Source organism: Sciurus carolinensis, chromosome 15 (genome assembly GCF_902686445.1).
Source record: "Sciurus carolinensis chromosome 15, mSciCar1.2, whole genome shotgun sequence".
In the NCBI taxonomy this organism is placed as follows: domain Eukaryota; kingdom Metazoa; phylum Chordata; class Mammalia; order Rodentia; family Sciuridae; genus Sciurus; species Sciurus carolinensis.
Window position 1 is genome coordinate 58,073,609 of NC_062227.1, and position 133,064 is coordinate 58,206,672.

The 133,064-nt window shown below is 38.2% G+C and overlaps 3 protein-coding genes across 7 annotated transcripts; 2 read left to right on the plus strand and 1 right to left on the minus strand.

Moving 5' to 3' along the window:
* Positions 1 to 5,412: 5,412 nt before the first annotated feature.
* On the minus strand, positions 5,413 to 21,914 carry LOC124965389 (uncharacterized). The gene is made up of 3 exons (XM_047526232.1): positions 21,900 to 21,914; positions 21,066 to 21,638; positions 5,413 to 7,017 (listed from the first exon to the last, which is right to left on the minus strand). Exons 1-3 carry the CDS (start codon positions 21,912 to 21,914, stop codon positions 6,979 to 6,981), a joined length of 627 nt encoding a protein of 208 aa, XP_047382188.1. The 3' UTR covers positions 5,413 to 6,978.
* Positions 20,613 to 87,763, plus strand: Me2 (malic enzyme 2). Of its 5 annotated transcripts, XM_047526353.1 has the most exons (18): positions 20,616 to 21,234; positions 24,165 to 24,215; positions 24,362 to 24,580; positions 34,224 to 34,343; positions 39,422 to 39,555; positions 44,070 to 44,219; positions 46,599 to 46,674; positions 47,657 to 47,818; positions 48,062 to 48,165; positions 51,829 to 51,938; positions 52,036 to 52,133; positions 52,449 to 52,562; positions 56,276 to 56,390; positions 59,110 to 59,252; positions 66,124 to 66,226; positions 72,620 to 72,690; positions 73,515 to 73,613; positions 82,758 to 87,763. In XM_047526353.1, exons 3-18 carry the CDS (start codon positions 24,521 to 24,523, stop codon positions 82,923 to 82,925), a joined length of 1,827 nt encoding a protein of 608 aa, XP_047382309.1. In that variant the 5' UTR covers positions 20,616 to 21,234; positions 24,165 to 24,215; positions 24,362 to 24,520; the 3' UTR covers positions 82,926 to 87,763. The 5 variants fall into 5 exon arrangements, with proteins under 5 accessions (XP_047382312.1, XP_047382309.1, XP_047382308.1 ...); XM_047526352.1 differs by lacking the exon at positions 24,165 to 24,215; XM_047526355.1 differs by lacking the exons at positions 24,165 to 24,215; positions 24,362 to 24,580 and adding an exon at positions 30,181 to 30,254.
* Positions 87,764 to 98,486: 10,723 nt separating this feature from the next.
* Elac1 (elaC ribonuclease Z 1) lies at positions 98,487 to 109,087 on the plus strand. Its single transcript, XM_047526973.1, is given in 5 exon segments — positions 98,487 to 98,519; positions 98,521 to 98,574; positions 98,576 to 98,645; positions 101,978 to 102,454; positions 104,271 to 109,087. Coding segments are annotated over 5 exon segments (1,101 nt in total). The 3' UTR covers positions 104,738 to 109,087.
* Positions 109,088 to 133,064: the final 23,977 nt, after the last annotated feature.

Consider the following 133,064-nt stretch of genomic DNA (forward strand, 5'->3'; position numbering starts at 1 on the left):
AGGATTAAACTCAAGGAAGCCAGGCCAGTTCCCTCCCTGGAATGACAAGCACCATCTATATGAGCACCATCAAGCCACTTGGTTAGAAACTCCCCCGAGTCACAATGAGCAGATCTGTTCCTACCACTAAGTCACTGGAACATGGTGTTCAGCCTAATGATTTCTTCTTTAAGGAAATGTAGGCCAGTGCTATTGATGGCAGCCTGTTTGTCTCTAACAGGACACTGTGTTAACCCAAGAAACTTGGCCTGAGTCAGTAGGGGCCTTGGACAGAACCCTCGTTCTCTGATTGGATTCAAGATTAGATCATATTTTCATTCGAAACACGTTTTCTTTTAAATCAATAAGCCCCATCAATCCAAATCTGGCTCCCTGTCTGGCTTCACGGAGCCAGCACTTCAATTTCAACTTGTCCAACATAGAACTCTTCCACATGCCAAGGATGTTTTCTTCCTGGTTGTTCAAGCTTGAAGAGCACAATTTCCAGGTCAGGAAGCCTCACAGGCCTTTGCACTTCCCAGTCTGAAACCTCTTTCTTTCCTGGGCCTGCTCAGCTCCCATCTGTGTGTAACCCCAGGGATAAAGCCAGGATTCCCTACCTCACACAAGGTTATGGCCAAAGCCAAAGTGAAATCAGTCACCATCCTTTTTTCTAAGAAGTGTTTTACAGTCACTTCCATGGCATGGGAAAAGGTGCTGAACTTCACACAAACTGGTAGTTGACCAAGTGTCAAAGGTCAGAGTCAAAGGGCTTCTACCTTCTGTTTCCCAGAGGAAGCTCACCAAAGGCCCATCGCCACCTTCCTCTGGCCTGACCCTCAGCCCAGGACAGTGCAAGGCTTGAAGAGCCCTTAAGCTGCCCTTGCCCAAGCAGACTGTTTGCATTTCTAAGAATCTCCCAATTCTGGGATTCTGCCTGGCCAAAGAATGACCACTTTCCATTTTCTCACATCTTTCTTTAAAAAAAAAAAAAAAAAAAAACTAGTTTCCTCCTCCTCCTCCTCCTCCTCCTCCTCCTCCTCCTCCTCCTCCTCCTTCTTCTCAGTACAAGAGATGAGCCTAGGGCCAAGAGCAGGGATGCTCTACTACTAAGCTACATCCCCAGCCTCTTTCATTTTTTATTTTGGAACAGGGTCTTGCTAAATTGCCAAGGCTGACCTCCAACTTGCAAACCTCCTGCCTCAATCTCCCAAGCAGCTGGGATTACAGGTGTGAACCACCTGCCCAACAAGGAATTGAATTTTATATCCTTATCAATGCCTAGCACATTCTCTTACATAAATTTTCTCTTTTTGGGGGGTGGGGTACCAGGGATTGAACTCAGGGCACTGGACCACTAAGCCACATCCCCAGTCCTATTTTGTATTTTATTTAGAGACAGGGTCTCACTGAGTTGCTTAGCACCTCACTTTTGCTGCGACTGGCTTTGAATTTGTGATCCTCTTGCCTCAGCCTCCTGAGCCGCTGAAAACTTTCTTAATAAAAGTATTTGTTAAATCCATTAATCTTCTGGGGGTGAACTTCTGGGGGGTCAACAATTTTAGTTTATGTTTCAATAACTTCAACTTCAAATTTTTGAATTTGGGTACAATTGGTCAAGAAACTATGTTAATAATTTCTTATACAATCATACTTTCAGTCCAGAGGTTAATCTATCCACTGATGAGCTTTAATTATAAACCCAAGTGAATTATATTCAAGATAACTGGGTATTACCAACTTGGCACTTCATATATGAACAGATACTTTTGTATTCCTTGGGAATTGGGGGAGGAAGGGTAAGGAACACATTCAAGGTCCCAGCAAATGAAGGTATAGATTAGATTACAGACTGAGAGAAAGGTTTGTGCTGAGATCCCCCAAGTGCTGGTTCTCAGAGTAGTTGGTAAGCCATCCACTAAGGTGTGCTAGTAAATAAACAATGAGACTTGACTGACATCCCACCATGACACTGAAGTGCTTTGTAGACAGGTGATTGCCCTGTCATTGGGGCAGGTGAGAAAGGTGAGTTGGGTCCTTGCTCCCGGGGGTGCTGAGGGGACTCAGGCACTCACCTGCCCAGGCCTCAACCTCATCTTCAGAGAATGAAGAACATAGGACTTAGAGAACAGTAAGACCCGCTCCAGCTTTGCAGCTGTGGTCTGGAGGAATTCTCCCAGTAGGAGAATATTCTAAGTGACTGCCTTTGCTACCTTGCTGGGATATAAGCACAATTGCAGAAGCTAGCACATGGGAAGTGGGAGAACAGAAAGGGGTGGAAATAAAAGGGGGCCCACTCATAGAGAGTCGGAGAGTCAGGCTGTGAAATACGACCCATAGAGGCAGCAGGGCGGGGGGGGAAAAGGGTGGGTGAAAGGAGGAGAAACAATGAACTTCAGACTTACAACAAAACCTCCCTCATCTCACCTGAGTCCCACTGTAGGCTAAGGATTATGTCAAGTATGGGAACAGCAAGGAGATTCAATCCAACTGATGAAGGCAATATTTCAGGCCATTCAATGATAAGGTTCCACCTACGTATCTTGAGGGGGGATTAATTCCAAGGCCCCCCTGTGAACCGGCAATAATTTGCACTGGCTTTTCTCAGTTCTGCTCATTTATACTGGTTTTGAAATGCACCTCCCCAGACTCCAGAAAGATGAAGAATCTGAAATGAGAGAAATAAGGTTTGTTTTGTTTCCGATTTGAAGTTGAGTTCCTCTTTCCACTAACCTGCCATGGGGGTATGACCAGATGAGTGTTGTTTTTGAAAGATAAGTTACGCAGCGGTATGCAAGGTGGACAAGCATTGGAAGGGGGAAGAGACCGACCAGTTAGAAGGTGCAGCAATGAATGAGGCCTGGGAAATGCAACGTAAGGACCAGGAAGTAGCTCTTGGTGATAAATGCATTCCAGGGGGTGAAGAAAAAATCATTTTCCGATTCTATTGATGTCTATTGAGACTTCTTATATTTCTAGTTATACCCATCTAATTTCACATGCCCATCTAATTTGTTCTTCAGAAAAACCCTGCAGAGATAACTAAACTTTATGACAGATGTTGAGAGAATTGTCATGGTCTACAGCTAGTAGATGGCAGAACAGGATTTGTTTCCAAGTGTCCTGACTCCCAGTCTCATGTTGTCTCCTTGACATTACGGACCTAAATAAGTGGCATTTATACATTTTCAAAAATGGCACAGTTCAGAGGGAAATATGCTGGGTTTGATTTGGGACATGTGATGTGAGCTGAGATGGGAACTTCAATTCTGCTCACAGTCTTGCTTCCCATCCTGGCATGTATCAAAGCCAGGGACTTTCACCACCTGCCCCCCTCACCTCCAGTCGCACTGGCTCCTGTCATATCAGGTCACTGCTCCACCCAAAACCTCACTTTGTCTAAATTCTACAATCTTCCAGGTTTCCAGTTCTCTCATTCCCATTACAAATTCTTTTAACTTTTTGGAAACATCGACCCCTTGATCTTTTTTTTTTGTTCCCTAGTCTTATGGGAGTTTTTGGTTGGTTTGTTTGATTGGTTGGTTGGTTTGGTTTTTGTTTTGCTTGTGTGTGTCTGTGTGTGTGTGCATGTGGTGTGGGGCTTGAACTCAGGTTTGCTCATACCAGGCGTGCACTTTAATCTGACTTATGTCCCCAAACCCTCCCTTTCATTAGTTCCTCCAAGCCCCTCCAGCTCCCCAAATGACCCCAGACTCCTTATCCCACTGTCCAATCCTGCTCTTACCTTTGATTCCCCTGTAGACACCCCATCCATAGAATCTCTCAACACCCTAAGCCTGACTCCGTGTTATAATCTGCCTTCATAATTACTTAGCTACTGGAGAAAAGTTTCTGAGTCTTATCAGATAATGCTTACAAATCCATGACCTCAGCCTCCAGTGGGCCCTCAGTTCCGCTTGGTTCTTTCCCTGCCCAGGGTCTCTCTCATTGTCTTCCACGTCATGGAGAAAGCCCTGAGATCTTCGTGCACGCTGTCCCATCACCCTCCTGCCTAGTTATGTAGCAGCATCCGCGCCCTTCCTTCCCCTCCCACGGCAGACAGCAGCCACCCCTTCTGCCCAAGGCCAGGCTCTGTCGTCCTCTTCTTCCCTCAGGGCTCTGCTCCTTCACGCCACTGTGTGTCCTCCCTCTAACTCTATCAACTTCTTTCCTTCAGCTTCTAAACACACGTGAACCGTCCCCTTGATCTCTGTGGGCCCACGGTTCACTTAGCCCTTGCCCAGCTTCTCCCCTGCTTCTCCAGACTCTCAGGAAAGCCCACCTCAACCTCCTCACCTCCCACTTACTTCTCGACATCCTGCAGTCTTTCACCTCCAGATCACTTCAGAAATTGCACTCTAAGGTCTTAAATGCCCTAATTGATAAATCCAACTTTATCTTCCTTTCTCCTTTACATTTTTTTTTTATTCTTAACTATAGTAAAATACACGTAACGTGAAATTTACTATCATAACTGTTTTTAAATGTGCGGTTCAGTAGTGTTAACTATACTCCCATTGTTGTGCAACCATCTTGCAAATCTGAGACTCTGTACCCATTAAACAAACCTTCACTTCCCCTCCCCCTAGCCACCCACCACCCTTCTACTGTCTCCAAGAATCTGACCCCTCCAGGTACCTCATCCAAGTGAACTCATACAGCATTCGTCTTTTCACTGCTGACTTATTTCACTTAACATAACGTCTTCAAGAGTTCATCAATGTTGTGGTATGTATCAGAATTCCCTTCCTTTCTAAGGCTAAAGAATATTCCACTGTATGGATAGACTATGTTTCGTTTATTCATTCATCCACTGATGGATATTTGGGTTGCTTCGACCCATTAGTTTTCGGGAATAATGCTACTATAAACATGGGTGTACAAATATTTCTTTAAGACCCTGCTTTCAATTCTTTTGGATGTCTACCCAGAAGAGGTATTGCTGGACCAGCGGCTCTATTCCATTTCTGGAAGCTCATCATTTCCAGCTTTCTGAAACTCTGCCACTCAGTCTCCACTGGGTCCCCATTCTCACTCCTGGTCCCCTAAGTACCCTTCTAATCCTTCCTTCTCCAGCCTCTCCACAGGCTTTCCCTCTACCTGCCCTAGGGGTCTATGCCAGCCAGGGTTCAATCAGAAAAACAGAAGCTTCCTTAAAGAGAGAAGGTGTTCAATATAGGGAAACGATTCTAGAGACATTAAAAAGTTGAAAGAATATGCAGGGCAGTGTTGAAGTAGCCCAGATCAATAGCTGCACCTCCACCCACAGGGCTGGGGAACAAAGAAGTGAGACTCACCCTGCCCCACCTTCCAAGAGGTGAGGAGAAGTTCTCAGAGGGCCCCTCCCCCTCATGGCTCAGTGGGTGCTTAGATCCCTGTGTCAGGGAAATAGAATCAATAAAGACAGAGAGCGAGAGAGATAAGAGAGTATTTATTGGCTGAGATTTATGGAGGTCAAGAAGCCACAAATGTGTAGTCCACAAGCTGGAAAACAGTTGTGTAATCTGTTCCAAAATAAAAGACTGAGAAGGGAACTAGTGAGTGCTAGTCTGAGTTCCAGAGTCTAAAGGCCCAAAACCAAGAGTTCTGATGTCGGAGGGCAGAAGAGGGATCTCCAAGGGCAGGAGAAGATGGATGCCCCAACTCAAGGAGAAAGAGCAGAACCGCCCTTCTTCCACCTTTTTGTTCCACGGGAGCGGTGCTTAAGGATTGAACCATGTCCACCCACATTGGTGAGAGCAAGTCTTCTTTGGTCAGTTTGTTGATTCAAATTCCAATCTCTTTTGAAACAACTTCACAGACACACTCAGAAATGATGTCTTAACAACTATCCAGGAATCATAGCCCAGTCAAGTTGACACCTAAAGTTAACCATCACCTTCAACCGTGGGTTCAGCTGGCTGATGCTGGTAATTCTGGGGGAAGTACCTTGGCTGTCCTGTCATATAAGTTTCACACGGGAGCTGTGGCTGACTGCTATGGAGCGATAATGCCTGCAGTTAGAAGCAGGAAGAAAGTCCATTCTATGCTTTCTGTGCCTTATCATATCCCGTTAGTTGTTCTCAATGGCAGATCCCAGCAGAAATCAAGCTGGCAAGAGACACTGGGAAGAACAGTTTGTAAATCTCATCTGGAGCCTCAGGGAGCCAAGCCCAAAGGGATGGAAATGGAGCCCAGAGACAATGCATCAGCTGGGGCGACCTTGGGTCCACTTCTCTTCTCACTAAACACACTTTCTAAGCATGGTCTCTGTTTTCTAGGAGTAAACATAGCCACTGTCCATGTGCCAATGATATCCAAATCCACTTGTCCGATACAAACCCCTCCACTGAACTTCAGACACATTTCTGAAACTCAGATGCATCCCCCCTCCCCCGGTTGCATGCTTGGAATCTCCATCCCAATCTTACTCCAATGAAATAGGCTACAAACAGAATCTGTCATCTTCTTTCCTCAACCTGTTTCCACTTCTCTGTTCTCTGTGTCAGCTGGTGGCACCATCGATGCCACTTAGCTATCCATAGCCTGGGAATCTTCTTCAACTTGCCTGGCTCCTTTACCTCCCAAGTTCCTCCCCAGTGATCGCCCCCACTCCACCAGGGCACCACTGTCTCAGTTCAGCTCCTTTGGTTTCCTGTGGGCTAGGGGTTCCCACACCTCCCAAAGTTCTGCTGAACTCTTCTTGCTCCTCTTAAACTCCCACAGTTGCCCAAGTGATTGCTTCAAAATCCAAAATGACCATATTGCTCCCTTGCTTAAGATCTTTCCAGCTCTTACTGTAAGCAGTCTGAGATGATCAGTGAAAATGGTTTGCTACTCTCTTGACCTAGAAAACTCCACAAAGTCATGCAAATCAAAAGTTTCATATCTTCATATTCACTGTAAGAACTCCGGTGAAACTTCCCAGGCCATCAAGGGTGTGCATTTCCAAAAGTCACGAAGTATCTGAAAATGTCACTTTGAAGAAGCAATGTGTGGATCGCAGGTTCAAAGTCAGCCTCAGCAACTTAGTGAAGCCTTAAGCAACTTAGTGAGACCCTGTCTCAAAAAATAAAAAAGGGTTGGGAATGTGACTCCCCTGGGTTCAATTCCTGGTATACCTCCCCCCACCCCCTGCCAAAAAGAGAGGAAACAATGCATGCCATTCTGGTGCTACAATGGTGGAGTTAGGAGGGGTGCTGAATTTTTGCTCCCTAAAAATGCAGAGAAAAATGCCGAACTTAAGTGTTCGGATGTAGATTCTCTTGCCACTGAGCATATCCAGGTGGAAAAAGCACCCACAATATACTTCTGAATTTGGCTCATGCATGAACCACACACTCCCAGCCCCCAACCCCCACCACCACTAGGTTAGGATGATCCTCACTGAAAGGAATCAATTGCTCTTCAACCAGAGAGGAGGTTGCACAGAAAAAACAGATATCCTTGAGGGGGGAAAAAAATCCCTCATGGCATGGGAATAATTTAGCATAAAATAAATGTTAGGTCAGAATTTGAGCAACTATATGAGGGAGAGCGGAACAACTGAGGCAGAGGACAGTGTGCCAAACAGTGACCAATCAAACGGGCAGGAAAACTTCACCTTACCTCCATCTATCACTCAGCAGGACCCTCGCCCATTCCAGCCTATAAAGACCCTGGGCAGCCAGGCCATGTGCGATTTTCTCTGGCTCCCTACCCTGACCTGTATGGGGGGTGGGAGGGGGGGAATTTTGCCCAAGAGCCAAATTCCAATAAAGCTTGCTTCGACTGCTTTCTGTCTGATTTTGTGCCCCAGCTTACAATAAATGCAAATAAAAGTTAAAAAAAAAAAAAAAAAGACCCTTCAATAGCTCCCTATCCTCCTGTCCTTCCCACTCTCTCACCTCCCTACCCTGTCCCCTACTCCAGCAATTTTGAATTGCTTGGGCTAAACTGTTTCTCACATCTGTTCCCTCTGACTAGAAAGGGTTTCCTCCTCTAAACTTGCTTTGTGCTACCTTTAATCATTCTTTAAAGTTCAAGTCAGGCGCCCCTAGAAAGTCTCCCTCAACACTCAGATAAAGGATACTCAAGTCACTGAGAAGCAGTGAGGGATGGATATAGGCCAGGTTTAAAAACTGGGATGCTTGACTTTTTTTTTTTTTTTTTTTTTTTTTTTTTTTTTTTAAGATAAAGAATAAATTACTTAACTACAAAGTCCTGCAAGTCACCCTCTGCCTGTCCTCCCACTTCATTATCTTAGTACCAATCAAAGAGTTCTTTGTTAATTCAACATGCTTAGTCATTGTACACCCTGACCAGCCTTTCCTCTCTCTGCCTAATTTCTTCAGGCCTCAGTTTAAATGTCATTTCCTTTATTTCTAGGCCAGATTAGGTCTCCCTGTTAAACACTCTCGGGCACCTTGTGCTCATCTCTTTGAAGCACTTACTAGGATTATAAACTGGCATGGACCATCACTAGGTAGACTGTTTCTTTGCTTTGCACACAGCAAGCTCCATGGAGGCAGGACCAGGACCAGGTCTATCTTGTTCACTCTTGGGGTGTGAGTACCTGATTTGATGACTGGCCCACAGTAGGTCCTCACTACTGTTTATCGAATTGATGTGGAATTAATATTAATTAATGCTTGTTGAATTAAAATTAATGAGTTGCCCCATCCCAGGTATCTTTTCTCTGTGGTCTCATTAAAACAATGATAATTGAAGGATGTGGAAAACGACCACCCCCAGGGTAAAAGGGGAACAACAACCCCCAGGGAGAAAGGAGAACAATGGGTCCCAGGGAGAGAGGTAAAACAATGGGCTCTGGACTTTGACAATTTCCCATTCTGTAACTATTTCCCTGACTGCCCAACCACACATTCTGCTGTGATTAAGAGTATATGATTAAGTCTCTCTACACAATCAGCTATGATGGCTATGTCTCACTTGAACCCTATAAAAATCTTGAAACCAGTTGCCATTTTCTTTCCTGAAAATGTGCCCCTCTGCTCCTTTCCTCTGCTGCTTGATACTAAAAGGCATTGTTGATCCATTGAGGTCTGTTTCTGTTTCGGTTGTTTTTGCTTTCAATAAGGCTATTAGTGCACTGGTTCTGTAGATGTGTCTGCTTTTCTTCTCTTCTCCCCCTCCACCATCTGAGAGCCCCTCCAAGGAAGGGGTAAGTGTAGGTTTGTTGTTAGCAAAGGTAAGGCAGGCAGTTCAGCAGAGTACTGGGCCACAGAAGTCAAAGTGATTGTTTCATTGGGTCAATTTTTGAAGAAGGAATAGGGAAAGGGTTTGAATTCCACCCAAGAAGGAAACTTTGCACAGCTTTAATGAAGTTGTGGAGGCAGTAGCCAGATTGTGTAAGATGCAGGAGGTTCTGATTTCACAGAAGGGCACACAGGCTGTTTGTGGAAATATGGCAATATGGAGGTGAGCCAAGCTCCCCCATTTGTATGGAGTAGAATAAGTTCTAGAATGTTCTTCTTTTCGCTTCCCCTTTCTGCCCTATTAAGTACAGAATGGGCCAAGAGTCATAAGTTCTGTGATCAGAGAATAGTCCAGTTTCACTTTTCTCCCTCATTATTTGGCATAATGCTCTTAAAATATTGTTTTCATAGCTGGCATGAAATAAAATTTTCTTCCTTCCCCAACCTTACACAAATATTCCTGTTGTTACTCAGGTCTCTTCAAAGAATGTAAATGGAATAATAAAATTGTCAAAGTTCAGACAAGTCATTTTTTCTTCACAAAAGAAGGTAAACTATATTTTTTCTACCAAGAAAAAATTTTAAAGTGTTTATATAAAGATCCTCTGTGGTAGGTTTTCAAAAACATGTTCTACAGCAATTACCAGTCATAAATTACTTTCTTGACATGCCTAACAATATGTGCCTCTGGCATAGAAGAGATGTGAACAAACTCCTCTTAACAAGGAAAGTAAGATAAGCAAGACAGGTTTCTTAACCTTGGAGGCTGGGGAGTTGGCCAGTTTTCAACTTGAAAGCAACCTCTGAAAAGTTAATCAGTTAAACCATCTGTGCCATAATGTTGGTCCTGGTAACTGGAAAGTCCAGGTAACAATGCCCCAAACAAAGCTCAACAAATTGAAATGGTTTCCTGAAAGTCACAAAAGACCTTTTGAGGAAAGTCTCCACATAACCTTGACATTGGGGATCTGACTAAGAAAATGCTACCAGAAACTTTTCTCGTATCACAATTGAATTCAGAAACTGCTGACAGGCAAAACAGCTGAACTTAGATAAAAACTGAACCTAGCACAGGATCCTCAATCACAAGTGTGTGTGAATTTAGACTTAGAAAAATATATTTGTTTTCACTAATTTCTAACTGGAATTTAACATTTTTTTCTATTATGAATGTAGGCAGCAAACTACTAGAATGAACAGAAATTACAGGCTTTTCAATAACTTTACAGTTGCAAACACTGTGAAATATCTTTATCACCAGTTATTATTTCTATTAGATTTTTATTTAACGTATTATAAGATAGCATATATATTATACTGTAAATTTGGGATTTAAAAATTTGGTAATTTTATAGGGGCTGGGGATATAGCTCAGTTGGTAGAGTGCTTGCCTTGCAAGCCCAAGGCCCTAGGTTCAATTCCCAGCACCACCAAAAAAAAAAAAAAAAAAAAAAATTTGGTAGTTTTATTTCATTGTAATTGGATTCTGTAGTTATTCCATGCATTTTGCTTTGTGTATTTAAAAAAACATTCTGAGGTTGAGCATCTTGGAGTATGCCTGTAATCCTCATGATTGGGGAGTCTGAGTCAGGAGGATCACAAGTTGGAGGCCAGCCTCAGGAATGTAGCGAGACCCTAACTCAAAAGAAAAAAAAAAAGTTAAGAATACTTGATGTGTACTTTTTGAATAAAGCTTATGGTCCCTCACTTTTAGATTCTGGCTCAAAGATAAGAACAACAGATTCTATTTGAACCATTTTGGGACCTTAATATTTTGGAATCTAATTACCCTTTTTGCAAAGTAATATTATTTAGAAATAATCATTTTGTTTATCTTCTGCGCAATATAAGTACAATTTTGGCTCAAGTGCAAAAAAGGAAGGATATTCCACTTCCCTTTGAAGGCCTGTTAATCCAGAATGTTCCCTGATAATAAAGACCCCACAATGATTAAGTCCTGATGTGAACCCCTATAATGATGCCAAAGTGCTAAGGAGATTCTAGGGCTTTCCAGACATTCCCGAGAAAACCACGTATAGGAAGAACATCTGAAAGAATTCCTAGCCCAGGACTGTAGCTTGGAATGGAAGGCAATTTGTTTTGGAAAATACTTCAGAATGCTGGCAAGTCTAAAATCAAAAACACTGGGAAAGAAGTCACACCTAGGAGGTTTCTTTTGTGATAAAATGTCTTGTTAATATATGAAGTATTTAACATAACAATGTCAAAGCTGTCTTAGGGTTCTGCCCAAAGGATCTGCCCTTTGTTGCCTAGCAGGAAAATATATTGGTCAGTCAAACCCAATTTACCCTTTATGGTGACTTTCAATTACTACATCTGGGCTAGGGATGTAACTCAGTATTTGAGCACTTAACTAGCCCTGTTCAATCCCTAGCACCACAAAAAGAATAAAACAAAAAAACTACATCCGTTATAGTAAGTTTCTTGGCTAGTGGAATCTTGACCACTTTATAGAAAAATGTCCCTGTACTGCCCCCAAGAGATAGGATCTCAGAGGTAAAATTTCACACTCAGTGTCCTCCGAGAACGCTGACATACATAGGGTTTGTTGAAGACACTTACACAGAGTTCTATTCAGGACACCAGAACACTATTTGATATCCTGAATTTTTTCCCCAGACATCAACCAGAGATTTTACATCCATTTTGGTGCAAATTTTCTCCCAGGTGCCTCATTCATTACTACTCATCTAGTGAATAAACAGTAAGACTGAATTGCTAATGGTTTAATCATTAACATTCTCAGTGATGGAAGGAAAAAGAACAACTGTGTTTGCTTTTGCACACAGGAACTTTTTGAAGGTGAAGAAAGTATCATGGGCTTCTTATCATCCTATATGTAGAAATAAGAAAAATGAGAAATTATACTCCATTTTTGTATGATTTATCAAAATGCATAAATGCATTGTTATGTAAAACTAATAAGAACAAAGTTTAAAAATTAATAAGAATAAATAAAACAAAAACAAACAAACAAAAATCTAATCACAGCTGCGTGAGCTCCCAGAGTCTAGAATATCAGAAGTCCTTCATACCTTTCAATGTGCATAGAACCCCTGGGCTTGATGTTACAGTACTGATGTGGTGAGCTGGGGTGGGTTTTTCTGACAAGCTCCCTGGTGATGTCTGGGTTGCTGCTTCCAGAATTTTCTATAAAGGATGTATAGATAATGATAGAGACAGAACTGGGGTTTAGAGCAAGTAACACCAAATAGCCTACAGCTCAGGCAGATTTTAGGTGCAATCTCAGCAAGATCGAATCACTTTCATAAAAGAAAGAGATTATTTCTATGATGCCATGATGATAGTCAATTTCTGCTTTTCTCCCTCCAGTTTACCTAAGTCCTAGATAAAAACCAAGTGCAGTATGATATTATCCATTAACATCGAAGTGCTATTTTTCCTTAAGGAAGACAGGTTCTTCTAATGCTAATAAAACTATAGGGGTTAGGGGTATAGCTCTGTGGTACAGTGTGTGTTTAGCATCAGCAAGGCCCCAGGGTCAATTTCCAGCACCAAAGTAAAAGCAAAAGCAAAAGCAAGAAAGAAAAGAAAAAGAAGTCTATGATGTTAACTCTTTTGTTCTTCAAAGAAATTTCTAGAACTTTCCTTAAAGTATTTTAGTAATAAAGACACTGCTTATTATTGCATTAGTTTACTCTTTAGGCAGTCTGAAAAGTTATATTTATTTTAATTATATAGAGAATTGTTACCACTTTTTTGGAGGTAATTACCACCATTAGCACTTCATTGTATTTTGGAAAAACACTTTGTTTCTTAATGATAGCACCTACCTACATGGAATGTTTTTGTCTCACTTCTAGACTAGGTTGACAGAGGTTGTTTTGCAGAGTGTCTAGCACAAATGCCTTAGATAAACTGTTTACTTTCTCTTCTATTTTTAAAGAGTTTGCATTTTTAATGATCCTGATTTATTAGAAGATAATTCTCAGTGGTACGGGCAGCATTCATTATTAATGTTTTCTATTCTAAGGCAAATAGAGTTGTGTAAATCTAAAGATGTGGTAGCACAATCTATCTGCTTTTGCTGCAGGTAGATAATACATGAAACTAAAACCAATGATCTAACTCATGTACACTCTCCTTACAAAGAGAATGATCTTCCATAATCCTCTGAAACCTCAAGGATGTGAATTTTCCTTAAGGAACATTTGTGGTATTTGGATGGATGAAATAAAGCTGCTCAGTTTTCATGGTGATCAAATAAAAAGGTTTTCCTCTAATTTTGAGAAAGGTTGATAAAGATGTACCCATCTTGAGAAAAATGCCACACACCAGTTTAAACTCTGCCAACTGAAGAGTTTTACAGGGAAGCCACATGACCAGGTATGTATCTGCAGCCTGTTCCTTTAAGGTTCCTCCCACTTTACAGGTGAACAGGCTTAAGACACAGCAGCCTCAACTTCCTACTGCATGGAACTCATATGAACCAATACACACCAAAAACTTTCTTTGTTCAGAGACCAAGACTGACATCTATTTCCTCCTTCCGGTTTCCCCTGGATCTGGGCCTTGTATCTTGTTTTTTAACTAATCTGCTGTTTTGTAATCCATCCTTTTACAGGAAGAGCTTGTATCTTCTTTCTGGACTCAGCGTTGTGTGCATTGTCTACAAGGCCATTTGGAGAACTCTGTCAAGGCCAGATGAGCTACATCCTGGACAGCCCAGAATGTGTCAAGAATGTTGCCTGCTTTTTCCTACAGGACCCAACAAAGGACTCAAAGAAGGGAGCCTGTAGGAAGACACTGAATCCACAATAGAGTTTCAAGAGGCATTTACTCAAGAAGAAACAAGAATATGTTGTTATTTTATGTAATTATTGGGGTGGATATAAAATTTCCATAGTGAAGAGTGCACAATACGTACATTTCAAGCTGGAGATGAATCTCTGCATAGATCCACATCTGTGTGGCTGTGACCCAGACTGAGACATAGGTTTTGCCTCTCGGCAGTTCTGTCTTTTTCAGTCAGCTTAATTGTAACCACTTTACTGACTTCTGTCACCACAAACATTTTCTTAAAGGCTAAATTATTATAACACATCAAGTTAGTCATTCCTGGGCACAAAGCAACATGTAAAATATCATAATGGTGGTTTCTCATTCACAGGAAGTTTAACCTTTTAAGAAATAAGCAGAATTTAAATAACAAATTATCTGCTTATTCCCAGAAAAACTGAAATTAAGACCTACACATAGCATTTTCTAGCCCCAGAAGAAAGACTGAAACTTTTGATCATAAAAATAGCCCTGGGAGTCAGCTGAGTTCAGAATTTAGATACTTTTGGATTCAGGAAAACATTATAAGCAGCATATACTGGGTGTAATTAATACCCACAGTGGGATCTGGGGCAATGCCTCATAAACATTCATACTTCTGAAGAGAAATAGATGAACATAGCCTTGTGACAAATTTTTGTCACCACAAAAATTTTTTAAAAAGTTTGGATTTTGAAATCATAGATAATAGTTTGTGGAACTGTAGTAGATAGTCTATTATTTAAGGACTTTTCCTACTGAAGTCAAAGCTTACCCGAAGTCATGTCCTCCACAAGGCTTTCTGGGGTCATTAAACCAAATTTAAGAAGGAACCACTTAATTTAAACTACTACAGCACTCTGAGCTTATTGTTCATATATTGCCCTAAAAACATCTTTTTATAACATCTATTTAAACACAAAAATAGAAACTATTCCCATTTTCCCCTAGAGTGAATGTAAGACATCACTCACATTTCACTTGCAAATATTTAATAACACATTGCTTTTTATTCCAGGAATAAATGCTTTGTCTCCATTTTATGACATAAAACTCTTCCTTGACGGGCAAGTTCTGCATCTTTTTTCATTCCTACTTCCCAATTAGCTCTTCTCAGCAGGAAATTTTACATTATACCCTGAGGATTGCTTGATCAATACAAGGCAGCAGAGGATAGTTCTTTTTTTTTTTAATTGGTTCTTTTTAGTTATATATAACATTAGAATTCATAATTTTAAAGGCATAAATATAATTTGCTCAAATTCAGTCCCCAATACTTTCCCCTTTCCCTCCCCTCCTCTTGTTCCTTTCTCTTTACTGATATTTCTGCTATTTATTTTTTTTAATAGTCTTGTGGAGATACCTGATACTAATATTCACACATGAACACAGGAAAGTTAGGCCAAATTCATTCCCTTGTTCTTCCCTTATCCTGTCCCTTCCCCCTTCCCTAGCCCCTTCATCTAGTCTACCCATCTTTCCTCTTTATTGATGGATATTCCCCTCCTCTCTCCCCACCACCACATTATTTTGGACTAGCTTCCACATATCAGAGAAAACATTCAACCTCTGGCTTTCTGAGTCTGGCTTATTTCACTTAGCATGATAATCTTCAGTTCCATCCATTTACCAGCAAACGCCATAATTTCATTCTTTTTTATGGCTGAGTAGTACTCCATTTTAAGAACGGTGGTTCAACCAGACACAGTTGGCAAATGCCTGTAATCTCAGCAACTTGGGAGGCCGAGACTGGAGGATTCCAAGTTTAAGGACAGCCTCAGGAAATTAGCGAATTCCTAAGCAATTTAGCAAGATCCTGTCTCAAAATAAAAAATAAAAAGAGACGCAGATATGGCTCAGTGGTTAAGCATCCCTGGGTTCAATCCCTAATACTATAAAAAATATGTATATATAAAACAAGAAGATTCTTATTTAATTGGTATAGGCTAGATAACAATTTTTTTTAAAGTTCTCCAGTGATTCCAGCGTGCACTTACATACTTTTATACCAGAGGCCACTGAAGAGGTAGGTTTAGCATTTGTCCTTGAGTTTTGAAGGGGATTTTCACTGACAGCTTACAATGGTGGGGATCCCAGGTAGAGAAGACAAAGAGGAAGAGGGCAGGGGTGACACAGTGCTCTACAGGTTTTTTTCTAATCTTTACAAAAATTGGACTATGCATAAAAATATTTAAAATAGTTTGTACAATATAGTTTGTGTACTGCTTACTTATTGGTAGCACTCTTCTACAAATGAACCTCTAAGTCCTCAATTTTTCCACATTTAAAATGGGATAATAATTATACTTCTTCAAAATGCTAAGACAATTAAGTTATTTGTATATATATGGGAGGAGCCTTAGAACAACGCTTAGCAAATATAAACTGCTTAATGAATGGTTATTACATCAGTTACATGCCATGCAGGTAGCCTGAATGAGAACTGTTTGCATTTTATCCTTTTAACTTTATAAAATCCTTGCATATTTTCATCTCATCTCCTTTCCATGCTTTTTGACACAGGTAGGAAAATTTTAATCCTGTTCACTGACAGAAGAAAAAGATGCCCAATGACTCACTAAAAGAATGTGAGGGGGAAAAAGATGTGTGAGAGAGAGCTCTAGAATTCGAGTATTCCAAACGCCCAAAGTGTACTCCTTCCTTCAGTGTAAACAAGTGAACATAAAAAAAAAAAAAGTAAAAAATTAAGAATTGAGGCATTTGTTCAGAAAATTTGCAACCACAGCCCACATTTATACTCACAGGAACTCCAAAGACCTTCCTTCTGTCATTCCCAGATTATCCATAAATGGGTCATCTGCATTCTCCTTTAGCTGAGTCAAGGGCTGTCAGGATCTCTCACTCACTGAGAGACCTGCCTTTCTCACTCCCTCAAGGAACATTCAGAATGTGACTGAGGCCTGGTCAGCCTTGGATCCTACTCCTATACTACTTTTCTTTTTTGGTACTGGGGATTGAACCCAGGGGTGCTTAACCACTAGACAATATCCCCAGCCCTTTTTATTTTTTATTTTGAGACTGGGTCTCCCCAAGTTGCTTAGGGCCTAAGGCTGAGGCCGGCTTTGAACTCGTGATGCTCTTGCCTCAGCCTCCCAAGTTGCTGGAATTACAGGTGTGCACCACTGCACCAGGCCCTACACCTTTAGTTCTTATTCTGAAAAATAAGCCTCTATTTGGATAAACTGATTCTAATAGGGGTTTTTATTCTCTGTAGCTAAAACTCATTTCTAACAGTTACTATTAAAATGTACAAAAGTCTTGTTCCTATCATAATATTTTAATATATACTTCTTTCTTTAGCTTGTAACTCCCATTAGGTTAAACTGAGGCTGTCAGATCTAGTAGTAGCAATAATAATAATAATACTGTTATGGTTCTGTGTGCCCCTGACTTAATTTAGTAGATGTAAGACTTTTAAAATCATTTTTAAGAATTTCTAGACTTAAAAAATATCTACATACTTGCATTATTTCTAGAGATCTAGAGGTACATGATTCCCTTTGATCTCTTAACTATTACCCAGTGAGGGGGCTGGAGTTGTAGCTCAGTGGCACAGCGCTTGCCTAGCATGTGTGAGGCACTGGGTTCGATTCTCAGCATCACATATAAACAAATGAAGTAAAGGTCCATTGACAACTAAAAGAATATTTTAAAAAATATTAACCAGTGAGACATCTTAGTGTCTCACTATAACTATTACTGATCAAAAGAGTACCACTGAGAGATGAAATAGCTCAGTTCCAGCAATATTGAACAGATAAAAGGCTAAATAATAAATTCAAAAAAGCACGGGAGTTCTCAAAGTTTAAGATGACTATTGTGTTTCAAGTATGTGACTCACTTTCCACACATCTGTTTTCAATCATTAAGAAAAAAAGCATCATCCGTTGTAGAGACCACTTTACTTTAAAGGACACCTTAAAGGATACAGGAGATATACTTTAAAGGCCTTGAAAGGATATAAGTCCTGGGAGTGTAATTTTAGCGTAATTCTTGTCTATAGTAACTAGCAGAGAGGGTTTTAGGCATCACGTTACCATTAAAGATTACTCATATTTTCCAGTTACATGTCTTTTTTCTAACCTTTCATTGTTTAGATCCCTAACATATGTAATATGTCACCAAGTACCTGTTACACAAAGGAACACATTAGGTCGCAATATTAATTTTTCCAGTACACACGTGTGTGCATTAGAGGAGAGAAACTTGAGCTCTTCCATCCTTCCAAAATCCTTAGAGTGCAGGCCTTCGTGTTCTGGCTTGTCATTGTATGGCCCAACAATGGACGCCATGCCTCCAAACATTTCTGGCAAGAAGAACTGTGATGGAGGGAAAAAAAAGAAAAGAAAGGAAGGAAGGAAACGAAAACAAAGATACATGGTATTCTCTAAGCCCTCCCAGAAGCTCCACCCAGAAGCTTCCACTGTGGGTCTAACAAGGTCCTGTTAGGCCAGCACTGTCCAATAGAAATAAAATATAAGCCACAAATAAGAGCTACATATGTACTCTTTCTTTTTCTAGTGCTTTCTTTTTCTAGTGCTAGGGATCAATCCCAGAGCACTGTTCCTGCTAGGCATATACTCTACTACTAAGCAGCACTCCTCAGCCACCCCAAAATGTAATACTACATGTTCTGCAGCACATAAAAAGAAAAATGGGGAACAGGGGATATAGCTAAGTGGTGAAATACTTGCCTAGCATGTGTGAGGCCCTGGGTTCAATTCCTAGAACTTAGGAATACTTAAAAAAAAAAAAAAAGTATTTTAAAAAAAGTGAAAAGAGATGAAATCAATTTTAATGTATTTCATTTAACCTGAAATATCCAAATTATTGCTTTGGCATGTGATTGACATTCTTAAATTGCTATATTTTACACTTTTAAAATGACTTTAAATCCAGTATGCATCTCCCTTTAAAACTAGCCACCTTTCAAGTGTTCCATAGCCATATCACCGTATTGGATAAAAAGCTGTGATACGGTGATATAACAAGAAACATCTACTTGGTCTCTGCCCTGGTTCCTGAGACAAAACTCCTAATATCCTTGCAGATGGGGCCCTATGAGTATCTTTTGTACTTATATTTGGTCTCTATCTCTACCTCATGATGCAGAGTTAAGACTTTTCTAACTGTAAGTGATAACATCTGACACAGTTATTAAATTTCTGGGAATTTCCTGGGTGATAAGAGCATCTTTTGCTCTAATGAGGGAATATTTGATAGGTTACAAGATAGCCTCAGGACTAAGGAGGCTGTTGCCAGGGGAACCAACCATGTGATTAGAGTTAGAACTTTCAGACCCACCACTCACCTCCACTTGAAGGTTCAGTTGATCATCAGTGGTTAAAGATATAATCAGTTGTGCCTATGTAATGTAACCTCCATAAACCCCAAAAAGGACAGGGTATGAGAATGTCCTGATTACTGAATGTGTAGTTGCCTGGAGCATGGCGAGGGCATGGAGTCTCCACACACTCCTTACATACCTTGCCCCATGCATGTTTTCCACCTGGTTGTTCATCTATATACTTTGTAACATCCTTTATAACAGTGAGGCGGGTGCATGTGGTAGCAGAAACACCTGTTTTTCTAATAATAAACTACTTTTGCATGAGAAAGCCTTTGACCATTCACTGGAAGTGTCTAAGGAGAAAAAAAAAAAATCTGTGGATTGTAGTCAACCAGTCAAACAGGTGTCTGCCTTCTCAACGTAAGCAGATATTTAATAAGGATGAACTGATCTCTATTAAACCAAAATAAGTCCCATCCATGTTAACTCTCTACAACCCTTTCTCCTGGAATTATTCTAGTATAGGACAAACTCCTTCAAAGACAAAAGAATTTCACCTCTATTGATGAAGCATCTATAAAGACAGGTGAAGTTTCAAAGTTTCCTTCATTCAACCTGCTGCATCTTCAAAGTTTTTGTCAAGCAGGGTTATTTTAGGTCATGCTTATTTATAGCCCTTTTTACTGCGGTGGTTACTATAGCAGCCATACCTATCATTTATAATCTAACTGTAGTGTTCCATCACTTGCCCCACCCGTCAATGTTCAGAGTGGCAGGGTTGCTCCAGAATTTACATAATGTCAGACTTTGGAAGGGAACAATTCATTTTTCTCTGGTTCTCCTCAATTTTCTCTATCCTACATTGCCATCCCTTTTAATTTTCTTATTCCATCTGCCTTGCCTCTTATTTCTTAAATTGTCATTACCATTCCTTGTTTTAAGAGTATAAAAATTCGATTGCTGTAAGGAATTTCTGGTGGTAACATTTTCGAATTAAGAGTGAATAAATATCCTCCAAAGCCATAATCGTGGGTGTGTTCAGATGTGGGAAGGCGTGGTCCCTGCCTCTTTCAAGGACATGAAAATTTAGTGCACCAGTGCTTTTCTGAGAACACTGAATATCTATTTATGGTGATGTGGCGGTAGGGATGATTAGTAAATTCCCTGCGGATCAATAACCGTGTCACCAGCGGTGGAGAATAGCACAGAATTTTGAGGACGAGCCAGTCCTTCCTCCGAAACACAAAGAGTTCCTAAAGTGCGGAAGCCTTGTGTTTCGTGGACACTCCCACTTCTCCTGTCCATCTCCTGCCTTGTATGCAGTTCTTAAATCTCTCCTCTATTCCTACCCCAGTCCTCTGCGGATCAAGCCGGAGGGACGCAGACCACAGCTTCCTCTCTCCTCCCAGGACTCGGAGACTGGTACCCGCGGATACCCCGGCCCGCGCCTGCGCAGAGCCTCTTCTCGCGCGAACACTCGGCTCTGACCCCCGCACTCCGGCAGACCCCGGCGTGGGCCGCCGTAAGCTTGCCTCGGCTCTTTCACGGAGGCGCACCTCCGAGTCCCTCCTACTCTGTGCGGTCCTTCTCCCATCCTCGGGATCGTGACCACACAAGCGTGCGCGGCCTCAAAACAGTTAACCTCGTGGGTTCAGGCTGAAGAAGCTGCTGCGCGCGGAACCCAGGCGTCCGGGCGGCGAGGCCCCAGGCGGAGCCCCGCCCCGCGGCCGGCTCCTTGCCCCCCATTGGTCCGCGCGCCCGCCCGTCCGCCCATGGGCCGGCGCCGCTTTCCTGGCTACCTCGGAACGTGTGGGGCCGCCCACGCCAGTGCAAGCCAGAGGTGGTGCAGGCTTCGGAAAGTCGGAGCGGAGGAGGGCCGGGCGGCGCCGGGGCTGAGCATCGCGGAGCGGGCTGCAGGGCCGCGGCCTCTCCGCCCGAAGCACCACCTGTCGCCGGGTGAAACGTGTGGTGAGGCTTGGCATGGCGCGCAGTTGAAGACGGCCTGGCGCCGCGGGGCTGGGCGGGGAGCGGCCGCCGGCCTTCTCGGGACCGGCCCGGGAAGCGGAGCGCGGCCTCCACGCGTGTGGCCCGCGCCTGGCGGCTGCGCGGCGAGATGAAGGGAAGCGGCCCGCGCAGCCCGCGCTGAGGGTATGGGGCCGGTCGGGTCCGGCGCGACCTCCGGCGCACGCTTTTGGGGCGTGTTTTCCCGTTTTCCACGCTCGCTGGTGCGGGGGCTTCCACCCCAACCCCGGGGGCCCGGCATCTCTGTTTTTCTTCCTCCCGCTCCGGTCAAGACTGATTTTTGTGGCTGGAAACCCTTTAGACAGGATCTTTTTCTCTGCCGGGATGAGGAAGTGGCAGTGTTTGTGTTCCTGGTTTTAAAAGAGTTGCTGCAGGCTAGAAAGTTCCAAGATCGGAGTGGTTCAGTCCATTCATTTGAAATAGCATCTGTCCACCAGGATTGGCAGGTGTTTCTTTGACGCTCGCCTGTGGTGTTGCGTTGTGACCTTAGATTTGACTTTCTTTTTTTGGTTCTGAAGATTATTCTAGAAAATCAATATTACTTGTGAGAAGCGAGAAAAAAATAACCTCAGCAGAGGTGCTTCTTTACAAAACGTTGTGTCATCTCATACCTGTGGATTTGCCATCCTGAGGCTTGTGACAATCGCTTCTAAGCAAAGCAGTTAATGGCATTATTGTTTCTTTTTAGTGTTGTAATTGTGATAACACTAGAAGCTCTGTTGATCGTGATGGGCTGGGCGCTTCTCTCAATGCATTATCTCAGACTGTTATTATCTCCCAGTATACCAGCGAAGAAGCTGAGGCTTAGGAATGTTAAGGAACTTGCCCAAGACCACAGTTTTTGAGAACCTGGATTCAAACTCCAGCAGTCTAACTTCATAGCTCCACTCCCTGCTCTTAACGTGTGTGTTCCTTAAAGCATTGCTCCTGTTGTTAAACTAATTGCAAAGTAATATCATAAATGTTCATCTTTAGTTTCGAAATATTCTGTAAGTTAGGTCGTTTTCCAAAACCAAATAAATGTATCTTTTTGTAAGTATTATAATTAGTTGATTATATATTATTGTGTTACACAGTTTGCAGAAAGACAGAAAAAAGATTTAATTAAATTGGGCTTTTAATCAACTTTTGGCACAGATTTGTAACTTGTACCTGACTCTTTTATGATAGTTAGAAAGCCTTGAAAGTTTGATATAGAGGCCATAGAGGTAATATGATAAAACATAACCTTTATCTGGCATTAATAGAAAATATTGGGTAATGCTTTTGATGAAGTTCTTCATTCTCTTGAGAATAACAGACTCATGCTTAATAGTTGTTACTGAAAAAGAGTACTTATGTGTTTCACCCTTCTAAGGTGTTTGTGTATGTGTATGTATATGTTTTTGTTTTTTGTTTTTTAATTTGTTTTTAAGTTGTAGATGAACAGCATGCCTTTTTATTTCTGTGTGTTGCTAAGGATGGAACTCAGTGCCTCACACATGCTAGACAAGCACTCAGCCCATGTTTTTGTTTTTTAATGTGCCTATGAAAGCACATTTAAGAATTATAAAGGAAAAGCTTATTTACCATTTTAGGGTTTGGGTTTTTTTTCTTTTCTTTCTTTTTTTTTTTTTTTTTTTAGTAAAACTCTTATAATGTTATTCATGTCTAATTTGCACTTAATTTTACATAAGTAGCTATTCTAATTCATATTAATTTTTACATAATTAAACTAAATTTTTAATGTGTGTTGGTGAATTTCAGACAAACTAGCCATATTTTAAGACACAATGCTGAAATCTATATTTGTTTACTGAGTATTGATCTTAGAGGACAAAATTCACACTAAATAAAAATTACATTTGATTTTATAAAAATTGAACTATTTTATTAAAGGTTTATTTGAAAGTCATTTTGCTTATATGGCTGCATGTTATACTTATTTTGATGAACGTACACAGATTTCAAAAGTAATGAAGCAACTCCCTAGGGATGTTTGATGTTTTCTGGATCTGTGCCAAATTCTCATTCTTGATTGAGAGTTTTAAATTGAAATTTTTAAAATGAATGTTAATCGTGATTCTCTTCATAGCCTCTTAATGTGGATTTCATCTTTAGAAGATGTTGATGGTGACATTAGCAGGCAACTTCTGACCACCTTGGTCTATAGCAAGAATGACTTTGATAATCAATGCACTCAGATAATCAAAGCACTCAGAGCACTGTGATAAGCATCTTAAATGGATTATCTAATTGAAATCTTAAAACAGCCTTATTTAATAGCTCTTCTTGCTTATCCCCATTTGAGTGATGAAAGAATTGCAATTCAGGGAGGTTGTGACTTAACTCAGAATCACCAGTGTAGCAAATGGCAAAGCCAGGATTTAAAATGCAGGCAGTTTGACTCTGGAGATTGCTCTTTGACCTCTTGGCCAGACTGCCTAGGTATAGGTGTTACTGGATAAACCTTCAAGTCAGTCAAACTCAAGATTATGACAATTATGATTATAAAACTTTGAGGTTTTAGTACTTTACATATATCATCATTGCTATACACAGTTCTGCAGAAGAGGTTTCCCTTTTCCCATCTTATTGATGAAAAAAATGATACTTCTGATTGAGTGGTTCCCAAATTGGACTTTATGGACAAGTTTTTTAAAAATATATTTCTAAGGGTGGAGCATTTCTGACCAGATGTAAGACTGCCAACTTTTAATTCTGTCAGGATTAAGGAACTTCTTAAAAACTACAATCTGCTATACCTATCCTTTCCTAAAAGAAAGAATATTTTTACCACCCAAAAGGTAGAAAGCTCTTAATTATAACATAAAAACAAAAAATAAGTTTAGTAATATGAATATATTACATTGTCTTAAATTCTTATTTCATCACAGACCAATTTGGAGATCATTTGGGAACACTGGGTGACAACAGATTCTAAATTGGTAATTATCCAAGTCCAAATTCAAATGTGTCTGTCTACAAAGCTTGTGCTCCTTACATCAAGTCATGGCCTCTCTCTAGTGAACAGTGTCTAGTGTCTCTCATGAACAGTCTTCCCAGGTGTTAACCATCTCTTCTCTGCCTCCAGGGTGAAGACTCAGGGAGGGTGACCTCCAGCAGCCAATGGCCTAACAGTTTCAGTCCCAGGCCAGTTTATAAACACTGTGGAGAGGGAGTTCCACGGCCTGCCAGTTCAAGAACCCCTCCTTTAACAAACTTACTTCTGGAAAGGACCAGGCAGGGTTGAATGACAGGGACACACCAGGGAAAAAATGAGGCATGTCTTAGTAGTATCCAAGAAACTGGAGTAAGCAGCTTGATTTAATGTATTTATTTAAAATTGGAATCTCTGCCTTCTTTTATTTTCCTGGATTTCTTTTCTTTTCTTTCTTTCCTTCCCCCCACCCGCTACTGGAGATTGAACCCAGGGCACCTTACCACTAAGCTACATACTCAACCTTCTGCCTACCCCCATCTTTATTTTGAAACAGATTCTTGCTAAATTGCTGGGTAGCCTTCAGTTTGTATCCTCCTGCCTCAGCCTCTCACTGGGATTACAGGAATTACTAGTGTGTGTCACCACACCCAAGCTTGTTTCCTGTTTTTACTTCTTTTATTCTTCTGTCCTATCTATAAAACATAAGGAGTTAGGTGTGGTTTTCTTCACTTTATTGTGTTTCTAGCTGGTAATAACTGCCTTTCAGTTTCTCTTTGTAACTAATTTTGGTAAAGATTGAGTTTTTTCCTTGTTTATCTATTTTTTAATTCATACTTACTTGTTTTAAAAACACTATTAAAATTACTTTTATAGTTTATTTTACTGTCACTTAGTAAAATTGTTTTTAATAATTTGAATAATTTAATGACATAACACTAACAAACTATAATACTCTTACATATATTCTATCATTTGATAATTTTAATTATCTAGAAGATGGATTTGACAGGTGGTGTTACCTTTATTATACAGGCTAAATTCAGTATTTGATAGGAACAAAAAATGAGAGCTGAAAATAGATTTCATATATCAGAATGTTGGTCTTAGGTTAACTTCTGATTGCAAAATGTATTTTTTTGAGATTGCCTTTAATTTAAAATAAAATATTCCAAAAAATAACAGAATGAATCAAACAACATTACCCTATGTAAATTTATGATTACACAAATGGTATGCCTTTACGCCGTGTACAGAGAAACAACATGTATCCCATTTGTTTACAATAAAAAAATAATAATAAAATATTCCATACTACTTTTAAATTTGCTTACCTTGCCCCAGTATATTGTAGTCTTTTGGTACCAAAGTTTTCATTGTGGTAAATAATGATGTTTCCCCTGAGAGAACCACATGAACATGTGATGATGTTCTTCTTTCAAGACTTTTTTTTTTTAAATAACAGAGCCAAAATTTAGGTTTTCTCCTCCTCTTGCATGGGTGTCCTCTTTTGTTAATACTAATGTGGTGGAGGGAAACTACTGGGTATGTGTTTGCCTGCCACTGTTGCTATAAGTAATATTACTAACAATGTGATATTGTTTGGCTGATTATGTAAAGGATCATAGAAACTTGGTGTGTACAGAATCCCTGCTTTTAGAGTCAGCTGCTAGTGCTTTCTACAGTATATTAATGGATGTAAAGTGGCATGGACCTTATATGCAACATAACCCTGAACGACTTGAAGTCAGATTTGAATCATTTGATATTTAAAAGTAGACTTTAAGAACTTGCTAATTGGGGCTGGGGGTATAGCTCAGTTGGTAGAGTGTTTGCCTTGCATGCACAAGGCCCTGAGTTCAAAACCCTGGCACCAAAAAAACAAAACCAAAAAAAAAAAAAAAAAAAGAACTTGCTAATTAAAAAAATTGAGGGGCTGGGGAGATAGCTCAGTTGGTAGAGTGCTTGCCTTGCAAGCACAAGGCCCTGGGTTTGATCCCCAGCACTGCAAAAAAAATAAAAAATTAAAAAATTGAGTAAAGAATCTCTTATAAAGCAGATTATTTTTCTTAAATATAAAATCAATGAAGGGCTGGGGAGATAGCTCAGTTGGTAAAGTGCTTGCCTTATAAGCACAGGGCCCTGGGTTCAATCCCCAGCACCAAAACAAAAAATAAAAAATAAAAAAATAAAATAAAATCAATGAAGTTTTCTCAAACCAGTTTTTTGTTTTTGTTTTTGTTTTTTTTTTTGTACCAGGGATTGAACTCAGGGGTACTTAATCACTGAGCCACATCCTTAGCTCTATGTTGCATTTTATTTAGACACAGGGTCTCACTGAGTTGCTTAGCACCTCACTTTTGCTGAGGCTGGCTTTGAACTTTAAACTTGATCCTCCTGCCTCAGGCTCCCAAGCCACTGGGATTACAGGTGTATGCCACCCCATCTGGCTCCTGTTTACTCTTCTGCAATGTACATTTTCAGTAGATACCTAATTATTGGGGAAAGCCTATAGTTTTGGATTTAAAAACCAGCAAGAAAAGGATAAAATGAGGTATTTTCCTTGTTTTTTGCCACTGTTCATAATTCTGTTTTTGTTTTTTGGTACTGAGAATTGAACTCAGGGGCACTCAACCACTGAGCCACATCCCCAGCCCTTTTTATTTTTTATTTTGAGACAGGGTTTTGCTAAATTGCTTAATGCCTTGCTTAGTTGCTGAGGCTGACTTTGAGCTTGCTGTCCTCCTGAGTCCCTAGGATTATAGGCATGTGCCTCTGCTCCTGGCTTTTTTTTTAATTTACAAAGGAGAGCTATAGATACTGATAGAACATTAAGAGAGTAGTACATGGTGGTGATTAAATACATTTGTATTTAATTTAAGTTTCATAAGAGGTAAAAAGACATGGATTGCTGTAGGAATAAGTGAGGAATATGTGAGCAGCACTAATTTTTGGTCTCATTCTGGCCCTGTTTTGAGGTAGGGGCACAATAGATGACTTAGTAATTATAGGTTCAAAATGATAACTGTATCAACTTCTACTTTAAGGTGGTCAATTAGTCACATTTTGGAATCTCCCTTTCTTGCTCTAAAAACACAGTAATGGTAACTGGAATAGAAACAACCAGGATTGAAAGCAGGAAAGCGAAATCCCCACATGCAGAAATGAAGGAACAACCTCCATCAGTGAGCTGGAATTGTGGAGAAACGTCCCATGGGTAGACAGGGGCAATAAATACTACAAAGGGTCTGAAGTAGTAGTTTGCTCACCAGAAGAGGGAAACTGATTTCCCAGTCTGTATGACATTAGGACCCCACATTAGTTGCACTTTATGAGAAAGCACTGCCCTCTCCCTCGGGGAGGACTGGGAAATCTGTATCTTCCCTGGCATGGAGGTGAGAGTCATGCCACTCACTCCACACCAAAGCAGAGTCCTGACCTTTTACTCTTTGATTTGGGTTTGGAATTCTTCCCTTGAGGTGTACTACAATTTAGTACAGAAACTAACTGAAGAACTAGGTTGAGCCTGTAAACACTCTGGGTTTTATAAAGGCAAACTTAAAACTGCCTCCAAATGTTGCTTTCTACAGCACACAACATGTAGAGGACTGCAGTCAAGGATGGATGTTTTCAAAATAATGAACTTATAGATAAAATTATGAAGAAGACTAAAAATTTTTATCTGGGCATTAAAGACGTTAGCATAATCTTGGAAGGGTCTTAAAAAGATCTTTAGAATAAGCATTTAATGAAACCAAGATTTTTTAAGTTTGAAACATGAAGAGATGAATATAATAAAAGGTCCAAACTGAAATGTATACATAAAATAATTGAAGTGAAAAAATGGCATATCTGAAATTGGTAACTAAAGAGGTATGAGGTGGAGAAATTGTATCTTTGAGCTTTAGAGATTTTTTTAATTCATTTAAAATAAGAGGTTTAAGTGAGCTGATATAGAATACTTATAATAATACTAATATTGTTATTCACAGAAAAACTGTTTTAAGTATGTAAATCCACTAATTAGAATAAAGCAGTTTAGCTTAGGTTTATATACTTAAACTACACAGGAAAAAATCTTACCTATATTTACTCATTTATGTAAGAGATATACAAAAGATACCAATGAAAAGACATATAGGGCAAGATACATGAGAGGGAAGAGCTCCCAGCACCCTAAGATATTGGGCAACCCAAGAATCTCATGAAATCTTGTTTAAGAGTTTTTATAGAGTTTATCGTCCAGTAAATATGCACATCCACACACACACACACACACACACACACACACACGCATGCACATACGTTATAGATAAATTGATATATCGTACTCTTCTACTTTAGGAAGCAAACTGTAAATATCAAAGTCATAATTACGTATTAAAATAACATAGTGTTATACAAGATGTATTTGGTTTTTGTCACTGTTCCTGACACAAAGCTCCTGAAACTCTTGAAATTTCCTGATAGGAGTGTGTTTTGTTATTTATGATAAGCCCTTTTGATTACCTCTAAATGTTTCTGAGGTGACTTAGAGTGGGCCCCTTAGGGAGTTCCAGGATGAGGCTGGTCACTAGAAAGATCTAGTGAGTGGAGAATTGTAACTTTCAGCCCTACCCATGACCTCTGGGAAGTGCAGTGCTGGACAGTAAGCTCTTGAACGAGATTTTATAAGATTCTTGGGTTGCCCAATACCTAAGGTACTGGGAGCTTTCCTCACGCTGGTTTCTTACCCTATAAGCCTCTTTATCTGGCTCTTCATCTGTATCTTTTGTATATCCTTTATAATAAACTGGTAAATATAAGTAAAGTTTTCCCTGAGATCTGTGAATCATTCTAGTTAAATTATCAAACCCGTAAGAAGGACGTAGTGGGAACCCCATTGTGTATGCTGGTTAGTTAGAAGTACAGTTGACAACTTACTACTTCGAGTTGGCATCTGAAGTGAGGGCAGTCTTGTGGGACCGAATGCTTAATCTGTGGCATCTGACACTATCTTCAAGTGGTATCAGAATTGAGTTGAATTATAGGCCATCCAGTTGGTATCTGCTGTTTAATGTGTAGAGAAAACCCCATATACACCTGGTCACAGAAGTAGGCAGTGTGGAGAGTATAAGAAGAGAAGCAGTGCGTCTTCACAGAATCAGTGTCTGAAATGTCGTGTGGCTAGAGTGAAGAACACTGTTCCTATGAATAGAAGATTTTATTCATTAATTTTATCTATAGGCAGTAGATCCATTTACCACACTCCCCCCCACAAATTTCATGTTTCCATAAACATTTAAAATAAGTCTAGGCAAGAAATTGGTTATAATACTTGCTTTCAGAGAAAGGGAGTGGGACTGTCTTTCCAGATCTTTATGCATTCATGTATAAAGTTGTAAATGTATTTAATTTTCAAAAAAGCATAATTTTTTTAGGCATAAGTTTTTCATGCCATATGGATTTTGCTCCTTTCACTAAACAGTGAACACTTATAGTGTCGATATCTAGAGACTGTTCTCATTTTTTCTTTCTCAAAAGAAGTTAGAGTTGCATCTAATGTTTTAATCTCTGATTAGAATTGATTCATAAATGGTTCTATGAGGGCTTAAGAAGCAAATTAATTTAAAATAGTATTTATGAAAGCCTGTGCAGTTCTTACCCTCTTTAACTTGTTACATGATATTCTATAATATGAATATTATACTTTATTTAACCTTTCTTATTTGTGAGTACTATTGATGCCAGTTTTTTTTGTTAATGCTAGTTTGAACATCTTCATCTAGTTTTTTTATGTACTTCTGTGAGTATTTTTCTAGCATACTCTATAATTGGAATTATTAGAATGAAGGATTTATTATCAAAATTTATAGACATGGCCAAATTTCCATCCAGAAGACTATGAATTTTTTTTCTTTCACAATATTCTGGGGATTGAACCGAAAGATTCTCTACCAATGAGCTACATCCCTTTTTATTTTTTGTGACAGGACCTTGTTAATACCTGAAGCTGGCCTCAAACTTGATCCTTCTGCCTCAGCCTCCTGAGTAGCTGGGATAATAGGTGTGTACCACTGCATCCAACTTATTCTTATATTCTTGTTTTTTGTACTTTCACCAGTACTGCATATTAATTTTGAAATTTTTTTTGGCAATTTGGGTGAAAACTAAAATTTTATTGAAGATTTACATTTCCATGGCTACTACTGAGGTTAATCATTCTAAATTGTTTATTGTCTGTGTTATTTATTCTTGTTTCTTTGCTGGTTTTTCTATTGGGTTTGTCTTTTAAATTTGTAGGGACTCTTCATTTATTCTACATAAAATCCTTTAGCTATGAAGCAGATACTTTCTCTTGTTCTGTCATTTATTTGATTTTGTTTATGGTATCTTTCATTGTACAGATGTTTTAGCTTCTCTACTTTGGGTGCCCAAGACTGAACACAAAAAAACACAATCTGCCACTGAGATGTAGGCCCCTAGTCCCCAAACTTTTGTACGTTTTCTTTTGTTTTTGTTTGTTTGTCTTAAAGGTTGTGGGTCTCACTCTGTTGCCCAGGCTGGCTCAAGGGTTTCTCCTGCCTCAGCCCCTGAAGTAGCTGGAACTACAGGTATAGGCTACCATGCCCAGCTCTTGAATTATTTTTTAGCAGTATATTATGAAGATTTCTCATTGCCAGCTTTTCCTTTTAGTCACTATCCTTTTGCTCTTTCTATATTCCATATTCTATGTCAGATTTTCTTTAAGGCCCACAATTCTTAAATTTTTTCCTTGAAGTTATGAATAAGACCATCTTTCCTGTTTTGACCTGGCTACCTTACAGTGCTTTCCAATTTTTCCTTCTTTCTTTCTTTCTTTCATCTTTTTTTTTTTTTTTTTTTTCAGTTTAGAGACAGGGTCTCACTAAGCTGCATAGGGTCTAGGTAAGTTGCTAAGGCTGTCCTTAAACATGATCCTCTTGCCTTAGCCTTCCAGGTCCACTTTTTTCAAAGAGCAGGAAATCTTTCAAATCATTTGTATACATTCTTTTTATTGTATTCCCTCCATGCTTTGACTATTTGAAGCTTAATTGTATCCATGACTTTTTAAAATGAGTGAAAATTTCTTGACAATGTTAAGGGATTTCCAACACAGCTTGATATCTTAATATCAAGATCATCATCCACAGCTGTGTTGGTGACACACTAAATCTTATGCAATGCTTTTGGAACATCAAGTACATCACACCTTGCTTCTGAGGTTGGTGGATGGCAGAAAACAACTTCAATCAATATAGTTATTGCATACTGGAGTTTTCAGGTATCCAGGAATAAATGATCAGTAACACTTAAAACAACCCTTATTTGAAGTCCATGCTGACCTCTGGATTGAAATATCTATAGAACCAATCCACAAATAATGCTATCAATAAAAAAAAAAAAAAAATGAAGAAGAAAAAATGCTGCCACCACTGAAACCAACACAGGAGATTTTACATCTTGCCTTTGAGATCACAGGGATTTGTAGGTTTTATAATAGGGGAGCAAAGTTTTTTATAAAGAACATGAGTAAATATTTAGGCTTTATGAACTGTATGCATCTCTGTCATGTACATTTTTCCTTTTGCAACCTTAGGAAAAATCCTTAGGTCAAGGACCAAACCAAAACAGGTCACAGCTTGTCGCTTTTTAGAAAAGCATGCCTGTCTTTGAGTGCCAAACTGTGCTATTATAACACAATCTTGTTTTGCCCTTAAAACCATTCAGTCTTGAGACTCTTTAAGGCCATGGGCTTGTCTGATGATGAGATTTAAACTGTGGTGGGGCATTTTTCTTCCCTAGGAAAATCTCATTGCTTCAACATCTGTTTGAAGCATCAGGAGAAAACTGAGTATATATGGGAGCTCTTGTACTTCTACAACTTCTTAAAATCTAAAATTATTGGAAAATAAAAGCTTATTTTAAAAATCTTGTTTTAGAAGATAGCTCTTCTGGGATTTCTTTTAGGCAAGCTTTTTTTTTGTTTTTGTTTTTGTTGTTTTTATTAACAAATACAGCCTAACAGTATACTCATTTTGCCTTTAATGAGAACTTTTTGCAATCCTTTGGTGGCTATGAATTTCTGCTTATCAGAGGCTGTTCCTCTTTGCTAGGAAGGTTCGAAATGAAAAGTAAAGCCAAAGTGATAGTTACATTGCTAAAATTTACATCTAAAATTTAATGCTATTTCAGTCTTCACTGAAGTTTTATCATGCATTTTGATCACTATACCATTTGTTAGTACACTTGAAGCTACTGTATAAATCTGTGTAAATGACTAAGAAATTTCAGAAAATAGGTTGCAAAGATAACATCCCTTTGCCCCTTTATACTTCAGTGTTTATTCAGTCAGAATATCTTATATATGGTAATCAAATTCAGAAAATTTAAAGATATATAATATTTTGTCATCTACAGTGTATCTTTTAGTTTTGTCAGTTATCTCAATAATGTCCTTTATATGAAGCATTTTTTTCCAGTATGTACCTAGTCCATAATCACGTTTTACATTTAGTTATTATCAGTTTAGTTTTGTTTAGGTTTCAATAGTTCTTGGTTTTTGCTTTCATGACATTAACATTTTTGAAGAAAACATCAGTTATTTTGTAGTATTCGTCTCTTGATTCTTGATAGTGCAAATAAGCATGTAGATTTCTTCACTTTGTGGTCGTATTTAGGCACAATATTCATATGAAGTATCCAGAAGAGGTAAATCCATAAAGACAGAGAGAAGATTAGTGGTGAGAGGGAGGGCAGAGGGAATAACTGCTTAATGGGTATGGTGTTTCCTTATGGGGGATGAATATTTTGGAACTAGATGGAGGTGGTGAAATGTTGAGTTTCTAAAGACCTCTGAAATTGTTCACTTAAGAAAGTTACTGTCACACACATCTGTTGTTCCAGCAACTTGAGAGGCTGAAATAGAAGGATTGCAAGTTTGAGACCAGCCTGAGCAATTTAGTGAGACTCTAAGCAACTTATGGAAACCCTGTCTCAAAATAAAAAATAAAAAGGACTGAGGCTGTGGCTCAATGGTTAGTGCCTCTGAGTTCAATCTCTGGTACCAAAAAGGCAAATAAAAAATAAATAGATAGATAGATCAAATGAATTTGATACTTTTATGGGAGTTTCATCTCAGAAATTAATTTTTTAAACATCCTTATGTAAATGATTTTACTGCCAACCGTATGGATTTCTCATCAACTAGAAATTCCATTAAAAAATTTGCTTCCAAAAATTTAAAAACTTGCTGTGTGATAATTGCCATGATTGTAAAGTTTAAAGAACTAAATGGATATTGCAAATTCTAGTTCTTAGTAGGAGAATTGATAAGCAGAAGAATCTATTATTTTTATCTCCACTAAATATTTAAGGTTTAATGTGTAGTTTCCATATGTTTATGACAGGTCTGAAAGGACATTTGCTTCATATGTTTTTTAGCCAATTTACATGATTTTTGTATTAAATAACAGGTTTCTTAAGGCAAACTAGTACATTAAATTTAAACACTGAATATAGTACATTAGAATTTTAGCTCTAGGTTAAGAATTTGTGTAGCTTCTCATCTGATCAATGTGAATGCTCCAGCTTCCCTGTACTTACCTTTCCACCTTCAACTGACTCCCAGGCTCATTAAATGGAACTCACTTTGCTGTGTACTTGGTGTTCCCTTGTTTATTAACCTCTCAATTTGTTTCTCTCAGAATAGGAGACACATACCTTGTCACATTTGTGTGGATTAGAATGAGGTTAAGTGTTCGGTATGGGGTCTGGCATATGGTAGCATTGATATTATCCAAGAAATTAAGAGTGCTATCAGGAAAGTTAAGTCTTCACCTTCAGCATATGACTGCCCTTTTCCAACTGTTAGAACCTGAGGAAAAGTAAATGCATTTTGAAGAGTATTTTCACATGTGGAAAGATTCTAAATCTGCTTTTGAAAGCTGATATGTTATGTACGAGCAGTTCTACAATATTTTTTTCACCAGTAGTTTATTTGCTTCTTTTTTCACAGGTGAAAGAAAAGATGTTTTCCCGGTTAAGAGCAGTTGCCACTCCTTGTTCGGTGGCATGTCGTCATTTGCACAGGAAAGAGAAAGGCAAGCCACTCATGTTGAATCCAAGAACAAACAAGGTTAGAAACGTGCATGGCAATGTCAGTTTTCTCTCTTCCTGATAAAGATTTGATATTTTAGACTGATAAGTTAAGAAAATTTTATACTCAATAACTTTATACTAAGACTTCTCAGACACATTTGCTTTCTCTACATGAACTTTTCATTCTTCATATGGCAAAAAATCATAACTGCTTTACTTTTAGAGTTTCACTATTCACAACTTTTACCACCTGAAAGGACTTGATTTTTACTTTCTAGCTAAAAAGAAAAAGGGAAAAAAAGAAATAATCTCTGAATAACTCTCTAAAAAGGACTTTTGGGCCAGATGTGGGATAGATCGACCCAACTCAGATAGACCAATCACTTAGGCCTTTGGAGGGTGAGGTCAAAACTTTGAAACAAACCTTCATTTAAAATCCAACCCACCCCACCTCCATAAGGCTTTTTGGACACAAATCATTGCATTCTAAGAATTTTTTCCATTAGTTAGGGTAATGCTTCAAAGGAAAGAGACCCCTGATTTTTATATTATCATTATTAGAACAGAAGTGATAGGCAGTATTGAGATCTGGTCATGACTTCCTTCTTTAGCTAAACTGGTTTTGGTAGGCAAAGTCCTTTATTTTTAAGTGGCAATATTAAATAGTAAACATAATAGTTTAGAGGACCTGAATGCATTTTTACAGTCTGGATTTCAATTCCAGCTCTGCTCCTTACTGGGTCACTCTGGGCATCTGACAAAGCTCTAAGCAACTCATCTGAAGTCATCTGAAAAAATGTCAAAAATAATAGTTTCTACTTCATGATACTTTTGCATATTGAATGAAATAAAACTTTTGATCTCCCTAGCACAGTGTTTGGTATGTGATTAAGAAATACATAAATAAGCAGGGTATGCTGGCACCCGCCTATAATCCCAGCAGCTGGGAAGACCGGGGCAGGAGGTTTGCAAGTTTAAGGTCAGCCTCAGCAGCTACGTAAGGCCCTAAGATAATCAATGTGTAAAGAAAAAAGGTTCTTTGGTTCACAGTTTTCGAGGCTTCAGTGAGTCCCTAAACAGCTTGGCAAGACCCCCATCTCAAAAAAATAAAAAGGTTGGGGATGTAGCTCAGTGATAAAGCACCCCTGGGTTCAATCTGTAGTACCCGCCCCCAACACAAAACAATGCATAAATAATGGATGGCTGTGGAGTTCAGCAGTAGCATGTACTTAGCACACTCAAGGCCCTTGGTTCAATACCCAGCAGCAAAAATAAATAAAATAAAACTAGTTAAAAATACATGTCTTAAATAGTAAGTAAATATAATTCTGGAAAGGATTTCTTACAGGAAACTTACGAGAAGTTCCTTCTTTGCTCCTAGCATGTTTACCAGCATATTCAAGAATCTGGTTAAGGAATTTTTTATCAATATTGATGTACGTGGATATGTTAGCTTTCCATTACCATAACTAGTGCCTGAAGTAATCTAATCACACAGAGTAGAGCAGATCCGTTATGGGAAAGGAAGAGACCAGTTGTCCCATGATCTTTTTTTTTTTATATTGGGATTTGAATCCAAGGGTGCTTTGCCACTGAGTCACATCCCCAGCCCTTTTAATTTGTTTAATTTTGAGATTGTCATGATAAGTTGATGAGACTGGCCCCCAATTTGTAATCCTCCTGCCTCAGCCTCCCAAGTTGTTGGAATAATAGACATGCACTGCCACACCCAGCCCCACAATCTATTTTGAGGGCATGTTCCCAGTGACCTGGAGACCTCCCTCTGAGCTCCACCTCTTAACTGTACTACCACTTCCATAGTGCCACTCTGGGGAACAAGCCTTTAACATGCGGACCTTTGGAGAACATTTAAGATTCAAACTGTAGTATTCTACTCTGACTCCAAAAGACTCCTGTTCATCTCACAGTGCAGGATACATTCAGTTCATCTCCAAGAGTTCCTAAAATCTTAATTATTTTAGTATTACTCAGAAACCCAAGTCCAAAGTCTCCTCTAAGTTTCAGAGCAAACACAGCTGTGAGCCCCTTTAAAAATGAAGTAGAAATTCACATGCCTTAAGATAAAATGGCAAAGGTTAAACATTCCTATTTCAGAAGGGAGGAATTGGACCAAAGCAAGACCAAAACTTAGGAAAGTAAACCTAAAGTCCTACATCTGCTTGTCTGGCACCCAGTGCACACTGTGGCATCACATGGGCTACCATTGGCTACCATGTACCAGTGCTTGAGCAGCTTCACCCCTGTGGCTTTCATGGTTGCAACCCACTTGGCCACTCATAGGCTGGCTTTGCATTGCTGTCTGCCGCACCCCTGAGCAGGCATTTTTCGCTCCTGACGTCTCTGTTTTCCTTAGTTCTCCATTGTAGTTTCACTCTCCCTGCTCCATGCATAGTCCTGTTAGGTCCTGCTTGTGGGGACTTGGAATCTGCCACGTGATGCCTGGCCTCCCACCTTTCCTCTGAAATCTCAGTAGAAGTCTCCATGATCTCATAACTTCTGCATTTTTAATGCCTGCAAAACCAGCATCAAGGTTTTGGATATGCTAAGTACCTGTTCCACCACTGAGCTACATTCCCAGGTACCATGGTGGCATTTCTGAACTAATTATTTTGTGTTCTCGTTGTGTATGCCTACCGAATTCTCTTTTTGGTTAGTTTGGTGGTCAGCTAATGATTAGCGGAGATTTAAATATCTGGAGCCAGAACCAGTAAGTCTTCCACTCTTTGCCATGGGGTCTGTGTGCATGTTTGGGCACACTTCTAACACTCAGGCAGGCAGCTGACAACTAAACATCTGCCTACCTTCACTTCCTGCTTGCACAGAGCCTGAAGGTTACTCACAGGTGAGAGCTTAGGACCATCTCAGGTCTTTCCTGGACATATCCACAGCTCATACCTTCTAGATTCCCCCAGAGTACATGGCCATCTCATTCCTTACCTTTTTCTTTTTTTCTCCCACCCTAATACCCCTCCTCCCCTAGTAATAGGGATTGGACCTAGGAGTGCTCTATCACTGAGCCACATCCTCAGTCTTTTTTATTTATTATATATATATATATTTTTATATTTTTATTTATTATATATATATATATATTTTTTTTGTGTGTGTGTGTGTGGTGCTAGGGATTGAACCCAGGGCCTTAGTGCTTGCAAGGCAAGCGCTCTACCAACTGAGCTATATCCCCAACCTCCTTTTTATTTTTTGAGAGAGGGTCTCACTAAATTGTGAAGACTGGCCTCAAACTTGATGATCCTCCCAAGTAGCTGAGGTTATAGGCATGTGCCACCACACCCAGCTCTTTATCTTTTCTTTTTCAGCCTTTTGGTTAGTCTGTTTACGTCAGTGGTTACCCAATGTTTCAGGCAGTTTCCCAGCTAAATAATTATCTCTGAGTGCTTTCAACAAACTTCTGGAGGGATGGCTGTTAGTACTGGGTGAGCTCTGAGACAGGTGAAATAATGACATCCTTGCAGGTGGGTTCTTTGAGAGAACCACTGGATAGGTCTTATAATGACTTTCTCCTGGGATTAGGGCTCAAGAACAATCTCCAGCCCCTTCTACCCCCTCTAGTAGCTTCCTGGCTGCTAGGTTGCACAATGATTCTAGCTTTTGGTTTTCAAGGCCACTGTAGTTAGAGAGGGGAGATGAGAATAGGACTAGTAAGCTTGCTGCTTACTGGAATCCATGTTTTTTCTTTAATTAGTACTTCCTGATAGTTGCAAATCTTTTTTTTTTCTTAATTTAAACCTTTTTTAGTAGTAGATAGACACATACCTTTATTTTATTTATTTATTTTCATGTGGTGCTGAGGATTGAACCCAGGGCCTCACACACACTAGGCAAGCACTCCTAACACGGAGCTACAACCCCAACACCAGTTGCAAGTTTTTGATTAATTTCCAGAATCCTGAAAAGTTGATTCTGATCATTTGGTCAGTGTTCTTGTTGACTTTTTTTTTTTTTTCATTTTTTTATTGACACATTATAATTATGCATAATGGTGAGATTCATTGTTACCCATTTGTACATGCACAGGATATAATAATTTAATGTAGTCAGAATCATTCCCCAGTATTTCCCTTCCTCCCTCCCCTGGTCCCTTTCCTCTCTCTACTGATCTTCATTTGATTTTCTTGATATCCCTTCTTCCCCATTTTTATTGTCCTTTTTCCTTGCTAACTTCCACATATGAGAGAAAATATATGACCCTTGTCTTTCTGAGTTTGGCTTACTTGCTTAACATAATGTTCTCAGGTTCCATCCATTTTCCTTCATTCCTTTCATTCTTTTTTATGGCTAAATAAAATGTCATATACCACATTTTCTTAGCCATTCATCAATTGATGGACATCTAGTCTGGTTCCATGATTTGGCTATTGTGAATTGTGCAGCTATAAATATGGGTACTCATGTATTGCTACAATATGCTGACTTGAATTCTATTTTTTTAATTAGAATTTTATGATTATACATAGCAGTTAGTCTTGTTGCTTTTATGGAAGAAAAAAATTCTCAGAAGTCTATACTCTAGTGTTTTTGCTGATTATTTTTTTGATACACCCACAACCGAAAAACAAATTTAAGTTTTGTTAAGTATTATAGCTAACCTCTTCGTACTTACCTCTCTACTTCATGTCTGAATATTTCTCTGGGATGACTATTTGGAAGTTATGTTGCTTGAATGAATAATATGAGCATTAAAAATTTTTAAGAATCAAGTACAAGGCCAGCCTGGACGACTGAGTGAGATCCTGTCAGAAAATAAAAAGGGTCAGGAATGGAGCTCAGTGGCAGAGCTCTTGCTTAGTGTGACTGAGGTCATCTTGGGTTTCATCCCCATACCACCAAAGAAAAGCATTTTTTTTTAGTACTTTAAAATTGCATTCTGAAAGCCTAACCGAGTTGACATTCCCAGTGGAAGTCTGTGGGAGTAACTCCTCCTACATCCTTACCAATATGGGATGTTGTCAATCTTATAAAATTTTGAAAGTCTGGGCAAATATATTTTGTTGATTTTTAAAGTTTGTATTTAAAGGATGATGCCATTGCTACCCTCAGTAAGTAAATTTTAATCCTTTTATTTCTTATCTTTAGGGAATGGCATTTACATTACAGGAACGACAAATGCTTGGTCTTCAAGGACTTTTACCTCCTAAAATAGAGACACAAGATATTCAAGCCTTACGATTCCATAAAAACTTGAAAAAAATGAATAGCCCTTTGGAAAAGTAAGAATCGATTAGATATTTAGTTTTTATTGATATTCTAATTAGAGAAATTGGGAGTATTATGATTGTTATGGAATGAGAAATATACAGTTTCATGGTGAAGTTTGTGGTTTTATTTGTTAAATATTACTTTTCTGATTGTTTCCTTCAGTGAGTACTTCAGGCATGTTCACTATTGTAAAACTTGACAGAATCAGTTTTTATGCTGAAGATCAGTGCATTTCATGTGTGAATACAACTTTAGAAGCAAGAGATACCATCTAATTCACACCTGTTTTGCTTAACAAATTTAGATCTTCACGTACTTGGTGTGATTCTCTACTAACCACTGGGGATATAAAGTGGGTGGTAGTTCTGGAGGCTAAGTCCAAGGATGAGGGGCTGCATCTGGCAAGGGCCTTCTTGCCAGTGGGGACTCTGCTGTCTGGAGGCTGCACAGGGCACCATGTAGTGAAGGGGGCTGACGAGGTGGCCAAACACCCACTCTCCTGATAACTCCCTCAATGACCCATTAGTCTATGAAGGATTAATTGTACGGTGTTTCTCTGTCACTTGCCTAATAAGTCATGTGCTTTTTCTTTAATGTTCCTGCTGAATACTTCATAGAGTTGTTCTATCTTAATAGCCATCATGACCCAGTTTCTTCGATCTCATCTCCAAATACCATTAACATATTACTTTGGGGATTGAGTTTCTAACATGAAATTTGGGAGACATTCTTGAACCACAGCAGTGCCCAATCCAGTAACACATAGCCCTGCCTTCAAGGAACTTCTCAACAGATGGTTATACTATGACAGTCACTTCACTCTATTCTACAGTGTCAAGTAAAATGAGAAAAAGGTGCATGCAGGGTGTATTCTGGAAGCATGAAGAGGGCACCTCTCCCAACTTGAAGAAAGTGGTGCTTGATTTGAAGTTTAAGTAGTATGTTGATGGTAGCTGTCAAACTGAGAAACAAGGACAAGGTATTCTGGGGAGAGGACACAGTCTGAATACAGAGCTGACTGTATCTATTGGTATTATTAAGTATAGGGCATTACTGGTGACTGGTGAGAGTTGTTTCTTTGATGTGATGGGTCCAAAGGAAAACTGGAGTAGACTGAAGAATGAATGGGAGGGGGGAATATGTAAACTCCTCTGCCAAGAAGTCCAAAGTAAGAGGGGGAAGAAAGATATTGAACCATAATAAAGTGGCACTTTGGTTTAAGTTCTGGATTGCGAGAAAGTTGAACATGTTTATAGTTGTGAGGAAAAAGTCCAGGAGATAGGATAATTGCTAGAGCACCTACAGCAAGGTCCCATGAAAGGAAAAAGGCACAGGGGCAAGTGTAGAGGTAGAAGATAAATATAGGTATGTGAGGTTCTGTGTGCTGGCAGTAGAGCAGAGGTCATGAAATCTCATCATGCCTCATGACCTTGATTTTCTTTATAACAGAATGTGAAAGTCACAGCTACGATTAGAAGGGCCAAGGTTGAATAGAATTGTTGAGGGGAGTGATAAATATTAGGAAGAGTGATTTGGTCATGAGGTAAGACTGAACATGGTTGAACAAGTTAAAAGGATGAAAGCAGGCCCTAATGGCATCATGGTCTTAATCTTGCTTATCCTGCATAGCAAGGTTATTTTTCCACAGAGGAGGAGAAATGTAACATTAATTCAGGTTTTGAGTTTGCTGGGCTGACCCCAGGTGCTTCATTGAAACATTCATCTTGTTGGGTGTAGTGAAGCATGCCTGAATCCCAGCTGCTGGTAAGGCTGCGGCAGGAGGATCATGAGTTCAAAGCCAGCCTTGACAACTTAGTGAGGCCCTAAGGGAGACCCTGTCTCAAAATATAAAAAATAAAAAGGACTGGGGATGTGGCTCAGTAGTAGAGTGTCCCTAGGTTCAGGTTCAATCCCTGGTACCAAAATAAGAAAGAAAGAAACATTCATCTGTTGTCCGTTCTGGGCTATTATGTGCCAGGCATTGTTCTAATCTCCTATACTATAAAAATTGGAGGAAAAAACCCACCTTTCCTTTGGGGTGTTCACAGGTGGAGACAGTAGACGTTGTGGAAGGATGGTGCAGAGGTAAAGATATGTGAAAGTTCTTAGATGGTCCGAGTGGTGGCAGATGTGCATGGAGTGAGAGTATCCTGGGATCCAGAGTAGGGAGTGAAGAGGAACCAGAGGGAGCAGACAGAATGGGAGGAAATGAAGCAATTGAGAAGCTTGAGGTCCCTCAAAGAATGATGAAGCAAGTCATGCTACGGTCAAAATGGTGCATAGGATTGTGATCCAAAAGTGGAATAAGAGCATTTGCCAGTTCTGAGCTTTAACAGTTCTAGGTGAGATCAACAAGATCACTGTGAGGTACGCAGAGTGGCTAAAGTGAAATGAAGGTGAAAGTGACAACAATATAGGGAGCTTCAGGAATTGCACAGCCTCTCTTTGTCACATGCCTAATAGGCCAGCTCTTCTTTCCATATTACTCCTGCTATCTCTCACAAAATTGCCTTTCCATCCTTTTTTTAACCTTTATTTTATTTATTTACTTTTATGTGGTGCTGAGGATGGAACCCAGTGCCTCACATGTGCTAGGCAAGCACTCTACCACTGAGCCACAACCCCAGCCCATCTTTTTCATCTTAATAGTCCAATAGTTCAGTTATTTTCCTACAGTGAGGAGAAATCTGCCTCCCTGTACTTTCTACCTTTTGATGTCATTTCTATCCCAGTAGTTCTATAGAAAATATAATTAACTATCTAAATGGTTCTCTTCTTATTTATTCACCAAGTACTTGGATACAACTTGGATACTCTATGCTTTGCTAGCTTCTGGAAATAGGCAAGTACAGATGTCCCTCAGCTTATGATGCAGTTCCATCCCAATAAACCCATCATAAATTGAAAAAACTAAGTTGAAACGCATTTAATATACCCAGCCTACCACACATCATAGCTTAACAACACAGTATATTTGTAGAGAGCATCGGCCATTGACCTTCTTGATAACATGGCTGGTTGAGAGCTGTGACTGGCTCAACTGTCCAGAATCATGAGAATATCTTCCTACATTGTCACAGGAATATATCGAGATTTAAAGTCTGAAGTACAGTTATCTCTCAGTATCCATAGGAATTTGGTTCTGTACAGCCCTCCCCTCCTGTGGACACAAATAACTGTGCTCAGCCTCTTGTATAAAATGGCATAATACTTGCATATAACCTATGTACATTCTCCCATTTACAGCTAGTCTGCACTTATGATGGTTCAACATAGGACTTTTTTACTTTAAGACTGTATAAAGGTGATGGAAAATTGAATGCAGAAGAGGTAGTAGGGTATGGTGGGACTTGAAAACGGGGAGTTGACTGAAAAGGGCCCCAAACAATTGAGCCCCCTGAGCTGCATTAAAAGACATAAGTATAGGACTATGCCAGGTTTAGGTAATCAAGCAGAAGGGGCATTAGATGCAACACCTCCAAGGTAAGAGTTTTGCATGTGAGGAAATGGAGATGAGGCTGGAAAGTAGGCAGAGGTCTTGTTAACTGTTTAAGGAGCTTGAACCTTATTTTACTGGCATCTGGAAGCCACTTAAGAAGAATAAAATGACCATAGTTAATATTTTTAAAAATAAGAATGGATTGGAGCAGGGTAGGAAAATTGTATGTATAAAGTCAAGTTAGAAGGCCAAGTGAGAAATGGTGGTGGTTTGAACCAGCTGCAGGTGGAAGGAGCAAATGGATATATTTGAAGTGTTTTTGGCAGGTAGACTCTGTGGGACTTGGTGATTTACTTGATTGGGTGGGAGAGGATAGGAGAGGAGAGGAGAAACAATCAAGAACAGACTCTGGGTTTCCCATTTAATTAGGTGATAGCAGGGAAGAAACAAGTTTGGGGCAAGATGTGAGTCTCTTAGACCAGATGATTTTTTGTTTCCAAGCCAGTATTTTCCTGTTCTATAAACTTAATTCTTTATAGGAAGTTATTTATGTATTTATTCCCATGAATAGACCATTGCCTTCTTTGTGCTTTTCTGTGTATTAATACTTAAAACCCTACTGGATTATAAAGTCCTTGGCAGGAGTCACCACATATGTCCCTGGAATTCAGAATAGTGCCTGGCACAGTTAGTGTTTAGTAAACATTTGAATGAAAACCACTTCATTTTGCTTCCTTATTTATATGTCAATCTCCTGGAAGATTAATTCCTTAAGTGTAGCGCCTTCTGGCGATCTTTGCATTTTCAGTCCTGACTCATAGTAAGGACTTAGTAACCTTGGGCTGTTGTTGTCCTGTTATTTTCTTCATTATTGTCTACCTCTTAAGTACATTTGTGTTTTTGCTAGTTTTTAGTCCTGGGTGTTGAATAGTAATAGTTTAGGATTTTGATAGTTTTTTTTTTTTTTTTAAAGAGTGTATAGAGGTGGGGAGGGCCCAATTTTAGACATTTAGGTTTAACTTTCAAAAGCTAAAACTTATTGTGACACAGTATGAGTCAGAAAGTGCTTACTATGCTTAATTTCAGGTACATCTATATAATGGGAATACAAGAAAGAAATGAGAAACTGTTTTATAGAATACTACAAGATGATATTGAAAGTCTAATGCCAATTGTATATACACCAACAGTTGGTCTCGCCTGTTCCCAATATGGACACATCTTTAGAAGACCAAAGTAAGGCTTATTTTTAAAAATATATATAGATGATTGTTGTATAAGGAAAAAAAAATCATTCCGTAACACCTATTAGATTTATGTTAGTCTTATCCCAACCATGTTTCCCATTCCAGAAAAGCTTAATTTGAATTAAAAGATATCAATAAAAAAATCAACATGTTCTTTTACTTTTGTAGAAATAGTGTAACTAGTTTCTAACCTTCAAACATGATTGTTTGAGGAATTGTATATTTTTTAATTCTTTCCCCTCCCTGCAAAAATGGACTTAATCCTGGTGGCAGATTCTCCATAATTATCAGTAGTTTTTAGTAATCTGCCCAAGTTAAGGGGTTGATTCTATCTATCTTATTTTTCTGCTTTAATTTTTGTTTGTTCTCTCTCTCTCTCTCTCTCTCTCTTTTTTTTAAATCAGCTTTCATGAAATTTAACTTCAAATTGTTCTTGTATTTCCAGACATTTTAGGTGGAATGAGTACTGGAATGGGCCCTTGACTCAAATCCTTGAATGAACTAAGTAATCTCTCAGAATGTTTTCTCATATTTTAAATAGGGGTAAAAGTACCTGTTAAGAAGCTGTTGAGAAGAAACTGATACGATTTTTCTTTATCAACTTACAAGCATTACATATATGCTGTTTTAAATTTATTTGAATTTGTCTTGCTCCTCTACCTGTTATTTTCCTCAGTCCTTTTATATTTGCCCTTGTCCATCTAACATATTGATATAAATGTAGAAATTTGGGCAAGATATGATAGCATTTATCTTCAGTCTCCCTTCATCTGATATTATGGCTCTCGAATTTTAATGTGCATAAGAAGCACCTGTTGAACTTATTAAAAGTAATTGAATCCTGCCAGTTTATCTCTCTCCTTCCCATCCCCAAGATTCTGATAGAAAAAAAGCTCTGGCAGTCTGGAGTTTAGTGAACACCCTCTGTGATTGTGCTGCAGGTATTTCCTGTAGGATACTGAGGAACAATACTGCTATTGATTAATGTATCTAAAACATTCTGTGATATAATCCAGCTGATCACCACGTTTATAGTTTCTTATAAGATTTGTAGTTCTCAATCCAGACTAAGTAATAGAAGAAAACTTAAAAACACGACTGGCTGGGCCCCGCTGCCAGGGATTCTGATTCATTTAGTCTAGGCTCAGACCCAGGTGTGGGTGTCTCATAAAAGCCCCTATTATCATTCTCATGTGCATGCAGAGATGAGAACTGACATGAGACACAAGAGCATGGTTTGGAGTGAGGGTCAATAACTGTATATCATTATTGCATAATATACTACATAGGTAATGGTTTGTTTTGTTTGGTACTTAGAAGGAGGTCAGTAAATCTTGATTGGTTGGTTAATCTAAACTCTAAGCCTCAAATGAGAATCTCTGGAAGTGGGATCTGGCATTTTAAAAAGCTCATCAGTTGATTACATAGCCATGATTAAAAAACTACTGAACTGCACTGATTTGATATACAATAGTAATGCCAAAGCTCAGATACAAGTGAAAAAGTTGAATGTTAAGAATAAGTTTAAAGGGGCTAGGCTTGTAGCTAGAGGTAGAGTGCTTCCTCACACATGTGAGGCACTGGGTTCTACCCTCAGCACCACATGAAAATCAGCAAACAAAATAAAGGTGTTGTGTCCATTTACAACTAAAAAAAAAAAATTTAAAAAAAAAAAGAAAAGAATAAGTTCAAAGGCACAGAGGACAACCTATGCCTGAACTTTTTTTCTGGGACATAAGATACTTTTTTTTCTATTTCTCTCCTCTTCGTTTTTGAAAACTATCTCAATTAGATAACAGCATACCATGGTTAGCTTTTCATTAGTTATTCCATTGTTCATACATATTTTAGAACTCCATGTTGTACATGATAGTTTTGTCAATTTAAAAAGTAATATATTTAAATAAAAATAAGTTCACTTTTTCCTAATGCTTCAAGTGTGTCACCTTTTATGTGAATTTGCTGTAATTTTCTTCCTTTCCTTCCTGTTCCTTCAAATTTTTAGTTGTATTGAATTTTAACAGTAGTTTTTGAATTTGTTATTCTTCCCTGTATTGGTGGTTTGTCTTTATGTTGTTTTTTAACTGGAGAAATATTGATTGTATTTGAACATGGCATGCGGATACATTTTTTTCTTGAGAAAAATGATCATTTCATTTAACAGTAATCTTCGTTGCAGTTGTTATGTGAACAATGTAATTACAGTTTGAAATAATTGAAAATAAACCTATGTGACTAAGCTAAATCTGATTGGAAATTATACTCCATCTTGGTGTTTATTAAAATCTAAGTATTTGAATTGTGGACAAAACTTAGAAACAAGCTAAAAACTGTCATGAAATGCAAAGGTGTTTTTGTTCTGTTGCAGGGGATTATTTATTTCAATCTCAGACAGAGGTCATGTTAGATCAATTGTGGATAACTGGCCAGAAAATCATGTTAAGGTACTAATAGCACAACCCTCCTTTTTGCAAATGTTTTCTTTTGCCTTGCAAATTTTCTCTAAATTGCCATGAATGGTTTTTCATTGTTGCTGTGATTTATTTTGCATTTATATACATACAGATTTTAGTGCTTTGTGTCTAAGGAGATGATAATAGTAATTGTTCTAAAATGGGTTACTGGTATAGAGTTTGAAAAAGAAATTGGAGCTAGTGCAAGGTGAGCCCTCTCACTTTCACTAATAGTTATTCTAGGTAGAAGAAATCATTCAAATGCCATAAAAACTTACTCTGGAGGGTGTTGGAGAAGATTGTTTTTGCCTGTCTTTTTTCTTTTAAATCTGATATTTAGATCCTTAACAAATAGAAAGTTCTTAAAAGAGTTTTAAATTTAGCAAATATAAACCTCTGTCAATGTGGCTGAAATGCAATAACATCAAAATCTTTTGATAGGCTTTTGTTTGATGCAGGCAGTAATCTTGCCTCTATTACATATATCTTCCTTATCAAAATAAGCATTGATGAATAATCATTAGTTCAGGTAATCTAGAAAAAATTTGGTGTGGTAACTAAACTCACGGTATTGTTTTAAAATCTTACATGTAGGTATGTATATATTTTTTTATTCTAGAAGTTTTCTCCTTTGCTAATTGCTAAGGTTTTTCTTATTGGGCCTGCATTGTTGTGTTGGAGTAGCATGTTGTTTATTTCTAAACTCTTGTTTTTTCTTAATGGTAATGTCTTCATCAGAATTTTGTTCACTTCTCCCGTATTTAATCTTTCTGAAAATACTTGAATTGGTCTTTCAGATAGAAGCATTTAGTAGAAATCCTATATTAAGTATGCTTGGAGTACATTGAAGTTAGTCAAAAAGCAATTTTATTTTTAAAAGTGAAAATATCTGAGGAGAATCTTTTGTTTTAAATGTGTTTCTTTAGTGCCCTATTTTTTAATTTTCTTTTTTTTCCTTTGTTTTCTAATTAAGGCTGTTGTGGTGACTGATGGGGAGAGAATTCTGGGTCTTGGAGATTTGGGCGTCTATGGAATGGGAATTCCAGTAGGAAAACTTTGCTTGTACACAGCTTGTGCAGGAATACGGCCTGATCGATGTCTACCTGTGTGTATTGATGTGGGAACTGATAATCAAGTGAGTAATACTGTTTTCCCCCTTTGATGTTTCTCCTGTATTTGCTTTTAATTGTTCATCTTTTGAAGAAGATTTAAGAAAAGAAAATCTTGTGATTAGATGTTAATCTTTTTTTTAAGCTTCACTTTTAATATGTATACAAATAATAGTAAATTAAGTTTCGTGAAACATTGCAATTTTGTTTTATATCTTTAGAAGTAATGTAATAAAAGATTTTATTCTTACATTTGGTTTCTTTTATAGGCACTCTTAAAGGATCCATTTTACATGGGCTTGTATCAGAAACGAGATCGTTCACAACTTTATGATGATCTGATTGATGAGTTTATGAAAGCAATTACTGACAGGTAAGTTAAAAAGTTTAAGTATGTGAAAGATAAAAACACCTTTAATTGGGGGTCTGAGATGCTGTAGTTCTGTTTTATTTTTCTTTATCTCTGGTGAAGATAAGCAGGAAGATAATAAATTTGGGGAACTTTGTTCTTTCCTATCTGATGAGATGTGCTGATGAGGTGGCATCCTTGCCCTACCTGACATCTGGAGGGAAGTCTGCACTTACTCTCCTATCACACTCTCACTGCTCGGTTCTCCTGCAGCTTTCATGTTTTAACTTCTCAGACATTTGGTCCTCTTCCTTTTCTGTCTCTCACTGTGACCTGGTTTTCCTACTCCTGCAGTCTTGAGACTTTCTCTTCTCTTGGCTAATAGAAGACTCCTAACTTGCTCTTTCTTCTACCTTTCTCTTCTGTCATTTTCACTGGTTCTTCTTGTTCTCTTGTGTTAAATGTGGTTGCCTATGTAGTCTTTGAGCTGTACACCATGACCCATGGAAACCCATCCCAGTAGTCTTGTGTTTCTAGCCCCTAGAATCCCCCATTGCAATATTCCATTGCTTCTTCAGATTCATATCTAACTGAACTCTTTCCCTTTCTAAACAGCTTTTTATCTTCCCACCATCAATGGCAATATCGTTCACCCTATTAACAAACCTTTGTTCTTGGTGTTATCTTTAATTCTTCTTCTCCATCAGCCACCTGTGCATACAGTTAGATGCACAGTTAGATGTTCCTCAATATCCAGTTGGCATTGCCACTTAAATGCCTCATAAATGTGTCTCTTTCATTACCACAGCTTTGCTCTATCCTCTGAATTCCTCTAAACCTTCCTCCAGTTTCTCTCCAGTTCATGTTCACTTTAAGACCAGATTAGGGAGCTGGAGTTGTGGCTCAGTGGTAGAATGCATGAGACCCTGGGTTCAATTCTCAGCACCACATATAAATAAATAAAATAAAAGATCCATTGAAAAACCAAAAAAAAAAAAAAAATTAAAAAGATCAGATTAATCTTTTTAAATGTGTACTTTATTCTTTTGCTTGAAATCCGAATAATTTTCTATTGCCACAAGATAAAACCCAAACAGTTTACCCTTAGGATCTAGTTGTCCTACCTTTTAAATTACTGACACCTGGAAGAACTCAAAAATTATTTCCTTTTCAGAGACAAAGTTAACAAATCCAAAGCTGAACTTTTAATCTTCCCAGATTTTGTCACCCCCACATAGTATCTTCTTAGTCATCGCTATTGTCTTGGCATTGTAACAACTTCTCCCTCACTTTCCAGCTGGTCCTCATCACCAGTTTGTTTGTTCTGATGTCTTCATTGTATGATTGTTCCTTCTGTTTTCTTTGCCATCTGCTTCAAATCTCTCACATCATAGCAGCCTCCTAGCTGCTTCTCCTTTGCTTTTCATCTCTCCCCGACACCACGTATCACGTTCTACACGTATCAGTGGCAAGTTATCTTTGCTGACAGATTTATGTGAATTCTTCCCTTGTCCAGTGATTGATGATGAGGCACAAAAGCAAGTCCCTTTTCTCTATTTTGTCATTCAACAGTCTCCCTCCTTTGGCCCCAGCCTACCTTAACCAGCTTCTCTCTATTCTTTAATGTAAACCCTAATTTTTTTTTTTTTTTTTTTTTTGGTACTTGGGATTGAACCCAGGGGTACTTTACTACTGAGCCACATCCCCAACCCTTTTTGTATTTTATTTTGAAATAGGGTCTTTCTGTGTTGCTGAGGTCCTCACTTAGTTGCCAAGGCTGGGCTTGAACTTGTGATCCTCCTGTTTCAGCCTCCCAAGTGACTGGGATTACAGGTCCCTATACCTATACCCAGCTTAACTCCTGACATATATAACCAGGTTTCTGAAAATTCAGGGTCACCAAAACCTTGCTTTTTTTTCCAACCTTTTTGCTTTTTGTTCTTCTTTCCCAGATGAACTCCTACCTCCTTTTAAAGCCTTCCCTTCTTACTACTACTTACCTAGATGACTGACATCTCTCTCCAAATTTTTTTTTTTTTTTTTTTTTTTTTTTTACTTTGATAGCAGGACAGGGGCACTTACTACTGAACCACATTCCCAGCCCTTTTTATTTTGAAACAGAGTCTTGCTGTGTTGCTGAGGGCCTCACTAAATTGCTCAGTCTAGCCTTGAACTTGAAATCCTCCTGCCTTAGCCCCCTGAGTTGCTTTAATTATAGGCATTATTACCATGCTGTCTACATATCAGTTATTTAATTACTTGTTTAATATACTTTCTCATTTTACCATTTAATTGTTAAAGTAATGATAATATATGTCAAATATATACTTTTTGAGACTTAGACAGCCTCTTCCTTTTTAGGAAGTTACTTAGTTGCTTATGTGCTGGGCACCTTCCTAAACTCTTAGAAATAGTTTTCACAGATTGATATCCATGGGCCCATTATGCTTCCACATTCCTTTTAGGCTCTCCATAGGTTTTGTTATTGTTGTTTTGGCGCTGGGGGTTGAACCCAGGGAGACTTTACCACTGAACTACATCCTCAACCCTTTTTTTATTTTTGAGATAAGGTCTCACTAAGTTGCTATAGCAGACCTTGAATTTTTTATTATTATTATTTTTATTTAGCTTTTAATTTTTTATAGACTGCATTTTGATTCATTGTACACAAATGGGGTACATAATTTCGTTTCTATGGTTGTACACAATGTAGATTCATACCATTCGTGTAATCATACATGTACATAGGGTAATGATGTCTGTCTCATTCCACCATTTTTCATACCCCCCTCCCACTCATTTCCTTCTACATATTCTAAAGTTCCCCCATTATTCTCTCATTCTCCACCCCCGCATCCCCATATATATCATTCTCCACTTATCAGGGAAAACATTCAGCCTTTGGTTTTTGGGGCTTGGCTTATTTCACTTAGCATGATATTCTCCAGTTCCATCCATTTATTTGCAAATGGCACAATATTATTATTCTTTATGGCTGAATAGTGTTCCATTGTGTATATATATACCAGAGTTTCTTTATTCATTCATCTGTTGAAGGGCATCTAGGTTGGTTCCACAATCTAGCTATTGTGAACTGAGCTGCTATAAACATTGATGTGGCTGTGTTACTGTAGTTTGCTGATTTTAGGTCCTTTGGTTATAAACCGAGGAGTGGGATAACTACGTCAAAAGGTGGGTCCATTCCAAGTTTTCTTAGGATTCTCCATACTGCTTTCCAGAGTGGCTGCACCAATTTGCAACTCCACCAGCAATGTAAAAGTGTACCTTTTCCCCTACATCCATGCCAACATCTATTATTGTTTGTGTTCTTGATAAAAGCCATCTAATTGGAGTAAGATGAAATCTTAGAGTTGTTTTAATTTGCATTTCTCTAATTACTAGAGATGTTGAACACTTTTTCATATGTTTATTAATTTCCTGTGTTTAACGATCCTCCTGCTTCATCCTCCCACTTTGCTAGGGTTACAGACATGCAGCATATTTTTATTTTTAAGTAATAGATTTCTACATTTTGGGTCTAGTCTTTCATAGACTCTGAAAACTTTTAGATGGCCTCGAACTAATAGAATACATTGTTTTTAAATGCTGTCATAAGGAGTGTTAAACAGGAAAACTGTTTAATAATGTTATTTTTAACACAACCATTGTGGTTTTTGCTGGTTTTAGATATGGCCGGAACACCCTCATTCAATTTGAAGACTTTGGAAATCATAATGCATTTAGGTTCTTGAGAAAATATCGAGAAAAATATTGTACCTTCAATGATGATATTCAAGGTAAAATGAAAAGGGAACTTTAGGTTTTTGATTTCTATTTTTTAAACATCTATAATGTACCCTTTTTTAATTTTAAATATCTTTTTTTTTCTTATAGGGACAGCTTCAGTAGCTCTAGCAGGTCTTCTTGCAGCCCAAAAAGTTATTAGTAAACCAATCTCAGAACACAAGATTCTGTTTCTTGGAGCAGGAGAGGTAAGTTTTTGTTAAGCTTTTTAGAATTTAAAAACCAACACTTCTTTAGAATTGGAAAGTAGGATACAATGATGGTGTTCATAAACGAGCATAATGAGCTTATAATTTGTTGAAATATACAGAGTATAAATCCACAACTCCTATTGTAAAATAGATAAAATATGTTTATAGAGATTATCACAAAAAATAGATTTTGTGTAATTTGAAAGGAAGAATAAACTAAGTATTTCTCATAACAGTCTTCTTTTATAAAACAACGTGATCATTGCATCATACTCTAGTCCTCATTTTTAAAATCTGTGTTTTGTTAAACAGGCTGCTCTTGGGATTGCAAATCTTATAGTTATGTCTATGGTAGAAAATGGCCTTTCAGAAGAAGAGGCACAAAAGAAAATCTGGATGTTTGACAAGTTTGGTTTATTAGTTAAGGTAAGATATTTAAAACTTGGAGAAGCAAAAGAGTATTTTTATATTTTTAGTTGGATTTTTTAGATTTAATTTTTTAAATTTTGTATCTCACTGGACTATCCAAATCATACCAATTGTGAACCTTCTACTATATTGTCAACAGAGATCCTCCTATGTCATTGTCTTTTATAAATACTGTTGCTTTGTACTTAAATCATAATTTCTTTGTTGGCACCAAACTTACCCTTTCTTGCTTTGCTCTCTGGGCAACAAATCAAATAGACATCATGTATGATCATATTTGACCCTGATAAAACTAGATTCTTTTGTGTGGTGCTGCTGGGATGGAATCCAGAGCCTGTGCATACTAGGCAAGCACTCTACCACTGAGCTGCCCCCAGCCTTAGAATTTAAAAGTTTTTAATGAGAACTCAGAACATCTTAATTAAATTATTAGCAGTACATGTAATTTTGAGCAGAAATTCTTTAATCCTTTGGACATCATAATCCCCCATGCCAATTTAAAAGAACATGTTGCTAAAACCAATTCATGGATAATAAAGAGCTCTGCCAGGTTATTTAGTACCCTTTGGACTGCCTTCCTTCCTGTGTTATATAAATTGGTTACTATTTTTATTAACTTAAGAATGTCATGGATTTCACACTGTATAACATCAATACATGTAAATTGTTCCATGGTTGAAGCTATCTAGTATACAAGGCTGTGTTTGGGTAGGGGGTTACTACTGGGAATTGAAACCAGAGGTGCTTTACCACTGAGCTCCATCCCCACCCCTTTTTATTTTTTATTTTGAGACAGGATTTTGGTAAGTTCCTTAGGGCCTTGCTAAGTTGCTGAGGCTGGTCTTGAACTTGTGATCCTCCTGCCTCAGCCTCCCAGGTTCCTGCTATTACAGGTTTGCACCGCCATGCCTGACTACTACTTTATTTTCCTATGTGCACATCATAGAATAATAGCAAAGCACTTACTTGCTATTTACATCTATAGTACAATCCATCTCAATGTACTTTGCTCTAATTCTCCTCTTCTTAACATCTCTTCTTAATTAATATCAGCATTCTATTAAAACAAAAAATAAAATGGAAAATTAGAACATATGAATGAATAACCTTGAGGCTTAAATTATACATACTTTAAAATAAAATAACAGTAATTTGAGGTATACCAGACATTCGTAGTTAGAGTTTATTATCTTCTTTAGTACTTTCAAAAATTCTGTGATTGGTCTTTTGTTTCTTCTGTGAAGTTTTTTATAATTGAGGAAACTGAATTTTAAAATGGTTAGGAACTTTTTCAAAGTCATGAGTTTATCAGTGATGGAGTTAATTTAACCCTAAGAAGCATGATCGTAAAGCCCGTCCTCTGAATCAGTAAACAGTGCTGTTCCCTCAGGGGCCATAACTACCATATTTGCTAGTATGTAAAGTGCACGGCTTATAAGACGTGAGAGTTACAGAGGGAGATTCCATTTTTCTACTGGTACATAATTTGGTGCTTTATTTTGTAATGTTGGTTTTCATCAAATGTTTTGTGATAATGATAACAGGTCAGAGGAATATAATGTTGGTAGCGGCAAGTGAGAATTCCTGTTCAGGTTCAGAGTATTTATTTCAGGATGTGCTAGTAGCTTAAACTGTGGGCTTTAAGCTTCCAATCTCTTCTGGTAACCCCAAACACTGTAGTCCCTTTTGAGAATTTTCTGTTAAACCCCAAACTGGAGAGCTTTGGAAATTCTGGGATCAACAATACTGAAAACCAGACCATTAAGGTTGTATTTTAATTACTGCTTTAATTAACTGCTTGGCCAACTTGTGATGGCCCACTTCTTTTCCAGTCACTCCTGGTTCTTACCTGGTTATTCTGGAGTTCTGTTGAAAAAATTTTGCTTTTGTGGGGAGGTGACTTCTCTTCCATCAAAATAAAGATGCAGGTTTCTTGGCTTGTTGGTTTTGTACTGAGTATGTTTTTTTTGTGTGCTTTAAATATTTTTTTAAGTATTTTTTATTTTGGGGGTACCAGGGATTGAACTCAGGGAGACTTGACCAACTGAGCCACATCTCCAGCCCTATTTTGTGTTTTATTTAGAGACAGGGTCTCATTGAGTTGCTTAGCGCCTTGCCATTGCTGAGGCTGGCTTTGAATTTACAATCCTTCTGTCTCAGCCTCCCAAGCTGCTGGGATTACAAGCGTGCGTCATCAGCTTGTGCTTTAAATCTTTGAGAAATTCATTGTTGTAGTCTGTCAGTGTTACTTTTTCAGCTTTATGGCAGTACTGAGTGTTTAACTTTTTTTTTTTTTCCTAACACTTGGGATTTAGAAAAGAAAGTATGTTCCTTTGTTCAGCCATCTTGAACCAGAATTCCCTGTTCCTCTTGTTTTTGAACTCTTGGTAGTAAAGGCCCATGGTGTCTGTTTGCAATTCTGAAATCTTAAAACTCTGAAATCTCAAAGCTTTTTTTCTGAAATTCACTTTGGTGACAAATTTAATTGACCTGAACTTAATCTGGTAGCAAAACCTGACCTGAACTTATGAGAGGCTATTTGTAGTCTTAAACTTTCTTCTTCACAAAAAGAGTGGCAGGAGTATAGGTGGATATAAGGACATATAGCTCATTGGTAGATTGCTTGCATCAACCACGCAAGGTCCTGGGTTTGATCCCCAGGACTGCAAAAAGTAAGTAGAGACCTTAGAAAACTTGGAATGGAACCCCATTTGACCCAGCTATTCTACTCCTTGACCTATACCCAAAGGACTTAAAATCAGCATACCACAGTGATGCTGCCACGTCAGTGTTTATAGCAGTTCATTCACAATAACTAGATTGTGGAACCAACCTAGATGCCCTTCAATAGATGAATAAAGAAACTATAATATTATATATACAATGGAATATTACTTAGCCATAAAGAAGAATAAAATTATGGCAATTGCAGGTAAATAGATGGAGTTGGAGAATATCATGCTAAGTGAAATAAACCATTCCCAAATAACCAAAGGCCAAATGTTTTCTCTGATAAGTGGATGATGATACATATCAGGGGGACGTGGGTAAAGGAAGAATGGAGGAAGGATGGATTGTATCGAAGGAAATGAGGGATAGAGAGAGGAGGGGGAAGGAAAGATAATGGAATGAGAAAAACATCATTATCCTATGTACATGTATGATTACACAAATGGTATGATTCTACTTCATGTACAACCAGAGAAATGAAAAGTTATACCCCATTTGTGTACAATGAATCAAACAATAATTTAAAAAAAAAATAGATAAAGAAATAAACCTTTTTACCTGATGTGAATGTTTAAGTTTGTTCAGTTGTAGAGTGCCCATTTGTCAGGGAATATTCACAATACTTGTTAAATTACCGAGTTACATTCTAAAACATAAAAAAAATTCTTCATTCCAAAACTCAACTTGCTCAGAGAAAGGAGTTGTAGGCCTTTGTACCATATTGAATTTTGGCAAACTTTCATAGAATAAATGAGTTTTTGAAAGAAACTAGAAAATCTGAGTGTAATGGGATTTGATATATATTTTATATTTTTGGACACTGCAGTTAGAAATGAAATAAATGAATTAAGGAGAAAAGTAAATGAAAAGACATTTCTATTGTAGAAATAATACGTATGTAACTCATAAAATATTGTCTTTTCACTTAATCTTCATTATGCACTCACTAAAAAAATACTGTATTTTATCAAAAAATTTAGGGACGGAGTGCTAAAATAGATAGTAATCAGGAACCATTTGCTCACCCAGCCCCAGAAAGCATACCTGATACTTTCGAAGATGCAGTAAATATACTCAAGCCTTCAACTATAATTGGTAAGTGAAGTTGTTGATAAATAATTCTATTACTTAACTGTTGCTAGTCATAACTACACCGTAAGATTACTAAGAATGAATTAACATATTTCTGCCTAGCTTCTAACATTTACAGTTAATTGGCATCTGGCGGGGATTGATTCCAGGATCCCCATGGATACCAAAGTCTGATACTTAAGTCTCTTATAGTAAAATGTGTGGTGTTTGCATATAACCTATGCATATTCTCCTATATACTTTAAAGTATCTCCAGATTACTCATAATACCTAATTCATTGTAAATAGTTATTATACTGTATTGTTTTTGCAATAATGACAAGGAAAAGTCTGGACGTGTTAATGCAGACAATTTTTTTCAAGTGTCTTCTGTTTGCAGTTGGTTGAATTCATATACGCAGAACCCCACCAGTACAGAGTTGATTCACGTTTTCTAAGACAGCTTTTTGGTCATGATGCTTGAGCATTTAGTTAAAAGATGTTTCTTATACTTCTAAGTGCTATGTGCTCTGCAGTTGATTTTGCTTTGCTTGTATCCTCTCCTTCACCTCCTCTCCCAAGGAATTGCTGTTTTGGGGGGGTTGGTTTGAAACACAACAAAGGTCTCACTGTGTTGTGCAGGCTGGTCTTAAATCTCCTAGGCTCAAATGATCCTTCTGTCTCAACCTCCTTGGTAGCTAGATTATAGGCATGTGTGTGCATGTCCACCCTGCTCCTTATTGTGCTTTGTTTTTGTAGTTAGGATGGTCATGCTCAAAACTTAAAAAGATCCAGGTCATTTGACACACTGTACCAGGAAAACCCAATGCAGAATGAGCATTTTGTTAGCAAAAAAGTTAACCTTTTAGTGTTTCAGGCATTGTGTAGCTGACATCAGCTGCCAACATAGCACTGAATTCTCAGCAGAGAAATGTTAGTCTTTTAAAGAGGAGCTATTGGGCAGGGCAAGGTGGTACATACCTGTAAACCCAGCTATTGGAGAGACTGAGACAGGAGGATGAAAAGTTCCAGGACAGCCTGAGTATCTCAGCAAGACCCTGTCTCAAAATTTTTTAATAAGTGGCTGGGATAGTGGTAGCTGAGAATGTAGCTCAGTGGTAGAGCCCTTGCCTGTCATGCCCAAGGCCCTAAATAAGTAAATAAATGAAATTGGATCTATTTGATTTCATGTTTAGCTGTAAGAAAGTATGTACAATCTTGCTTGTAGTTATCACTTTCATGTAGCAGCTCTGTTGAATGCTAATAGTAAAATACAGTCACAAACAGTAAGTTCCTGTGTCAGGAAAAGTATATATTTGCCCAGCCCTATTTATGTATGTATGTATGTAGGCAAGGTCTTGCTGAATTGCCCAGGTTAAACTTGTAATTCTCCTATCTCAGTCTCTTGAGTTGCTGGGATTATAGGCTTATACCACTGTGCCCAGCAACACCTCTTTTAATTTTTTATGGTAAGAAGAAATCTTAGATTCTCTTAATTTTCATTCCTCGCAAGACTCCATATAGAAACCTCAGAATGTATCCACTGTCTCTACTTCCAGAGAGTCAAGGAAGCAAAAAGAAAATCTCTGAAGAACTAAGACCTCAGCTGATACATTTTTAGTTGTCTCTAATTCCTACCATGACCTAAGTGTGTGCTTCTGCAACCTTACATGCTTCTACCTTAGCAACTATTGAAATTTTTTGGTTTTCTGTTTGCCTTGTTGTTGTTTCCTCAACTATAACCTGCCTGCATTATACTCATTTTTATATTTTAATGGCCTGATTCTGTGTCAGGGACATTGGAGGGGCTTAATAAGAGGTAGATCAACTCAAATGTATCAAAAAATGGATTGCTTTAGCCAAAATGATCTTTTATCTCTTCTGAACTCCTTTTATTTTGTAATTAGTACCACACAATCTTTAACAATTTAACAATTGAGGTAAGTTTTATCCTCTTTTAACTTCTCAAACCTGGTAAAATATTCACAAAATTTACCTTCCCAAACCATTTTTAGGTATATTCCCAGAATTCTTTTCTCTTGTGAAACTGAAACTCAGTACCCATCAAATGGTAATTCCCATTCCCCCAGCTCGTGGCAACTGCATTTTACTTTCTGTGCTCTAGGTACATAGAAATATTCGTCTTTTAAATCATGAAATATTGGTCTTTTTGTCACTAGAGCATTTTATTTAGCTTAAGGTTCATTCATGTTGTAGCAGGCTTTATCTTAGAGTGTGGTAAATAATCTTTTTTGGGGGGAGGGGCTTCTTGGGATTAGACCCAAGGACGCTTAACCACTGAGCCACATCCCCAGCCCTTTTTATTTTTTGTTTTGAGACAGGGTCTTGCTAAGTTCCTTAGGACCTTGCTAAGTTGCTGAGGCTGGTTTTGAAGTTGTGATCCTTCTCCCTTGACTGCCCTAACCCCTGGGATTACAGGCATGCACCACTGCACCTGGCTGCTGTAGATAAATAATCTTATACCTTTTTTTTTTACTTTAATTTCCTCTAATTTGCTATGTATGTAGTAGATAATAAATAAGTGAGAATTTTCAGCATTTCATTGTTTGTCTTTTCAGATTTAAGATTGTGTTCTCATAGTATTCTCTTAGCAATGCAAAAATGTATCTTTATAATAGATTAACTATGGTTTTGTTATGGTTAACCTATTGTGGCGATGCTTTTGGTAAGAATGTTTTATTATATCTCTGCTGAAGTTACTTTTCCCCCTTATTTATTTCAGGAGTTGCTGGTGCTGGCCGACTTTTTACTCCTGCTGTAATCAAAGCCATGGCCCGTATTAATGAAAGGCCTATAATATTTGCATTAAGCAATCCTACAACAAAGGCTGAGTGCACCCCTGAAGAAGCATATACACTTACAGAGGTATTAATAATAATCATATGAATTAGTTACGTTTAGTTTTCTCTCTCCGTTAACTTACTAGTTACATATTCTTGCATGCTTCTTTTAACAGTTTCACTGAAGATTATAATGTGCATCCATGGGTCATCAGAGTGCTATAAATAGCTTATATCAATTCTGGAAAACAGTTACATAACTCCCATTTTAATGCCCTTACATTGTCTGTACTATTGTTTTTCTCCGTATATTTTAAGCCCCAAAGACATTATTTTTATATATTAATTTTTCATTTGAATTTGACCTGTACTTTAATTTTTTTCTGTCACCATTCCTTCCTTCCTGCATGTCTGTGCTTCTATTGAGGATCATTTTATCCTACCAGCAGAACTCCTTTGGTTAAGTGTGGGTCTGTTGAATTTTCTTGATAATTTTTTGCCTTCATTTTGACTTGTACCAAACCCAGGTTTGGAAGCTCATCCCATAGCAAAACCAATGTCTGAGAGATGACTGTTGGGGGAGAAGAAAGGCTTTATTTGATGACCAAAGAATAGAAAAGTGGGAACCCATGCTCACAAATCAGATTCTCAACTACAGGGGATTGAGGGATTGTGGATAGAGAAAATAATAATGTAGTTAGAGACCAATAAAAGGGAGGAACATTCAAGTCTTTTCTAGGATTAGGTAGAGATTTTACAGGAATTCAGGTACCTGAGTACTTTTCAGTCCTTTCATGGTCTGGTGTTTCCAGTCATGAGGGCTGGTAGGTCTCTTTAACCTTGAAGTGGGGAGGAGAGAGAGACTGGGCAAGTCTAGGCCAAATGAACCCTATATTATAATTTTGGACAAAATATTTCCCACATGATTAACAATCTGACCTAAAGGTAAGGGCAACAAAGCAGACAGATGCAGTATGAAGACAGAGGTGCTGAGCCTTTTCATCCATACTAGTCACCTATCACATATCTTTTGGCCCAAGAGAAGAGTCAGTATTGTTAGCAAAAGTGATCTTAAGTCCATGAAAAGTAATGTAGACAACCATTATCATAACCCACATGTCAGAGGTGTTACTTATAGGAAAGCTAGTGGAAGACTCATGATACATTGCCCAGCCGTGTGACCTCCAAATGAGTTATTTTTTATGTCAACTAACAGCAAGTTGATCTAGAGGGTTAATTTAGAGTTTTCCTTGGTAACAGAAGGACATTTTTGTTCTGCATAGAAGTGAAAGTTGGTAGATACATTATTTCATCACTTTGAAGATATTACTTTATTCTTTTCTGACTTCTCTTTTTCTTTTGATTCATCATCTGGGGTTTTTAGCAGTTTTACAATAATATACCTAGGGATGGTTTCTTTGTATTTATTCCACTTGGAGATTATAGGGCTCCTAAATGTGTGGCTTGATGTCTGATTTTGTTTTTTCTGTTTTCTATGCTCTGACCATAATCTCTCTCTCCTCTTATGGAACTCCAGTTGTACAGTCAGACTTTTCACTGTATCTCCAATATCTCTTACACTGTTTTCTGTATATACCATCCTTTTTGCTCTGTGTTTGAGTCTGATGATTTCTTTGGACTGTCTTCCACTTTGCAGATTCTCTTTCCAGCTGTACTAATCTGTTTTTAGGTTCTTAATAAAAATTATTGCATTATTTTCATTTGTAGACTTCCTATTTGATTCTTTTATAATTGATTAATGACAGGCTAAAAAAAGTCACATATAGAAATTATCAGTTTATAAATTTTCCTGCCCCAAATTTTATGAAACAATTATTTTTACTCACTTCACCATCAGTGTTTACTAGACCACTTTTTTAGGTTAACTGATATCTGTAACGAATTTTTATTTAAAATTGTTTGAGGTTTAGTACTTTCAATTCTTTGACACTGTTGCAAGATTCAGTCTCAATTATAAACACCTGCTTATATATCATTATGACAGTTTGTTTTCTTTTCCTCCCTAGTGTTCTATGTAATCTTCATTGTGTAATCACTTCCTTCATTCTTATAAGTGATCTTTAAGTGGCTCTAGAAAGTGATTTCCTTTTTTTTTTTTTTTTTTTTTTTTTTTTTTTGGTGGTGGTTGTGGTGAGGATCTTGCTTGTGCTAGGCAAATATTCTACACTGATCTATCCCTCCAACCACCTAGGAAGTGATTATTCAGCAGTTATGATTGTTAGGTTATACCCTTGAGAATAAATAAAGTAATAAATCCGATGAAGTTGGGTGAGGCAATTTCTTGAATATATATGAATCACAATTACAGGATTTTTTTTTTTTTCTTTTTTTGGTGGTACTGGGGACTAAACTCAAGGCCTCATGCTCTGAATTATAATTGACATTTCTGATTATAGCAAATATCTCACTTTCTGTAATTCCACTTTTATGTCTTTTTTTTTTTTTTTCCTTTTGGTGAATAGTTCTTGTCATTTCGTAAGCCTAGTTTTTGTTTTTTAATTAAGTGCTGGATAGTATGGGTAAAGAACTATAACAATCATTTGAGGCTCTGAATGACATTCTCTTCCTCCAGAGGGGCTTCACTTTTCCTCTGGTGACTATTAGACTGGGGTACATCATCATAATCCAACCAGGATATAGTCCAGGTGAGGCCTAGTCTATTTCCACTTTCTTCTTCCTCTGGATGTGCACCCCTTTGGGTATGGATCCAGAGCCCTGAGCCTATTTCCCAGCAACCTTCATTCTTATTGGTCCCTGAACTTGAGTTTTTCTGTGTCATCATGAAATTCCTGATATTTTTTGCTGCACAGGTAAAAGTCACAGTTTTTGCCTTTGAAATCACCAGTTACCTTGAGGGGAAAAGATTTAATTGCTGGCCTTAAGTCTTTTTCTTTTCCTCTTTTTGTACTGGGGATTTAACCAAGGGTACTTTACCACTGAACTACATCCTAAGCCCTTTTTATTTTTTATTTTGAGACAGAGTTTCACTAAGTTGCTAAGGCTGGCCTTCTATCTCAGCATCCAGAGTCACTGCAATTACAGGTGTGCCCAGCTTGGCTTTGTGTCTTGCCTTCCTCTATTGGGTGTTGGTAACCATTCCACTTCCACCCCCAACACCACCACATTCTCACTATCTTGATGACACTGCTTCTTCTTCTTCGTCTTTTTTTTTTTTTTTTTTTTTAAAGTACTGGATTGAACTCTGGGGCACTTGACCACTGGGCCATCCCTAGCCCTATTTTATATTCTAATGAGACCGGGTCTCACAGAGTTACCTTGTTGCTGAGGCTGACTTTGAACTCAAGATCCTCCTGCCTCAGCCTCCTGAGCTCCTGGGATTACAGGTATGGGCCATGTCTGCTGCTGCTGCTTTTTTTTTTTTAAGAACACTTTTTAAATGTTAAAAAAAATAACATTTAAAAAAATACATTTACTTTAACCAAGTATAGTGATGCATACCTGTAATCCTGGCTACTTGGGAAGGATAGAAAATAGAAAGGGGTTGGGAATGTAGTCCAGTGGTAGAGCACCCCTGGGTCTTATCCCTAGTCCCGGAAGATGATGGATGGATGGATGGATGGATGGATGGATGGATTGATTTTTTTTTTCCTTAATCTGATATTTTTCATTGTAACCATAGAGAAAGTTGATATGAAGCAACCTTAGAAGATTATTGTCAAAGCAGAACTTCCTTAGAACTTTCTGGACATAATGTTCATGCCTTTATATCTTTACCTGTTTCTTATTGTGAAAGGTCTTATGTTGACATATTCTTTAAATTCCTTTTGATTCAGTATCACTATGCTGTGTTTGTAAAAAATAAATTAACTGTTGACTTCCAATAAATATAATAATTATTGAAATTCTTTTTTTTTTTTTTTTTGTCAGTGCTAGGAATTGAACCTAAAATCTTGTGCATGAGCAAGCAGTGTACTACTGAGCTATGTCCCTAGCCCTTTTTAAATTTTATATTGAGACAGAGGCTTGCTAAATTGCCCAGTTTGTCCTCAAACTTGCCATCCTTCGGCCTCAGCCTTCCAAATAGCTGGAATTACAGCGTGCCCCACAGCACCTGGCAAAATTCCTCCTATTTTAAAATCAGTTACGTTCAGCACAGTGGCATGCACCTGTAATCCCAGCAACTCAGAGGCCAAGGTGCGAGGATCTCTTGAGACCAGACTGGACAACAGAAGGAGGCCTCATCTCAAAAAAAACAAATCAATTTCAAAATCAATATAGTTTTTAGAATCAGTGTCTTTAGTGTATTGTCTGATCTTTTTACCAAAGTATAGTATCATTCTTAGATTGATTGCCTGTCCTATCCACCAGGCTTTACATAAAATGATGGCTTTTGTCCCCAAAATTAAACCTTAATCTTACACATTGACTATTCGGTACACGTACATTTGGTGCATCATGGGCTTTGGCATTTCCAGAATATAAAACATTTTGAATGTTTTGAGCAGTAGTACTGTAACATTTAAGAATTTTTGAAGGGGCTGGGGTTGTGGCTCAGTGGTAGAGCACTTGCCTAGCCTGTGTGAGGTACTGGGTTCAATTCTCAGCACCATGTACGAATAAATAAATGAATAAAGGTTCATCAACAACTAATAAAATATTTTAAAAAAAAAAGAATTTTTGAATAAATTTTATTGATGTAAGTGTACATTATTGGTATGAATTTTAAAATTCCCCAAGGAGACTAGTTTGATATAAGGCATTTCAGCAACTTTAAAATGCAGAATTTTTTACAATTTTTATAACTTTGAAGTCATACTATCTCTTACCAAAAAAATAGGAAGGCATTGACTGATAGTTTAACTTTATGTGAATTCTTATTGCTACACGAAATAATGACAGAATTTTCTATACGGTTGCAGTCAACTCTTGGTGTCCTGTTTTCAATGGAGAGATGTCTTGGTGTTACTCTAACACCCTCTGCTGCTCAGTGAGAAAAATACTTAAAAAAAAAAAAAAAAAAAAAAAAGAAGAATGTCTTCATGTTTTGTCCATTTGTTCAGATTGCCAGGTTGGACTTCAGAATGAGAATGCTATTATCATTAAGATCTGGCCATGTTTAAGCTCCATATTGATTATGGGGAGAGGAAGGGAGATAAAGGTAGCCTGGAGAAGATAGAGCTATAGGGTTTTGCCATTTAAGAGATTCCTGAGATCTTTCTAAATCTCCAAACTGACTGATATCATGAGGGCATAACACTTCTCCTATAAAGTGCTATATTGTATCATCTACTTAATAAGAGTACTAAAATTAATGGTGCCACAAAAATAATGTTTTATTTTATGTTAGTGTTGTAACATGTGACCTTAGACATGCACTGACATTAATTGTCAAAGAAATAAAACTTTTTGCCATAGGTAGAGCTATGTTTAAAACAAGTAGAGAATTATAATAACTATCTATAGAGTAAGTAGAAAATTATAGCATATGGAGTTATAAATCCAAGATAGTCAACTGGGCCACCATTAGCATAGTGAACTTGCTTCCACACTTAAACTTTGTATCATTTTGAAATTGAAAATTCAGCCTTGCACAATATGGAACATAAATTTGTGGACAAATTGCCCAGAGTTTCTTGAATGTTAAATTCACTATTTCCAGGATCTATTCTAAAGAATAATCATTGTTCTTGATAAAATATACATTTTCAAATCTGAGAAAAAGAAGATAAAACAGTGTCCAAACACTTTCTATAACTCTGTTGAATGTTCAGGTGTTGTGGCAGTTTGTCCATCCTACTGTGTGGAGATATTTCAGTGTTCTATAAATCATCTCTTGACCCAATGACCCTGTGGCTTATTTTAGTTATTCCTTGAATATTCCAAGATAGATTATCCTATTTGAGCACTATTGTTTTCTTGTTTTTTAGGGGAGAGGGAAGAAAGTGGGAATGAGGAATGATATGTAAAGGATTTTGTTTTATGAATTAAATCTCTAGTACTTTTCTAATTTTTTTAAAATTAATAAAGGTGCCATTAACATTTATTATATGCCATTATGGAGCTCTCTCTTATTTTGTTTTGTTTTTTGTACCAGGGATTGAGCCCAGAGGTGCTTAAACCACTGAACCACATCCCCAGCCCTTTATTTGTTTTATTTTTAGAGACAGGGTCTCACTAATTGCTTAGGGCCTCTCCAGGTTGCTGAGGCTGGCTTTGAACTTGTGATCCTCCTGCCTTAGCCTCCCAAGCCACTGGGCTAACAGGTGTGTACCACTGTACCTACTCAGTATTTTCAATATCTTGTTTTTAGCAAAGTATTTTTAACAAGATAACATGCCAGTTTTTTTCTGGAATCAGTGTGATTGTATAGTGCTATTTTACAAATTGCCTACTACGGAATATTATAGCATAATAGACTATGAGCTTTTATAAAAAATTTAGAGTCAAGTTTAACTGCTGCAAATTTGATGTGTCACTTTTTACAAAGAACTTTATCAAGGGTTTTTCTTTGTAATCAGTGAAATGAAGATGATGATAATCTCATAAGGTTTTCTCGAGGGCTAAGTTAACTGAATTAACATATAATAAAACACCTGGTACAGAACCCAAAATGGGAGATGTACAGTTAATGGTAGTAAATTAATTTTGACTTTCCTCCTTCATTCACAGCTTATATCCATCTTTATTAATTGGGATGATATTTGTGGGTCATTTACATTTTATTTTTAAAAGGAAATAGAAGTGTCAGAATTTTTAAGTTTACTAATGGACATTTTTCAGGTTTATTTGAATATAATACTATGCATGAAACAATCCTCATCCTAATAAAAAGATGTATTATACAGTAAATGATGCCTTGTTTCCAGGTAGTATATTGGTCTGGTTTACTACAAGACCTCACTTTATGTGGATTCACCTCAATTTTCTCATCCATGTAGAGGAACAAAGTTGAGATTATTTCATTTCATTTACAGGGAAGGTGTTTGTTTGCCAGTGGTAGTCCATTTGGGCCAGTGAAACTACAAGATGGGCGAGTCTTTACACCAGGTCAAGGAAACAATGTGTATATTTTTCCAGGTAAATGCCACCATTATTTATGTTACAAAGTAATATATTATTTATGTTACAAAGCAATAAGTGATTACATAAAACTACTTCCTGAAATTCTTTGGAATGAATCTTGGTGTTTGCAGAAATTTGTTACAAATGTATAGGGAAACTCAAGGAATTCATTAACTTCCAATTTGCTCTTTCCCCTGAAATTTTGTTTATTTATATTATTAATTAAACTTGCTTTTATTATGGAAATAATATAGTATATGATTCATAAAATGCAAAGGAACAAACTGGTAGAAAATTGTGTAACCCTCTGTATGTTCCTTAATGACACTTCTCAGATAAAACTATCATCATTGGTTGGTTCTGACTTTTGCTGGCAGTCACCATCAGGCCCACTCATCTCCCTTTGTCACATTTCTTATAACTCAGCTGTACATTTGAGCTTTCATCACAGCACACATGCCTTCTGATACCTTTCCTCATCCACCACTCAATTTGTCTTACTACTTTTTGTTCTCCTAAGTAGTCACCTTTCTCTTTAGGTAGCATACTTAAAGAACTTCTCAAGCTTTTGTTAGAACTTTGAGTTTTTATTAACTTGCTAAATGAAAAAATGAAAAAAAACTTAGTTTATCTTTCTTATTCCACCTTTCAGTTTTGGTTTGTACCTATTTCTACACTGTAGAGAATTTTTTGATACATACATTGTATTCTGTTGTTTTCCATGTTTAGTCTATATTCATTGTGAATATTCAAAAACCACAATTATAAAAACAAAAAACCATGATTATGTAAATGTTATTCATCAGCTATAGTGTGGTTTGATAAATACATTAGAAGATAGTTTTATATCACTAAATTTTGATGTTCAGAATCTTTCCAGTATCAAGTATAATGAATCCCCCTCTCATTTCTTGCAAGCTTTCTTCATTTCTTCTTGATCTCACTCTAAACTATTCTATCCCGTCTTCTTTTTCCATTCTCTGCCTCTGTCTTGTGTTTGTGGATACATCTTTAAGGGTTTTTTCTTTCTTTTTTTTCCTAAAGAACATATGAAATCTTCCTGAGTTTTTACAGATCTGAAATTGTCTTTATTTTGTCCTCTCACTTGATGATTTGGCTGGGTAAAGTCAAAGTCTTTGTCATTAGACTTTTGAAGACTTTCCTTCATTCACTTTTCTTTAAGGTTAGTGCTGCTGATACAAAATCCGATAAAAGTAATCACATCCCTTTATGCTTAGTAGCTTTTTTCTCGCAGTCTTCATAATTTTTTCTTTATATTTCTGAAAGTTTATTGGAATGATCTAGGTTGGGTTTATTTCCATTTAACTGTTTGTTTTCTTCCATTTCTTTCCTTCTGAAACTTACATTAGACTATGATGGTATAATCCCTCTTTGTCTCTGCCTTTTTTATCCCATAATGTGAAAGGTTTCTGTGATATTTCCTCATTTATCAATGCCTGTTAAGTTTTTTTTGGCACATCCAGTGTGTTTTAAGTCTTTTTTTTTTTCTTGTTTTTCTTTTTTGTAGTTGTCAGTGGACTTTTATTTTATTTATTCATTTGTTTGTTTATATGCAGTGCTGAGGATCAAACCCAGGGCCTCACACATGCCAGGCAAGTTCTCTACCACTGAGCCACAACCCCAGCCCCTGTTTTAAGTCTTTTTAAAGGAGATCAGAGACATGGTTTAATTTTATTCATAACTACTTCCGTATATATTCAAAAAATTAAGTTTTTGAATTTTTAAGATATGACCACCCCACTGTTATCAAAACAAAGGAAATTAATAATTGCCTAATATGCTTAATAGCATATATCATCAGTTCATTCAGTTCAACAATTTATATTTTATTCCTAATACCTTTTCTTATTCTAGAATTATTTAATAAGTTACTTTTAAAAAAAAAAGTTGTAGAATTCTTTCATCTCTTTCTTACAATATTTTTTCCTTTTTGCTATTCCCCACCCCATACATTTATGATGATCCTTAGTTGTCAGTTTCTTTTTAAGAAGGACTGTATTGAGCAATACAGGGATTTGGTATAAATTCCTTTGTACTTGTTTCTTCCTTCCCCTGTGGGCCTTTCCCTGAGCAGCTGACAGCAGGCTCCCATTAAGATATAAGTAGATGCAAAGCACATATCGGACACCTTAGGCAAGCATGTTGTTATTGTCAAAGTAAGGACAGTATTTAGCTTGTGAGTGTGCCAGTGGTTTGTATAGAACACTCTTCTTCTACCCATTGTAGTTGTGGTTGTCTCTTGAGACCTAGCATCTGTAGTAGAAACTCCCATCATTGATGATCTCTTTGTAGAACTTCTTTTCAGTAGTATTTCTGTGGCATAAAGGCGTGAAAAATGGGAAAAGAACATATCTCTGCTTATTTTACCAAAGCCATTTTTAAAGTTATATTCGGCTATTATACAGCATTTTAAAGTTCTGACTTTATTAATGAAAATTATTAGCACCATAAATGTAAACATGAAAAATGACCTGGCACTGCAGATGAAAACAGAACTTCAAACAGGAAAATTAAAAACTTAAGGTTCTGATTGTGTTGGAATTAGTAGTCTACCCACTGTAACAACTGAATGAAATTTTAAAAACAAGATAATCTTTAAAGGGTCAAAAGGCTAATCAGACATTGACTCTAATAAAACATTGTGGAATTCCAGATTAAAATTCAGTAGAGACCCTCCTCCCTTCCCTCCCGCCACCATCTGAATCCCTAAAGGGCATACTTTGGAATGGGGTGATGGTTTGCAGTGGCAGTGGGTGATCTAGAAAACCTCAAGCCTTTGTTCTGGACTGCCAGTGCCAACAAGGACCCAACAGAAGCAAACAAACCTTCTCTGAATAATACTATTCTAATCTTCAGATTATAAAGATAATAAGAGACATGACAACACAAGCCAAAGCCAGCAAAACCCACAAGAAAAACAGATCTGCTAAAACTACATGTAAGACAAGTGCTAAGAAACAAACATGCTTATTATGTTTATAAGATAAAGCCAAGCTCAAAAACCTCAGCGAAAAACTACTGAATTCTGAAATTGAAAAATAACAATAATCTAAGAACTGAGTTGTACATGAGGCATATAGCAGAACAGACCAAAGAGATTGGTCAACTCAGAAGCTATCTGAGAAGAAACAATACAGAACAAAGCACAAAGGTAGAAAGCAAAATATGAAAAAATAGGTAAGCGTTATATCTTTGATAGATTTTTAACCGAAGTCCTAGAAGGAAGTGAGAATAAAGCAGAGGCAACATTTGCAGGCCTCATGGCCAATAATTTCTTGGAACTGATGAATGACAGTCAACAGTCACAAAGCTCATTGAAACCTACGCAGGATTGATTTTAAAAATCCACCCAAGGGGCTGGGGTTGGCTCAGTGGTAGAGCACTTGCCTAGCACGTGTAAGGCACTGGGTTCGATTCTCAGCACCACATAAAAATAAATAAATAAAGATATGGTGTCCATCTACAACTGAAAATATTTTTTTTAAAAAATCCACCCAGGAACTTCATTGTGAGGCTTCAGGAAATTCATCAAGGAGAAAATGTGAAAGCAGCCAGATCAAAAATATTTCTTTCAAAGGAACAACTGTTAGGCTAACATCTGACTCCTCAACAGTATGCCAAAAGGCAGTGGGATGGTATGTTTATTTTACTTATAGGAAATACTTGCCAACCTAGAATCATCACAGTGAAAATCTTCCAAGAATTAAGGCAAAATGAAGATATTTCAGAAAACAAAATTCACCACCTACAGACTTGTACGGAAGGAGAGGAAATTTTGTTCCTTAGGCAATAGTAAGATAATCCCAAATAGAAGCTCAGAGATGAAGGAAAGAATGAAGAGCTAAAGTTGTGAATATGTGGGAAAAACAAAACCAGTGTTGTTTACAGAGAGCTAAACACTAACAACATGGTAGTTTGAAAAATCCATGGAGATAAAATACAGAGGAATGCTTTTAGTTTAAATAAAATTGAACTATTTTGAGAGACTTGCATTGTCTGGCAGAAAGATAAATTCAGATTAATATGAAATTTTGATTACTTATGGACATGCTATAAATTTTAGGATAACCATTAGAACACTAGAAAAAAACTTAAAATTTATGGTGAGGGAACATTAGGGGATAAAATGATATTAAAAAACCCAAAAAGTCAGAAAAAGGAATATAGACTGGACAAAGCAAATACAAGAATACTGTAGATTTACTCCCAAACATTTAAATATCTATATGGTTCATTTGCTCTACTTTAAAAATATATGTACCTACATATGCATGTGTGATAGACTCCTTTAAAATAAGGCAACTGATAATTGTGATCCTTTTCTTATCCCTTGGTAGTTGAATGAACACTTCCCATCTCTGCAATGATGATGACATTTCTTTGAATAAATAAAACAGTGTCAAAAATGGGAGACAGCAGATGTAGCTGAGGTGTCAATCTTCCAATTCTTCAATAGGAAGATTGAAAGCCAGGTCATTCTACAGCTGTGCTCAGAGAGGGTGAATCCCACTGTTGTGCTCATAGGTACCATTTAAATATGAGAAACGTTCAGATTACTAGTCATTGAAGGAAAGTCTCTTATAAGAAAGATTAATTACATAAAAAAAGATCAGAACAGACAAGCAAAAGGACTGTGATAAGAGATGGAAAATTTCTTTTAAAAAACAATCAATATGGTCATAAGAGACAAAAAGACTATGTTCCAAAACAAGACAATTTGTTGTTGTTGTTTTTTAATTAGGAAATAAAACAAGCTCTTAAAAAATTATGTGAACAGAAATAGAAGATGTCAAGGAAGTCACCTCAAAATAGATCAAAGGACAGGACATGGGAAGTAAAGATGATTAAAGGTTAGTCCAGGAGGTCATGAAAAACTCTAGGATAAGAGAACAGAAAAATTAGGAAGGGACTTCATCAAAAGCTTCATGAACATTTCCTCAAACAGAAAGACTCAGGTTTTCAGGTACAAAGGGCTTAGCACCATGGTGGGCAAAAACGTACCTCAAGGCAATGTTATGGAATTGCAGAACTGAGGTACAGAAACAAAGATCCTACATGCTTCCAGAGATGACCCAACAAGAATCATCCAAAATCTAGAATCATATTGACACTGACTTGTCACCAACACAGGAAGAAAGGAGAAATTGGTGTGGTACCTCACAATTCTTGGGGAAAATTATTTCTAAACAAAATTCCAAACCTAGACAGACTTTCAAGTAAATGGAAAGAAGTAGACAAACAAGCACATTTTCAGAAATGCAAGTTTCAAAAAATGTATCTCTCATGTATTGTTTTTCAGAAAATCCCTAGAGAGTACGCCATGAAAGAGAGTTTAAAAAAAAAAAAAAAAAAAAAAAACTAGGAAGAAGTGGGATTTAGGAAATGGACCCAAAAGCACAGAGAAATCTCCATGCTGATACCAGGATTTCCAGGATGACAATTCCACATCTGGATAGAAAACAACCTGACCAGACTAGAGCTTCAGCAAATGTTTATGCTAGAGTATGAAATTAGAGAATACATGAGGGAATCAAAATAGATTGATTCAATTCAGGGAGAGTTCCAGGATAAAATTTTAAAAGTCAAAAATAAAGGGGAATACAGGACAATAATTAACTTCAGGGGAAACAAAAAATTTTCTACAGAAGAGCAAAAGTAATCATGATAAAGTACTTGGATGTGAAGAGTGTCTTTGAAGTCATAATGACATAAACTTTGAGTGTTGATTCAACCAAGCTTGTGCTTATTATGTTGGGAAGAAGGGAAAAGACTGGAAATATGGGGAGAGTGAGATACTTGCTTCTTATAAAGAGTCAATAATGTCTAAAACCCCCACATCAGAAGAGATATAAGCAAATTATTTAAGAGTAAGAGAAATATTAAAATTAACAGTTAAAAGAATTGAAAGTAGTTGCTTCTTTTGAGTAAAAAAATCAAGGGATAGAGGTGGACTGGAAATTGGTGTTTTTTGTAATGAGTATTGATGAATTTATGCATTTGTAATTGTGATGAACTTAAAAATTAAATTTGAGAAGCCACTTATTTCTAAAATAATATCTTTAGAAAAAATTATAAGTTGAAGAAAAGAGAATGGAATGAGACAAACATCATTACCCTATGCACATGTATGATTACACAGTGTGACTCTACTTCATGTACAACCAGAGAAATGAAAAGTTGTACTCCATTTGTGTACAATGAATCCAAAAAATAATTAAATAAAAAATTAAAAAATAATTATAAGTTAACAAAGATCTTTTGATTTAATTTTAACTCAGATTTTTGTTTCCTTTTGGGGCTTATTTGGGCTGGGAGTAAATTACCATGTATGTGCTTTCATAATTTAAAAGTGACCTTACTAAATAAACTAATCAAAATGTCTTCTAGGTGTTGCTTTAGCTGTTATCCTTTGTGAAACTCGACATATCAGTGATAATGTTTTCCTAGAAGCTGCAAAGGTAAATGTTTTAAATATTTATTTTATAAAGGATGAATTATAAAGACGAATGGATCTTAAAAGAGGGAATGGGTTAACTCTGCACTATTAATGAAAAGGAAGTTACCCACCCATGATGTTTTGATTTGCCTGTCTGCTTTTAAACATTGCTTGTAAGCTGTGAATTTTTTCATATTTATGACACTTAGAACATATCTGCTTATGTGTGCATGTGTGTAAAAGAAGGTAACATGACAACATAGATAAAATATAACTCCATGAATCCTTTCATATTTATGACACTTAAAACATCTGCATATATATGTGTGTGTGTATATGAAAGTAAAATGATAATGTAGATAGAATATAACTCCTTCCATATTTTTTTTTTTTTTTGCGGTGCTGGGGATTGAACCCAGGGCCTTGTGTTTGCGAGGCAAGCACTCTACCAACTGAGCTATATCCCCAGCCCTCCTTCCATATTTTTAATGGAGCTATTATTTGGAGTCTGGCTACTGGAGCTCCAGACTTTGCAATAGAAATTCTGAAGAAATCACATTAATACAAATATTGATGTCTGTTTTCTTAGTAAATGTTATAATTTTGCCAGGCTCTGTATGCTTCGGGTAGAATGCATCAATAAGTATTTAAATCTGTTTTATTTCTTTATTGTTTAGTGGTAAACAGTTTTAATTTCTATAGAGGTTTATGTAATCCTTCAAGAAATAAGAATTCTGTTACCTCTGTTTTTAATTCTGTTTTTCTCTTTCTCCATTGATTTTTCCATTTTGCTAGACCTTTCTGTTATTTAAACTAACAAAAGTAAAATGCTGTTTTTCTCTTTAGGCACTGACAAGTCAATTGACAGATGAAGAGTTAGCTCAGGGAAGACTTTACCCACCACTTGCTAATATTCAGGAAGTTTCTATTAACATTGCTATTAAAGTAAGTAATTTATACCTCTTCATATATTCTAATGCCATTTTCTTATACAAGTAATATAAGTTAGAGATAATTCAAAACATGGAGAAAGGTGCAAAGAAATTTTAGGTCACCTATATTCTTACTACCAAAATATAATGCACATTATTACTTTAGGGGTTTTTTTTTTTTTTTTTTTTTTTTTCTTTTTCTTTTCTTCCAATCTTTCTTTCTTTGTAAGCACACACATTCATACGCACATGCATGTAACCACCTGTATCTCTTTTTATAATTGATTTCTTTCTGTGCTTTTCCCATTTAATAAATTATAAGTCTTTTCCATGTAAGTCAATAAACAGTCTTATGTGTAATCATTAATACTGCATGATATCTTCTTGTTTTTGTATTGTAATGTTTAATCATCTTTATTTTTGAATATTTAAGCATTTTTAGTTTCTTACTGTTAGCAATAATGCTGTTCTAAACATCATTATAGATAAATCTTTATGTGCATTCAGGATTTTTTTTTTCTTTGTGGTGCTGAGAATCAAAACCAGGACCTCATGCATGCTAGCTAGGTAAGCACTCTACCATTTAGCCATATCCCTATCCCATGATGGCTTTAGGATGAATTCTTTTTTTCTTTTTTCTTTTTTTCTTTTTTTTTTTTTTTTTTAATTTAGGTGTAGATGGACACATGCATTTATTTTGTTTATTTATTTTTAATGTAGTACTGAGGATCGAACCCAGTGCCTCCATGCTAGGCAAGCACTCTACCACTGAGCCGCAACCCCAGCCCCTGATTTCTAATCTTAAGAAAAAAGGTATTAACATACTTAAGGTTTCTAATACACATTGTCAAATGTTTCTTCAGAGGAAGAAGTACTGATTTACATTGAACCATTAGATAGGAGTGTATCTTTAATTGCTTTTTTTATTTTGTGGATTCTTTCCTCATCTTTTATAAATATTAACCTTTTCCTTTACTCCAAAATCAAAAGCACACTTGGATTTTTGTTTTTTGGTGGGCAGGTGGAGGGCAGTACTGAGAATTCAACCCAGGGTACTGTACCAGTGAGCTATATCCCCAGCCCTTTTTATATGAGACAGTCTTCACAAAGTTGCTCATGCTAGCCTCAAACTTGTGATCCTCCTAGCTCAACCTCTGGAATAGCTTGGATTATAGGTGTGCACCACCATGCCTGGCCATACTTACATTTTTAAAAAATATTTTAATGTATGATGTGAAACCAGAACATTTTTTTTCCTGAGTAGTCAATCAGTTGCCCCAGAAACATTTATTAACTAATGTACCTGTTGCTTCCAGTTGATTGGGAATTGATTCTGTTATTGGGATATCTGTCATAACCATTTTTATTTGTTGTTTGACAATATTTTAATTATTATAGTGTATACAATATATATCAACATTTGGTGCTGTTTCCCTCCTTTAGTTATTTTCTTTTATGTTCTAAACTGTTCATACTTTGGGACAAATATTTGTATCCCTCTTCTAATTTTTAAAAAATGCCTAGGGCTGGGGTTGTGGCTCAGTGGTAGAGTGCTCACCTAGTTAGTACGTGTGAGGCACTGGGTTTGATCCTAAGCACCACATAAAAATAAATAAATAAAATAAAGTTATTGTGTCCATTTACAACTAAAAAAATTTTTTTTTAAAATCTGCCTATAATTGGTAGGAAACTATTACATTTATAAATTAGATTGCTGACACTGAGTCTTTCATTATTAAATCATTCTCAATCAATCTCTACTTAAGTTCTTTTTTAAAAACTTTTCAGTATTTTCTTCATCTGAATATAACATAATAGCTTATTCTTTTCCTAAATATTATTCTATATAAAATTTTTTTCATATGTATTTTTCTCGCTGATCATTTCTTCTGTAGAGGAAAAGAATTAATACTTGGATTTGCTTGATAACCAGTTTGAACATTGAATAATTAAGGTTTGAACAACCCTAATTACTTTAATTATTTTAATTTTTTATTTTAATTATTTCTCGGTTCTTTTGGAACTTCTGAGTTTTCAGTCATCTTCAAGTATATTTTTATTTTTTAATATGCATAGCCAAAGAAGTAGATTTCTCTTCTAGTTTACTAAAATTTTCTTAAACATCAAGATTAGATGAGGAATTTTCCAGCCACATATTCAGATTGCAATAGACAATCATAAGTTTATACCCTTTTGATTTTCAATATTATTGTTGCACTATTTTGATTCTCGTGGCCTTAGCACAGACTGGGAATTGGTAATGGATGTTATTTTTAGGAAATAACAGCCAGTGCAGTTGAGCTGGTGTCTAAGGTACAGGTAGGAAAATGGTGTAAGAGAAGATCTGAAAGTTTAAAGTCAACTTGTAGCCAGGTGTGGTGGCACACACCTGTAATCTGAGCGACTTCTGGAGCCTGAGGCAAGTGGATCACAAGTTTGAGGCCAGCCTGGGCAAATTTGTGAGACCGTGTCTCAAAATAAAAAGGGCTAGGGATATAGCTCAGTGGTAAAGCACCCCCCGGGTTAAATCCTTAGTACCAAAAAATAATTAAAATCAGCTTATGCATATACACAAAAGACAGAATAAGGAGTCCAAATACCTGACTGCTGAAAAACACTTGAAGATCTTAGAGCCCAGAATTAGTATGATAAGAGTTCAAATTTAGAATTTATAGAATGATACTACAGATGGAGGAGATTTTGGAAGTTTATTAGTCAGTTAAGCAATTAGCGATATGTCCAAATGAAAGGTAATACATGAGGTTATAGGTTACCTGTTTGAAATTAGAATAGTATTATAGATACAGGATTGTCATCTCCCTCTTCCCTGGGGGACTGAGTAGAAAGTTTGCTGCTTCTTCAGTGGCATTGACTTTCCTTTTTAGGAACAAAGTGGGGTCAGGAGAATACACAGGGCTTTGCATCTGTCCCCACTCTGAACTGCAGTAACCATCACCTCCTTTTAGCCCTATGGGCAGGAGAGTTTAGCCTTAGCAACAAGGTTGTTTGTGTGCTCCTCCTATAGCTACTAGTTACCTCCTGCAAGCTTTCATGATGTTCTCTTTGAGCTCATGCCTTGCCCTTAACCCTTTTTGTGGGTACCTCTGGAGGCCTGTGGGAAAGATTGTCAAGGGGTACAAACTGTCCTTCTTGTGTCTGCAGCTCTTGGCTATTTTAAATAAAAATACTGCTCACATTTACTCTTAAAATTGTTAACTACTTACCTACATTTATGACGGCCAGTGCTTCATCCTCCCTCTTATGTTCTGCCAGAGGCAACAGTTTGTATATTCCACCTTTCCTTGGAGAGTCTTGTCTTTTTTTGGTATTCAAGTCACTGATTATCTTGCATTCGTAGCTCTCTGAGTATAAGAAAATTTAAAAGTTGTTAGGGGACTGGGACTGTAGCTCAGTGGCAGAGCACTCGCCTAGCACACATGACGCACTGGGTTCAATCCTTTAAAAAAATAAAAACAAAATTAAGGCATGCGGTCCATCTACAAATATAAAAAATTTTTTTTAAAAGAGTTGTTAGATTATTCAGTTCTTGTTTTAATGATATTGATGTTCTTTGCGGATTCCATGTTTTAAATGGAAGTGAAAACTGCTGTCCCTTTGTATTTAAGTGAACAGCACTAAAAGAGTAGAATAGGTGATTGGCATGCAGGAAAACAGTTTGTCACATGGAATAACGTTTCTCAAACTGGAAAATGTCAGAATTACCTAGAAAACTCTTCCCCATCCCCAGTATGAGAAACACTGGGGATTGGACCCATAGGGACTCTACCACTGAGCTACATCCCCAGCCCTTTTTATTTTTTATTGAGACAGGGTCTTGCTAAATTGCCAAGGCTGCCTCCAACTCAGAATCCTCCTGCCTCAGCCTCCCCAGTAGCTGAGATTGCAGGCATACACTACTGTGCCTGACTTTGGAGAACTTGCTCAGAGTCCAGGACCTTAATATCAGTTTCTGGTAGTAACAGACTTTGAAAGGTCTGGGATAGAGAGGTGCCATAGGTCTGGGATGGAGTCTTAAGAATTTGCATTTCCAGCAAGTTTCTTGGTAATGCTGATGCTTCTGGTCCAGGAACCAATGCCATAGAGATCTTTGTTCTACTTTGAGTTAACTGGGAGCTAACATACTGATTGCCATTAGTGTCTCATATATCATAGGACTGAGGAATTACCTAGATTAGGAAACAAGAGGCTTCAAGAAGAGGGACTTGTATGTACAAAGATTGAAAGGCAAAAAATAATGTGGTACTTATGTGATCCTGGAGAAAGCATTATGTGTCTAGAAAATGGACACAAAAAAGGAGAGAGGTTTGAAATGAAAAAGAGGAGGCAAGATTGGTGGAAATCTTTGTAATATCTAGAAAGCTGGAATTCATTCTGAGGGCTGTGGGAAGCCACTTAAGGGTGGTCAGACAACATATTTTAAGATAGCATGGCTCTGACTAGCTATAGTTCTGGATTGGTGTATTTCTTCTTTGGTTCTAGTATTTTTTTGTTTAGTGCCTACACATCTAAGATTGGTATATATGTATTTTACTGTTATTGTATGGCATAGCCTACAAATTTCAATTAGACCTTACTTGTTGATGATGATATTGAGTTCTTCTGTATCTTTGATTTTCTCTTTAGTGGTTCTAAAAATCATTGAAAGAGAGATGTTTTGCTCCCAATTATAGTTGTGGGTTTGTTTCTCTAGTTCTATTTTTTTTTTTTCTTCCTGTTTCACATATTGTGCAGCTCTTACTGAGTACATACACACTTAGTGTTACTATTATCTTTTTTTCTTCCCCCTTATGGTGCTAGGGATCATACCCAGGGCATCACACATGCTAAGGAAATGCTATACCACTGAGCACCATCCCCAAACCCACTATAGAATTTTTTTAGCCTATCTCTTTGTATAGCTTTGTGGTGGTTTCTCCAGGTATTACATACACACAATTACAGTCTACTGTTATTGTCATTTTACCAGGCTGAATTTACCCTTATTTTTGTTCACCATGGTTTCTTCTTGGTGTTTCAAAGTGTTCCTTCTCCCATCATGCCCTTTGTGTTTAGAGAAATTCTGTTTTGGAACCCATTGAGCTCTTAAACCATTGAGCCACATCTGCAACCCAGAGTGCTAAGGTTGGCTTTGAACTTGCAATCCCTCTGCCTCAGCCTCCCAAGCCACTGGGATTATAGGCATGTACCACCACACCTAACTAGAGAAATTCTTTTAGTCGTTCTTTTAGGGTAAACCTGCTTAGTAAACACTTAGGGTAAACACTTAGTTTTCCTCCTTCTGAGAATGTCTTGATTTCCCTGTCATTCCTGGAAGGTATTTTTGCTAGGTATAGGATTTGGATTGACAGTTCTTTTATTTTAGTACTTGAAAAATTCACTACTTCCCTCTGCCATTATGGTCTCTGTTGAGAAACCCACTGTCATTCTAATTTTTTTTCTCTAGGTAAGGTATCATTGCCTTCAAGAATTTTTGTCAGCCAGGCTCAGTGGCACATGCCTTTAAAGCCAGCCTCAGCAATTGAATGAGGTCTTAAGCAACTTGGCGAGCACCTGTCTCAAAATATAAAGGACTGGGGATGCAGCTCAGTTGTTAAGTGCCCCCAGATTCAGTCCCGGTACAATCATGATGTTTCTTAGTGTGGATTCCTTTGGTATATCTTATTCGGAGTTTGCTTTTTGAATTTGTAGTTAAACTTTTTGCCAAATTTGGGAGGTTTCAGTCATTACTTGAATACTTACAGCAGTGCCCCTCCCCTCCTCTCTTTCCTCCCGAACTCTGATGATAATGAATGTTAGATCTTTTGTTACATCGGTCTGTGACATGCTCTTTTGCTTTTTGGGGTTTCTTTTTTTCCAAGTTTGTTTTCCCCGTTTTTCAGATTGAGTTATTTCTGGTTTTCTGTCTTCTAGTTCACTGATTCTTTCCTCTGTTCCCCCATTCACCTGTGAATCTAATCCACCAAGTTTTCTATTTCAATTATTCACATTTTTTTGCAACTAAAATTTCCATATGACTCCTTGTATCTCTTTTTAATTTACTGCAAGTTTCTATTTTGCTTGCTGAGCTATCTAATTTCATTTGTATCAAGCATGTATATAATTGCTTTTTGAGGCATTTTTATCATAGCCACTTTAAAATCTTTGTCAGATAATTTTAACATCTCTGCCATCCTGGTTTTAACATCTTCTGAATCTTTTTCCTACAGCTTGATATGTTCCTGATTCTTGGTATAAGTAGTTTTTAGTTTTTAGTTTTTATTTTCTTTTAATTGAGACCTAGAGATTCTAAATCTTTATTAGATCTTTTTAAATGACTTTCTCTGAAACTGCTTTGGCAAGGGGAGTAGGTATGTGCTGCCTTGTCACTGCGGGTTTCCTACTTCTCTGTTGACACCTGACACCTGAGAAGGGAGCCTCCTCATCAATATTACTCTGTCCTGACACTGCACTTTGGTGACCTCATTACAGCAGGACAATGAGCAAGGTTCGTGCTCACATTGACCAGGGAAAAAGGGTTCTTATCAGAGGGATGGGCTAACTGCCAAGTAAAAGCTATGAAATTTATATATCAGAATTAAAGACAAAAGGCAAGAATATCTTAGGAGAAGAGGCATGACTGGTTGAGTCTTCCAGAAGGGTCTGGCTCTAACAAAGGAAGAAGCCCCTGTTTACTTTATTTATATCGGTACAGAACTGTAGAAGCCTCTTGAAGAAAAGCAAGATAGCGGTGGGGGTAAGCAGGCCATTTGACTCTAGTGGATCACTCCTATCTCCAGTGCTTGTACTCGAACCTGAGTGGTGAACTAATGCAGGATACCACATGACTCAGGCGTTCTCAAACAGTGGATACCTGAATGTGAGTTCCTGAGACCAGGCATTCCTGGTTAATGGCTCGAACTTCCCCGGCTCTCATACCAGTCGTGGATGGCTTTCCGCACAAGGTCACAAGTGTTCTGTCGTCCTTCTCTGATACCATCCAGTGCCCTGGCACTGGAGGGGTGACAGGTTAAGGATGGAAGTCTTTGTTTCCCACATGGTCTTCATGGGCAGCTGGGTGTGGGCAGCTGGGTGGTGTGGAGACAAGGTTCCCTACTTGCTAACCAGTAGGGATAAAAGTCCTGGATCCCTACTTGGCCTTCTCCGACACTACCCTGGTAGGTCTACTATGGTTTCTCATTATAGCTTTGATGAAAGTATGAGCTCCTCACTCAGCTTTTGTTAGCAGAGGTAGGGTGGACCATAGTTTTTTCTGTGGTTGTGAATGATTATTGACTGAAAGTTTTCTGTCTTGTTACGCTGGCCTTCCTGTGCTTTAACTAGAGAGAGCAGTCATTTGTTGAGGCTTTTGTCTGCATCTCTTGGTTTGTGAGGGTTGCAAGCTTTTTCATCTCCAAATCTGAGGTACAGGAAGCCAAAAGAAACCCCAAAGAATTGGCTACCATGTTGTTCTTCATGTCTCTAGGCTCCTTGCTGGCCTGCCTTTTCTCTCCTCCTTTTAGAGTTGTCTTATGGTTGTTTCATGTATAGTGTCCAGCATTCTTGTTTGTACTTTGTGGAAGGAATAGGGGAAAGGCATGTTTGTTTTCTCCTCCTAGAAGAACACTTTTTTCCTGTTTTTACAAAAACTGAGGGCAATTTGGGCAACAGACACAACACATTTTCCATTACATAATATATAACATTAGAGATTGAACTCTTGTAACCAAAAGATTTTTTTTTTTTTTTGTATTGGGTTGAACCCACAGGCACTTTACTACTGTACTATATTACCAATTCTTTCATCATTTTATTTTTTATTTTGAGACAGGGTCTTGCTAAGTCTAGCCTCAAACTCAAGATTTTTCTGTTTCAGCCTCCTGGGTTGCTGGAATTATAGGTGTGCACTATCATATCTGACTCCATAGATTATTTTTTATTGACCATTTTCTTAAATCTTTCTTTTAGAAAAACTGATATAAGAAATGTGAATAGTGGTCATAATTTGGAATGGGAATTAGAGGAGGAGAAGGAAGTTAAAACTGTTTGGACTTATTTTATCATGTGTCACAATGCTTTTTAAAATTTGAAGTAAAACCATTAACTTGAGAATTTAGCTGGATGGCAAGCTCCCTGTGAGGAAGCTTTTTATATTCCTCATTTTATATCAGATGAAGGCTCAGAGGGTTTATCCTTACCACTTACGGCGCATGGCTTGGTTTCAGAGATCAGAAATCCATTCACTGCTCTTGTATTTCTGGTGTTGGACACCTGAGTTATAATAATTTCTGTGACTCAATTCATATTCTAAAACAAAGCCATCTGGCTCACTTCGTGTTGGGTTTTCACCCCTGTACCCCTGTCAACTCAGCTTATAGCAGGGCCACGGGGAGTGGCAAGCTGGGCAGATCACTCAGGTGTGTCTACTGAACTGATAGTTGGTAGAACTTAAATTTTATTTATATTTTATTTTTGGACTGAACTATTAGGGAAGTGCTAATAATTCTTGGTCAGTGGTAGTGACTAAAATACATTAAATATAAGGTGAAAAGTCATTTTTTATTTTATTTTACTTATTTATTCATTTATTGTGGCACTGAGGATTGAACCCAGGGACACTTTACCACTGCACCACACCCCCAGCCCTTTTAATTTTTTTACTTTGAGAAAGGGTCTCACTAAGTTGGTTAGTGTTAAGTTGCGGGGGCTGGCCTTGAACTTATAATCCTCCTGTCCAGGCTCTAGAATTTCTGGAATTATAAGTGCACCACCACACCTGATTTATTTTATCTTTTAAACTTTGAGTCCAGGGCAGTGGTGCACGCTTGTAATCCCAGCAGTTCTGGAGGCTGAGGCAGAAGGATCAAGAGTTCAAAGCCAGTCTTGGCAATGGCAAGGTACTAAGCAAAACTCAGTGAGACCCTGTCTCTAAATAAAATACAAAATGGGGCTGGAAATGTGACTCAGTGGTTGAGTGCCCCTGAGTTCAATCCCTGGTACCCCCCCCCCCCAATTTGAATAGTTTCTGAACATTTTGAAGTAAGTCAAAGTAATGTTAATTTTTTATTTTTAAAGAGAAAAATACCATTCTTCTAAATTCTTTTACGATGTTGTAATATTTTCTCTGAGAGCCTACACAATAATCTTATTTATTTTTCAGGTTACAGAATACCTATATGCTAATAAAATGGCTTTCCGATACCCTGAACCTGAAGACAAGACCAAGTATATTAAAGAAAGAATATGGCGAAGTGAATATGATTCCTTGCTGCCAGATATGTATGAGTGGCCAGAATCTGCGTCAAGACCTCCTCAGATAACAGAATAGAAGCACTCACACCAATAAATATTTCCCATGCTTCAGGGGCCCCTTTTTTTGAGACAGAAAGAGATGTTATCAGATTTATGGTGTTTCTGGTTTTGTTTTTTTTTTCTTTCTTCCCCGACTACTTTACTTGACTTATCCCATGTATCTCCATGTCTGTTGGGGGTGAATGTATTAACTGTATTAAGGCCCACCAATACCCTGCAATCAACCATAATGCTTAACGTCCTAATTTGTAGCCATACCACACCCAAGAGATGTTTAAAATGTGTTTGTGGATGTCTTGTACTTTTGGTCCTGCTTGCCAAGGTATTTGTTATTTACTGTTATAGGTAGCAATCTAACATCATCCAGTTCTTTAATTCTACAAAAATAGAAAGTTATATCTGTGGATATGAATACCAAATTTTGAGAAGCAGCCCAATATTAAACAAATTTCAATGAAAAATTGTCAGTATCTAAAACTTTATCTGCTTCATTTTACCTTCATGCTCTGAAATTCTTTTATACTAGACAGACCAAAAGAAATATGAAAAAAAAAGTCCCTTTTTCTTATTTTCTGGAACTAATCAAGGCTTAATTATAACTTTAGGAGAGAATTATGGAAACTACTCCTGCCTTTAGACAAAGCAGTCTTTTGCAACAGTGTATTAAAATCACTTTTATTTAATAAAGTAATGTCTTAAATTTAATTGTTTCAGTTATACTACCTTATTGCCCAACTAGAAATGTAGGTTTCCTTACTATGAAAACACATTGTTTCATTTTTTTAATTTCTATTGGAGCAGATATAAGATGCCTAAAGCATACATTACAACTAACCTCATGTAACTTTTTAAAATAAATCAGTTGTGGTTCACATCTGAATGAGTTGTATTTAACTGGAGAAACTATACCCTCTTCCAACTGAGGCTCTTTATTACTTGAAATAGTTTTGGGATTCTCCTATAATGCATTCCTTTGAACATTGTTAGTAGTGTCAACTCTTTCTCTATTAAAGGTGAATTTAATACTTTTTAGAGCTAAGTAGGGATGAATAAGGTATGTGTTCAGACCAGGAGATGCCAATTTCAATCCCAGTAAAATGGATAATAATTGGCTAACGCGACCAGTTTCTTGCATATTAAAGATTTTAAATGAAGATCCAGAAGTATATTGAGGTTTGGCTATAGTATCTGCCTGCCTTGTGTGCTGCAAGAAACAAAACTTCGAAATGCTCATTCTAGAATAGTCACCTTGTCTCATACAATTAGAAAAAAGAGGGGGACCTAGGGGTGTAGCTCAGCAGTAGACTGCTTCTGGCTTCAGTCCACAGTGCTAAACAATAAAATAAGAGAAGCTTCTGCTCCGCCTCCCTCCAATCCTGCCCCCTGCCGCAGATCATTAGGGTCAGATCCCTGGTGACTGTAGTTTGAGCAGGTTCTTGGGTGGTTCTGACACACACATGTACTTGCCCTCACAATCACTGCCTTAAGGCAGACTATAGAATCATCTGGAGAGCTGACCAATGCTGATGCTGATGCTGATGCTGATGCTGATGCAGTGCTCTGGTTGGGGCCTGAGAGTCTGTCTATTTCTGATGAGCTTCCAGCTGTGTTGCTGATACAGCGAACATGCTCAGAGGTGTTGCTCCAGAGTACTACATGTGGTGTGCTGTTTCAGTCTAGTGCTTATATACTATGTGCTTCTATTTATATGAAAGAGATCAACTGAGACTCTTAGAGTAACTTTCATCTAGTTTTGTTAGTTTTTAGAGTTTTTATAAGAAAAATTAATGTAGAACTTTTTAAACATTTTTTTCCTGAGAATACATAAAAAACTAGAATACTGTTTGATTCTAAATTCTAGATTTATAGTATACTTAAGAGAAACCTAGCCTCCAGATTTCATTTGTAAAAGATTAACTAGCAAATGGACATATGTGAGGTTTTTAAATTTGATATTCATTCTCTAAGGACAGACCTTACCTTATACTTTTCCTATAAATTATCAGCCTGTAGAGAAATAGTATTTCCACTTTTTGCAAAAGAGTGATGAATGAATTAAGACTGAAATACAATGATAAAAACATGAAGCATTAGTCATTGTTCCCAGATAACAGAAGGCCCAAAGGGGTGGGGCCAAGGACAGGGATGGCATCCAAGTTCTCCCGTAGCTCTTTTTTTCCCCCAGTAGTGGAGATTAAATACAGGGCCTTGCACATATTAGGCAAACTCTCTACCACTGAGCAACATTCCCAGCCCTTTTCTTTTATTTTCAGACAGGGTCTTACTCAGTTGCCCAAGCTGGCCTTGAACTTGTGATTCTCCTGCCTCTGCCTCCCAAGGCAGCTGAAATTGTAGGCATGTGCCACTATGTCAAACACCTGTAAGATTTTTTTCCTCCAGCCCATTCAGTCTCCCAAGGCTAACTTTTTAACAAATATCTTCAAATGTTCTATTGAATTCACCAAAATGAAATCAGCTTTATTGGGTATATATAATACTTGAGAACATTAATTAATACAAGTCTCAAAACTCTCCACTGGGATTCCATTTAAAGGAAGTCCTAAAGAATGAAATAGCCCCAATACCATATTTCCAAGACAAGGCCACGTGGGTACAGCTGCAGGCATGTTGTTCATTATAGAATGCGGCAGATTTGTGGTATTTGATTCTGTTGATTTGTGATTTGCAGTTTGTGCATGTAAATGTGAAGTTGCAGATGAATTAAAGTAAGATTTAATATTTTAAATATTCAGGATAGTTTTAGCTATAGAAAACTTCCTCATCTGAAATCAAGAGGTTTTTTTTTGTTTTTGTTTTTGTTTTTGCTTTTTAATGTAAGCATAAAAGAAAAAACCCAATCCTATATTTTCAAATTCAGTAAATTCAGGCAGGTTAAAGTAGGACATGACTCTTAAAAGTTACTTAAAAGTAGTGCTAGATTTTGAAACACTAATTATTTTTCTTTCTTAAATAAGGAAAATTGTGCCCCTCAAAAAGAAAAGTAAATATGGAAATGCATTCATAGTTCAATTACATAAAATACACACAAATGACTTGAATATATTGTATCTTTGGGTAAACAGCATTTTCACATGATGACTGTTAAAAGTCTTGTTTTGTTTTTTCCCAAGTAAAATTTTATAACTTTGCTACTTGGGAATTTATTCCTACGTTCAGTGTACTTACTGTAAGTTTTAAGACTAAGGAAGAAAACCAGGCATGGTGGCACACACCTGTACTACCAACAACTTGGGAAGCTGAGGCAGGATGATGAGTTTGAGGCCAGCCTCAACAACGTGGTGAGACCCTCTGTGATTTAGCAAGACCCTGGCTCAAAAAGAGCTGGGGATGTAGCTCAGTTAAAGTGCCTCTGGGTTCAATCCCCAGTATCAAATGAGTAAGGAAAATCTGTGGTTATATATTCCTCAGTTTTCAGAATTTCCTTTTATGTTCTAGAAAAATTATTTTCCCTTTCCTATCGTGAAGTATATGTTCTAGCAAATCATTGATTCCTACATAGTTGTTGAATTATCACCAACAGATTTGACATCCACAATTGTCAAGTAATAACAAACTAGATTGTATGAGTAGTGCCTACATTGTTCAGGAGTTCAAGTGTTCCAAGCATCTTGCATATTTAATCCACAATAAACCTGTCCCTGTTTTATAGACAAGGACAGAGGCACAGAGAAGTTAAATGACTTGCAAAATATTTCAAGGTGAGTGGCAGAGCTGGGACTCTTAGCTCATACCCATCTCAGGGAAAAAAGGCCTATAGAGGTGATTTTATCTCAATTTTCAAGAATTGTTTCAGTTTAGCCAGGTGTGATGGTTCACTCCTATGATCCCAGCAGCGCAGGAGGATTGGGAGATCAAGACCAGTCTCAGCAACTTGGAGAGGCCCTCAGCAACTTAGTGAGACCCTGTCTTAAAATAAAAAATAAGAAGGGCTGGGGATGTGTCTTAGAGGTTAAATGCCTCTGGGTTCAATCTCTTGATACCAAAAAGGGGGAAGAAAAAAAAAGTTTCAGGTAAAAATTATTAAGTCCTCTAGTGCATTTTACCACTTCACTTGATTTTTCTTTGTTCCCATTTATAATTCAAATACAATGTAAACTTCTTATCTGTTAATCTTTAAGTATTGGATGTATAAGGATTTGGTTTTGAATGTGATAAATATCCCTAAAGATTTTAGTAGTTCACTAACACCTTTTGATTTAGTAATATTCATAGAACTACCAGCTGCTATAACTTCTGTGCAAATCAATTTGAAATGCACTTAACATATTGTACTATTCAGTTTGTTAATCTACACATCAATGTGCATTTGTATTGTAAGATGTATTCTAAATGATATCTGTTGTGCTATATGCATATATAATTTCCGTTAAAAAGGTGAGAACAGTTAGAAAGTACTAATAGTAAATATGTGTGTGGAATAAAGAACTTCTAACGACCTATTTTAGCTAAATATTTGACAAAATTTCTACCCAATATTTTATTGTCTTCAATAAACTTTAAAATTAACTAAAATTCAAACCATATTAAAATAACATTGCAAGCATTAATCATTGACTTCAAGGAAGTCACACTTCGAAACTCATTGCTTAGCCTTTCTTAATTTTGTGTTTAAGATAAAATGCTGTAACAACCAGTCTTGTGGTAATTGTTTAAGGGAATAGTACTTTAAGGGAATGCCTCATGTAGGCACATTATACCAGATTTTCTTACAGATGGTTCCAAGAATCAGTCTAAAAACTTCATAGTTATGTGGATTATTTTTCTGTTTTTGTGATATATTACTTGTAATGAGATATATGCTCTTATATTTTCTTAGTAAAATTTTCCTATGCATAAAAAATGTTTGATGATCTTGTTTTTTAAAGGCTGCTATGTAAAGGACTTTTTTAAAAACTTGGCATTATCCCCTTAGAACAAATTCACATACTCCATAATACTTGACTCCCTGGGAGTTTATTATTAGACTTAAATGAAGACATGAAATATTACTTGTGCTTCTTATCTTTTCTCTATATTTCTTTATGTTCAACTTCCTACTCTATTTGTTTCCTGGCATTTCCCTGTCAGGTGAATCTTTGAAACCTTTACTGTCAAATTTCCTGCAACCTTAAGCTCAGCAGATGCCTTGTTTCCAATTTCTGAGAAAAATAGAGTCATCAGAAGAGAACCCAGGCTCTCCTACCCGCCAGCAGCCCAAGTGCTTTGAGAGAGTGAAAGGCTGCAACCCCAGACAGCACCTGCTAGCTGTGCTGGTGGTAAAGCCAGCTTGGACCTTAGCTGGGCCTTGGTGTCCTGTTGAAAGTGAACCATCTCACAACACCAACATCAGACGGGCCATTCTGACCAGATAAAAAGGGCCACTCTGTAATCATGTCTGTACATAGATAAAATATGAACGTTATCCAAACCACAAAAGTGAACAACCTCCCCCAAATCCTGACTAGTATGACTAGTATGATTGACTACTGATTTTTCCAATTATGGTTCTAGCCTCACTCTAGTTTGTACTCCCTATCATTTATTGAGTTTATCAATCATAGAATTGTCTCTGCTCACCCACTAGCCCATTCCAAAGTACACACCAACTTCCACAGTCCCTCTGCAAAATCACTGAACCAAACAAAACCAAATCTTACAAAAGTTATTTTCTTAATACCCACTTACAAAGATGCCCTACATTTTCCCCATGGCCTGTATCCTCCTCTACTGCAATAAGTAATAAATACCCATCATGGTGATAAACTCAGCCTTCAGCTCTCCCATCTCCAATGCTTGAGGGGTGAACTCAATGTCCTAACCCTCTAATCCTGCCTTGGTGTTTCCTGTGACCAGCCTCCATCCTTAAGATACCTTGGGATTATAGCATCAGTTAACTCATTAGTGTACAAAAAGATGCATCACTTTGAAGATGCCAAGGATTTTAAGAGCTATTTGCCCAGAAGTGGGGAAGAAGTTCAAATACATATTTCACAATATCATACCCACTTTATTTTTGTATCCCTAGCACCTACAAAAATGCTCAGCTCATTATCTGTTGAAAGAACACATTCTTCATCCAGAAATTTATGAACCTGAATTCATGAAACTCCTGAAATAATACATGATACTGTGATTGTGCCTTTTGTAGGGAGAGGCTCAATGATCTTTTCAAACTTTCTAAGGGCTCTTTAATTGCCCAAGATAGGTTATGAACAACTAAACGACATCATTTTTAACCAGTCCATCACAATTCTCCATTAGAAGGATTGGCACGGTGAATGAAATACAGGTCCCAACTTTAATCAGTGCTGAAATAGGTAGACAGACCAATAAAAGTCTTTCATTGCCTGCCAAAGTACTAACACTCAGAAACATCAGTAAGAGCGCTGGCTCTGTTCATGAGCACTAAGCAATGTGAATCTTAAATACCATATGCTCTAGGTCTAAACTGAATGAAAGGCAACTTTCAACACAAATAAATGTCTTTCTCAAGCTGGTCTAAAAATTATACGTAAAGACCAGATGTGGTAGCACATTCCTGTAGTCCCAAAGACTCAGAGGACTGAGGCAGGAATATCATAAGTTCCAGGCTTCAGCAACTTAGTGAGACCCTGTCTTAAAAAAATAAAAAGGGCTGGAGTTGTAGTTCAGTGATACAATGCCCCTGGCTTCAATCCTCAGCAACACACACACAGTTAAAATAACACTCCGAGCACTGCAAAGTACGCATCCATGAGTACACCTCTCTGATCTCTGACTCTTAGGAGTGTAACTTACTACCAGCCCCAAGTACAATGCTCTGAAATCCATCATCACATTCACATGGAAGCCATGTCTGCTGTGACCCAGCCAACAACTAGGGCAGCAGGCATAGTGTCACAGGCCCATTCCTGGAATCCAGGGGATTCTTCTACAGGGTCATATTAGCTCAAGGCCTCCCTCTGGCCTTGTGACTCAGAACCATACTTCAATCTAAGGTGCATTTTTACCCAACATGTCTTCCTTCCCTCTCTCCTTCACTCTGAATCCAACCCCATCACCTTCTGAGGCTCTCACAGCTTCCTGGTTCCCTCCTGACTCTCACAGTCATTTCCTCTAACAAATTATTTGCATGTTTAATCTTACCTTGTTGTCTGCTTCTGGGGAGACCCAGACTAGCACAGCAGGTTATTCAGGATGTAAGCCTGCAAAGTAGAAACGCTGAAATTATTAGAGCTGTTGGTGAGGTAATTAGACTGTCTGGATTCCCTGATACTGTTTTTTTGTTTTGTTTTTCTGGATGTACTGTCCCTGTGATGGGCTGACAGATCTGACTCCACGAGAATGTTATAGGCCAGACTCTAAGGGAAATGACTAAACAGACTCCATTTTGCTCTGAGACTCCATGTTATATAGGAAATAAGCTTCTCCCATGGGAACACCCCACCTCTGTGCCCATCATCAGTTACTTAGTGTGACATGTTTAACAATACAAAATGACAATTCCTATGTAAAGAAAAATTGCTCTCTTTTGATTCCTATTTCTCCTAAACAACGTACCATGTGAACAGTGATTGTGTGGATGTTAGTAACCATTCTTTAGTTTGTACCTAGGTAAGGGTCATTTTGACCCACTTCTCCCTCTGTTGATGATCTCATGATGTTAGTTTGTAATTTCAAATCATAGCAACAGACACTTATGATTGATGTGATTTTTGGTATAAGAATCCTTACAACCCTATGGTCAGGGCTCTTCTCCCAAAAGTCTTTTTTTTTTTTTTTTTTGGTGATGCTGGGGATTGAACCCAGGGCCTGGTGCTTGCGAGGTGAGCACTCTACCAACTGAGCTATCTCTGCAAACCCCAATAGCCATTTTTGGGGGCATTGTGTGAGACAGTCAGCCGGCCGGCTTAATAAAGACTCAAATTTGGACTTCTCAGTGGTGATCGGTCTGTTCTTAAGTTGCACCCCATAACATACCAACTCCAGGTCATGTTGTGAATTAATCTAAGCTAATTTGGACACATATCCCCACAAATAGGTACTTTCTGCTCACTGACAGTGCCAAAGAGATTTGAGGTAGGTAAGAATTAGCTACTCCCTACAACCTTATTACTAGGTTTTAATGAAAACAAGGCTCAAACAAAATTCTGCCATATATGCAAAACATTCAGTAAGCAAATAGACACAAAACCATTCATACTATGCTACTATTGTCTTACTCTGTTAACCAAGTAGACACAAAACCATTTGTACTATGCTACTGTCTTAGTATGTTACCCAAGACTGAGTGGTTTAAACACAGGAATTTATTTTCTCACATTCTGGAAGCTAGTACTGTGAGATCAAGGTGCCAGCAAACTTCTACTGAGGGTTCTCCTGGTTTGTAAAATAGTCTCCCCTTATTTTTGGAAGATATATTTCAAGACCCCCAGTAGATGCCTGAAACTGCAGAATAGTACCATCTATCTACATATGTATATATTTTCCCCCAGTATGCCCTTCAGTACTGTCCCATGGTACCAGAGCTATTTTGTCTTTTCATGGTTTATGCTCTGATGCCTCCTTCACATCACTCTCTTGTGCTCTGGGGCCATCACTGAGCAAAATAAGGGTTACTTGAATACAAGCACTGAGAGTTCATCTGATAACTGAGTGACTAACAGGCAGGCAGCAAATTCAGCACAGATACATTGAACAAAGAGATGATTCACATCTCAGGTGGAATGGAGTGAGACAGTGTGAGATTTTATTGTGCTACTCAGAATTGCTTGCAGTTTAAAACTTATGAGTTGCTTATTTCTGGAATTTCTATTTCATATTTCCAGATCACAGTTGGCTATGAGTAAGTAAAACTACAGAAAGTGAGGCCTTGGATAAGAGGTCTGCTGTGTGCTCACTGTGTGCTCATGTGACCTTCTCTTGATGTATGTATGGAGAGGAGAATGGGACAGGTACACAAAAGCAAGCATACTCTGGTCTCTCTTCCTCTCCACATGAGGATATTAATCCAGGATCGGAGCCCTGTGCTTGTAACCTGACTTAATAATCTTAATTACTTCTGTAAAGGCCATATCTCCAATTAAAGGGGGGACTGGAATGTAGTTCAGTGATACAGTGCCCCTAGGTTCAATCTCCACTACCAAAAAAAAATGGTACAGCCCCTATGGAGAGAATTTTAATAACGCCTCGTAGAATTGACTGTGAGTGTGAGTGTGTGAGTGAGTGTGTGTGTGTGTGTGTGTGTGTGTGTGTGTGTGTTTACCCCTTCAGCCATCATTCCTACTTGTTGGGAAATGATGCCAAAGATATACTTGCAGAAACATAATTTATGCACAAGGCCATTTGTCACCCCACTGTGACAGTAAAATGAAACTGGAAACAACTCAAAGGACTGATTGACTAAATTATGATATACAACCACACAGAAAGTACTAGATAGCTATAAAAAGTAATGAGGAAGACCTTTGTATTCTCATACTGGATTGTGCCAACCAAAGCTGTGTGCTGTTTGGAACTTCCTTCCAAAAAGAATTGCTGCAACGAATATATCTTTATTGTCTTTTGTTTGTTTGTTTTCTTTTACTGTGGGTTTTAATTACCATCTGGAGTTGCTCACTTTAGGTTGAAGAACTTCCTTTAGTATTTCTTGTAAAGTTGGTCTGATAGCAATAGATTTCCTCAGTTTTTACTTGGCTGGGAGAGTATTTTGCCTTCATTTTTGAAAGGTAGCTTTACTTGATATAGGCCACTCATTGACAGGTGTTTTCCTTTGGGCACTTGGAATGTGTCATCTCCCTGCCTCCTGGTTCCCACTGATGAGCGTCAATATGTTGGTCTTTGGGTTCTCCTCTAGGTGGTGAGTGGTTTTCCACTTGCTGCTCTTCAGGTTTTCTCCTTGTCTTTGATGTTCAGTATTTTTACTATGGTATATCTATGTGTCTCTTTGTATTTATTCTGTTTGGAATTTGTTGAGCTTCTGAAGAATGTAGAAATTATTGCTTTTCAATGAATATGGGAAGCCTTTTAGCCATTATTTCTTTTTAGTATGTTTTCCTATGTTCCTTTCTCCCTCTACTTCTGATCCTCCTAATATACTACTGTCAGTACTCTCTCTTTTTTGTGTTTGTCCTCTTGGTGCAGGGATTGAACCCAGGGACACTGAACCACTAAGCCACATCCCGTCATTTTTTTTCATATTTTTATTTAGAAGGTCTGACCAAGTTGCTTAGGGCCTCTCTAAGTTGCTGAGGCTGTCCTTGAACTTGAGATTCACCTGCCTAAGTCTCCTGAGCTAGTGGAATTATAGGGGTGTGCCAGTGTGCCAGGTTCTTTGTCTCTTCCTATTCTACCCAGTTCAAGTCCCACCTCTTCCTGGCTAGTGATCTCCCTTTTCTTTTTCTTTCTTTCTTTCTTCCATTTTTTTTTTTTTTTTTTTTTTTTTTTTTTTGTAGGGGGTGATGAGGGTTTAATCCAGGACCTCTCACATACTAAGCAAGTATTCTACCACTGAGTTACATCCCAGTCCATTCCCATAGCCTCTCTCTCTTTTTTCCTTCCCTCCTTCCCTCCCTCCCTCTTCTTTCTTTCTTTCTTTCTTTCTTTCTTTCTTTTTCTTTCTTTCTCTTTCTTTCTTTCTTTCTTTCTTTCTTTCTTTCTTTCTTTCTTTCTTTCTTTCTTTCTTTCTTTCTTTCTTTCTTTCTCCTTTCCTTTCCTTTCCTTTCTTTTCTCTCCCTCCCTCCCTCCCTCGCTCCTTCTTTTCTTCTTTCTTCTATTCTGGTGATTTAACCCTAGCTCCATCCCCAGCCTTTTATATTTTACACTTTGAGACAGGATCTCACTAACTTGCTGTAGCAGGCCTCTAACTTGCCATCCTCCTGCCTCAGCCTCCCTAGTCTCTGGGTTTGCCACATGCTTCCTTTCCTATAATCTTAACCACTCCTTTGCTTTTTCATTTGTTCCTCATATTGTTAGTTGGTTGCCATGACATTTTAAAAATTCCCTCAGCACCAGAAATTACACAAACCACAGATTTGAAACTCCATTAATACATGAATAAATAAGTCTTTGAAAAGTCCAAAAAGTAGACTGATCAATGGTGTTTTGTATTGGTAAAGGGAATTGAACCTAGGAGCTCTCAACCACTGAGCCACATGAGCCACATCCCCAGCCTTTTTTTTTTTTTTTTTTTTTTTTTTTTTACTTAGAGACAAGGTCTCACTGAGTTGCTGAGGGCCTCGCTAAATTGCTGACTTTGAACTGGCGATCGTCACTGGGAATACCGGTGTGCTTCACCGCACTCGGTTTGATCAATAGTTTTTGAATTAAGTGGGGATGGAGAAATGGGGGTTCTCTCTTTTTTTTTTTTTTTTTTTTTTTTTTTTTTTTTTTTTTGCGGTGCTGGCTTGCGAGGCAAGCACTCTACCAACTGAACTATATCCCCAGCCCGAAATGGGGGTTCTTGATCTCTCTCTTCTGGTAGTTTAAAAGCCCTACAACTTTTTAAAACCTCATGCCTATCACTTGTCTTTTCTTGGGGTTTGTAATCACTACGTGACCATTCTATACATTGCAGACCTGGCGTGTTACCTGAGAGAAATGTCTGCAAGATTTGGGGCAAAGACACACAACTAGCTTCAGACTCTAAGCAAATGCTAAGCTTAGATTAACGTTGGAATAACTACATGGTCATTCGGATACTGAACTGGTTCAAAGGCCCCTGAGTTTTCTTAAGGCTTTCCAAGCTTAAGCTTTCAGGTCTAGTGGCTAAAAGATTCATCCCCACCAAAGACAAAATTACACACATTTTTGCTTGGGCAAAACATCAGGAAGCACTTTCTTGTATGAAAAGAAGACACGGGAAACAAAAGAAAGCAAAAAACCAGAATAAACATTTTCATTTTTGGTTGCAGTCGCTCTGGCCATCATGCGTCACGGCCACCATTTTATAGCGACCCTTGAAAGAAGGCGGGCACCTGCTGGCATTTTCCCGGCGACCCCCCCACCCCTCACCCCCCCCCCCCCCCCCCCCCCCCCCCCCGGGCGCTGGGAAGTTCTAGGAGCCTGGCCCCAGGTGGGCGCCACCGAGTGCAGACCTCCAGCGCGCCCTAGAGCGGCAGCGTGGGACCCTTTCGGCGGCGCACTTCCGCCCGCACGCGTCGCTGCCCCGCGGATTGCTGGGCCTCGGAACGGGCCTGCGCCTCCCTCGGCTCCTGCGCGGGCCTCGGGGAGAGGGTGAGTGGGGTAGGGTGCGCCGGAGCAGGGCGGGCGCGCTTCCTCGGGACTCGCGGGCTCGGCTCGGCTCGGCCGGGCCCAGCCTGATGCCGGGGAGCCGGGCCCCGGGAGCGAGGACGCGCCTCGTCGCTATCCCCGCCAGAGCCTCGGCTGCCTGGCGCTGCTGCCGCCGCCCGGCCCGCCTTTTGCGAAACTGACGCGGTCTTGTAGGGGAGCCTGAGTTCGCTGGTGGCCGGAGGCCCGGCCTCTGGCTGGGCTCTGCTTGGCCACTCACTCTCCCTCCGAGCCACGGTTCTTTCAGCTTTAAGGTGGAGGACGGCAGTGTCTGCCCTACCTACACCACTGGGTGATTGCAGGGGTGACACTGACCGCCTGGAAACGGAGGAGGGCAGCCAGTAGACTCACTTGGGAAGCCTTCCCAGTGTGAGGCCCCATCGTCTCCCGAGATTGTGATCTGCAGCCGGGACCGGGAACCGCGGCCCGGAGTGTCAATGACAACTGTGATCACGCCAGAATGTACATTTAGTCGAAGGTGGATCACAGTCGTGAGAAGGCCAACATCTGTTTTTTTTTTTTTTTTTTTTTTTTTTTTTTTTGGCCTAAGAAGACAGGGACCAAATCTGGTTTGGCCGCTTTTTAATTCCTGGTACCTGGAGTGGCGCATGTCACAAAACATGCATCATTGATTACATGAATTTCTAATTACTTTCTGACCTAGTGGGAGGGTTTTTTGATTATTGGTTTGTTTTTTAAACTTTTTATTTTGGAAATTTTCAAACACATATGACAATAGAATACTATGTTGAATTCCCAACTCATGATCAATCTTGTTTCATCTGTTACCCCCACTGTGTTACTTAAAGCAAATCTGAAATGTATCATTCCATTGGTTAAATACTTGTCTGTTTTTATAAAACACGATAACTATTTCTGAACATAAAATCATTATCAGTCATATTAGCATTTCATATTATCATCTATCCAGTCAGTGTTTACATTTCCCCAGTTATCTCTTCCCTGCCTCTCCCCTTACCAATCTGTCCAAATCAGGATCCAACAAGCTACACACTTTACGTTTGGTTGGTGGTCTCTAAATCTCATTATTTTTTTCCTTGTATTTCACTTGTTGAAAAAACCAAGTAATTTGTCCCCCAGTGAAGTTTCTTAACAGCCTGCACCTTCCTTTTCCAATCCTGTGAGTTCCTTTAATAAACTGGTATTTAGACCTACAGGCTTTTTCAGGTTTTGGTTCTATTTTTTTTGGCAAGAAAACCTTATGGAGGCTGCTGACTATACTTCATATTGCATCATCAGGAGTTAGATAAGATCTTGTCTCTTTGTAGACCTTTTGTGTACAAATTGCACTACAGAATAACTAGTTAATAGACCAGGGAATTATAGAAGGATACCAGCTAATGACTGCTGAGGAAATAAGAGAGTAACACCTTTTGGCAACTCCTAATGAAATAATAGATCCTAACAGTGATCACTAGTATAAGTTGACATCAGAAAGACAATTTGGTACATATTTGGTTTATTTCTGGACTTCCCTTTCCTTTCACCTGTATTTTTATGACAGTATTCTGCTTACTGTATCTGATTAATGTAATAAATGTAATTATATGAAAAGGCAAGTCACTACTCACTACTTTTTGCAATTTTCTTGCCCATTCTCAGAGATTTATTCTTTTTCATGTGATCTTTGGATCGTTTTTGTCCCAAGACACTTCTCACTGGAAATCTGATACAATTCACACTAAATACATCCATATTAATTTTGAAAAGATGAATATTTACATAATATCAAGTCTTCCTAGCCAGTCATATAGTGTGTATCTCCATTTATTTGAATCATTTAGGTCCTGTTCCTGCTAACTTTATTTCTGGTGATTTTATAAGGTTTGGTTTTTTGTTTACACCCTTATGACCAGGATTTCCCCCTCCCCCATTTCTGTTTTTATCTGGTTATTTCTAGGACCAAGAAAAGCTATTAATACTTTTGATCATATTCTCTTATTATAGTAATTTTTCTTAAAATTCTTTTCTTCTCCAACCACCAACATGGAGTAATGTGCAAAATCTATAATTGGCTATGTAAAAGTTTCTGTTGATACTTATTTATTCTATTTGACACACATCTCCCATCATAGAAACATATCAGAGATGGCAGTTGTGCCCAGAAATAGTGAAAGGAATAGTGCCAGGAGTTGGTAGAAATCTAAATATTCAACAGGTTATCAGTCACTTAAAAGAGCAGAGACCCATAACCAGTCACTTAGGGAAGTGAGACATTTGCTCAGCATTACAATGAAATTTCAGCATTACTGTAGAGTAATATAGAACATTATTGTTCATAATAGTTCAGAGGAAGGGCTGATCATCATGGGCACCAGAGGCACTGCTTGTGAGCATAATTAAATACAATCTCTTACCCAGAACCTCAACTGGATTATTATTGTTTAGTGTTTATTAGAACTTTTTAAAAAAAATGAATGGAAATTACAGAATTCCCATATGCCCCTCACACCTCACCTCTTAGTTTCTCCTGTATTAATACCTTGCTTTACTATGCATATTTGTTATCTTTGATGTCAGTATTGCCACTCTATGATTAACTAAAGTTGATTTTTCTCTGTGTCGTACGTTCTTTGTACAAGTGACCAATGTGTCTGTCCCTGCTGTAGCGTTCAAAAATAGCTTTTTGTTTTTGTTTTATTTTTACAGACTGCATTTTGATAGCTTTGTTGTCCTAAAAATCCCCTGTGCTCTACCTATTAATCCTTCCCTTCTTATTCCATTTCACGGGTAAGCACTGATCTTTTTACTGTCTGCATAGTTTTTCTTTGAAAATGCCATGTTGTTGAAATTCATCTGTGGTGTTTGATTGTTTTCAGTGCTGGGGATTGAACCCAGGGCCTGATGCATGCAAGCACTCTACTACTAGGCTACACCTCCAGTCCCTCAGTTATAGTTTCTAATTGTTTGGGTCTAGCTGGGTTTATTTTTGTATGTATGTTATGTAAACAGTCAATATAAGGTTTGGTAACTTGTTACCATTTTAGTCATTTAAGACTTATAACCAGGGCTGGGATGTAGTTCAGTGATAAGAGTGCTTGCCAAGCATGCATGAGGCTCTGGCTTCTATCCCCAGGACCACTAGTGGAGTGGGGAGTCGGGGGAGTGTTATAACCAAAAAACCAATAGGGGTTGAGCATGTAGCTTAGAGAGCACCTTTACCAAGTACAAGACCCTGGATTCAATCCCCAGCACCCAAAATAAATAAATAACAGTGAATCACACAGTAATACGTTTTTGGTACAGTGGTTTGAAATAATCAGGTGATTTTTCTATTGCAGGGTGGAAGATGTCTATGGATGTGACGTTTCTTGGGACCGGTGGCAGCATATCCATCCCCTACTCGGGGTGCCTCTGCTGTGGTCTTTCGGTGTGAGGGGTGAATGCTGGCTCTTTGACTGTGGAGAGGGGACACAGACACAGCTTATGAAAAGCCAACTGAAGGCAGGTTAGTATGCAGTCAGTATCTCATTAAGATTATTTTTTGTTCTGCTTCATTATTTTAGTTCTCATTGGGCCTGTTGTTCAGAAATAGCCCTGATGGTTGCAGTCCTACTTCAGTGCTGGAACTCTGGCAAGACTTGGGAGGCCCCCAGGCACCCTGCCATTCCCACTGAATTTCTTGTACTTGTTTATTTGCCTTTCATTCACTGTATAAATGTCAAGAGCAAGAATTTTGTAGGCTTGGGAGGTGCAAGATGAGAGGGCTACCTGGACATATTGGGTGGACACTGCCCTAGCAGTGGACATACTTCTCCACCAGGAGATAGTTGTCACGAGAGAATGCAAAGGCAGTAGGTGTTCAGAGGAGGAAGATGCTCTCAGAGGCTTTCTGACTCTCCTGGGTTAAGTAGTCCCTCCCTCACCCCATTCTGTTATTTCATCCTCTTTTAATTATCTTCTTAGCATCATCAGTATCTGGAATTAAGTTATTTAAATAGTTTTTTTCTGTGTTCTTTATATCCCTGTATGATAAACTAAGTTCACTAATCACTTATGTACCTAGTAGATGCCCAATAAATATCTGTTCAGTTTGTGAATGGGTAAGACATTCAGCACTCTGCTTCTCATTTTTTAGGTCTTGATAAATAGCTACTGCAGTAATTCCCACAACTCATACAAGGCGTGGTACTTGATGACAAAAGGAAAGAGCCTTCTAGTGACCCAGGATCTTTTGGCCTAGTGACAGAAATGGACACACAGACAGTCATCAGCCATGTAATTATAATAAGTAGAATAATGGAGGTATTGTCCAAATACTTTGGGGGGTACTAAATGTGGAAGAGCACATGCTTAGCATGTAGGAGGCTCTTAGTTCAATTCCTAGCACAAAAAACCAACAGAATAAAATAAAATGATCATAAAATTATTATTCAAAGTATTACAGCTGGGCACACAGGTGCATGCCTATAATCTCAGCAACTTGAGAGACTGAGGCAGAAGTATTGTAAGGTTGAGACCAATCTTAGAAATTTAGCAAGACTGGGTTTCAAAAGAAGAAATAAGGACTGGGGATATAGCTCAGTTGGTATAGTGCTTGCCTTGCATGCACAAGGCCCTGGGTTCAATCTCCAGCACCACAAAAAAAAAAAAAAAAGAAGAAGGAAAAAGGGTTGGGATTGTAGCTCATTGGTAGGGCACCCCTAAGTTAATTCCTCAGTACTGGAGGATAAAAGGATTATAAAACCATGTTTTTAACATGATTATAAAAATTTAAAAGGGGTTGGGGATATAGCTCAACGGTGGAATATGTGCTTAGCATGTGTGAGGCCCTGGGTTCAATCCCCAGCACCAGAAAGTAAATAAATAAAATTATTTATGTAAATCATTTTAAAATAATTATAAGTGTATAAATATGCTAATTGTAGAAGTTTAAATAAAACAAAGTGTAAAGAAGAGAAACCCAAGCCCCTTTCCCATAGGTAAATTTTCTATACAGAGAGATTGTAATGGTATGGGTGTATTTGTGTATATGTGTGTGTAGTTTTGTATGAGTGGAATCACACTGTACTTTGCATAACCTGTTTTTTTTTTTGTTTGTTTGTTTTTTTAGCTGAGCAACAGGTACATGCAATATGTTGCAGACCTTGTCCTATGAAAATGAGTGACTTTAATTGCCCTAAGAATCATTATTTCAGAGGATGCTTAGTATCATTGTTTTCTGAGGATGCTCTGTATTCCACCTCTCTCTGGGCAGTATTTCTCCATCACTTCCTTGTTCTCAAATGAAAGGAAATGCATGTGTTCTTCATTTGATAGTTTCCTCATACCTTTGATAATTGTGGTTGCTGTTATTTTTCCTTCTAAAATCAAGTTTCTTGAAAAATGAAATGTTTGTCTTCCCTGAAATTGTGATAACCGTGGGAACCAATTTTCCACTTAGTCAATTTGCCTTGCTTGCTTTGGGTTATGGGCTGTTTTGGCATTCTACTCTGGCTTTGTTTTGGAGTAGATCAGGAGAGGACCCAGAATATCTGATGTTGACAGTTTTGAGGCCAGCGTGTGATCTGGGTTTAGCTGCCTGTCGTCCTTGTGTCTGTATAGTCTTCAGGTCACTCTTGGAGGTGGCTTGGCAGCCTAGATAGGTCTTTGAGGGAAATGAAAGGATTCTTGAAGTCAGAAACAGTGAAAACAAGGACTAAAAAGAGAAAAGAGCATGTTGAAATTTCTAGTGAGAGAGTGCCTCCGGGGGTTTCTCATGGTCCAAAATCAACCTCTGCCCAATCCATTGTTCTCTGCCACTGCAGCCTGGGTTGGGAGGAGTCACTCTGGGAAGACTGGCTTGGAGAACATTTGCTGTCATAGCACAAATCGCATTGCAATAAACAGTTCCTGTTCTTTTATGGTATCAATAAAAGATCCTGTACTTTTATGGTATCAAATGTTTAAAATAGGTGGGTCTTGAGGTAGGCCCAAAAGCCTGTTATACTGGAAATGTGCTAGTTGTGATTGTTACTTCAAAATGCCTGTGGTGCACCTCAGAAAATGCTGATGTGGCATCTTGCCACATACCAGCAGTAAATTCAGTTTACCATTGGCTAAATCAAGTTATAACCTAACCAGTAGTGCACTGAAAAAGCTAATGTATTAGCTCAAAAAACAAGAGATGGGTCCAAGATATGGGTCCAGGGGATCTGTTCTCCAGTCTGCATTGTGGCATCTGTTGCCCACCTCCTTCCTCTGTTTCTCACCCAGTTCCTCTTCTTTCCCCGCCTCCCGTCTTCTCCCTGCTTCCTCACTCCCTGTCCCTTTTCCTCCTTCCCCTACAACCTCACAGGCAGGCTCTGACTTGGTTGGCTAATCCCTGTCCAGTGTAGAGTCCTTAAAAGGCAGTTTTGGGTTCAGGCACTGGCCCAACCATTTGGAGTCAGTGGAACATTTTGTTTTGTTGGAAATACACATTCTCTGTTCCAGAGGGGGCAGTAGGGGGCAATGTGACTGCCAAATGCTTTTGACACTCAGGCCCATCTAGTTAAGTGAATTATTTTGATACACATTTACATTTCATTATTTTTAAATGAGAAATTATATAGAGGAAATACTGTAAAACTTATGTAATTTGAAAATGTTTTATGAAAAACAAGTTCTATCTTACTTAAAAATCATCCAGTGAAATAAAGACTATCTTACTTCAGGAATCATGTTGCAAGATGTAAAGGAATAAGCATAAGATGGTAAATAAAACTTCTAAATTTAACTTCCTGATTTTATGTAAGTTTGTTTCAAATAGCTTTGTCTGAGGTCTTATTTCCAAATATATTTCTTTGTCTCAATCAAAAGGGAGAATTACCAAGATCTTCATCACACATCTTCATGGGGACCATTTCTTTGGCCTTCCCGGCCTCCTCTGCACAATCAGCCTGCAGAGTGGCTCTGTGGTCACCAAACAGCCAATTGAAATCTATGGCCCTGTAGGGCTTCGGGACTTTATCTGGCGAACCATGGAGCTCTCTCACACAGAGTTGGTGTTCCCTTATGTGGTCCATGAGTTGGTGCCCACAGAAGACCAGTGTCCTACAGAAGTACTAAAAGAATCTTCACATGTGGATAAAGCAACAGAGAGCTCCACCTCTCCCAAAGAGGGACAAGGAAGAACTATCCTATTAGACTCAGAAGAAAACTCATACCTTCTTGTTGATGATGAACAGTTTGTTGTAAAAGCATTTCGCCTCTTTCACAGAATTCCCTCCTTTGGATTTTCAGTTGTAGAAAAGAAACGTCCAGGTAAACTCAATGCACAGAAGTTGAAAGACCTTGGTAAGTGGTTTGTTTTGCCGTTTTTTTTTCCCCCTTTCTTTATCAATTGAACTGTTTTAACTGAAGCCATTAGAAGTATCATATTACCTTTCTTTCCTGTATCTAAGACCTGAAACTGACATTTTCTGTATTCATTTCCTTTGCCCAAAGTTTATTTATTAAGGAAAATCCTTGGGGCCATAAGATTTTATTCAGAACAAAAGTTAAATATATAGTATATTTGAATCCTTCTCTCTTCAACTTCCTGGATCCACATTCCTTTGTTTTTTGTTTTATTTTGGTACTAAAGATTGAACCCAGAGTTGCTTTACCACTGAGCTATATCCCCAGTCCCTTTTTTTTTTTTATTTTGAGACAGGGTCTGCTAAGTTCTAAGGTCTGCCTTTAACTTGTGGTCCCCTTGCCTTAGCCTCCTGAGTTGCTGGGATTATAGGGATACCCTACCATGCCTGACTGGATCCACATTCTTCATCTGTCTTGTACTGTCTTAGTTGGCATGGTAGTGGTGGTGATGGTGATGGTTTTAGGTCTCTTGTCTTCAGTTTTGCTTTTTTTTTTTTTTTTTGCGGGGGGAAGGTAGCACTGGGGCCCTCTCATATGGTAGGCAAATGCTGTGCACTGTACCACTGAGCTATACTCCGAACCCTCCTGGCTTCCTTCTGAAGTCTGTTTTCAGTGACATCTTTGATCTGAGAATTTTTTCCTAGGTTCTTAAGGTTACAACCTAAATTACAACAAAGTACTTCCAGGGCTTCCTGCTCAATCTACTTTGTCTACTCATTCAACCTTGATTAATTTGGTGTTTAGCACATTGCATCTCAACCAGTTTTACATGCCAGGGTTTGTCGCAGTGGGAAGGAAGCACACCAAGATGGTCTTAGGGCCCATTGAAGGCTTCACACCTCCTCCATGCTAGCCCTCATGCAGGAAGGGATCCTTAGTACCTCTTACAGAGCAGAGACCCAGCGCATTCTGCCTCCATTTCTGCCTTTCTTGGCATGATGTGACCATGCCTATAAAAAGCATAGTGATATTTTTTATATTTGTCTCTTTACATATACAGTCTCTTCCCCAATCAAAACAAGATGCTACATAATGAGAAAAATGACTTAGACCAAAGGTATTTTATTATCTGAAAGCCTATGGAAACTGTTACTTTTGGAAATTTTAAACATGATCTGTGTTGCAATTAGTTATTGCTATCATGATACTTGTTTGTAAGTACTTGTCCAGAATGATGTTCAGGTGTTATTCTAGATTAATGTGAGATTTAAGCCCAGGTTGGTAAATGTAGGACTTCCCAACCTATGAAGAAGATTGTGTGCAGTTATCTAAAATGCTCATTGATCTTGTGATCCAAACAGTCCTATCTAACAAATTTTTTTTATGTTAGTTTGTAGGTATCTGTCTTGACTAGCATTGATTATGTTATTATTTAGATGTACTCTTTTAATTTTACCCAAAGATGAACTTATTAAATAAAATACTCTCAAAAGCTATTATTCATATGCAGGGCAGAGAATCAAAACTGTCATCTTGACTATTATAAGGTCTTAGAGGGACTTAGGGACTTAAAAGTCATCTGATACATGTGCGTGGAAAGTGTTTTAAGTGTAAAGACACTGTGTTAGTAGTCAACACCGAACTTTTAAAATGTACATATATTCTAGTTTCCACAAGTAATAAAACATTTATAATAATTATGAAAGAATTGGATGCCTTTTCCATCTTCTATTTGCTATGCTATTAAAATAGACTCTTTTAAACAGTCAAAAATTCCATATCCATGATGTAACATTGCTGCCTTCATCACTAGGTGTTCCACCAGGTCCTGCCTATGGGAAGCTGAAAAATGGAATCTCTGTTGTTTTGGAAAATGGGGTTACAATTTCTCCCCAAGATGTCTTAAAAAAGCCTGTTGTTGGAAGAAAAATATGCATATTGGGTGACTGTTCTGGGGTTGTAGGAGATGGAGGAGTGAAACTGTGCTTTGAAGCAGACCTGTTGATCCACGAGGCAACTCTCGATGACACCCAGATGGACAAAGCAAAGGAGCACGGCCACAGCACACCTCAGATGGCAGCAACATTTGCAAAGTTGTGCCAGGCAAAGAGGCTGGTTCTGACTCACTTCAGTCAGAGGTACAAACCAGTTGCCTTGGCCAGAGAAGGAGAAACAGATGGCATTGCAGAACTGAAAAAGCAAGCAGAATCGGTATTAGATCTCCAAGAAGTGACTCTAGCAGAAGATTTTATGGTGATTGGCATTCCAATCAAGAAATGAAACAGGTATTCATATTGACATGTCTGTGAATGTTACTGAACCTACAGTCCAGATTTTTTTTTTTCTTTTGTTTTTGGTCTGAAATTATTTTGGCCCTGATAATCCTAAAAAGGATGGAGCTGCATCATTGAACTGACTCATTAGTGAGAGGGAGCAAGCTTTTTGATAATAAATCATTTTTAAAAGAAGTAAAAACCACCCAGCATCATTCTTAAAATGCATATTTGACAAAAAGATAGATTTTTCAGGTATCTTCTCATTTTATGGCTACTGTCACAGATGTAAACCATACTCCATGCAGTCCTGGGCTTAACTTCTACCCAGCTTTCTTGCTGTTATTGGCAAAGTACACTGAACTCAGCCCTCTGGGCTAGAAATGGTATTTTGGCAATTTGTATTGAATCTTTTCATATTATTAACAGAAGAGAAAGAGCGAGTCACGAGACATTGTACATGCAATATTAACAATAGCATGCAATGATTTTCTGGAATATTGAATTCAGGACTAGGCTAAGTGATTATGTTAGTGTTTTATTGAACTTTTTGTTTTGCTCTTAGCCCACAATTCTCATCTGAGTACTGTCCGAGGAATTTGGAAATTGTGGGAATGTTTTCTTGTCACAATGACTGAGGGGTGGTAGTGGTAATATTACTGGTATTTAATCCGCAGGGGTCAGGAATGCTAGATGTCTGCAGAGTTTGGGTTAGTCCTATAGAATACAGAATTAACTCACCCCAAAATGCAAATTGCAGACCTGTTGAATTATACAGCAAGTTAAAATTTATACTTCCAATTTGAATATGCTTTACCAAAATTAGTGACATATTGAGTTGGATTACTATGTAAGTTGAATCCAACAACAGATCCTGAAGGTTGAAGAGTATGTCAGAATTGGAATGCTGTATCAAAAAATTTTTTGAAAGAACTGAGCCATCAAGTGAAGCTTATGAATCTGGAGGTAAAAAGTCATATTTATTACTGAGGTTTAATTTACATGTTCCCATTAATAATTCTTTGAGCACAACCTTAATAAATGTTCTTTTAGAATAGCTTTTCCTTATGAGCTTATGTTCTGTGGAAAATTAATACAGAATGCTGATTCATTCAAAAGGGCTCCCTAATCAAATCAGTTTGGGGAATGCTTTATGATATATGTCCCCTCTGGAACTGGGCTTGTGCCCATCAACCTATTAAAACAGTATTGCTTGGAATAATTATAAACCAGGTTTGGTGCCAGAAAGACCTGATTTCAGAATCCCATTTTGTACTTTATGTAGTACCTCTGTGTAGTCTGGAGCAGATTATTTATTGTCTCTTAACTTTTTGAACTTGTTTATCTCCAAAATGTTGATGGGGTGGAGGGCTTGCTTGATAGGATTGTTGTGAAGATTAAGTGAGACAGTGCAGGTCAGGAGCATATTGGGTAAAGGTATTGAGTCCTGCAGTAGAGGGCTGTCAAGTCTTTTTGAACCCTTTCTCAATGCTGTCTATTACATCACAAGAACCTAGAGAGCTGTATACCACAAACTTAGAAACATTGTCAGAGTGTGTTCTCTTAAAATTCTTTGTGTGTTCTCTTAAGTTTCTTTGGTCAAAAATTTTGACTCCTGGATGGTTGTGGAGACGGCACAGTAGTGGTGATCAAGAGAGCTGTGCTTAAATTCTCAGGCTTCTCTAGAATGGCTGGATTCTGTCTGACTAGACTTTTTGTCCCGAAAGTGCCCAGATTTGATTAGATAAAGTATGTCTTTGTTTCCAAACTCATTTTAAGCAAGCATTAATTAGACACCCACTGTGTGCCCAAACCTGTACACAGGGAATGGCTGTGACTAGTACCTCCAATGCATGGAGCCCTTAAGGGTAGAGACTATGTCCTGGTCACCTCTACATTCTTAGAAATGCCTACCCACAGTAAGCACTCAGAAATGTTTTCTGAATGAAAAGAAACCTTGATGTCTCAAGAGTGCTCACTTCAGAATGTACTAATGTGCCTAGGTCATCTCATTACTGTACTTGTCAGGAACTTAAACTGCCTGGTAGGCAGTGCCCCTTTCACTGAGTAGTGAACAAGTGCCAAGTTTTATTGTGTTGGGTGTACATAAATGAGTACAAAAGAGACACATTTATGGCCCTGAGCTCATAATCTAAGGGTTGATAAGTAAACAAAAGTAAATATCTGGTTCCTTTAGATGTTCTCATCTTGTAGCCTGGTACTTAGTTTTGCTGCTTCCGGGCTTTACTTGGTAGCTGACTTGAGCCATGCTCTCAGACTCAGGCTTTATAAATATATGTGGACTGAGCCCTCCAATGGCAAGGAAAGAAATTGAGATGTTGGGGCAGTATCAGTCCATGGTGAGAATTTCTTTCTAGATCCTCTTTTGGCCTTGATTTGTTTTTAATGCTAGGAGAGTTCTAAGAATTTGTGGAGCTAGAATTAAGAATGAAGCTTATGTTAGACTTCTCAGAACCTGTAATCTACTCCTGGTGATATATGACTAAGAGGAAAGGGGAGGGGTAATTATGTGCACTGTGCCTCCAAGCTTATTTGATCACTGAACCCTCTTTTAGCCAAGGAACATCTTGGGATATTGAGAAATACTATTCCTTATTACTTCTAAAATGATTATGTAAGTTTTACCAGCTTAATTTATGGAAGTAATGATTTCCATATCTGTACTTGGTATACTGCTTTCTTTGTCGTAAATTGACTTTCAATTGCCAGGAATTCATAGATACCTGCCTATTTTAGGTTAAAAAAAAATGCACTTTCTAGTTCTCAGAAGTTGTTTAGACTTGTCCAAATGGAACCTAAATCAACTGTTGCTAATACTCATGCCTCATTAATGTGCTTTGAATAACTTTGCATCATAAAAGCAGTGTTTGCTCCATTAAGAATTGTTTATTAAGATTCAAGAAAGGAAGGCAATTATTCATAATTCCATTGCTCAGAGCTAGTGCTTTGGGTCCAGGGGTCTCAAACTGAGGTGTGAGTAGACAGAGATCCTTAAGCTCTGCTTCCAAGGCCTAAGTCAATAGTTTCCCTATGGAACCTGAGAATTTCTGTTTTTAGTAGGTCCCTCTGGCGATTCTGAAGTATGTGGGTAGTGGACCGGCCTAGGAGAAAAAAAATTGTCTTATTTCTATGTCCTTAAGTTGGAGTGTGTATCGATATTTTATGCTTATACATATGTTTGCATATGTATGTATATTATATACATGTATACATGCATATTTTTACATATAGGCTGACCTTTGTTTTTCTCATGAGCATTTTCCCATAGTATTAAGTATTCTCTGAAAGCATGAATTTAGTAATTTTATAGAATTACATTCTACAGATCTAGTAACATTTAACTATTTTTCTATTATGGTACATAAAGATTGTTTTCCATGATTATAAATAATAATACCATGAATGTTCTTATGCATAAATCTTTGTATTTCTGAGTATTTCCTTCCTTGGAATTGATTTCTGTGAGTTCAAAACATCTGGCTTAGGTTTTTAGGCCCTAAGAATCACCTGCTTGTTTTCGTGCTCATTCACACACCTGCTTTCCCTGCTTTGTTGATAGATCACATGGCTTATCATTGACTATCCCACGAAGATTATTTTTGCCCTCCTAGCACAAATAACTTTGTTATGTCTTTTAACTAGCACATATAATTCAATTGTGATTTTCTTAAATATTCTTAAGCCAATTCAAGATTTGGTAGTTTTACTTTAATAAAAGGATAAAAATCCTTATTGCTTCAGGAACATTCATGAAAAATGTACAGTGATGGTACTTTTGTTCTCACAAAGATATAAATTTATAGTGAATTACACTGGGTCTATCTTTACTGATTGATGGATTTTTCAGGTAATGAATGAGTTAGTGTTTTTATTAACGTGAACATGCTAAAAAGGAAGTGCTGATCATGGCTTTGAATGTTACTTCTTGACAAGGTAAGAATAGATTTGGGGTGGGGTAGGGTAATAGAGTGAAATTTTTTTCTTCCCTCATAGGAAGTAATAGTGTTTAAAACTGAAAAACAAATAGCACTTTAAGCATATTATGTTTTAAAAAGCAAGGGGAAGGACTGGGAATGTACTTTAGGATGCACAAGACCCTGGGTTTGATTCCCAGCACTTCCCCTGCTCCCCCTCCAAAAAAAAAAAAAAAAGGCAAGAGGAGGGGTAGAGAATACCAGATTACCAGATGACTAGTTAAGAGAAAGTGGAGAAGGGCTTTTTTCTTTTTTCCTGGACCAAACTCAGGACCTTGCAAGGCAAGTGCTCCTCCACTGAGCTAAATCCCTAACCCTTAAGAGGAAGGGCTTTTTAAAGGAAGGAAAGGCCATGCACAGTGGCGCATGTAATCCCAATGACTCTGGAGACTGAGGCAGGAGGATCGCAAGTTCAAGGCCAGCCTCAGCAACTTAGAGAGGCTCTAAGCAACTTAGCAAGACTCTGTCTCAAAAAATAAAAGGGTTGGGGATATGGCTCAGTGGTTAACTCTTCCCCTGGGTTGAATCCCCTGTATAAAAAAAATAAATTAAAAAAAAAAAATGAAGAAGAAAGGGGTTTGAGGAGGGCTGGACTGCTATTTTTCATAAGGCTTATGGTACTAGTGCTATTGGATGTTTTGAATTATTTGTATATATTCATTTACTGTAAAAATTGCATTAAAACACACATGTAAGATGCTGCTCTGAATAATCATATCAATAATCATTGCTTGTCTTGATATGGGCGCTCCAGGCAGTTGACAGTTCCTCTCAAGTGTTTGTAATATTCCAATCCATTCATTCTGCAGCCAGAATGACTTTTTTCAAAATGCAGATTTGAGCCACCTCACTTTCCCCTGCTTGAAACTTGTTAATGGTCTTGCCTTACCCACCTTTACAACTTACTCCACTGTGCTGCCCATGTTTGCAGCCCCAGCCACATGAGCCTTCTTTTAGTCTTTTGTCAGAGCTTTCTTTTGCATGACCTACTTCCTCAGCCAGAATGCTCTTTCCCTTCTTCCTAAGATGACTTTTACTGGGTCTTCAGATCAGTAAAACTCTGTGTCATAGCCTTATAGAAAGCTTGCCAGGCCCTCTACTAGGTAACATATTACTCTCACAGCACTTGTGTCTATGAGTATTTGACTGATGTTTCTCTTTCTCACCAGCTTTGTAATTCTCACAAGAGCAGAACTGTGTCTGATTGTGTTTCCCTTTGTGCCTAGCTCAGTGCCTGGAACATATTAGGCACTCAATAAATGGTGTTGATTGGTTCAAATTTCCTTGTCATTCTGTTATTCTATTAATATGCACTACCTAGGGTTTTCTCCTGATTAATATTAAAAACAAACAAAATCCACATCCCTAATCTCTGAACTAAAACTGAGGAGGAGGAAAATGGTTGCCTGTGACTTTATGGAGCAAATCCTTATAGTTTTTTTTAAAACTCTAGCTCGATGTTCTAAGATATATAGATAGAAACCTAGAGCTAGGGAAAGATTGGGAAAATGTTTTTCTGCCTAAGAAGTTGGATGTTGACTTTTGTTATGAATTGGGATATCAAAGCAAAGGTAAGTAAGGAGAGGAGAGATCTGGGCCACAGGAATCTGGAGCCTCACGTGAGTAGAAGTGTGGGAGAATCTTTGCACAAATTCGATTTTATGCTGGCCCTGCTGCTGGAAAGTAAATCCCCATTCCTCATACTTTCTCTGAAGTCTGCTGGGCACCTGATTTGGGACCCCTCCCCAAACCTGAACATCACCAAATGAGAATAACTTCTGAATTCCATGGCTGGGTTGATCTGAGGGCACAGACAGCAGGAGGGAAGAGTTGATAATTCTTAAAGAAATACAGTTCACAGGAACTGGAGCTAGAGGTGACCAAGGAACCCAGACATTTTCAGGAAATCAGTAAGAGGGCATTGACCTTTCTATCACCCATGGAATGAAGCGGGTAGAGTTGAACCAATTCATGTACATCGTTTTTTGTTTTTTGTTTTTTGTTTTTTTGTTTTTTTTGGTAGTAGGGTTTGAATCCAGTGGTGCTTTATTACTGACCTACAACCCCAACCTTTTTTTTTTTTTTTAATATTGAAACAGGGTCTTACTAAGTTGCTTAGGGCCTTGCTAAGTTGCTAAGCCTGGCCTTAAACTTGTGAGCCTCCTGTGCCTCCCAAGTGGCTGAGATTATAGGCATGTGCCATCTCGCCCAGCTCATGTTCATTCTGAAGGACAAAATAACTCTAAGTGACACAGATCTTTTGTGTCTTTGGCATATTCCAAGGGTTAAAATTCTGTTGTATTCAGGAAGTTGGGGGAGGGGTTACTAAGTTTATCCAAAGTAAAAAATATTTCCACCCCTAAATAAAGCTCACTGAGAAACGCTGCTGCTCAGATGTCAGGATGCTAATTATACACTCAGTAGACATGGCAGGTACAAAGCTTAAATTCGCCCATGAAAAGTAAAAGCAGAAAGGCGAAGGATTGAGGTTTTCAGCTGTATAAATCCCCCTTTAACTGCCAGAAAATTCAGGCAAGCTCAGGCAGAGCTAAGCAACATTTAGTTCAGTGTCACCAAATGAAACTGAAGTTGTCTAGGTTGTTTTCTACATTGTTGTGGCTTCCAAGGATGATAGGCTTGTCTGACCATATCTCTGTCACATATTTTGGACTGGAGCTGACCTTGTAGGAGTACCCAGGTCTGGGGATGCAACCCGAGTGCTGACGCTAAGTGACTTTGTCAACCAGCAAACAGCCTAGAACATGATCTGTTTCCTCCCCATACGCCATCCTAATGGGCAGTGCAGCCTAGGGCAGTGATCTTCAAACTTGCATATGTGCAAAGACTTTTCTAAGGATACACAGACATACTATCATATGAAATATCTCCTAAAATTGATCTTCCTGAGAACTAGTGTAGTCAGTGTCTTGCTGATACTATTAGGCAGTGTTCCAGAGTAGAAAAAAAAAAAATGGAATGATTAGGTAACAAACTCTCTTGCAACTTAGTTTCTAATTTGTTGTTTTGAACAAAATAGAGGAATTTGTTCAATGATAGATGTTTTTAAATTTTTTGCAGGGGAAGAGGGTACTGGAAAATGAATATGTAATGATAGATTTTTTTTAAATAACTTTATTCAGTTACAATTCACATAACCATACAACTCAATGATTTATTGTACATTCATAGAGTTGTACAACTATCACCACTAATAATTTTAGAATGTTTTTATTATCCCCCAAAGAATCCCATGCTCTTTGGCTCCATTCTCCCCCTAGCCCAAGGCAACCACTAATCTGCTCTTTGTCTCCATAGATTTGTCTATTCTGGACATTTCATGTAAATGGGATTGAGCAACATATAAGCTGGTCCTTTGTGACTGGTCTCTTTTACTTACTAGAATGTTTACAAGATGTATGCATGTCGTATCAGTACTTTTTTTTTATGACCAAATAATGTTTTATTGTGTGGATATACTATATTTTATTTATCCATTCATCTGTTGGCATCAATTTATTCATTGATAGATTATTAAAAGTATTTTCTTTAAAATATCTATACCAGAGCTGGGCATGATGGCACACACCTGTAATCCCAGCAACTTGAGAGTGAGGCAGGAGGATCACAAGTTCAAAGCGAGACTTAGCAACTTAGTGAGGCCCTAAGCAATTTAGCAAGACCCTGTTTCTAAATAAAATATAAAAAAGGGCTATGGATGTGGTTCAGTGGTTAAGGGCCCCTGGGTTCAATACCCAGTACCAAAAACAAACAAAACCCCCCAAAACAAAAAAGCACAACTTAGGCACAATAATAACATAACTATAATACCAATAGCTTGGGAGGCTGAGGCAGAAGGATTTCTTAAGTCCAGGAATTCAAAGCCAGCCTGGGTTAAAAAACACAATTTGCCAGAACTGACACAAGAAGAAAAAAATAGTATTAAAATGTTCCACTAAATAACTGAATTTGTAATTAATAACCTTCTTTAAAAAAAAAAAAAAAAGGCCAGATATATTGCCACACCTATAATCCCAGCATCTTGGGAGGCTGAGGCAGGATGATCACAAATTCAAGGTCAGCCGGGACAACTTAGACTGTGTCTCAAAATAAAAAAATAAAAAGGGCTGGGGATGCAGCTCAGTCATACAGTGCCCCGGGTTCAATTCCAGGTATTGCATAAATAAATAAATAAATAAATTCCCCATGCCTCAATTAATAAATCATTGTAAGCAATTCAATTAAGGAAAAAAAAAACATACCTTTTACAGATACTTACATGAAGTAGAAAAAAAGGGAGAATGATCCAACTCATGAGGTCATCATAACCTTCATGACAAAAGTTGAGGACATTAAAAGAAAGAAAAATTGGGGTTGGGGTTGTGGCTCAGTGGTAGAGGGTTTGCCTAGCATGTGTGAGGCACTGGGTTTGATTCTCAGTACCGCATATAAATAAATGAATAAAATAAATGTCCATGAACATCTAAAAAAATAAGAAAGAAAATATATAAACTAGCAACACAGTTGCTTTTTTTAAAAAAAGAAAAGTTACATACTAATCTTTCATAAATCCCTAAAGAAAATAATTAGCTAAATGAATCCAGTGACATAAATATAAAAAGAATAAGACATTTTCAAAAAGTTTATTCCAGTAGTTTATCCTAGGAATGCAAGGTTAAAATTTGAAAATCAATATTATTCACCGCATTAACAAAAAATGGGGGGAAAGTGATACAATGATCTCCACAGATATAGAACATTTTTTGATAAATCTCATACTCATTTATAATAAGAACTCTTACATTAAGAGTAAGAGGGTTTCTTCACCTTATTCTGACATATATCTGCAAAAATACAGTAAATGTTATACTTAGTAATGTTGAAATCTTTCCCCCTGAAAGCTAGGAAAGATAGGGATGCTAACTCAGCTCCACTTCTGTAGTATAGTTCTTTGAAAGTTTCAGTCAGTGCAACAAAGCAAGAAAAAACGAATGGAATGTATGGGAATTGGAAGGGAAGAAATAAAACTCATCATTGGCAGGTGATATGATTATGTACATAGAAAATCCAAAAGAACAATTAGATAACCTGTCAGGATTTAAGAAAATACATTTTTCTCAGACACCATGGCATATGCCTGTAATCCAGCTACTTGGGAGGCTGAGGCAGGAGGATTTCAAGTTTAAAGCCAGCCTGTGCAACTTAGAGAGACCCTCTCTCAAAGTAAAATTAAAAATGACTGGGAATGTAGCTCAGTGGTAGAGTGCTTGCTTTATATGCATAAGATTCTGGGTTCAATCTCTGTACTGCAAAAATAAGATAAAAATTTTATTCCTATACCTCAATAATAAACATTCAGGAAATTGCATATTTTGCAATGGTGAAAAGTATGGATCATCACCTTTAAGATGACTGGGGGGTCCACATTTTAAAAATTCTTTCAGAAGTCACATGAACAAAAAGCATGAGGGCCATTAGTGTAGTAGATGAAAACACAGATTGAAATAAGAATGTCGTGTGGCCTTGGAAAATTGCTTTCTCTCTTTTATACTTGTTTCTTCATCTGTAAAATCGCGATAGTAATAATGTTTTTATGAATAAATTATATGACAAATGATTTAATATATACAATGCACTTAAAAAGTGCTACATACAGATCAGACATTATCATTATTCAGTTTTGAATTGGGGTCTGGAGTATTCCTTCATCACTTAGATGAGTTTTAATTCATGGAGTTTTGGAAACTGCCCTCATAATGTTCCACCAGCCCAGGTTGGGGTAGGGAGTCCTTAGCTCTGGGAGGTGGGACTAGGACACATTGCTTTTTATCTGTGTTAAAGAGCACTTAAAATATGACTGGTCCAAACCAAGATGTGCTGTAAGTGCAAAATCATCACTGGATTTAAGAGACAGTATTTCAAAGACAGTAAGATAGTTTAATCACTTTTAAACATTTATTATGTGTCAAAATGATAGTTTGGACATATTAGGTTAAATAAAAATACTTTATTAAAATTGATTTCACCTGTTTTTATGGTTCTTCATATGGCTACTAGAAAATTGACAATTACGTGGGTGGCTCACATTATATTTCAACTGGACGGTGCTACTTAAGATAGTCTGTCTCAAGGCCAGAAGTCAGAGTGGTCCTTGAGAAATATAATTCAAATCATGTCACTACTCTGCTCAAAATCCTCCAATGATACTGCATCTCACTCACTATAAATCAAAATTCCCACCAAGTCTACCAGGTCTCACAGGATCAACCTTTGCCTCTCCTGCCCCATACCCTGTCTACCTACTCATGGTCAGATCTGGATTTTGGTGGACCTGAAGCTTACACCATGGGGGGAAGAGGAGATTAACGTGGGTCCTTGCTGAGGAAAACAGGGCAGATTACCAGTATAAAATTAGGTGAACCATGGAATGTTGATTTAGAATTGAGAAAATAAATCATGGTTTACTGAACTCTTCAAAGTTCAGGTCCCTTTCTGATAAGCTCTTTGGGCAATTTACCAGACGTGCTCATGAAGAAATGCTTCCAGGTTGCAACCTGGATCCCCCGCCCTATCCAGAACTCTCCACAATCTCAGGGGCCTTGACCTGGGCTGAGAAAGCCCTCAAAGCTCCCTTGGCTTTGGAGTAACATCCTTCTTCTCCCCTATTCAAACTGTACTGCCTATACTTCTCAAAATCAGGGTGTTGTGCATGTGCCCTACCACAGAGCTATACCCCTAGGCCCTCCTCACCCTTTCTTCCTCCTTGCTCTTCCACTTAGCCTCATATGGGTGCCCACCTGAGGGCATTTCCATTTGCTCTTCCTGGTCCTGACATATTCCATCCCCATTTACCCACAGAGCTCATCCTCTCCTCTTCATGCCTCTGTTCAAATGTCCCATCATCAGAGCAGCCTGGGCTGATATTCCTATAAAAGCAGCACCCCTCCTCTTTCACTTCCTGTTTGTTCTCTTTACTCTGTTTTAATTGTCTCCATAATTCTCACCACCACAAACTTATATATTTACACATCTGTTTGTTGATTATTGGTCTCTCTTCTTTAGAAAGGAAAATTCAAGAGGACAGGGACTTGTTTTTTTTTCTGATAAATATACCTAGTACCTGGAACAAGGCCTGTCCCTTGATAGACACTCAAAAACTACTCGTTGAATGAAGGAGTGAATGAATATGTGTTAAATGAAAGCCCTATTATTTTTCAATATGGAATAGACCCTTAAGGACATAATTCACATCTCTAGCCCATATTATCCAATTATTAAGAACCTACTTGGTACATGGTAGTTATTGTTTTGGGCTACCTGGCACTCTGTGTCATCCTTTCCCCTAATCCCACTTGGTAGGAGACTCCCTACCCCCAGGGATGGGCACACACTCTAGGCAAGGCCAATTGGAGTTAAGATGCTTGGTTAGAGATGAGCTGTTGACCTACCCTTGGCCATTCCATGACTTCCTTTGGATCATTCTCACTGGAGCAGGTGGAGGGTAAGGGATCTCTTGATTTGTGTCATATTATTCAGCTAGAAGGCCAAGAATTAAGGATTCAGTGTGTGTGTGTGTGTGTGTGTGTGTGTGTGTGTGTGTGTGCATGTGTGCATGCATACTTGTTTTTCCCAGTCCGAGAAAGAGAAGGACTGAAGGAAAGGGAGTCCTCATAGCTAGGAACCCAATTTCCAGAGCACCACTGCTCCCCACAGGTCTTGCTCTTCCTTCAACCCACAAGCTCCCCCAGCATTCTTCAATCCATTCCCTTCTGCTTTACCTAATGCCAGCTGGGTCCCTGTCCCTCACAATGAAAACTCCTCACAAATAGGATGCATAGGTCACTGAAGATGCAGTGATGGCCTGGAAATTCCCCTTGTCCTTAAGAAGGAAAAATGATGATACAGTACAGTACGAACACATGTAACAGACATGGGATTTGTCAGAATCCAGAGGTGTGGTGCATCCCTCATGACTTTGGTCATCTTATGTAAGTTCTTATGATTTTATATTCAAAGTAACCTAAGTATGCAATATAATATCTCCATGATCAAATAGATAAATATTGAGCATCTATCATGTACAAGGCTCACCGTAAGTGCTATGATACAGACCTGCAGAGCATTATAACTGGGGTATGTTACACTTCTAAAAAATAATAAGGAATACATAATAAGTAGGAAATGAAATCACAGGACACTGCGTTCCTTCCTATCTCTCTGTTTCTTTCTAGAAGAGTAGCATTATGATTAAGAGCATGGGCTTTGAAATCCCAACTCTGTTATGAGCCATGATTGGAGGACAAAGTCACTTAATGTCTTTGACAATATTTTCTGTATAAACTGAATAATGTAACTATTTTACAGGGTTGTTGGGAAGATTAAATGGATTGATAAGTCCTCAATAAGTATTAGCAAAGACCTCAATAAGTATTAGCAAACATTATTATGTCTAAATTATATACATTCCTCAAAAGCAGGAATGTAGCTGTGCTGACATGTACAGACCCCTTGAGATTTTTCTACTTGCTTGGCTCGGCAGTATTAATTTATTAGCAGATGTAGGTATTGTTTGCTTGCTGGTTTCTCCATCTGCTCTAAATTTATTACTAAGTAAAGACAGTTGTGGGGGTGGAGGGAATTTTAGAGATCTGTGGTTCAAATCCATTGTTTTTTTATATCTTTTGTTCAAAAGCTGTAATTCAGAGAGAGTTTTGAAGCATCTGCTGAAGACCATTTTTAGTTATGTTTTGCAGAAATTTGTAGCATCTATTTAGATTGTTATGTGCTTCCATACTTTGACTCTTCAACCATTTGCATATAGTAGTATCTTAAGTAATGCTCCAAATTTGCTGTTGCTCTATATATAGGCTTGCACAATTCCTAACTCATAATGTATGGATATTGATTAACTGGTTTATAAAAAGTCTTTCTTTCTTTCTTTCTTTCTTTCTTTCTTTCTTTCTTTTAAAGGCGATTGAATTCAGGGACACTCTATTCCTGAGCCACATCCTCAGTCAGTTTTAAATTTTATTTTAAGATAAGGTCTCACTAAGTTTGCCCAGGTTGACTTTGAACTTGCCATCCTCCTGCCTCAGCCTCCCAAGTTGTTGGGATTTTAGGTGGGATTTTAGGTGCCTCCATGCCTGGCTCTACTTTTTCAATCTTGGAAAGTAGAAAAGTCACAATCCCACAGTCCCAGGTTTAAATGAAGATATCTAAGGCTAGGGCATTATAATTTTACCTTACATTTGTAAAGGACATAATAATGCCTTGCATTTATATACTTTATTTAATTTTTACAACCAGTCAGTCAGTTAGGCAGGGGGATAGCACAAATTCCATTTTAAAGATGAAGAAATTAGAACCAAGAGGTGTTAACTGACTTGCCTACATTTACTAAATTGTGATAAATCATGATAAATCTGATATATTCAGATTTCCTGCCTGGTAGCCAAGTGCCCTTTCCACTTCATCTGTGGAAGGAAATAATAGGAATTACCATTTGCTTCCACCAAGTTTTACTCTAGAAAGAACTTGATAGTACTAACCAATGATGGTCTTAGCAAAGACCACCTTTAGCAAAGTCTATGGTAAATCCCACCTTGTACGTACTACAGGCCCATCTTCCTGGAAATGGGAATTCACACCAGGCAAATCTTTTAGATAATAGTGTTTATCTACATCTTCTAGAGCTGAGAAACTTTAGAAATGAAAGACAGACAAGAATCATCAATGAGGTAACTGGAATAATGAGGCAGAATCTTCTAATTAATACTCAACCTCTCTTTACTACTCACTTCAGGCTAAATATGCCTGTGAACCCCCACAAAATATAAAAACAGAAGGTATTTTGTAGAACAGTACTTCGAACAAAAGCAATCATATGGGTTTTGCAGCATCTGTCTTTGTTGGAAGGGAGTCACCATCCCAGAATTTATTGTCATCAAATAGATGGGAGGGAGTAGGAATAAGGAGAAAGAGGGACTGGGGATGTAGCTTGCACAAGGCCCTCCTTTTGATCCTCAGTGATACAAAAGGAGGAGGAGAAGGAGGTAGTGAAGGAGAAGTCAACCTGAGCATACAGTTGCTGGCAACTCTATGTGATCGAGGTGGAAGATTGTTCTGTAAAGGCATTGAATGAGTGGCAGACACCAAAGACTAAAATCTCTACACAATTAGTGTATAAATCCTGATAAGACTTGGGTACACTGACACAGTCAAGGATGAAGTGATTGATGTTGGACACAGAATTTTTTTTTTTTTTTTTTTGAACAGGGGATCAAACCCAGAACTTTGGGAATGCAAGGCAAATGCTTTGCCACTGAGCTACATCCCAGCCCCAAATCTTTATATTTCAAGGAATTGAAAACCAGTTCAATGAATATGAATGATAACATGGTTTCTTAATTTCTTAAAGGTCAAAAGAATAGGGATGGTATCAGTAACCGTTACAACCAGATCCAGAGGCTCAAAAGACTAGGATTTTCCCTCCCTCTCTCTATAACATTTGACTCTGCTTCCCTCTGCTTATTATCTTCTTTCCCACTGCAGATGTGCTTCCTCCATCTAGTCAGAGAAGATCACTGACAGGCATAGCAGGCAGATGCTCTGTCCTAGTGTGGCATCTTTGAATCTTCATCCAAATTCCAACCCAAATCAACAACACTCTTCTCTTCTGCCTTCCAGATATAAATTCCCAGAGAAGTCTTGTGATTAGCCAATGTGAGCCATAGGTCCATATGTTGACCAGGTTCAAGCTCTAGGGCAATGGAGTGCCTGGGTGGCCAGTCCTTGGTTACAGCTCCACACTCTTAGCCAAAGCAGATGGAGTCTGTTATCAGAAAAACAGTGGTGCAAATTTGGGGTTAAAAAACAGATGACTGGACTCCCAACCCAGACCTATGGAATCAGAATTTATAGGGGAGGAGGATGGAAATGCTTATATGTAATAATGAACCTCAGATATATTAGTTTTCTATTGCTACCATCACAAATTACAACAGACTTTGTGACTTAAAAAACATGAGTTTATTATCTTATTGTTCTGGAGGTGAGAAATCCAAAAGTAGTTTCACAGGGCTAAAGTCAAGGTTCTTTTTTTTTTTTTTTTTTTTTTTTTTGCGGTACTGGGGATCAAACTCAGGGCCTTGTGCTTGCGAGGCAAGCACTGTACCAGCTGAGCTATCTCCCCAGCCCTAAAGTCAAGGTTCTGATAGGGTTGCTTTCCTCTTTGGAGGCAGAATTTATTTCTTTGTCTTTTTCAGCCTCCAGTGACTGCTATATTCCTTGACTTGTGGCCCCTTCCTCCATCTTCGAAGTACATCACATCAATTTCTGCTTCCATCACCACATCATGTCCTTCTCTGACTCTGACTCATCCTGTGTCCTTTTTATAAGAAGTGCTTTAGGCCTACCCAGTCCCAGCATATGAGAACTGGTTGCCAGGCACTGAGATCAAAGAGAGAGGCAGACATCCAGAATTGTACATAGTGCAATTTATTGAGGAATTACTGACAGAAGTGTGGTCTTGAGTGGCAGCCAGATCAGTTAATCCCAATGCCTTAGGTTAAAAGGAGGGAGCTTCTAGGGGGTGGGTGTGGTGGCACGCACCTCTAATCCCAGCAACTCAGGAGACTGAGTCAGGAGGATCACAAGTTTGAGGCCAGCCTGGGCACTCAGTGAGACCCTATTGGAAAAAAAAAAAAAAAAAAAAGAAAGAAAGAAAAGAAAAAGAAACTGGGTATGTAGTTCAATAGCAAAGCATCCCTGGTTTCAGTCTCCAGTATTGCATAGAAAAAATAAAAAATTTAAAAATTTAAAAAAAATAATAAATAAATAAAAGGAGGGGATTCTGAAGTCATCAGGATAAAAGCACATTCAAGTGAGAATGTTCTTGGTTTATTTCAAGCTCATATCAAAGATGTCAGGCACATTCCTGGCCTGGTAGTACCAAGGTCCAGTAGTAAAGCTCCACATGCCACTCTAACGGTATGTTATTTATAGTGTGCTGGGAAACTGTGGGGAAACAGACTAAAGTTACACAGAGGCCATCATGGCAGTTAGGCATCAAGATGACTGCAGCTGGTCAAGTTGAACCCCTATGTTCCTTCCCTTGTATCTGACTCTTACAATCTCATGTGCTTCCTCTTTTGTGATGTGCCGTGAGCCTGCAAGGAGTTTCAGCATAAGGCCATTTGTCTGGTTTGTAGAGTCCACAGTACAGCAGCAATAAAGGAAAAGAAGGAAAAGAAAGAACGGCTACACAAATGAAGATAGCAATCAGTTTTTCCCATCAGGAATCCCAGGAACTACAGAGGCCTCTTATGTCACTTATAGAGGGAGCAAGACCAGATAAGCATTACTCTGAGTTTTTATATGTGACATAAGAGCAGATATGTTAGCACTGACCTCAATGATATGGATACAACATTCAGTTTTGATTAAAGCACTGTATTCAGAGAAAATGTCAAAAACAGCAAAAGGTCACAGCTAGGGACAAAATAATAAATGTTTAGTAGGGACTTGTAAAGGTCAATCTGCACCATCCAGCAAGATAAATCCTGGTGGCATCATCTCTGTATGACACGCAGTGGCAGCAGCTGGGGGCTGATGTGGTGGGGCATGCCTTACATGTTGTCCAATAACATGGCCAACATCCACAAGTGATTTCTAAAATTGTCATGGGATGGCATGACAGACCAAGAGGCTGGCTGTAATGGCCTGAGGTATTTTCTTTAGCCCACTCCTAATTTGGTCCCCATTGATCCTATTGAACCGTTGGTTAAATTGTCCAGGCTGGACTCAAACTTGTGATCCTCTTGCCTTCCCCTTCTGAGTAGCAGGGATGACAGGCATACGCCATTGCACCCAGCTTCTCAAAACTTTTGATAGTAGCAGTTTGGTTAGTCTCTTGCTAGGGAAGTCTTGCATAAGGCCAGAAACTGTGCCTACATAAGTTAAAGCATATTGATGTTCTTTACTGTTTGGCAAAGTGTCAATATAATCAATACAATCACTCTGGAAGAATCAACACACATATGTCACCAACCAAGTCACGAGGTTTTTGAGGCATTCCTGTCCCCTAAGCTATGTTCCATCCTACTTTAGCACTTTTATGTTTACTTTTTCTATATACCCATAGGGCTAGGTACTCTGCCAGGGCATACAACTTAGTCAAAGCACCTGCTTCCATATTTCTGGGGGTGAGGTCTTAACGTAAGCAAGTACATGATATACTGCCAATTGTTCTCAATAATGCCAGTAAAATTATTTATTGCTTTCTCTGCATGCTCACAGTTTTAGAATAACAATATCAAAACTCCACCAAGATATTATCAAAAATAGTTTTTTATAAATATATGTATATGTATGCATACATGCACACACACATATATATGAGCGACACACCTGTATATGTATGTCTCACTAGAAATGTAGAGTCAAATTATTTCTTTTAAAGGCATTTGGAAAAACTCCTCTCTATGTATCACCAATGTGATATGGAATTTTCACTTACTTCATTTTGTTCTCACTATTTAGTTATTTATTTTTGATACTGGGGATTGAACTCAAGGTCTTGTGCATAATTTTCACTTTTTAGGGATTGCTTTTTATTTTCAATTTAATTTCAATTTATCAGTATGTAAAATATTTACATGGTTCTAAAGTAAAATCGATAAAACAAGGTATATTCAGAGACCTGTAGTTTCTTCTCCCATTCCTTTCCACAAGAATCGAAAAAACAATTATGGTTTAAGCTCCCATTTTTTAAAGAATATTTTTAGTTGTAGATGGACACAATACCTTTATTTTATTTATTTATTTTTATGTGGTGCTGAGGATCGAACCCAGTGCATCACACGTGCTAGGCAAGTGCTCTACCACTGAACCACAACCCAGCCCCATTATTTTTTAATGTACCACTTCAAGTTACTTAATGGTTATTATTCTCTTCTATATTTGTTTCTACTTATGCCATTTAGGTATTTTTTTTTATTTTTTCAGCTATGCATCCCCATCATCTGGGTTTTTGAGAACACAGGCATGCAGTAGTTTGTAACATTTTTTAAATGACAATTTTGTCTGTAAATTGTTTCCTCCTTATTTTGCAGTGTTTACTTGTATATCTTTTTACTTTTTCTTGAACTGTCTTGTGAGAGGCTTGCCAGTTTTAGTTGTCTTTGCAACAAACCATCTTCTGGTTTTCTTATTCCTTTTTATTTATTTATTTTTGAGATGGGGGTCTCACTATGTTGCCAGCTGGGCTCAAACTCAAGGTCTTCCTGCCTCAGTCTCCTGAGTAGCTGGGATTACAGGGCTGTGTTACCATGCCTGGCTGAACTTCTCTATTGCTTTTCTTTCCCCTGCCCCACTACCTCATATCATTGATTTTTACCTCCATCTTTATTATTTACTTCCTCTTTACTTCTTCGGGATTTTTGTACTGAACACTTGGTTCATTTGACTTGAAAAATTTTTATTTGATAAATAAACATTGCAATGTATAAATCTCCTTTACATACAACCTTAAACACACTTTGACACATGAAGATTTCATTGTAAGAATGTAAGAATGACAGAATGAATCAAATACCTTTACCCTATGTAAATGTATGATTACACAAATGGTATACCTCTACTTCATGTACAGAGAAACAAGATGTATCCCATTTGTTTACAGTAAAAATACATTAAAAAAAGAATGTAAGAATGTACTTATTACAATTTCCTTATTTCAGTATTAAATGGTATTTTTTACATTTCCAGACTTTTCTGAATTTTAAGCTATTTTTTAATAAAGCTTTTTACAGTTGCCTGTTTATTGTTTTTTGAAACAAAACAAAAGGGGGAAAACATTCAAAGTATTTTTTTTTTCTATTGCTTTTCCAATTTATTGCATTGTGGTCAAAAAATATGGGCTGAATGATATTAAGACTTCAGGATTTTTTTTTTTTGAGGTAAATGACTAAAATATGACCGATCTTTGTGATTATTCCATGCGTTCTTGAAAAGAAGGAATATTCTTTATTTAAACTAGTGTGGAAAGCAGTATGGAGATTCCTCAGAAAACTTGGAATGAAACCACCATTTGACCCAGTTATCCCACTCGGTTTATACCTGAAGGACTTAAAATCAGTGTACTACAGTGATGCAGCCACACCAATGTTTATAGCAGCTCAATTCATAATAGCTAAACTATAGAACCAACCTAGGTGCCCTTCAACAGATGAATGGATAAAGAAACTGAGGTACATATGCACAATGGAATATTACTCAGCTATATAGAGAAATGAAATTACAACGTTTGCCAGTAAGTGAATGGAACTTGAGATTATCAAGGTAACTGAAATGAGGCAATCCAAAAAAACCGAAGGCCAAATGTTCTCTCTGATATGGGGATGCTAACTCATAATAAGGGCGAGGGAATAGGGAAGAATAGAGGTACTTTGGATTAGATAAAAGGGAATAAAGGGAAAGGTGGGAGAATGGAAATAGGAAAGACAATAGAATGAATTGGACATTACTTTCCTATCTTCATATATGAATACATGACCAATGTAATTCCACATCATGTACAACCAGAAGAATGGGAAGTTATACTCCATATGTGTATACTATGACAAAATACATTCTACTGTTATGTATAGTTAATAAGAATAAACAATCATAGGTATTTTAAATGAAAGAATTACATTTTCTCAAGATGAAAAAAAGAAAAACAAAAAACCTCAAAAGCTCACTATTAGACTGAACTTACCAAAAGGGTCATTCCAAACCATTTTATTGTGGGCTGGGGTTGTGGCTTAGTGGTAAAGCACTTTCCTATCCTGTGTGAGGCACTGGGTTCAATTCTCAGCACTGCATATAAATAAATGAATAAAATAAAGGTTCATCAACATCTAAAAAATTTTTTAAAAAAACATTTTATCTTCACTTTTAAAAAAACTGATGTTAGTTTCTAAAGGAGTTTATTAATTTCTACAATTACACTTGTAGATTCTGCTATCAGTGCTTTATATGCGTTGAAGCTCTGTTATTAGATGGATATAGTTTATAATCTGTACTGTATATAAAGTTTTCTTTGTTCCCTTATGATGTTTTCTACCTCAAGGTCTATTTTGCTCTCACCTCCTCCCCAGCTCCTTCCCTCTTAACTTGCCCTAACTGTGTTGTCTTTTTTCCTGGTTTGTGAATACACTGAGCTGATTTGTACTTCAGGATCTTTACATCTGCTCTTCCCGGATTTGTGCATAGCTCACTCCTTTACATTATCCAGGTGCTTGCTCAAATATCACCTCAGAAAACCTCCCCTGATTGTCCTATGTTAAATAGCACTCTACTCTTTCTCCAAATATAATAATCACTCTATGGTCTCAAAATGGCAATAATAGCTATTTAATTATATTATTCATTTGGCTACATGCTTACCATATGTATCGCCCACTAGAACAGAAGCTCTTTACTGGCAAGGCAATTGCCTCATATGCACTGTCCCCATCTAGTCAGTGCCTGGAAAACAGTAGACACAATACATTTTTGTAGGGAATGTCATTTAACTCTTGGGGAAAATAAACTAAACTCATGTTGTGACACCCACTTATGTAGATGAAGTCACTGAATCGGAGAGAGGTTCAGTAACTTGCCCAGGAGCACACAGCAATGGAGCCAGGATTTGAATCTTTGTCAAGGCCTATCCACAACCATAGCCTCTGCACTGCTGTCTTCTAATGAAGTAGAGTGCAAACAGACAAGGCAGTGCAGAATCAAGGGCCAGAGGAGGCTTGTGGGGGTTGGGATGAGATCAGTGGAAGGAGTCATCTGTAGGAGGAGAGCTGGGCCTCATGGATGAATGAGACTCGGAAAGATGGAGGAGGGAGGAGGGTGGAAGGGCAATCCTCCCCTCCCCCCAGGCCTGGACCTATGATTGTCTTCTGTGACTTTGGCCTTGGCTGAAGATTCCCATCTGGATTTTCCCCTCGGGAGAGCAGTGAGGATGGAGAGTAGGCTGTAGGGGCACGACTCCTAAGTCCACATTCCCGGATCTTTGTGTTAAACCCTCCAATAAAGAATATTTTCCAAGGAGCCTCTGTGGACTGTGGTTCAGATTGGAGTCCAACCCTGCATTTTAACTGATACAGCCTCTCTTAAGTCAGACCAATTTCACAACTCCTTGGTGATGCCAATTATCTGTGTGCTGGGAAAGGCAGCCCAGGCCCTAGAGGGTCTTTTGACCAGGGCATCTCTCTTAAAGAGGTTCAGTGTTATTGTTGAACCTGGTGGGAGGAGACCTGGGAATCAGCCTCCCTGAAAAAGAGAGAGGAAAACACCCACAGTTGGTGGCCTTGGAGAGGGTGTGGGGGCTGAGGGTGTTTTGTTCTCATTTCTTTCCTGTGCCCTAGTGCTTCTCAGGACCTGGCTCCCTTGGATGGTGCAGGCGATGGCAGCACAGAGGGGAAGAAGTGTGGGGACTAGTTCAAAGGCAGCAGCTGGGTGAAGCTGGTCAGAAGTGCCTGGGAAGTGAAAGTCAGCCTCGGGGAGGAAGGGGAAGAAGCAGAAGCAGAGAGGCAGCAGCTGCCGGGAGAGAGGGACAGAACCATCTCAGAGGGGTCAGTGCCCTGGGGGCGGGTTCTGTAAGCCACCGTTTCTTGGAGGACTCTTAGAACCGCAGACCACCCTTCCCACCCTTCCCACAGTGCCTTCTGAGGAGGTGAGAGGTACAAGCCTGCTCAGATGTGCTCAGCATCATCCTTCTCCCTTTAGTGCCTGTCTGCTGGGCCCAGTTTCTGCCCTGAAGTGTGGCCCTGGATTAACCCTAGATCTTTAAAAAAACGTGATTGTGATTTTGGTCCTAAGTAAAGTTAATTATTTTCCTCAAGGTTGATTCCCAAGAATAATGTTTTAAAAATATGAAAAGAGCCTAGTGGGGTGGCACATACCTGTATTTCCAGCCTCTTGGGAGGCTAAGGAAAGAGGTCAGCCTCAGCAACTTAGCAAGAACCTGTCTTAAAATATAATTTTTAAAAAGGACTAGGGATTTAGCTCAGGGGTAGAGCACCCCTGGGTTCAATACCCAGAGCTGCCAAAGGGAAAAAAAAAAAAAGAATTTAGCAGTGTTTAGGCAGGATATTTTCCCCTGAAAGTTGAAAACGACAGATAAAACACAAATACTCATTGGAAGAGTCTTTTAATTATAAGGTGATTCTGCTGCACAATTGTCAACTTTAAATTTTGTGTTGTTGTTTCAATGATGAACTTGTCATTTCGGCGCTACCTGCGTGTAATGTTCTCTCTGTGCCTGTGACACTGAGATTGCTAGTTGCCAGGTTCACTTGTTGGACTAAAAACTGCCTGAAGGCTGATTTGGAGTCTCCTGGAGGAAGGGAAAGACTGGTTGAATTAATAGCTGGTTCAACTAATGTTTGTCATCCTTGGGTTCTGATTCTAAATTCTGCACCCGGTAGGCTCACTCTGCATGTTTACTGAATGACAGAGCATATCAAAGAACAAAGAAAGCTCAACTTATCATGGAAAAGCATCTTGCGTGAACTGTCTCTGTATCATTCAGTTTTCCTTTCCATCATTTCCCTCCCCAATACATTTTGTATTTTAAGCCCCCCAGGCCTAGGCCATAGAGTCTAGCTATAGGGCCTTGGCTCTGGAATCACACGGTCCAGGGACCAGCAACATTGTCCTCATTCAAGGAGCTTGTTAGGAATGTAGACTCTCCAGTCTTAATGACCTCACAGCCACTGAATCAGAACCCGCCTTTTTTTTTTTTTTCCATTGCTGGGGATTGAACCCAGGGCCTTGTGCATGCAAGGCAAGCACTCTACCAACTGAGCTATCTCCCCAGCCCCAGAACCCTCCTTTTAACAAGATTCCCAGGTGATTTGTGTGCACGTTAAAATTGGAGAAACGCTGTTCTGGGGCACCTGTCAGGAGGCCCTCTGGGGCCCTGACTTCAGGTTACAGTTATTTGGGGTGCAGGAGAATACCACAACACACACCGTGGAGAAGGCTGGAGCTGTGCAGGGTTCAATTCCAGCTCTGGGGCTGGGGGTGTAGCTGAGTGGCGGAGTGTGGGTTGAGCAGGAGGCCTTGGTTTGATTACCGCAAAAAGTGACCTAAAATTTTTTAAAAAGTTGAAATCTAAAGAAAGCTTGCAAGAATAGTACAAATAGTGGGCTGGGGATATAGCTCAGTTGGTAGAGTGCTTGCCTTGCAAGCACAAGACCCTGGGTTCAATCACCAGCACTGCAAAAAAAAAAAAAAAAAGAAGAATAGTATAAATAGCTTCAGCATACCCTTTCCCCTGCTTCATCATTGATGAACATTTTTCATCATGTATGCCTTAACATTTTCTCTCTCCACCCCCATCAATATTATTATCGGACTATTGGAGAGCTAGTGGCATACACTGCTATGACTTTACACTCAAAACCTCAGTGTGTACTTCCTAAGAACAGGACATTCTGTGACAACCACACCAGCAGGCCAGAACCAGAGGAGGCAGGGAAGGTCTCTAGGGGGTGCTTCGATTCTGTATCCAAAGAACCTTTCTTGCCTCACTACAGCCCTGGCACTGCATGCCACAGTTATCAAATTCATTCAGTGCTATAATTTAACCTATAGTCCATTTTTCAATTTTGTCAATTGTCCCAATAATGTCCTTTATAGCAAAAAAAAAAAAAAGTTTTCCCTCAGACCCAGTGCAGGATCATACATGGCATTTAATTGTCATATCTATTTAATCTCCTTTACTCTGGAACAGTTTCTTAGTCTGCCTTTGTCTTTTATGGCATCGACATTTTTGAAAATTATAGACCAGTGATAGAATGTCCCCCCATGTGGAACAAGTTGCTCTTGAATCTCTTAATGGTTCAGTTTCACCACCTGTCGATTGAGAATAGTCCCTGCCTCGTGTTGAATCAAATAAGACATGTGACGGGCCTGACATATGGCAGGTGTAGGTGGCTTTAAGGAGTAGCTGCCACCGATTAGGCACTTGTCAGTACCATGTGGAATGAGTAACATGCATCCGTCCCCTCATTCAGTTCTCACCACAGCTCTGTGAGATGGGCTCTATTTTTACCATCACTTTTCCTAGATGAAGAAACTGAGATTTAGAATTATTTGTCCAGGTTCTCATGAAATATGGGCCCCAACCAAGTTGGTCTGCCTCCAAAGATTATTTGCTCAGTAACCATGCAGTAATTTTTAACGATAAAGTCTATATATCATAGCGTTCACCATTTTAGCCATTTCAAAATATATAAGTCAGTGTCTTTGTATATTCATAATGTTGCATAACCATCAGAACTATTTAATTTCAGAACATTTCCATCACCCCAAAAAGAGACCATAGGGCTGGTGGTGTGGATCAGTAACAGAGCAATCGTCTAGTATGTATGAGGCACTGGGGTCAATCTCCAGCACAGAGAGAGAAAAGGAAGAGAAAAAGAGAGAGAGAGAGAGAGAGAGAGACCACTTCTCTACTCTCATCCCCTGACAACAACCAATCTATGAATCTGTTTCTATGGTTTGTATACACATACAGAGGAGTACTATAGAGCGATAAAAAGGAACAAACTGGGTTGGGGATATAGCTCAGTTGGTAGAGTGCTTGCCTCACATGCACAAAGCCCTGGGTTCAAATCCCCAGCACTGCAAAAAAAAAAAAAAAAAAAAAAAAAAGGGGGGGGGGGCGGGAACAAACTACTGATATACACAACATTCTGGATCTCAAAACGTGTTGAGTTAAAGAATCCAGGTACAAGAGGCTGCATACTGTAAAATTCCATTTTTGTGAAATCCTAGAAAAACTCAAACCTTAAGAACAGGGAGCAAGATCAGAGGATAGGGTTGGCACTGACTGCAAAGAGACACAAGAGACGTTTTGGGGGGATGAAGTGCTCTGAATCTTGATTGTGGTGGTGGTTGCATGACATATTCATTTATTGAAATGCATTAAAATACTGAAAATAGTTTTTAATATGTAAAATATATCTCAGTAAAACTAAAAATAAACATATCTGGCCCAAGTGGAGTTCAATTCATCAGCATGTCTTCCACCAAAGCTGACTTCCTAACCTCATCTCCCACCTCTCTGCTCCACACATTCATTCGCTAAACGTTGTCTGACATGCACACAAGGCTGGTGTTAGGACCTGGGGAAGGAGGAGGAGAACCTCTGTCATCAAGGAGTCAGAGTTTGGAGCAAGAGGCAAGGTAGCCAGCTCTCCAACGTCGGCCCATCCTGAGGCTCTCTGAGTTCTAACAAAGAGGGATAAGTATATGCTTTGCGTGAGGCCCTAAGCAACTTAGTGAGACCTGACCTCAAAATAAAACATAAAAAGGGCTGGGGGTGTGGCTCAGTGAGGCACTAAGCAACTCAGTGAGACCCTATCTCTCAATAAAATATATAATAGGACTGGGGATGTGGCTCAGTGTTCAAGTGCACCTGAGTTCAAGCCCCAGTACCAAAAAAAAAAAAAAAAAAAAAAAAGAATATGTATTGCAGACAGCCTAGGTTGCAGATTGGAACTTTGAATTTCAAGTTTGAACAAGTTTCCATCAATTTTTTAAAAAGGTAATACATTTACATGGCTTAAAAAGAAATAATACAGTGAAAAATTTCTTTCTATCCTATCCCCATCTGCCCATTCCTATCCCACTTTGTACAAGTATAGTTGTTGTAAATAAATATTTTTTTCTCCTCCTTTTAAACACAAAGATAGCATAATATCCACATTGTCCTTTGACCCTGCTCTTTCAGTTGGTAGTAATCCTTTAAGACTTTTCCATATAGGAACAGAGAGCATCTTTATCTTACAGTTATAGTGTTCTGTTTATGGATATGTCATAATTTATTCAAGTAGTTCCCCCCTTTTTATTTTTTTTTTCTTTTTTTGTTTCTGGGGATTGAACTCAAGGGTACTCAACCACTGAGCCATATCCCCAGCCCTATTTTATACTTTATTTAGAGACAGGGTCTCACTGAGTTGCTTAGCACCTTGCTTTTGCTGAGCAGCTAGGATTACAGGTGTGCGCTACTGTGCACAGGGGGCTCAAGTAGTTGTCTTTTTGATAAACAGTTGAGCTGTATCTGTTTGTTTTGGCAAATAATATAATGTGTAACTTTTATAGATAGTTTAATTTTATATAAGGGCAAGTATATCCATAGCTACATGTTGAAAAAAAATTTTTTGATCATCCCTCAAACACATCGACCATTTTCATATCTCTAGGCTGTTCCTTTTGCCTTGAAAGTCCCCACTTCATCCTCTTCTGCTGGCCAACTCCTACCTCACCTCAAGATCTTCACTTTCTCTGAAGACTTTTGAACCACCTTGGGCCAGATTCCTTCTATCTTTTTTTTTTCCCCCCCTGGAAGTATTCCACTCCTCCATCTTCAGAAATGTTTTTAAAATTTATTTTTAGATGTTGACAGACCTTTATTTTATTCATTTATGTTTATGTGGTACTACTGAGAATTGAACCCAGTGCCTCACATGGGCTAGGCAAGCACTCTACCACTGAGCCACAGCCCCAGCTCCAGAAATGTTTGTTAACATCCCTCTCTTCCCCGACTAGACTGGGAGCTGCTTAAGGACACATGCTGCAGTAGATTTTTCTCTGAATCCCTCAGTACTTGGCACCAGGTAGGCACTGTTATTGCATGATGGAGACACTGAGTCCACCCAGGGGTGTTGAGCTGCAGCATCCCTCACTGTCCCTGGCCTCCCAGCCTCTGTGAATACTGAGTACTGCTGCAGGACAAAGGTGGGCTGGGATTTTCCCTCCCCACCCACCTAATTCCTTCCTTCCTGGTCCACCCCTTTTCCCCCTTGGGATTCTGTCCACAGCTGACCTTGCAGCCCCTGCTGGATCTGGCAATGGACAGCAGCTCGTATAGCTTTTTAGAAAGAAATAAAAATAAAAATGGAGACTTAGCTCCACCCACGTTCTCTCTTCATCAAATCTGTGGCCTCTAAAGTTAAAAGAACAAATAGCTCCATGGTCAAATGCACATCAAAGTTACCTTCAAACATCACTACTACATGTCAAGCCAAAGAAGGTGAGTTTATTACATTGTTTTTGGGCTGTGGGAAAAACTTGAAGTGTTTAGGTTAATTGGTGTTATGTGTTACCCTAAAATATCATGAGTGCCTGAAGCTGTTAATCGCTAGGCCATTTCCACAGAATATTTCATTTTAGTCCTGCTTAGCTGGGCAGTGCTGGAGATGGGAACTCTTCAACCCTTGGGATGAAAAGGTTAAATCCAGGCATTCACCCCGACCCTGGGAAATCTCCTGCTCCTGGGAGGTGGAGCCTCTAAGGAAAACAAAGGAAAATAAAGCTTTTGAACCTCTGCCTGCCCAGGTCAGAGATGCACATGGGAATCCAGATGTTCCTTCTGGAGAAGCCCCAGCACAGACGGTAATTTGAGGCTCCCTCGCAGTGTTTTAGGTTGTGGTCTGCAACATTTCTTTCTTGCTTTCCTCCTAAAAGAAATGTGAAAAACTGTGTATCTTCTTGGACCTTTAAAGGTCATATCTAAAATGTTTCATCATAAGTTTAAATAATGGCAAGCTATTGTTATTTCTGTCTTATTCTAAGTATTGGCATTTAAAAATAAGATTGTTACATCATTCTTTAAGTGTATCCAAGGGAATCTAAATATCATAGTGCATCTATCATCCATTAAAAAAAATACATGAACAAGCTGTTCTTAAAAGAAATTTTATATCACTGTTTTGTCCTTATCTTATATTTCCATTACATTTGTCCCTGAGTATTTTAGTATAATATTTTAGGCTGGAAAGTCTTTTATTGATCCATCTATCATATTTTTCTATAATTTTTTTTAAAAAATGGAGTCTCTTAAGTTTAAAAATCCATCTTGGTTGTATAATTAATATAAAAATTCCTGACTTAAACTGTATAAAATATTAAAAATTTTGATATGCTGTTAATCTTAAAAGTATAGAGTATTTTTGCCCAAATGTAATAGTATTCAGTCAACTCTATTCCTAGTTCTAAATTTCATAGATAGAAGTACAAAACACTGTCTTCATTCACTCCACAGATATTTATTGAGAGCCTCTTATATGTCAAGAGTACTCTAGGCATTTGGGATATATTAGTAAATACTACAGATGGATCCCTGCTTTCACAGAGCATTCTAGCGTGCAGGGGTGGTAGGCAACAAACAATGAACAAGGCTATGAGAAAAGAGAGAGCCAGGTAAGGCAGACTTGTGAGAGTGAGAGTTAAGAATGGGTTGTGATTTTCAAAAGGTCATGATGGATCTCATTGAAAAGGGGACCTTTGACCAAAGGA

Excerpts from the sequence above, each read along its gene's own strand:
- LOC124965389 (XM_047526232.1), bottom strand. Across the intron at positions 7,018-21,065 it reads GCGGCCCCACACGTTCCGAG|GGTCTCACTAAGTTGCTTAA; the intron begins GTAGCCAGGAAA and ends TTTTTGAGACAG.
- Me2 (XM_047526353.1), top strand. The coding sequence starts at position 24,521 with ATGACAGGGACACACCAGGGAAAAAATGAGGCATGTCTTAGTAGTATC. Across the intron at positions 48,166-51,828 it reads ATGAAAGCAATTACTGACAG|ATATGGCCGGAACACCCTCA; the intron begins GTAAGTTAAAAA and ends TGCTGGTTTTAG. Across the intron at positions 66,227-72,619 it reads CAATGTGTATATTTTTCCAG|GTGTTGCTTTAGCTGTTATC; the intron begins GTAAATGCCACC and ends AATGTCTTCTAG.